The sequence below is a fragment of the Argentina silus genome (genome assembly GCF_951799395.1).
Source record: "Argentina silus genome assembly, chromosome: 5".
In the NCBI taxonomy this organism is placed as follows: Eukaryota; Metazoa; Chordata; class Actinopteri; order Argentiniformes; family Argentinidae; genus Argentina; species Argentina silus.
The window spans coordinates 6,460,440-6,565,439 of NC_139659.1; the positions used below are offsets into that span (position 1 = coordinate 6,460,440).

At 44.0% G+C, this 105,000-nt stretch overlaps 10 protein-coding genes across 14 annotated transcripts in view; 4 read left to right on the top strand and 6 right to left on the bottom strand.

Annotated features, from left to right (window-relative positions):
* Positions 1 to 10,807, top strand: part of rasgrf2a (Ras protein-specific guanine nucleotide-releasing factor 2a) — a gene marked incomplete at its 5' end in the record, with an annotated part of 19,879 nt that extends 9,072 nt beyond the window's left edge. The window contains 23 exons of the mRNA XM_083669984.1: positions 122 to 201; positions 365 to 558; positions 735 to 844; positions 1,013 to 1,131; positions 1,315 to 1,478; positions 1,661 to 1,727; positions 1,909 to 2,045; positions 2,232 to 2,314; positions 2,540 to 2,788; positions 3,526 to 3,775; positions 3,809 to 4,034; positions 4,913 to 5,038; positions 5,216 to 5,305; positions 5,599 to 5,705; positions 7,360 to 7,472; positions 7,800 to 7,860; positions 8,394 to 8,497; positions 8,714 to 8,798; positions 9,161 to 9,358; positions 9,484 to 9,563; positions 9,693 to 9,810; positions 9,986 to 10,054; positions 10,588 to 10,807. Of these exons, the coding sequence (XP_083526110.1) occupies positions 122 to 201; positions 365 to 558; positions 735 to 844; positions 1,013 to 1,131; positions 1,315 to 1,478; positions 1,661 to 1,727; positions 1,909 to 2,045; positions 2,232 to 2,314; positions 2,540 to 2,788; positions 3,526 to 3,775; positions 3,809 to 4,034; positions 4,913 to 5,038; positions 5,216 to 5,305; positions 5,599 to 5,705; positions 7,360 to 7,472; positions 7,800 to 7,860; positions 8,394 to 8,497; positions 8,714 to 8,798; positions 9,161 to 9,358; positions 9,484 to 9,563; positions 9,693 to 9,810; positions 9,986 to 10,054; positions 10,588 to 10,683 (2,926 nt within the window). The 3' untranslated portion in view covers positions 10,684 to 10,807. The remainder of the gene's footprint in view (positions 1 to 121; positions 202 to 364; positions 559 to 734; positions 845 to 1,012; positions 1,132 to 1,314; positions 1,479 to 1,660; positions 1,728 to 1,908; positions 2,046 to 2,231; positions 2,315 to 2,539; positions 2,789 to 3,525; positions 3,776 to 3,808; positions 4,035 to 4,912; positions 5,039 to 5,215; positions 5,306 to 5,598; positions 5,706 to 7,359; positions 7,473 to 7,799; positions 7,861 to 8,393; positions 8,498 to 8,713; positions 8,799 to 9,160; positions 9,359 to 9,483; positions 9,564 to 9,692; positions 9,811 to 9,985; positions 10,055 to 10,587) is intronic.
* Positions 10,808 to 14,671: 3,864 nt separating this feature from the next.
* ckmt2a (creatine kinase, mitochondrial 2a (sarcomeric)) lies at positions 14,672 to 19,013 on the top strand (the record flags this gene model as incomplete). Its single annotated transcript, XM_083669775.1, has 9 exons — positions 14,672 to 14,817; positions 15,687 to 15,885; positions 16,102 to 16,197; positions 16,373 to 16,594; positions 17,223 to 17,308; positions 17,948 to 18,071; positions 18,274 to 18,408; positions 18,548 to 18,673; positions 18,897 to 19,013. 9 exons carry the CDS (start codon positions 14,672 to 14,674, stop codon positions 19,011 to 19,013), a joined length of 1,251 nt encoding a protein of 416 aa, XP_083525901.1.
* Positions 19,014 to 26,295: 7,282 nt separating this feature from the next.
* On the bottom strand, positions 26,296 to 29,508 carry ube2l3a (ubiquitin-conjugating enzyme E2L 3a). Its single transcript, XM_083669754.1, has 4 exons — positions 29,448 to 29,508; positions 28,007 to 28,102; positions 27,545 to 27,731; positions 26,296 to 26,836 (listed from the first exon to the last, which is right to left on the bottom strand). The coding sequence occupies exons 1-4, from the start codon at positions 29,472 to 29,474 to the stop codon at positions 26,682 to 26,684; spliced, it is 465 nt and encodes a 154-aa protein (XP_083525880.1). The 5' UTR covers positions 29,475 to 29,508; the 3' UTR covers positions 26,296 to 26,681.
* Positions 29,509 to 35,949: 6,441 nt separating this feature from the next.
* hic2 (hypermethylated in cancer 2) lies at positions 35,950 to 41,762 on the top strand (the record flags this gene model as incomplete). The annotated part of the gene is made up of 2 exons (XM_083670184.1): positions 35,950 to 36,168; positions 36,298 to 41,762. 2 exons carry the CDS (start codon positions 35,950 to 35,952, stop codon positions 37,801 to 37,803), a joined length of 1,725 nt encoding a protein of 574 aa, XP_083526310.1. The 3' UTR covers positions 37,804 to 41,762.
* Positions 41,763 to 45,389: 3,627 nt separating this feature from the next.
* On the bottom strand, positions 45,390 to 65,761 carry pi4kaa (phosphatidylinositol 4-kinase, catalytic, alpha a). 4 transcript variants are annotated; one of them, XM_083669888.1, is made up of 54 exons: positions 65,585 to 65,761; positions 64,055 to 64,171; positions 63,778 to 63,871; positions 63,457 to 63,545; positions 63,132 to 63,204; positions 62,759 to 63,021; positions 62,421 to 62,487; positions 62,048 to 62,196; positions 61,774 to 61,839; positions 61,578 to 61,674; positions 61,135 to 61,326; positions 60,915 to 61,015; positions 60,558 to 60,687; positions 60,291 to 60,420; positions 59,985 to 60,080; positions 59,657 to 59,840; positions 59,428 to 59,528; positions 59,098 to 59,266; positions 58,965 to 59,015; positions 58,710 to 58,818; positions 58,415 to 58,551; positions 58,204 to 58,337; positions 57,721 to 57,803; positions 57,540 to 57,610; positions 57,273 to 57,397; positions 57,065 to 57,146; positions 56,772 to 56,855; positions 56,500 to 56,589; positions 56,221 to 56,340; positions 55,966 to 56,058; positions 55,696 to 55,852; positions 55,479 to 55,606; positions 55,117 to 55,275; positions 54,786 to 54,937; positions 54,406 to 54,513; positions 54,076 to 54,203; positions 52,789 to 52,944; positions 52,608 to 52,687; positions 52,248 to 52,447; positions 52,076 to 52,163; positions 51,753 to 51,920; positions 51,574 to 51,627; positions 51,331 to 51,451; positions 51,069 to 51,198; positions 50,783 to 50,853; positions 50,602 to 50,674; positions 50,196 to 50,376; positions 49,956 to 50,060; positions 49,674 to 49,799; positions 49,413 to 49,533; positions 49,015 to 49,174; positions 48,734 to 48,823; positions 48,409 to 48,492; positions 45,390 to 47,984 (listed from the first exon to the last, which is right to left on the bottom strand). In XM_083669888.1, the coding sequence occupies exons 1-54, from the start codon at positions 65,681 to 65,683 to the stop codon at positions 47,933 to 47,935; spliced, it is 6,288 nt and encodes a 2,095-aa protein (XP_083526014.1). In that variant the 5' UTR covers positions 65,684 to 65,761; the 3' UTR covers positions 45,390 to 47,932. The 4 variants fall into 4 exon arrangements, with proteins under 4 accessions (XP_083526014.1, XP_083526012.1, XP_083526013.1 ...); XM_083669886.1 differs by having other exon boundaries at positions 53,983 to 54,203; XM_083669887.1 differs by having other exon boundaries at positions 52,076 to 52,447.
* A 667-nt stretch (positions 65,762 to 66,428) lies between these two features.
* slc25a1b (slc25a1 solute carrier family 25 member 1b) lies at positions 66,429 to 76,722 on the bottom strand. The gene is made up of 9 exons (XM_083670157.1): positions 76,410 to 76,722; positions 71,834 to 71,941; positions 70,980 to 71,079; positions 70,387 to 70,525; positions 69,948 to 70,032; positions 69,484 to 69,588; positions 69,087 to 69,202; positions 68,894 to 68,967; positions 66,429 to 68,486 (listed from the first exon to the last, which is right to left on the bottom strand). Exons 1-9 carry the CDS (start codon positions 76,522 to 76,524, stop codon positions 68,372 to 68,374), a joined length of 957 nt encoding a protein of 318 aa, XP_083526283.1. The 5' UTR covers positions 76,525 to 76,722; the 3' UTR covers positions 66,429 to 68,371.
* Positions 76,723 to 77,218: 496 nt separating this feature from the next.
* LOC310804466 (non-selective voltage-gated ion channel VDAC2) lies at positions 77,219 to 86,004 on the top strand. Its single transcript, XM_083669714.1, has 9 exons — positions 77,219 to 77,338; positions 78,981 to 79,052; positions 81,098 to 81,147; positions 82,279 to 82,431; positions 82,566 to 82,618; positions 82,903 to 83,124; positions 83,352 to 83,502; positions 84,072 to 84,129; positions 84,364 to 86,004. The coding sequence occupies exons 2-9, from the start codon at positions 78,986 to 78,988 to the stop codon at positions 84,453 to 84,455; spliced, it is 846 nt and encodes a 281-aa protein (XP_083525840.1). The 5' UTR covers positions 77,219 to 77,338; positions 78,981 to 78,985; the 3' UTR covers positions 84,456 to 86,004.
* Positions 86,005 to 86,091: 87 nt separating this feature from the next.
* Positions 86,092 to 91,358, bottom strand: tor4aa (torsin family 4, member Aa). Its single transcript, XM_083669713.1, has 3 exons — positions 91,219 to 91,358; positions 87,623 to 88,063; positions 86,092 to 87,510 (listed from the first exon to the last, which is right to left on the bottom strand). Exons 2-3 carry the CDS (start codon positions 88,061 to 88,063, stop codon positions 86,656 to 86,658), a joined length of 1,296 nt encoding a protein of 431 aa, XP_083525839.1. The 5' UTR covers positions 91,219 to 91,358; the 3' UTR covers positions 86,092 to 86,655.
* Positions 91,359 to 92,728: 1,370 nt separating this feature from the next.
* brap (BRCA1 associated protein) lies at positions 92,729 to 99,943 on the bottom strand. Of its 2 annotated transcripts, none has more exons than XM_083670546.1 (13): positions 99,585 to 99,943; positions 98,860 to 99,021; positions 98,400 to 98,631; positions 98,032 to 98,221; positions 97,647 to 97,760; positions 97,364 to 97,512; positions 96,896 to 96,971; positions 96,493 to 96,631; positions 96,145 to 96,254; positions 95,340 to 95,429; positions 95,059 to 95,162; positions 94,744 to 94,883; positions 92,729 to 94,632 (listed from the first exon to the last, which is right to left on the bottom strand). In XM_083670546.1, exons 1-13 carry the CDS (start codon positions 99,661 to 99,663, stop codon positions 94,409 to 94,411), a joined length of 1,809 nt encoding a protein of 602 aa, XP_083526672.1. In that variant the 5' UTR covers positions 99,664 to 99,943; the 3' UTR covers positions 92,729 to 94,408. The 2 variants fall into 2 exon arrangements, with proteins under 2 accessions (XP_083526672.1, XP_083526671.1); XM_083670545.1 differs by having other exon boundaries at positions 98,400 to 98,637.
* Positions 99,944 to 100,167: 224 nt separating this feature from the next.
* Positions 100,168 to 105,000, bottom strand: part of naa25 (N-alpha-acetyltransferase 25, NatB auxiliary subunit) — a 10,729-nt gene continuing 5,896 nt past the window's right edge. The window contains exons 14-24 of the mRNA XM_083670127.1: positions 104,891 to 105,000; positions 104,687 to 104,786; positions 104,306 to 104,457; positions 103,983 to 104,108; positions 103,629 to 103,872; positions 103,314 to 103,437; positions 103,158 to 103,223; positions 102,924 to 103,021; positions 102,612 to 102,722; positions 102,364 to 102,510; positions 100,168 to 102,233 (exon numbers count right to left, since the gene is read on the bottom strand). The exon at positions 104,891 to 105,000 is cut by the window's right edge and continues 71 nt beyond it. Coding sequence (XP_083526253.1) covers positions 102,111 to 102,233; positions 102,364 to 102,510; positions 102,612 to 102,722; positions 102,924 to 103,021; positions 103,158 to 103,223; positions 103,314 to 103,437; positions 103,629 to 103,872; positions 103,983 to 104,108; positions 104,306 to 104,457; positions 104,687 to 104,786; positions 104,891 to 105,000 — 1,401 coding nt within the window. The 3' untranslated portion in view covers positions 100,168 to 102,110. The remainder of the gene's footprint in view (positions 102,234 to 102,363; positions 102,511 to 102,611; positions 102,723 to 102,923; positions 103,022 to 103,157; positions 103,224 to 103,313; positions 103,438 to 103,628; positions 103,873 to 103,982; positions 104,109 to 104,305; positions 104,458 to 104,686; positions 104,787 to 104,890) is intronic.

Below are 105,000 nucleotides of genomic sequence, written 5' to 3' on the forward strand. Positions count from 1 at the left end.
ATGCAATCATTATTAGATTCTAGAACTATTTTTCATACAGGTTGATGATCATTTGATGGACAGTTCTAATGATCTAAATGACATGTTCTCTATGGGGACCGTGTGTTCTTCCTCTCTACAGTGAGACCATCATGTTCCTCCATGAGATCTTCCACCAGGGCCTCAAGGCTCGGATAGCTAACTGGCCCACTCTAGTGTTGGGTGAGTGCTGTTAATCTTCAGTGGCCCACCTATCTATATGCTGTATTTCTAGCTGATCTCTTGTCATTGTTGATACCTTTTATATCCAGCTACCAACACATTGTTCCGATCTATACTCTAGATTTCAAGCAGATCCCTGACTTTCCATGTGTTGTGTTTCTAGCGGACCTGTTTGACATCCTTCTCCCGATGTTAAACATCTACCAGGAGTTTGTGCGTAACCACCAGTACAGCCTGCAGGTGCTGGCCAACTGTAAACAGAACCGAGACTTTGACAAGCTGCTGAAGCAGTACGAGGCCAACTCTGCCTGTGAGGGGAGGATGCTGGAGACCTTCCTCACCTACCCCATGTTCCAGGTACAACACCTCACCTCTCACCTTTAACCCCCTAAACTCTCTGCTTTGACCTCACTCACTCAATGTTTCAGTCTTTACATACTTTGTGTGTGTGTGTGTGTGTGTGTGTGTGTGTGTGTGTGTGTGTGTGTGTGTGTGTGTGTGTGTGTGTGTGTGTGTGTGTGTTTGTATTTCAGATCCCTCGCTACATCATCACTCTCCATGAGCTGTTGGCACACACCCCACATGAGCATGTTGAGCGCAAGAGCCTGGAGTTTGCCAAATCCAAACTAGAAGAGCTGTCAAAGTATGTGTGTGTGTGTGTGTGTGTGTGTGTGTGTGTGTGTGTGTGTGTGTGTGTGTGTGTGTGTGTGTGTGTGTGTGCGTGTGCGCGTGCGAATGTTTTGTGGATGTTTAAGGGGATGGGGTTGAAAGATGATGATGATGGTGATGATGATGGTGGTTGTGTTGTCAGGATGATGCATGATGAGGTGAGTGACACTGAGAACATCCGCAAGAACCTTGCCATCGAAAGGATGATCGTAGAGGGCTGTGACATCCTATTGGACACCAGCCAAACCTTTGTTAGACAGGGTGAGTGCACACACACACACACACACACACACACACACACACACACAATAACATAGTTCATTTTCATAGGTTATGTCTAACTAACGTTGTTTTTGCTGTCCCACAACACACAACCTTACCCGACCTACACACACTCCCCATCCCTCCATCCCTCCATCCCTCCATCCCTCCATCCCTCCTCAGGCTCTCTGGTCCAGCTGCCTTCATTGAGTGAGCGGGGCATGCTCAGTAAGGTGCGTTTGGGATCCCTGTCACTCAGGAAGGATGGAGAGCGACAGTGCTACCTGTTTACCAAACACTTTCTCATCTGTACCCGCACCTCTGGAGGCAAGCTGCACCTGCTCAAGGTACTGTAAGCCTCAATTTACACACACAGACACACACACCTACAGTAGCATACATACATATTTTATTTGGGTTCACAATAAAGCAAACACACAAACATGAACACACAGAATTTGTTGATAAAAAACTAAATATTGGTACCCAGACCTACTGTATGACCCCTGCTGCCTCTCTCCCCCAACAGCAAGGAGGGGCGTTGTCTCTGATAGAGTGTACTCTCATTGAAGAGCTGGAATCCAATGATGAGGATTGTGAGTAATCAGTCATGATAAGTCCACTCACCCCAACACTGATCTCCAGTGGTTTAGTGTCCAAAATGTCCTTTAAGTTGAAAGTAATTATATACATTAGTCATATTAGCAAAACACCCTCTCTGTCTCCCCCTCCCTCCTGTCTCCCCCTCCCTCTCTCTCTCTCTCTCTCTGGCTGTAGATAACACAGCAGGGCAGGGCTTTAACCATCTGGAGTTTAAGATCGTGGTGGAGCCCCCCGATGGTCCCGCCTTCTCTGTCGTCCTATTGGCTCCCTCCCGCCAAGAGAAGGCTGCCTGGACCAGTGACATCAGCCAGGTAAGCTAAACACGCTGGACTGCAGTACTGTCGAAACATGCAACTGTAGAGGTTTGGGGTAAGACTAAAGTGAGAGAGAAATGATTCCATTCATCCTCCACTAGACAGCAAAAAGGAGGTTCAGTTCCATGGACAGTGACATGACCCCCCCCCCCCATCTCTCCCTCTCTCTCTCTCTCTCTCTAGTGCATAGATAACATTCGCTGCAACGGCCTGATGACCAGTGTGTTTGAGGAGAACTCCAAAGTCACTGTGCCACACATGATCAAGTAAGAGTTGTAGGAAGTCTTAAGTTAGACAGTGAATGAACAGATGTATTGAAAATGTTCGGAATTGCGTGCATGCATACAATGATTGTTTTTTTAGCCACTCGTTTGTCCGTTTTTTTCCCCACATCAGTAAAGGCTGTTGGTCCTCAGGCTATCCAATGCCCTTACCTTTTCAATACCTTTTCTGATAGATCACCCAATGACTTCATCTGTCCTCCCTACCAGGTCTGATGCACGGCTGCACAAAGATGATGTAGACATTTGCTTTAGCAAGACGCTCAACTCCTGCAAGGTCCCCCAGATCCGCTACGCCAGCGTGGAGCGTCTGCTGGAGAGGCTGACAGATCTTCGCTTCCTCTCCATCGACTTCCTCAACACCTTCCTCCACACCTACAGGATCTTCACGACGGCAGCCGTGGTCATGGACAAACTGGCTGACATATACAAGAAACCTTTCACCTCCATACCTGTCAGGTATCAATAGGAACACACTCACCTTCACCTTCATCGCCACTTTCTCCATAAACAATAGCTTATGTCTACTTCATTTACCATTACACATCTTCATCCAAATTCACTTTCCCTCCCTTACACGTCTTCTATCCACCTTCACTCTCCCTCCCTCTCTTCTCATATAACAGACACATGCATGACTCTCTACCTCTTCCACTCTCATTCCACCCTTCCACCCATCTCAATCTAAATCTCCACACTTCCGCTCCACGTCCTCTGCTTCCATGCCTCTTCCATTCCCTTCCCTTCCCTCTCCACTCCCTCCCTCCCTCCCCCTCCTCCTCTCATTGTCAATCTCAGGGTCCAGTACCACTCCTACGATCGTCTGTCCATCACTTCCCTCTGTCCTGACTACAGTCTGAAGATTACACGGCTCGCGATGGACCAATCCAAGTAATAGACTAACTAACACGCTCTCTCTCTCTGTGTCTGCTGCCGGCCATCTTACATTACCACATAAGTCTTTCATAGAGCACGTTCTTCCACCTAAGCCCTTTTAAAAAGGCCAACAGCTTCATCTAGACTAGCTTAGTGGGCTAACGTGGTTTGGATTCAGGCACACAGACATTCCTGGGTTGGTAGTGTAAGTTACGTTATGTTTATTATCCATTGAACTACGTATTGATCTGCAGAAATATGCAATCTGTTATTTTCCCTCTTTCCGCCTTTCTCTCTCCCTCTGTTCTCCCTCCTTTCAGGTCTCTTGAGCTGTTCTTCGCCACCAACCAGGGCACATGGGGCAGTGATCACATCAACAATAAATCTCCCCGTCTGTGCCGCAAGTTCTCCTCTCCTCCTCCTCTGACCATGCCTTCCCGCACCTCCTCCCCCGTTCACTCCCGCAAACTCTCCCTCAGCTCGCCAGTCAGTGGTAAAGTAGGGGTCCTAGATCTCTCCGCCACCCAATCCTCCTCCACTGCCAACTCCCCCACCTCCACCTACTGTCCCTCCATCACCTCCCCCCCTCCCATCTCCACCAAGCCTCCCTCTGGTTTCTCCTCCCCCCCTCCCACTACCACACGTTCCCCCAGCCTCCCACAGGCCTCTGGGTTGTCCTCCCCACCCCCCACCTCCACCAAAGCCCCCCTGGACCTCAGCCGGGGCCCCAGCTCACCTGAGTTCTGCCCAGCTGCAGGGGACGAGAGTGGGGTAGAGTTGCCACGCATCGATGCCTTCTGTGGGAAACTGAGACGCAGCATTCGCAGGGGTAAGCCAGTCACACACACGTGCACACTTATGCAGGCACACAAACATACAAGCCCAAATGTTACCTTGGTTTTTAACCTGTAGCAGCACTGTTCAAGTTGCACAGATGTAGTTAGCTGCATGGAATTTTGATTTCTAGGTGTAACTACATACAAACAAAAATCTGTTATAGACATGATTAAGGTCAAAGTGACCAGCATTAGTAAAGTTTAAGATACAGTATGTAAGGGCTGGCAGTCCACTGACTTTAATACATATGTTGTATTTAATACATAGGTTGTATAGTACTGCATATATGAGGGTATATATAAGGGTATTTGAGTCCAGTCTGACACAGAAAGAATTGTCCCATCATCACCCAAAGGAGACCAGGGAAAGAAACAGAGAGAGACATAATTGGGTCATCATTACGCTCTAGGGGAATAATCGCAATAAGACGCTCTGCTTGACCCGGTGGGGCCACCGTACTTCACCATCTGGCCAGAGCTGACAGCCTATAACCTTAAGGAAACTAGTAGCAGGGCATTATGTCAATACCTGAGAGGGAGAGTGGAAGAGAGGGGAGAGAGAGAGAGTGGGGAGTGATTGAGAGATAAATGGAGAGATAAATAAGGCTCTTACAATGGGGGCCTGAGTGCATCCTAACATGAAAATGACGTCTTATTAAATGTGGAGAGCCCTCACTAAGCCCTCGGATCTACTGCGGCAGCGGCTTCTTTCCAGTGCACTCTCACAAGGGCACAAGACACTCTTCTGTGAAAAGAAAAAACACACTTAAAAAGTGTGTTTGACGTATGAGAACTTATTTCTGTCCTGTTTAACGTCCTAGTTGGTATGATCCAGTGGATCCCATTCTGAATCCTGCGTTGTTTTTAACAGCTGTTCTTGAGACAGTGTCTCTGGACAAGTTCATCCCTGAGACGCCACCGACCAGCGAACCAGGAGACATGTCCCCCTGTCGCTCCCCATCTACACCAAGACACCTCCGCTACAGACAGGCAGGAGGTACGTAGAAGCTACACACACACACACACATACACACACACACACACACACACACACAAACTTAGGAGACATGTATTCCTGCCACTCCCCCTCCATCCCCCCCGCCAGCTCAGCCCCATTCAGACGGGAGGTGTGTAGAACACACTCACACACTCCCCTGTCTCTCTGCTGCTGCAGTCCCATCAGGAGAGAACTCTCGCTGTTCAATGTCACCTGCCTCTGCCTTCGCTATAGCCACAGCAGCAGCCGGACACAGCAGCTCCCAGGGTAAGACTGTGATGACACACAGACAAGTCCGGAAAAAAAACTTCTGGTCAGTAAACCAGAAAAGGAAAGAGGCAATAGTATTATGTATCCCAGATGCTCCAACTCAAGCAGTATATTTCTGCTTTATCCATGAAAAGCTGATATTTTTATGATTTCTATCCCGTTTTTTTTTATAGACACCATGACTGTAAAAAAAACTAAAAAAAAAGAAAAAGAAAAGAAAAGAAAAAAAAGTGTGTTGGTGTAATGGTGTAGTGTCCTCACAGCCCTCTTCTGCTACATGTCTCCCCCAGGTTTCTCTAACTCTGAGAAGGTCTGTGACAAAGAGTTCATCATCCGTCGAGCTGCTACTAACAGAGTGCTCAACGTGCTACGCCACTGGGTCTCCAAGCATTCACAGGTGTGTGCCACATGCATCATCTTCCCCTCTCAGATTCCTCCACAGGCCTTTAAATGCTCAGACTTCCTGTTCTACCAATGAGGCTCATTGATTTTGGTGATATACAGGCTAATGTTTTAGTCAAGGAGACAAGAAATGAGTTTGGTCATCTTTACTCCACAGAAGATTTAGCGATGCTTGGTAAGCCTGTGACATGTCCAGACCTGTTCACGTTGGCCTTGAAAAGCCTGGTCCAGTAGACTGAATACCTGTAGAGCTGAGACGCCACCTCTCATCCCCTCCTTTCTTCTCATTTTCTCTCCTCTCCCCTGTCAGACATGCTCTTTGCTCGGCTTGTCTCTGTTCCCAGGCGCGTCACCTAGTTAAATGTCACCCTGCTCCCCAGGGGCCCCCCCGGAGCTACTGGCCTCTTTAGCTCCCTTGTTGTCTCAGTGTGCGCTTGTGTGTGTGTGTGTGTGTGTGTGTGTGTGTGTGTGTGTGTGTGTGTGTGTGTGTGTGTGTGTGTGTGTGTGTGTGTGTGTGTATACACATTCAGGACTTAGTAAGGGATGTGCTGCTCTTTAACAAACTACCAGCAGTGTCTGGGGCTCAAAGAGCAGACAGAACAGGTCTTGAGGTCCCTTTGTATTATTATTAGTATGAGACAATGTGAACAGACGGACTGTGTATAATCACAAAGTACTCACAAACTCAGCTACTGTGTGCATTTACTTGGTCTCATTCTTGGTGCACACAAAATATGGAAGTGTGGTTGTTACAAACAAAGATTCAAAATGTTTTCAAATCTACAAATGATTGTATTTTGCACAAGATTCCTGTAAAGTAGACAATGTTTACATCATGACTCTGTCGCCTGAAGAGAGAAAGAAAAAACAGTGCTCATAGTTTCTCCAAAGGAAGGAGCATTGAGTGTCGATTAAAGGGTGACCATCCCTGCAAAGGCATTCTCTAAAGGAGACTTTGTGTTCTGAGCAGTGGAGGCTGGTGGAGGTCGAAACACAGGACAGGCTCATTGTATGTGCATCACAATGAGCCCATCCTCCGATTTTGGCCTCCACCAGCCTCCCCATGTTCTGAGGCTAACAAAGAGAGACAACCCCCCCTTCTCTCTCAGAAACACTCCTCTCTCCTGCCTCTGCTGGGTACTTCGCTATGCATGCTGAAATAGACTGTGGAGAGGAGAGGTCCACTTATGTGCCCAGAAATAATTTTGCTTTGTGAAAGAGCAACCATGCCTTTGTGAATTTTCAGCATCCCCTCTCCTTAACACATATCTTGGGTTATGGAGTCTATTCAGGCTCAACACTTGGGGCCAGATTTACTAAGCATAATGTACTCACTTTCCATGTTTTTTTCCAGTTGGTGATAAATACTAATAACAAAGCTTAAATGTGAAACTATCTATATTTTGGATGGTTCATTTGTCCAGTAGAGGGCATGGTTCCCATGTTTCCTGCACTCCCAGGCATAGTTCACTAGTGCAATGTTGGCAAATTTCTATTTTCTGCAGGGAAAAGACAGTTTAATGATTAGCTTTTTGAAATCTCGATTACATTCAGAAAACATGTGTGTGTGTGTGTGTGTGATCGTGTGTGTGTGATCGTGTGTGTGTGTGTGTGTGTGTGTGTGTGCATGTTTGTGTGTCCTCCCTCAGGACTTTGAGATGAATGGTGAGCTGAAGATGGGTGTGGTCAGTCTCCTGGAGGAGGTGCTACGAGACCCTGACCTGCTACCCCAGGAAAGGAAAGCCACCTCCAACATACTAAGGTACACACACACACACACACACACACACACACACACACACACACACACACACACATATACACACACATATACACACACAGAGAGAGAGAGAGAGAGAGAGAGGGAGAGAGAGAGAGAGAGAGAGAGAACAGTGAAACAGGTCTTGTGTTCTTTAGGTATTGCAGAATCGATTATCCTCCTCTAGAGGTATATAGTAACAGAATAGATGATCCTCCTCTAGAGGTATATAGTAACAGAATAGATGATCCTCCTCTAGAGGTATATAGTAACAGAATAGATTATCCTCCTCTAGAGGTATATAGTAACAGAGATGGTGTTCTCCCTCAGTGCTCTTTCTCAGGATGAACAAGATGATGCCCAACTGAAGATAGAAGATATTCTCCAGATGGTTAGTATTGGTCCTTATCACTTGATCACACTCTATTATGTCTATCATTTGACAAGTAGACTGTGCTTAATCACATTATAAAAGACAAACTGTTAAAGCAAAGTTCGGAGTGAGTAAATAAGTGAATCTTGATGTAATTTGTCCGCTCGCTGTGGATCAGAAAAGCTGTCCCCTTCTGCACTTCATCTTGGTAAGACATTGATTTTAAAGAGTCCTCCCCTAGAGAATACTACCAGTCTTCCAGTACCTACAGTGGATTGTGGTGAAGCCACCATCCTGACCCCCATGTACAGTAATCTGTAGACAGATTAGCGCACTGAGTCAGTGTGTTGTTCTTGGTATTAGCTCTCAACAAGTCTGACTTGTGAGGTAGAGATGAAATGATTTGTGTTCATAACATTTTGGAACCTTGTGCATGCGTGTCTGTGTCTGCCCCTCGGTGTGCGTGTGTGCGTGTGTGCGTGTGTGCGTGTGTGCGTGTGTGCGTGTGTGCGTGTGTGCGTGTGTGTGTGTGTGTGTGTGTGTGTTTCCAGGCCGAGTGTCCCAAGGCCGAGTGTTTTGACACTCTGTCGGCCATGGAGCTGGCAGAGCAGATCACCCTACTGGACCACATCGTATTCAGAGGCATCCCTTATGAGTATGTCCCAGCGGTGGCTTTACTTAACTCACTTTATCCCTTCCCCCGATGGCTATTGAAGGCTCACCATTTGAATTTGATCATGTCAACAAGGCCTTAAAGAGATGATGTAAACACTAGTGTTTGGATCTACAGTCAGCTTCCATATGCTAAATCCTAGAATATGATACTGAATGTCCCTAACATGTGTTGTGCCGTGATTCTGCTGTCCACCAGGGAGTTTCTGGGTCAGGGGTGGATGAAGGTGGACAAGACCGAGAGGACTCCCTACATCATGAAGACCAGCCAGCACTTTAATGATGTAAGCCTGAGCAGCTCTATGCAAGCTGTAACACACAGGAAGTGTCAGCAGAAATACTTCAAGAACAGATCTATTATTAAACTATTAATGAATTATTAAACTATTAATGAATTATTAAACTATTAATTATTATTAAACTATTAATTAATTCTTCAACTATTAATTATTATTAAACCTCTATTATCAAGTCACTTTCAACCATCAATATCTCTCACCCTTTTTACCCCTGCTTCTCTCTCTCTCCTATCCCTCTCCTTACCCCTCCCCCCCCCTTCCCATTTCTATCCACCCCCTCTCCCTCCTCCTCTCTCTCTCTCTCTCTCTCTCTCTCTCTCTCTCTCTCTCTCTCTCTCTCTCTCTAGATGAGTAACCTGGTGGCATCTCAGATCATGACTCACACAGATGTGGGTTCTAGAGCCACCTCCATAGAGAAGTGGTTGGCCGTGGCTGACATCTGTCGCTGTCTGAATAACTACAACGGAGTACTGGAGATCACCTCCGCTCTCAACCGCAGCGCCATCTTCAGGCTGAAGAAGACATGGACCAAAGTCTGCAAACAGGTGGAGGGTGATCTTATTCAGTGAACCTGTATCGAACCTGATTGGTCAGTTTGTGGTCTGCAATGACTACGTGGCTTAGAGGCAAAAAAAACGATATATATATTTTTGTTTTCTTACGTTATTAGACCAAGGCACTCATGGACAGGCTACAGAAAACAGTGTCATCAGAAGGGAGATTCAAGAACCTGAGAGAAACCCTGAAAAAGTAAGAGTTCCTGGCCCTTACTATGAATAGAGCTTGGGTGTTTTAGAAACCAAATGTATTAATACAATTTATATTGTAATTGATTGATTCATTGATTGATTGGTGTGTGTATGTGATGTGTGTGTGCAGCTGTAACCCCCCCTGCGTGCCGTACCTGGGCATGTACCTGACTGACCTGGCCTTTATTGAGGAAGGAACGCCCAACTTCACTGAGGAGGGACTGGTTAACTTCTCCAAGATGAGGATGGTAAAGAAAAAAGAAAATAGTTGTTCTTGTTTTTATGTCCTGATCTCTTGTGCAGGTATTTGTTAAAGCCTAGATCTTCACATGGCACATATCTCATTGCTATTCTCTCTCTTTCTCTCTCTATCTTTCTCTCTATCTTTCTCTCTATCTTTCTCTCTATCTTTCTCCCTCCCAGATCTCTCATATTATCAGAGAGATCCGTCAATTCCAGCAAACCCCCTACAGGATAGAACACCAACCCAAGGTGAGGCTGAAAGCTTCTGTCTGAAACAGAGCAACAGTCAGTGACAGGTGAAAGCAATAACAGATAACTAACTCTCTCTCTCTCTCTCTCTCTCTCTCTCTCTCCCCCACTCTCTCTCTCTCTCTCTCTCTCTCTCTCTCTCCCCCACTCTCTCACCCTCTCTCCTCCTCTCTGCTCCTCCCCATCCCCTTCTCCTCCTCTCTGCTCCTCCCCATCCCCTTCTCCTCCTCTCTGCTCCTCCCCATCCCCTCTCTCCTCCTCTCTGCTCCTCCCCATCCCCTTCTCCTCCTCTCTGCTCCTCCCCATCCCCTTCTCCTCCTCTCTGCTCCTCCCCATCCCCTCTCTCCTCCTCTCTGCTCCTCCCCATCCCCTTCTCCTCCTCTCTGCTCCTCCCCATCCCCTTCTCCTCCTCTCTGCTCCTCCCCATCCCCTTCTCCTCCTCTCTGCTCCTCCCCATCCCCTTCTCCTCCTCTCTGCTCCTCCCCATCCCCCTCTCCTCCTCTCTGCTCCTCCCCATCCCCTTCTCCTCCCAGGTGACTCAGTTCTTGCTGGATAAGACCCTGGTGATGGATGAGGATACTTTATATGAGCTTTCTCTAAAGATTGAACCCCGCATACCCCCTGGATAAACACACACACACACTCACACAAAAACACACACACACACACACACACACACACACACACACACATTCCATACTAAGAGTTGGTCTCACTAGTTGGATTTAACTCCAAAAAAACTGAGCATGAAAAACATCAGAATTATCTGTATGGTTGTGGGGAACCAGTTGACAAACCCTGAGGATCCCCTGTTCTAAACCCTTGTTTAGATAAAGTAGGGCATTTTACTTTAAAAGCATTGCCAATTATTGTGCATAAGAACTCAGGTGGAAGATGTGCCTTTAATGTAAATATTCAATGTACATATTCAAGAGACAGAACTTATGAACTGCATTAGTTCACATTAACTTGTTAGTTTAGTTCTGACTGTGATACAGTAGGGTATGACAGTGGTTGTTGCACTATCGCCTCCTACTGGTGAATTATAAGTCAGCCTCTCACACCCAATAGATATAACAAGATTTTACTCATATTTGTATGATAGAAGTCTATGTATATTCAGGGCTTGACTTGGGATTTTGTAGGTGGTTATAAAATCTCCCAAAGGTGTTTGCTTTACTCCGCTGTGCTCCATTATGAAGGATGTAAGCCTGATGATGTAAGCATGGCCTGTCATTTAGCATGTTTATTTAGCTACGGTATGTATTGATTTGTTAAGCCTTTTAAACGTTCATTCACCTATATATCTGTTGTTCTTTTGTCTACGGTTAACTTGGATGGTTAAAATCATATATGCATGTCACAACACTTGACAGAACATGGCCGTGTCATTGGAACTGACCCAAAAGGTTTGTCACAGGTTGTTTGAAAAACAATTGAACAGTTTACTATGATTAAATGTATTTTGTCTGAATATTTCTTAGTATTGTAGCTAGATTCTCTCTTGATGTGTTAATTTATTGGTATTTCTTTTAGGTTTACTTGTTAGACAGTATTACTGAAAATCTCTGCACTATTCATTTGTAAAGTATGTCAATAGATTTTGAACTTATTTTAAGGGGTTTTTTAATAGTTTAATTAGAGCATGTTTTTTTCCCCTTCCTCTTCAGAAAACCTTTCTCCATGTGAAGCGTATTTGTTGAGAACTGTAGCAGACCTACCTAGTTTGATTGCTTCCTTTTTGTACAGTCCCGACATGTCAGGAATATTTTATGCAGAAATGCCTGGATAGTACCTATTGCCCCCCGCTTTTATACATTATGATGTCCTTTGTTATGGTACCTGCTATATTACCACTGTATTTTTCCATGCACTTCTTTAGAGAATGTACAGATGTTAAGACTTCTGGCTTGTAAATAAAATAAACGTTTTTAATGTCATGCCTTCGTTGTTTGTCTGTCTCTGGACCCTGTGCTGACCACTAGTGTGATTAGAACTAAGTATAAATCTAAACTATAAGTATAAAGAAAGTATAAATCTCAGCAGACAGACAATAGAAGATTTGTTTGTGTTTGGAGGGAAGGGGAGGGGGTTTAACACCACAGATACCCCTCAAGAGGGAGAGCACAAGGTCACCCTGGACAGCAGATATGGGATACGACCCTTTGTGGTTGTGACCCATAAATGAATACAATTGGTCAGCAGCACTTGTTTCCCCATTGGCCCACTTCTGAGATTCTGAATGTTCTAATTGGCCTAGAGCACAGGTTCTAATCCCGCATTAGGGGGCAGAGCATCTGATGAGCACAGAGAGAGAGACTCCTGAAAGAGTTCTTTTGCCAGGAAGGATACCAACACGTCTGCAGGTACTGTACCCTCTCTAATCCCTCTCTATTTCTCACATACACACTTTTAGGGGCATGCTGTTGATGCCCTTTCCCTATTTCTACCTTATGAATATGCTTGATATTTGACTGATTCTGTTGTAGAGGATATCAATGTTAAAAGACAACTGACTTGATATCAGGTGGACAGAAGCTTTCCTTTGCTAGTGGTCTCTTGCCATTTAGAGTTATTCTATATCATCAAAGTGCTCTCAAGGCCGATTTAAGCTTGATAGAACTAGAAAAAGTAGGGTAGAGGCTTGGTGGAAGAAGAGTTGATAAATGTGGGCTTAGAGGGAGTTTTATCTAGTTGAGCAGGGTCAGTTTGGACCATCTGTGTCTCCATTGATCTTTGTCTGTAAAGAATCCTTTCTGGAGAGATTTATAAAGAACGCAATGTTTTATCATCCGTGTTTCTTCTGCATTTTTGCATGAAGCTAATATGATAGTGTTAACTCTTAGCTCTGCTCACGTCCTTAGTGGAATGAGGGAGCCAGACACTGACACTAGGGTCACAGACACAGGGTCACAGACACTAGGGTCAGTTGTGTGTTTTCTGCTGCCAATGACTGGAATGAGCTCCAAAAGACCCTCAAATTGGACAAATCCATCCCACCACACTCCTTTGAAAACACATTACCTGAGCTACTAACTGATTATTGTTGCTGCTGCTGATTTTGAGTTGGTTGTGTTGCTTTTCCGCTGTAGACAGTGTTTTCTCTTTTTATACTGTTTGTTTTATTGTTTGTTGTCCTATTTAATGTTGTAATATTTGTGCCTCTTGGCCAGGTCGTCATTGTAAATGAAAATTGGTTCTCAAGTGACCTATCTAGTAAAATAAAGGTGAAATGACCCTGATGCTTCAGGTTAGGATTTGGGGAAGGGTAAACTGATGGCAGGCCTGTAGCTTGGAGCTCGTTATGGTGTAATCCCAACAATAAAGCCCTATAATCCACTGTGACACTAACCCATAGATGTCTTTAAAACCAACTCACAGTCCTGTCATACCAGCTGGCCACAGATGTCTTTCTGTCAATGTCTCATCACAATCTCATCACTCCTTTGCTGCCTCTCACGCCCTCCCTAGCACCCTACCCTTATTTGTCTTGCTCTCTCTCTACCTATATTTCTAGCCCTCTGTGTCTCAATAACATTCTCATTGTCTCTTTCACATTCTCTATCCACCCCACTCTCCACTCCAACTCTGTCTCTCCCTCCTTCTGTGTCTTGGCTGAGGGTCCAGTCTTATTGGCTGTGACTCAGAATGTCACTGGTGAACCACAAGGTCCATGGGGTTTCATGCCAGGACTTGGCTCTGGACCCTGCTGGCAATGGAACTCTCCTTCAGACAAACTATAAATAATGTCTCTGCTAACAGCAACCTCTTAAGACTCCTCAGCCTGCTTGTCTCTGTGGTGGGCAACTTAAAGGCTAGGAGGCTATTTGAATCTAGCATTGTTTTTGGTCCCTGCCAATGTGTTTGAGCTGTGATAAGGATTAGTGACAGTAATGATGTCCTCAGAGCTACTCTCTATATTAAGACAGACTCTCAGAGGCTGCGTCCTCTCTGTCTGTGTCCACTAAGGCTCGGTCAAGGAAAGTCAGTAGGAACAACTTCTCACCTTTCGATATGCAGTGGTAAAGGCCTCACTGAGGCAGGGAATAAAGTTAGTTACTGTAGGTGTTGATATGTTCTGGCCAGTATGATAATGGTACCTTTTTGATGAAAGTGACAGTCCATCCATGGCTCTGAGTAGAAGTTTCCTGTGGGCACAGATCTAGGATCAGCTTAACCTCCCCCAATCCAAATGTTACAACTGATTTAAGATCAGTGTCTAGGGGCAACGCCATCCTTCTTGATGGAGACAGCCATTTTGTGTCAACCATTTTGGGATTCCTAAGAGGCCATTCTGTGAGTCCAGATCAGGACACTTCCCTCAGCTCATGCTGCCATCTGCCACTCCCGCTCCCTACTATAAGCTTGTTACTGTACTGAACTATACTGTGTGTGTGAGAGCCTACATGGCCTACATCAACTGTGTCAGATGTTGGAAATCAAATACACAAATCCCTTTTAGGATAGTCAGTGGTCAGGGGTGAAAGTTGTCAGTGGTCAAAGATGATTTACTGGGTTCCTGCCTTTCTGCACTGGGAACTTGACTAATACTCACTTTCTCTCTGTCTTCCCCTCCAGTTGATCCGACTCTGAAACGGAACCACTGACCTTGCAAAGATGGCAACCTCATTCACTCGAATGATATCTGGCCATAATAGAGCCGTGCTATTGGCAAGCCTGGGTGCAGGTACCATGGCAACTGGCTACCTGATGAGCGAGAGCTCCTTGTCTGCTGAAGAGAAGAAGAAGCTCTACCCCCCCAGGTGAGTGTGCAAATACCATAACCACAGCAGAATATGGACTACAAATATAACTGATTTCATTTGAGACAAATTTTTTATATGACGTTGACAGTCTGATGGCACCTGGTGAATAGTACAAATGTGAATCGGATACTGTACAGACTTATGGCCATGTGCGCATGTGCGCACCTGCGTGTGTGTGTGTGTGTGTGTGTGTGTGTGTGTGTGTGTGTGTCAAACATAGAAAGGTTGAAACCAAATAGGCTTAGAGATGGCCGAGTCCTTCCAGTGACCTCGTCTGCCCTTTCCAGCACATACTTAACACACAGACATACATTCTCTCTTTATCTCTCTGTCTCTGTCTCTCTCGGTCTCCGTCTCTCTCTCTCTCTCACACACACACACACACACACACACACACATACATACACAGATACACACACACACACACACACACACACACACACACACACACACACACACACACACACACAGGCAGAAGCCAAATTAGAAACCACAATAAGCCACAGACTGAGCCTCTGACCCACAGATTACACATGTTCAGACACTCTGAAATATGTTACTTTCCATATCGGTGTCACCCTGGACACTGTGGAGGACAATCCCTCCCATCCCCTACATGACACTGTGGCAGAGCAGAGAAGCTCCTTTAGCAACAGATTACTACAACCACGTTGCACTAAGGAGCGCTATAGGAGATCTTTTCTGCCTGCCGCAATAAGACTGTACAACTCCTACTTCGGCTGGATCGATTGATCAGAGTCAGGCTGGGGGATGTTAAATCATACTGGACTGTTCTTACTGATGTGTTTTCAAATGTATTTGACGTCTACCAGTATAACTATAGAAGTTGCATTTGCCGTCCCCAGCGCTGATTTCCCTGACCTGAGGAAGCACAACAACTGCATGGCGCAGGCCCTGACCCCGGCCATCTATGCCAAGCTACGGGACAAGCTGACCCCTAACAACTGGACCCTGGACCAGTGCATCCAGACTGGGGTGGACAACCCTGGACATCCCTTCATCAAGACTGTGGGCATGGTAGCCGGGGACGAGGAGAGCTACGAGGTCAGTCCGTTGATCGGTCTGTTTAGCTATGAGATCCATTGACCTCTGTCAATCAATCTACAGTATGTAGATGTGTGCTCTGGTGTGTGGTGAGATGCCACTGTGCACAGTGGTACTCTCACATTCTTATCTTGTGTACGTCCTGAATACCAAAGAAAAGACACACCAACAACTTCTCATATTGGTTTAACCCTTTCTCCATCCTTTGGCCCTCAGGTGTATGCTGACCTCTTTGACCCAGTCATCAAAGACAGACACAACGGCTATGACCCCAAAAGCATGAAGCACCCCACAGACCTGGATGCTTCCAAGGTGACTGTGTCTATACTGTACTATACTGTATCTTGTCACTATCCATCCATATGTTATAGATTCTCTCATTCTATCATCCATCTACCAATCATATTTAATAACCTTGATACATCATGTATTGTATTGTACACTATAAATTATCATTCTTCATGTTGTCTCCTCACTCTCTCTTCAGATCACATCTGGAACGTTTGACGAGCACTATGTGTTGTCCTCTCGCGTTCGTACTGGCCGCAGCATCCGCGGGCTGAGCCTGCCCCCTGCCTGCTCTCGCTCTGAGCGCCGTGAGGTGGAGCGCGTGGCGGTGCAGGCCCTGGCTGGGCTGACAGGAGACCTGGCTGGCCGTTACTACAGCCTGGGAGACATGACTGAGAAGGAGCAGCAGCAGCTTATTGACGTGGGTCACTATTGAGGGGCCTGTCCCTTTCACAGCCTCTGTTTCTCTCATTCTAGTTCTGTCTCTGTCTCTGTCTGTCTGTTTGTCTGTGCTGTATGTTTACATGTCCTCTCCCTCCCACCCACCCTCTCTCTCTCTCTCTCTCTCTCTCTCTCTCTCTCTCTCTCTCTCTCTCTCTCTCTCTCTCTGCTGATCTGATCTGTGGTGACAGCCATGTCTTTTCTGTTTTGCTTCAGCCATATCATCTGAGGACATTTGTCTTGATTGCTCTAATTTCCCTTCTTTTCACAGTATATAAAAAAGTAGTTTCAGCTTATCCTGCTACATGCAATGGCTTCAAACTGTAGTGGATGTGTGCACTAAATAGAAGTATGCAGATATTCAGAGCAATTCTAAAGAGTATATTTGAATGGCGACTGTGGTGAACTGTAATGCACTTAAACAGAATGTACACTTATCCTATGTTCACATACAAGGAGTAGACTGTAGACCTTCAAAGTAATCCACACAGTTTAATTAGTGATCAATGGGACAATGTCGTATTGCATTGGTCACTGTCACTCCTGACCTCCAACCTTCAATCTCATTGACCTTTGCCCTATGACCCTGTCACGCTGCCCTGCCTCAGGAACACTTCCTGTTCGACAAGCCTGTTTCTCCTCTGCTCACCGCTGCCTTCATGGCCCGTGACTGGCCTGATGCCAGGGGGATCTGGTAAGACCAAAGCAGTAGAGACACCATCCCTATTCTCATAGCTTTAGACACATTTAGGATTATCTGTGAGTAGTGTGATAGTATTAAGCTTGAGTAAAGGGATCTGGCAAGGCCAAAGCAGTAGAGAGCCAAACCACATCGCCATAGCTTTAGAGACCTTTAGTATGACATGTGAGTACAGTAATTGAATACTACAGTAAGCTTGAGTAAAGGGATCTGATATGACCAAAGCAATAGAGAACCATACCCTATCACCAAACATACTGGAACATATTTGATCTCACCCTCACCATAGCACCGGTTTCTTTTCCATATCCTCTTCCACTTAGCTACCTATTCCTTTAGCTGACTCTTACCCCCATCTCCTCCTCTTATTGGGCCGTGATTGGTAGGGTCTACTGTACACGTTTTTCCTCCTCAGCAGTGATCATCCGACACTACATTTGTCAATAGTTTTTATATATGTGGCTGTGATGGAATTTATATGTTTGAGAGTTGATAGAGTCTACAAGGTTCTCAACAGCAGCATGTGTGTGCTGTGTGCACCCTGTTGACAGCCTTTAATGCAGACACACTATCAGTATACCAACCTACAAAATTATTCTCCCACTCCATAGTAAATGTGCTCCTTCTCCTCAGGCATAACAATGAGAAGACCTTCCTGATCTGGATTAATGAGGAGGATCACACCAGGGTCATCTCAATGGAGAAGGGAGGCAACATGAAAAGGGTGTTTGAGAGATTCTGCAGAGGACTCATACAGGTACATGCAGACTGAGCCAATCTCCAACAAGCAGTGAGGACAGAAGCTCATGGAAGCTGTGGACACTGTACCACAGTTGTCTTTGTATGTAATCTAGTTGAATTAGGTCTACAAAAGTGGTATGTCTGGGTGTGTGTGCAACATATGCAATGTTGTATGTTGTACACTGTATGTAACAGTAGTGAACCCTCCCGTCCTCTAGGTGGAGAAACTGATCCAGGAAAGAGGCTGGGAATTCATGTGGAACGAGCGTCTCGGCTACATTCTCACCTGCCCCTCCAATCTGGGCACTGGACTCAGGGCTGGCGTGCATGTCAAACTGCCCAAGCTCATGAAGGTAACACACACACACACACACACACACACACACACACACACACACAACATTGCTCATACTCATAACACAACATTGCTCATACTTCCCTAACATCCAACAGAGAAAAGTAACTTCATTGATTCATGATACTCTCCTGTAGGACCCCCGCTTCTCTAAGATCTTGGAGAACCTACGACTGCAGAAGAGAGGTACAGGAGGAGTGGACACAGCTGCCACTGGAGATACTGTTGACATCTCTAACAACGACCGTCTGGGCAAATCAGAGGTACAGTATCCAAACCTCAGACTGCACAGAGATCAACAAGACTCATTCAGTGGTGGTTTTACAAATTATAAAACGTATAAGTGTGTGAATAACTGTGTGTGTGTGTGTGTGTGTGTGTGTGTGTGTGGTGTGTGTGTGTGTGTGTGTGTGTGTGTGTGTGTGTGTGTGTGTGTGTGTGTGTGTGTGTGTGTGTGTGTGTGCGCGCGCGTGTGTGTGTGTGTAGGTGGAGCTGGTTCAGATGGTCATTGATGGGGTCAACTACCTGATTGACTGTGAAAAGAAGCTGGAGAAAGGCCAGGACATCAAGATCCCCACCCCTGTTGCCCAGTTCAGGAAGTAATACCCCTAAACCCCAACCTCTGACAGGAAGTGACGCTCCATTGGGGGATGAGCTAGTCCTTATCCCTCCACTCATCCCAGAACTGATTACCTTTTGGTGTAAAGTAGAAGTAGTGTCTGTATCAACTGGTCCATGGTCAGATGTTTCTAAACCCCTTATGGTTATTGTGAGGATTAGGGGTGGAGTAATCAGATCCTAGATCTGTGGTAAGGGGCAACTTCTACCTCGAGTGAAGGTCTTACCTGTAACACTAACCTCAATAAAATCAACACTATTCTACATACTGATTTTGACTCCTGCTGATTTATTATTACCACTCACATTTACTTTGAATGTATTTTATATAGAATAGACAATACATTTTCTCTCTCCCTCTGACTAATGTTACTACCTTACTAAGAACTGTCATACCTATACAGTAGGTTCTCATGAACAAACATTCCATTACCGTGTCATAGAAGTGTCATGTGTATATCTCCTAGATTGTGTAAGATTAGATTAGATTAGATTAGATTAGATTAGATTCAACTTTATTGTCATTGTGCAGAGTACAAGTACAGAGACAACGAAATGCAGTTAGCGTCTAACCAGAAGTGCAAAATAGCAGAAAGTGCAATGAACAGTATTTACAGGTAGTGCAATATATGAGCAGTAAGTAGTGCAGTATAATATAATATAAGTAGTAAGGCTGTCACAGCTGTTATAGACTATCATAGCTGTATCATAGGCTCTCATAATCTCATAATTCTGTGGTGACCGACGCTGAAAGTGCTAGCTATACCAGTTTAGTTCTTCTCCCAATAGGCATTCCGCCCAGTTGGCCAACTGCTGATCTGACATAATGGTTTTAATGCAGTAACAGTGAGCTTAGTTGTGACCGAATTCAACTACCACTAGGAAAATCACACAGATCTTAGTGATCCAGGTTAGTCTCTCTGAGATAAAACATTTATTTAGAGACGCTGGGTCGACATACTCGACTGATGCGTAGTGTCTCATATTCATTCTATTTTCCTGGGTTCTGAGTGTCTGAAACTCTCAGAGAGAGAGAGTTGCACTAGGAAGCTCGGTTGGTTAGACACCAAAATGGTTAACTCATCATATCCCTTCGACATAACATGACTGCACCACTGACAATATACAGTTTAATTCAAAATAGGAATGCCTACTACACAAATAGATTTGGTGAAGGAGTTGGCTAAAAGAGTAACTGACTGCCATGTGAGCTAGAATTAATGAGAGCATGGCTCTTAGCATCAATGTCAAATGTCCATGTGTCTTTTGCCTCTCACTGTTAGACAGCTTAGTCACTCAGAGGATGATTTCCCTACTGGGAGCTGCTTAGTGACCTGTAGCTAAGAAAGCTAATCTCTGTGCTATACTTAAGACCTTAGTCCGTGAGTGGGGGTGGGAGCCATTGATATACAATGCATAGAATGTATGTCCTCTTATCAAAACATTTACCATCGCCTTTTGGATTATGAGTGTAACAATGAATCAATCTGATCAGCAAATCTTGTCACTTGCTATAAGCGGATCCATGGAATGCCATGTGACTGTTTGTTCTAGAGATTCTGTGTTTATATCTTGGACGTAAGGCATGGAAGACCAGTAGGGGGTGGGTCAGTGACTATTAAGAGGGCTAGAGATTAAACCAAATCCAGGCAGGTATATATTTTTAACACAGGTCTACGAGCTCACCAGTCTTCTGTTTGATGCCAAGAAAATGTTATAAATGTATGTGAAAATTAAGGGTCATAGGTCAATTAATACATAAAATCTGTTATCTAATAACCTCTAGCCCTTGCCATAACCCAGACTATGATTATCATATTCTGAGAAGAATCAGCCTGAACATTCTAGACCCTCTGCATCCCAGCCTGTCCATGCTACACATCATACATCTCTCTTTGATTATGAAATATAGGACTCAAACACAGACACACACACAGACGCGCGCGCACGCACATGCACGCACACACACACACACACACACACACACACACACACACACACACACACACACACACACACACACCTCTACATCTTAGTTAGTTGGTATCTTAGTTTAGGCAACATTTCAGTCCAGTCAAAAATATTATTTATTTTTCAGTATAAATATAATTTATTGATATTCATACACTCACTTTATCATCAACCCAAATACAAGACAGTATAGTAGAATCCAAATACTTAACAGTACACAGGCAACCTCACACTCTACTTACAGTAACAAACAGACACAGTATCATTGAGTTTTTAACCCTCTGTGACAGTACTGCTTTCTCTCCTCTCACTCCTGGTCTCTTCTGATTGGTTACCATGGGACAACATCCTCCAGCCAATGGGACTGAATTGAACTCTGATCATGTCACATGTAAATAGTGGTAGCATAAATGCATTGCAGTTCTCTAGTCCCAAATCATATATATTCTCTTGAATCTCTCTGGACACCTGCATGCTCCTGATGGTGCACAGATTTAAGACAATCTGCTCACATGCAGTATCCCTAGTCAAAAAATCCTATTGGAATCCTAGTGTGTGTCTGACATGATATTGTAGTTAATTATACAATACAAGTGAAGCAAAGGCAACAGTCCCTCACGGCTCTCCTCAATATAGGACAGTGGACACCATATAAGGAATATACAAGTATAATACACTTCGGTTACAGTTCTGTCATTGTGCCTCATAAATACAATCTTGTAACCATATTTCTGTAATAACATGTTTCATACCAGTCAACATATCGCAGTAAATTGAGTTCATACTCACTGCAAGGCCAAACCCCAAAATAATGCATAAACTTGACATGTGTGTTGCAGTTCAAGATTATGCCTTGTTATGTGGGGGCCTATTCCTTTCAACAGTGAAATGTCGCCCTCCAATGGTGAGATGTTGACTTCTCTCATTATATTAGAGATTTAGGATGTTAAAAAAAGGTTAAAACTGTACCAAAATGTTAATAATTTGTATTATTATTATTATTATTATTATTATTATTGCTTCATGTCTCTCCACTTTCTTGCCTTCACAAAGACATGGATTACACCGGAAAACACAGCTACTCCGGCAGCCCTCTCTGATGCCTACTCCTTTTCTCATTCCCCTAGACCATAGGTGTCAAACTCATTCCATGGAGGGCCGAGTGTCTACAGGTTTTTGGTTTTTCCTTTCAATTTAGACCTCGTCAACCAGGTGAGGGGAGTTCCATACTAATTAGTGACCTTAATTCATCAATCAAGTAGATGGGAAGAGCAAAAACCTGTAGACACTCGGCCCTCCATGGAATGAGTTTGACACCTATGCCCTAGACTCTCTGGTCGAGGGGGAGGCACAGGACTCCTCATTTCACCTATGTGGTAACATAATGTCCTTCCCCTGTCACACCTGTCCATATCCACCTTTGAATTCCATGCTGTTTCTGTCAAACGTCACATTGTCGTTATCTATCGTCCATCAGGTCAGCTTGGCCACTTCTTAGATGAGATGGATGTCCTTCTCAGCTTCTTCTTTGAGGATGGTACACCGCTCCCACTACTGGGTGACTTCATCATCCAGTCAGAGAAGCTTCACTCGTCTGGAGTACTTGACCTTCTCTCCTCCTTTGGCCTTACCCTGTCCCACTCTCCTCTGACTCATAAGGCGGGCAATCAGTTCGACCTTGTCTTCACCAGATCCTCCCACACCTCCAATGTTACTGTTACCCCTCTTCCAGTTTCTGATCATCATTTTGTATTCTTCCCTTGCCCTCAAATCCACCCCCTCCCAGTCAGTCTCTACCCACACTGTATCCTCTCATCACAACCTGCGTACCCTCTCCCTCACCGCTCTCTCTTCCTCTGTCTTATCCTCCCTACCCTCTGTTGAATCCTTCTCCCTTCTATCCACTTATGCAGCCTCATCCACCCTCCTGTCCACTCTTTCCTTATCCCTCAACTGTCTCTGTCCACAGACCTCAAGGCCAGCACGATCCTCTCCACGTGCTACATGGCTGTCTGAAACCCTGCAAGCTTGTAGAATAGGGCTCCGGGCAGCTGAGAGGAAATGGAGAAAAGCGGGCCTCCCTAAACCTTATCTCTCTCCTCCTCAACTATACCTCATCTGCATCAGCTGCTAAAGCTTCTTACTACCATTCTAAAATTCAACCCTCTACCTCTGACCCAAGGAAACTGTTCTCCACATTTTCCACTCCTCAACCCTTCTCCTCCCCCTCCTCCCTGTCTGCGGATAACTTTGTCACCTACTTTGAAAAGAAGATTGATGACATTAGGAGCTCTTTCTCTCTACCTCTCGCCAACACTGCTACCTCTCCTCCCAAACCCACTGCGCTACATTCGGTCTCTGGTTTATCAGGTTTTTCCCCCCTGTCCCCTCCCCTTTCTTCAATCCATTTCCAAATACCTCCTTCCGTTCCTTACCACCATAATAAATTCCTCTCTATCCACAGGATCTGTCCCAGCTGCCTTGAAGACAGTCAGAGTCAAGCCTCTTCTCAAGAAACCAACTCTTGACCCGTCTGCTGTCATAACTACAGACCGGTATCTTCTCGCCTTCTTATCTAAAACCCTTGAACATGCTGTCTCTAACCAACTGTCTCACTACCTCCTTCAGAACAACCTCCTTGAGCCTCACCAATCCAGCTTTAAGGCTGGGCACTCTACTGAGACTGCTCTCCTTGCGATCACGGAGGCCCTCCACTCTGCTCAAGCTTCCTCCCTCTCCTCTGTTCTCATTCTTCTGGACCTGTCTGCTGCATTCAACACAGTAAACCACCACTGGGTATCTCTGGCTCTGCACTCCCCTGGTTTGTATCCTACCTGGCCGATCGCTCTTACCAGGTGATGTGGAGAGGATCGCTGTCCTCTCCACGAGCCCTCACCAGTGGAGTCCCCCAGGGCTCTGTCCTAGGGCCCTTACTGTTCTCCCTCTATACCAAATCTCTTGGCTAGGTAATTTCCTCACATGGTTTCTCCTACCACCGACACTCAACTCTCTTTCCCCCCTTCTGACTCACAGGTGGCAATATGTGTCTCTGCGTGTCTTGCAGACATTTCTGCTTGGATGTCAGCCCACCACCTCAAGCTCAACCTGAACAAGACTGAGCTGCACTTCCTCCCGTGGGAAAGCCTGCCCTCTCTAAGACTTCTCCATCACAGTAGAGAACTCTACTGTGACCTCCTCCCAGACAGCCAAGAACCTTGGGGTGATCCTTGACAACCACTTATCCTGTGTGGCGAACATCACAGCGACAGCATGCTCCTGTAGATTCTTCCTCTACAACATCAGAAGGATACGTCCATTCCTCACCAGAGAAGCAGCACAACTTTTGGTCCAAACACTTGTGATCTCTCGTCTTGACTACTGCACCGCACTCTTGGCCGGGCTCCCTGCCTCTGCCATCTGCCAGCTCATCCAGAATGCTGCCGCCCGTCTGGTGTTCAATCTCCCCAAATTCTCCCATGTCACCCCCCTACTTCGCACCATTCACTGGCTCCCAGTAGCAGCTCGCATCAGATTCATGACCCTGGTGCTTGCCTACCGGGCGGCAAATTAAACAGCCTCTCAGCACTTGCAAGCAATAGTCAGCCCCCAAACCCCTGCCCGATCACTTCGCTCTTCCACCTCGGCTGGCCACCTGGCATCGCAGCCTCTACGTGGATGCAGCAGCCGCGCTACTCGGTCACGGCTTTTCACTGTCCTTTTCACTGTCCTGGCACCATACCTATCTTCCGCGTAGATTGAAGAATCTCTTCAGGCTACATCTTAACTGTCCCTCCCAAAGACCTCTTCATCCCCACTACCCCCCTGTGCAAGTTTCTCTCCTGTAAATATATATTTTTTTATTTTTTATTTTTTAAATTAAAAAAAATCTTCCTTTCTTCTAGCATTGACTGCCAATAGCCCCTGGTCCGAGCATAGATTAGTTTTTCTTATGATGACTGATGGATAGATGATTCACTTACTTAGACAAATGTATTTGTTGTAAGTTGCTTTGGATAAAGGTGTCTGCTAAATGCGATGGGTAACAATAAAAGCAGACAATGAAATGTAATAATGTCAATAAGCCATTCAGCAACTTTCTCAGAAGACAGGGTTGTGAAGGGGCTTTGATGCGATCAATCGAAAAACATTATAATTTCTGTGATCTTCAATGATACACAGCCTAATTTAGATATCAATATGCACTTCTTTAATACTGAATCACCTTACACCTAGACCAGTCTGATAAAATGATGCAATATTTCAAAATATACTTCACACAAACTCCAGAGACCCTCAGCACCCCAGAAGCCAACTATGCACCGGTCAATTTGGTCGCTATATATCTCTCAAAAACCTTCTAGAGTGTGTGCATCTATGTTCACTATATGCTGCGACCAAACACCTTTTCTTAAGGAGAAGTGTGATGTCATCATGAGATGCTTTTATTCTTTCAGTCTGTTATTTTAGCACATCCCTTCATTTCTTCTGTGAAGTGCGTTGTATTGCATCAGTGTACAAAATGTGACGCAGTTTGTTCATCATGCTGGTTTGAAAATATTTCCTATTCAATAAATATGTTATGGTGATGTCACTGCACAGGGTCACAGACAAACTGTGAACCTCATTTTTAATACCCAACCATCATCTCTTCAAATTTAAATAGTAACTGACAATGAGTCCAGATAGCTCTACTAAAAATGCAGAGACAAAAAAAGGAAAGACTGAGTCACTCGGTGAGTCATTCACTCAGTATGTATGTTGTATGCCAACATAATCACAATCAGTGCTATTCAAATAGGCTTGGCAATAATTAATATGTGCAATGGCCACCAGATGTTTTGCATGTGGAAAATTACTTTCCTAAAAGAGACCAAAGGGTACAATCAAAGAACCTTATCATACCTTTTCAAGTACCAGACACACTAAAACACTTCTCTGTTAATCACTCAAGTCATACACCATCTTTTTTTTTCTCTTCATTTTATAACATCTGAAACATTGTACTGGTGACAAACTGAAGTTTTATGGTGAACTTAAAAGCTAGTTCCACAGAGTAAAGTGCAACTTAAGCAAAAAAAGAAAAAAAAGAAAAAAAAAAGAAAAAAAATTATAGAAATATAAAAGACATTTTTCCACGCAACTCTAGAACCTTGATGCTTTACGTGTTATCTATCATTTCCTTGCTTTGGGGGTCGTATTTTTTTGTTACATATTTATATGAGGAGAGAGTGAAAGGAAATAAGGATTAACTATCATACCACGAGTTGAGCATTGCATTTAGCTTTCAAAACAGTCCGAAATTTCTATACAGAGATCTGCATAAGCGACCCAAACATCTGTGAACAAATCTAGCGAAACATCAATTTTTCTCATCTTTCTTTAACAAGTTGCCCTCTCAGACCAATTTCAACATGTTTATAATTTAAGAAATCAGTAGAAAGTTAGTAACAGCCACAAGCCAACACCCAAAAGTGACAGACTTGTCTGATTCACAAAAAAGTCCTGCTTCCAGGGCAAAGTGAAACTGAGATACACCACTCCAGGAGGGGCGTGGTGGGGGGCGGGGGGGGGGCTGCTAGAAGAATGTGTGTGTGTGTTGGGTGCATTTTTGGGAGCAAAGGTAAGAGCAGAGAGGGTCACGGGGTTCTTGAAGAGGGAGGAGGGAGTCACGCCGTTGCTCTCTCAGTCCACAGGTCGCTTTTCCCCATGTTTCTTTGTAAACTCTTCTGCGTTCTTAAAGAATTTTTTACGGTCCTTAGAGTATTCCTCTGCTAGGTCTGCCCTCAGTGGATGCTCGGGCTGGGGGTCGTTCACCAGAGCAATCAGGGACTGGATCACTGCAGGACAGAAACAGGAGGGGATGTGATCAGCACAACAATGACCGTGACAAGAAGGTGATGGTTTTGGGGAAAGTCAATCTCAGAAAAAGATCTGTATTAAGGCAAAGGCAATATAGTGGAAAACCTATCCAGTCCTAATGTAACAGAGTTGAAAAGGTGATAAACTCACTCCCCCGGCCACGCCATCAAATTGCTAGGTTTTCAGTGGCGTAGCTGGTTAACAGCAGGTATTTTGGGGACGGTCACATGTGTTGGCAATAAAGAGGATGCCGGTTGGAGACTCGTGAGCTCGGAAGTAACACTGTCTGCAGCCGCATGAGGCCTGTTACATAAACTCAAGATGTGTGTGTAACCATCACTGGGATGGAAGAGACTAAAAAGAAGAGATGAACTTCATGAACGTTTTTAAACATATTCTAATTTAGGGGCATGGATCACTGCAGAGGAAAGACCGAACAGAGAAACACTTGAGACAACACTTTACACTTTAGTTGCCCTTGTCATAAGTCGCTCTGGATAAGATAATCTGTTAAATCAAATGTATATATTATTGCATCAGGGAAAAGAAGATATTGGCTTTTGGCTAGGTCAGTTTAAATTATACGAATATAGTCAGAAAATCTGGAATGCCATAAAGGCAAAATGGTGGATAACATTAGCCCCTATGAGCTTTGTCTCATGTGTGTGTGTGTGTCCACACAGTACCTTGGTCAGTTTTAGTGGCTGGCTTCCAGTTCTCTGCACTGATCACAGGCAGGCACACCTGTCCCTTCTCGTCGATGTTGGGGTGGTAGATCTTTGTCTTGAACTGGATCTTGGGGGGCTTGAAGGGGTACTCTGCCGGGAAAACGAGCTCAATTCGAAACGCACCTTTGTCGTATGGGGGGTTGTCCTGTTAAAAGGAAGGGGGGGGGGGGGGGGATTAGATTAATATGGAGAAAGAGAAGGACATTTTGTTAGGACAACCGAGTGCTTGACAGCAGATACAGTTTAAATACCTGCAGACAATCATACATTTAACTTTTATACCACTGAGAGGTTTCCACAAAGTTTAATTAAAAGGAAATGGCATCTTCTATTGACATTCACAGAAACAATTTTGATAATATGGGTACATTCCGCAAAATAATGGTCGATGTTGTCTTGGAGAGTAGCATCACTACTTACAGGAACGATGAGCCCTTGCCAAGTCAAAATATTTGTTTCATCCACTTGAATGTTACGGAAATTTTTCATTCCAGACTTGCGGATTTCATCAAGTTCCTGTAAAACAGAGAGGAGAAAACATAAGTGAGTTCTCCTGTAAACTTTGATCGTGCATCATAAAATGTCCACTTTCAGGAAGTATAGCAGGCTTTATGAAGATAAAGGAGTGATTTAACACTATTTTACTGTGTTGCCTGTGTCATAAAAACTTTGATTACAAAGACACTTCTGCAGTGTAACATACATAAAACACTGCAATTTCAAGTGGCTCATCTCGTAAAAACAGCCACACCGCTTCGTTAGTGCTCCAGAGCATATTCACACACTGGGTCACTGGACTACACACTCTCTGGCAAATTGTAAGACAGGAAAAACAGGTCATCTGTTTGTTGGTAATCTTTTACAGAGAATTGTGTGACAGCAGTGACTTGGGCATGTTATATTTGGAGACCATACGGCCATTGCGGTAAACGACCCCGTATTATTATTATTATTATTATTATAAGAGAAAGCTGCTTCCAAATTGAATTCCTACCTCGAAATTGACACCGTTGGTCGATCATTTACATAGCTACAGGATTGACGCAACTACAGGTATAATCACTGATGTAACCCTGAATCAAATCCACCTAACCACTTTGATAAAGAACTTGTTTACAACCAGTTTTGCTCAGCTAATTTTGGCCTCATAGCAGGCCTCGGTCTGAGGTCGAATGAATGAAATTCACTTGGCAATCACTCAACTTCTACATTTTCGCTTTCGATTCATTCGATGACTATTCAAAATCACGCAAAGCGAGAGAGCCCAAATCTCCGGAACTCTATATCATGAGCTACCTGGCTAATGCCGTGTGTTTTATATGACAATAGCAAATTAGCCAAACTAGAGTTAAGTCTAGGTGAGTGGCTAACGATGTCTACCTCAGCACAGACACTGGTAGTAGATAGCTACTGCTAACAGCTGTGCGTGTAGCACAAACAACTCGTTTCGCTAGTACAAATTTGGAGACAGTATGACAGAAACATCATCCAAGATTTGAGATTATAATGAATGAAAGCTACATTTCAACAACTTAGCATTTTAATCAGCATCGTAATGGAAATGACTCAAGTTATCTGACAAATACCTGTTAATTCTGTTCTGGCCTAGCTCGCTAGCTAATAATAATAATAATGCCGGTGCTTAGCTAGCTGACATGACTAGAACGGTTAACGCTTAGCATAGCTCGCTAGCCTCTTCTAATCTCCGTCTGACGAATTGTACCTGATTTTTGATAGTAAAGGGCTGAACGATACAGATTAAAGGACATTTGCGGTTTGGTGTAAAATTTAAGCGCTCACACGCAACACTTCTATTGTTTCCCTTAGTGAAAATTGTAATTTGATTGATCAGGAAATGTACCTTGTGCAGCCTCCTGCTCGCCGCCATCGTGGAATTCTGTATGTACCCAGAATACACAGCGAATGCGATGTCGAAGTGGTGGTTTTCGTCTCTGCTACCAGTGTATTATGTACCGTGTACGCGCCCTTCCCCTGTCTGAAATTACCAGACTGCACTTTCATTATCATTTTTTTCCTTTAGCATATGTACTTGGATATGTATTGATTCAACGGTGTCTAAAATTGGAGTTGTGTCGAATTCGTTTTATTTTATTTTCAATACAAACAAATATATACTCATTAATTATGATTATAATATGACTCTTGCCTTTTCAGTGATGAGAGTAGAAGTCATAACCAAAGCAATAAGGACTTATATGTATTGTTTGTTTTTTCTTGACAGGAGATTTTGTAAATAAATGATGGTTAAAGTAATCTTTTGAAAAAGTGTCCTTGAGCACAACATAGAAATCTATTCTATTTGCATGCTAAAATTGTTCCACATTGTTTGTTGGTGTCCCTGCAGGCAGAAATCACTGATTACTGCTTTAACACAAGCTAGAGCAAGAGCAGAATTATTTCACTGTACTTTAGTTTACCATTGGAGTTGGGGTATTGGCTATAACTATTACTTATAGTATTCCTAAACAAACGCTTTTAGTTTTTGCCACAAGCATTTTTAATGCTGATGTAATTCTGTCAAAGGTTTATTTATTGAAAGTACATTGTTGCTTGTGCCATAGGCCAAGTAGCTTTATGATCCCACGTTTTCATGATTTGGATTTGTAAAAGTAAAACTTTTCATCAAAGGGTTAATATTGGGGGGGGGGGGGATCTCAATGGTACAACATGTACAGTATTGTTTGCAGTGCCAGTTAAACTTCAATTTGATAATGTAAGCTTGTCAAAAGGGTGGGCAAGTCCCTCACTGAATCATATCTATGAGCTATTGTACCTATTCTGCTGCTTTGAATGAACTGAAGTGGGTGTTATGAAATAATGTTTTTGTCATGGGGCATACCAATAAATTCAGCATAAGACCATGGCTGCATCTCAAAAGTGTTGATTGACCTCATCTCCTACTCTTCCACTTCATCTGCAGCACTACTCTGATGAGTGTATGGGAGGAAGCATGAGGTATATGACTAAGTACAGATGAAGAAAGGAACACAAGGAGAGGGAGCTACTTTAGACTATTGAAACCACTCCCAGTCTAGTTCACCAGTCAGACTGGTATGCCTCAATGTACAGTAAGGTTGCAGTGGATGAGGAATAGGAGAGTAGGTGAGTCTGAAAACAAAAACTACTTGTCATTTGTGAAAGGAAGTATTTCAAATATGCCCTCATGGAATGTAATTTCCTGAGCACAGATGTATGACAGAAATCAAGTGCTATTTTCTTGGGAAAATGTCATGAGAGATCTATCTATTCCATTGGCATTGCTTTGTTTGTGGTACATTCTTTGATTGTATGTACATCTTGCAGAGTGTGGCTTAGTGCGGTCTTAGTGCGGCCTATGGCAACAACTTGTAGAGTGTATAAACATGTGTTTTATTTATAATACTGGGATACTTTAGGTTACAGTGAGCTTACAGCGGCAGTCATACCATTAAAATTAGTAATTTGGTTAAAACCATTGTTGTAACTCCTTATGATTTGTGTGCCTTACCTGTCAGATTGATTGACTCAATGATTACTTTATTTTTTTGTTACTTCTTAAAGATGTTATCTGAAGAGCCGTTGACCCTTGGGACTGTTCATTTGTGTCTTCCACCAAGCATATTGATGTGACACATGTAGGACTGTTCTTTAGGTAGGCTACTCTTACAGCCTTTAATGATCAGATACCAAATCACTTGGTGGCCTATGGTAGGCCTGTCTAGGGTATTCTACCCTAGGTCCAATAATATTCCTGGGTCCTCATCTGAACGTTCGTTGTGCCCTACTGAACGCAGCTCTCGTGCTAGAAAATCTCTTGATCTTTTTTGTTTTAGCCTAGCCCTCCTCGGCGGATGTGTTGAGGAGCATTCGCTTTTTCCTCCCCTCTCCCCAATTCAGTTGGCTTTTATTTAAATTTGGGTCAGGGGTTAGGGCTCCCTGCGTCACACAAACCTGCAGTAGCAAGATGGCGATCGGAGGACTATGAGGTGTGAGATCAGGATGTGATATTGAAACCGCTTTCATCGATGATTTGAGGTATTGTCGATCTCCGCTTATCTTATCGGCATATGTTATGTCAGTGTGTGGTTGTGTCGAAGAGTTCGCTCTGTGCAGCTTTAAAAAAATGCATTAAAAACAAGCGTTAAACACTCAATATTTGGCTCGCATGCCCAGAGGGTCTCTCCTCTTGTTCTATGCCCACGGACTCGGAGCCCTAATATACCAGCTTGTCAACCACCTGCGCTTTGCCCCATTAATCCGTGCATTGCGGGCTTCGGTGAGTGATTCCTCCTGGGAAGAAATTTGGTAAATTTTCGCAATGTGTTTCCAACAGTGTAATTGAATTTACCTGGTTACACACGGGTATGTGTTTTCGGCTTTAGCCAGCTCCCGTGCAATCGTTGTCTCACCCAATGGTTGTCTGTAGTAGGACTCATCATAGACTAGAGCTAGCGTTGGCTAGAGCACAGCAGGCTACGTATGGCAAGAGGTAGATCACTGCTAAAACAGAGAGTACTATCACTAGATAATAATGATATGACCAGGATCACAGCGTCGCTACAATGTTACTCTTTAGTCTCGAAAGCGATGGCTTTCAAATCGGTGTGATTGGCTTCATGAACGACCATAAATAATCAAAAGTTATTCATTTCAGAATTCAGATGCATATCCATAGAGCTTTGATTTGATACCATTTACATGAAAATTGTTCTTCACCTTTGATGTTAAACAAATGTTTTATAAGCCAACACATCATTAAACCGTAACTAATATTGACGCCTCTCAAAATGTGTAGCATGTAATACTTGGTCCAGGAGGGGAAACATAAGGGGAACACCAGAATCCAGCAGGATATCCACAATACTTTCGCCAAACAGCTAGATGAACAGTTGTTGTAGTTATTCGTGATAGGTATATTTATTTGGTCCCTTTCTTTAATTTGGTAATATGTTTTCTAGTGACGCCTTTCTTGTGACATGACGTTGCCTTTTTTTATGTCTTGGGTCATCTCTGCTGACAAAAGGTATTTTCAGTCACTTGCTGCTTCTATCTTCAAAGATATCAGTCGTTTGTCACTTGGATGGACACCAAGTGTAGCAGCTTTGTTAGTAGATAAATCCCTGGCAAAGATACAGAGGGAGCAGACAGTATTGAATGTAGTAATTACACTCTTGTGCAATTCACAAACACCATCATGTTTTTAGTGGGATTGCTGTGTTTGCAAACACTGGGGATCAATTTGGGTTAATTTGGCTAATGGTGGCTCACCAGGATAATTCCCATAGCAAATAATTCTTAACCTGCTCTAGGCGGGATAGAGATTAACTCTGATTCGATTCTTCGGTTAGTAGAGAAGCATTCAAAGTATCAACATTGAAATCCTGTAGGTCTGCATTAAATCAATTAATGGGATATTCTGTGGTGTCACTAATCAAAATATTAAAAGAAGATTGAATACAGAATGAAAAATGAGACAATGATAGTTTATTACAGATTTAAGAAATAATTTGTATTTGTAACCATGGCAACAGTGCATTTTGGCATATGTAAGACATGTTTTAGGGCTGGACTGGGGGAAAAGCCTGCAGTGCACACCCTATCTCTCCAGGACCAGGGTTAGTGACCTCTAGTTTGATGAAGATATTTGGCTTTTTGGCCTTTTATCCTACAGTTGTTCTGTACGCATCACTAAATACTAGTTCATTTTGGATTAACAGTATTCTCTGTTTTATCAGAGCCCCAAGCTGCTTTGTGTAGGGTACCTAATACATATAGCCTAATACCAGTCAGGCTAGATTACAAAGTCATGTGACCCTCAACCAGTGGCTTGGCCTACAGTATCCAGCTGCAGGCCTGGATATTGGCCTGGGAAGGCATAATGGCCCCTGACTGTGTACAGGCTAGGCCTACTGCTTTGGTTTTATGGCCTCTGTCTGGGGGATGAGGATGATCACTGGAAACCAGGACAAGGGCTAGAATTAGAGATTGAACTCAGCTAATCGATAGATGATCATTATAAATCATTATAAATTCCTGACATGATTCATAAATGTAAGACCCACTCCAAAAAACGGAACTTATTTACAATAAATAACAGATTTGTACTCCTGGAGTAAATGATGTGAATATAATGCTACCATTTGTCATTGTTCTCACTCTTCTGCTGTCTCTGTCTCCGCCCCTACATAGCGTTGCTTATATACTGTGATCACATTGCATACATACGGTACGCCTACAGGATTTATATTTAAGTGTTGTACAAGAGCTTGTTTTGTTCCATGCCTGACAGTAATCTATACCAGCCCATTAAGATCCCCATGGCATGGAGAGCTTGTTTGCACTTGTACTCTATAGCCAGACCTGTTGACCTGGTTGTTTATAGATCCAAACCCTGCACTTTACCTTCAGAAGATTTCATTAAGCAGTTTTCTTATCACCCCTTGCTACGTTTTTTTTCTACATACCTTTATTAAATAACCCAGATACTTGAGCATCTTTACTCCTTAGCACTGATCATTTGTATGAAGGGGGAAGGAAAAAGGTCCCCTTTGAAGGCAGAGAAGACTAAAAGGGATTCCACCTTTTATTACAGCCTTCGTTGTCCTTTGTGTCACACATGTTCTTTATAGTTTACTGTCTAACTTGTTGATCTTAGCTTTGTGAAATAACTCTCCAGACAGTCAGATCAAGGCCAGTTGTATTTCATCAAGTGATGAGACGGTGCTGTTTGAGGCAGGGTAGAGGGGGGCCTGCAAACCCATAAAAAGATCCATAGTGTCTTATCAACCCGAGTGTGCAGCCCTCAGATAGATAGATTGCTCAAACGTTTCTTTGTGTATTTTTGGCTGAGTGGGTTTTGTGTGATACTGTATCGATGTATGGCAAAACAGATGTGGTTCATTCTTATCAGCAGAGGTATTGCTAACTCTGTACCGTCCTAGACTAATGCTAAAAATACACAAGGGTGGTGCCACTGCCATATCTTGCTACTGTTACGGGACCAAATGTAGAACACCTTGTTGGAAATGGGATGGGTGGAGAATCGTTCCACAGTTTCTGGAGGAGCGCAGTAATTAAAACTACTGTAGGCTTATACGTCTTTATTTGTTTATGATTTACCCAGTTATGTTGTCTGACATGGTTATTGAGTTAGGCTAAACAATTCCCCATAATTACCGTCTATAGACACAGCCCATCCCTCTCTCTGTAGATGGGAGAGCATAGACAAACCCTATTTAACATGACCGTATAGACATGGCATGACTTGGCGTGTTTCCATGTGCCTGTATGTCATTGTAAAAGACAAGCATTAAACAAACTAATTGCATATGCTCTGTTGGCAGTTAAAATGTTAGATATAATAAAGAACACACACCCCAGTAAGTGAGGTGTTTCTGACAAACGGGAAAAGTGAGACTTTAAAGGTCATTGAAAAGGTTGCACAGTTGACATATACTGTACCCTGTCTAATTTGTTCTATTTATAGCTGATCAGAAGCAGCCAGTCATTACTGGGAGTGTAGATAGTACAGTGGAGCTGGGTTCAGACTGAATGGAGCTGGCTGGTGTGATAATGAAGGGATAACTATCAGTGGTACGTTCTCTCTTTTCCCAGAATCTAACAGTGCCAAATGAGATATAACAGGCCAGGGTGGAGTAATTCCTTCTATTTTTTTGTTTCATAAATATTATGTGGTGGTCATAATTTGTTCATATAGAATTTTTAGAAGTTTGAGTTAAGTTGACTAGTTTTAAGAGTGACATTCTGCAGTATTTTTCTTTTCAACATGTTTTGTTTGAGAATGCACACATTTTCTCCATTCCAAGCAATACTTTCCATGGAGAAACACTTCATTTATGACTGATAACGATAAGTTTCCACACTACTTCAAAACAATCTACCATCAAGGAATTGATCTGCTGTGTCAGGGTTTCCTCCTGCTAGTATTGTGTGTCTGATGTATTGCAAGTCTGTAACCTACTCAGGCTAATGAGTAATTCTGGGCATTGCAGGAATTTTAACTGCATGTTGGGGCCTGCTGGAGCCAGTTTTCCCAGTTGTGTGTGTTTGTGTGTGTGGGTGTCACCCACCCACCCCTGCCCAGGGGTGCATCTCATCAGTCTAAAGTGGTGTCTTTTCTTTGTTTCCTCTCCTTCATCTGCACTGAATATAAAACGCAGAATGTATTATTGTTTTTAAATCTACTTTTTATATTGCATAATCAGTGTTTAGATGAGTCTGAGCATTTGTGGTTGGATTTCTTTGAGCTATCAATTACATCAATCCCCTCTCTCTTCATCTCTCCCCCCATTGTCCCTCTTTCTCTCACAGGTTTGTGAACCAAAAAAAAAAAAGTGTTTGAGATGGAACAGCCAAATTATGCTGGGCAGCTGTTGCTCCAGCTGAACCAGCAGCGAGCCAAAGGTTACCTGTGTGATGTCATGGTTGTTGTGGGGAATGCTCTGTTCCGTGCCCACAAGAACATCCTGGCAGCCAGCAGCGTCTACTTCAAATCCCTAGTCCTCCACGACAACCTCATCACCCTGGACACAGAGATGGTGAACCCCTCTGTGTTCCGACAGGTGAGCAATCTGACCAGTACCTTCTAAAGCAAGTATTTGACCACTTCCATGTCTCCTTTCTCCAATACAAACTTCCCATTTGGACATTGAATATTTAAGGTCGTCTCTGTCCTTCCCTCTCTTCTCTAGGTGCTAGACTTCATCTACACGGGACGTATGCCAAACTCTAACCCTGTCAGCGATCACAGTTTCTCTGCCCTCCTCACGGCAGCATCTTACCTCCAGCTGCCTGACCTGGCTGCTCTCTGTCGTAGGAGACTCAAACACAACGGGAGGACCCCTTCCAGCACCAGCAAGACCCCCTCCTCCACCACCTCATCAACCCCTAATGGACGTATCACTCGTCCTCAACGCCTCTCCTCCACCCCCTTCAGAGTCAATAACAACCACCACTCAGGGTCCAGGGAAGCAGAGAGAAACAAGTGCCAGAGACAGGAGGGCTGTCTGAGGGAGGATCTGTCCGAGGAGGAGGTGATTGTCTCGGGTTCACAGTGTGTCTCTCTAAGCCCCTCTGGAGGAGGTGGGCTCAATAATGGTCTGGAGATGGGGCTTGGTCTGGGGCTGGACTTGTCCAAGAAGAGTCCGTCAGGCAGCACAGCTACAGAGGAGGTGAGTCCTAGCAGCCTACCTCAGAGCTCCCCTCACTCCGACTTCGACGATACACCCACTCCCCCCACCACTGCTAACTCTAACTCAGGCAAAGAGCCCTCTGAGCCAGGGGAGGTCCAGGGACAGCCTCCAAAGACCACCACAGACCCCCAGCAAAGGGCCCCTCGCAAGAGGCCCAGGCCCAGGAACGAGGGCTTCAAGGTGGGTGAAGGGAGAGAGTTGCCCAACGGTCGGAGGAAGAAACAGGGAGAGGTAGCAGGAGAGCTGACACCCAGGGGGGACAGTGTGAGCCCAGAGCTGGACGATGGAGAGGGGAATGGAGACAGAGATGGGGTCCTGGAAAATGGCCTGGAACAGAGTGAGGAGAGCGGGCAGAGCGAGAGCGAGGGAGGGGGGCGAAATGGAAAGGGAAACAACAACTACATCTATCGCCAGCCCCAGCAGGGGTTTGAACCAGCCCTGGGGGACAACCTGTATGTGTGTATCCCCTGTGGCAAGGGATTCCCCAGCTCAGAGCAGCTCAATGCACATGTGGACACACACACAGAGGATGAGCTCTATATCAAAGATGAGGAAGAAGAGGAGGAGGAAGGTGTGTACCCAAAGGACGAAGACCCTGACGCAGACCCTGAGAATCTGACATCACCATTGAAGGAAAAGGAACCGGATGCAGGCGACTCCCCACCTCGCCACATCTGCACCGTCTGCAATAAGAGCTACAAGGACCTGGCGTCTCTAAGGCAACACGAGAAGAGCCACTGGCTAACCAGACCCCATCCCTGTAACATCTGTGGGAAGCTGTTCACCCAGCGAGGCACCATGACGCGCCACATGCGCAGCCACTTGGGTCTCAAGCCGTATGCCTGCGAGGAATGCGGCATGCGCTTCACACGCCAGTACCGGCTGGCGGAGCACATGCGTGTTCACTCAGGAGAGAAGCCCTATGAATGTCAGCTGTGCAGCGGGAAGTTCACCCAGCAACGCAACCTCCTCGCCCACCTGAAAATGCACACATCGCCCCCCTAAAGACACACCTGAGTGATTACAAACCAATACCTCACTGGGCATCCAGATTACCTCATCTTCAGAAGGGCCCTGTACCTTCACCTTCCGAAACTCACCTGAATGCACATAGAGCCAACCTCATACACTTATGTATGCATACCTCATTCATGACCTGAGGATGCATCTCACCGGCATGAACTCCCACCCTCTACCTCCCCTCCCCCATACACTATGGATGTATCTCATTTACACAAAGCAAACCTCAAAACTCACCTGTGTACCAGGGGAGGCTGGTGGAGGTTGAAGTTGGAGGATGGGCTCATTGTAATGCATTGAATGGAATGGTGTGTTTGATACCATTCCTCATTTCGTTCCATGCATTACAATGAACCCTGTCTTCCAATTTCTACCTTCACCAGCTTGCACTGCTGTGTACATACAGTATACCTCACTCTGGAAATCCACCTACGCATTCCCTCAGGTAAAGCCAAAGACATGTTGTTGTTGAAGATGTTGTTGCTGTGAGTGTTCACCTCCTTCTCTTTCTGACTGCTGTGAGAAAGATTATCTACCAAACGGCAAGGATTACCTCTTCATTCTCAAAAATGGCTGTGAAGATGAATTGAGGTCATGAAGTACAAACTATAGCCTGTAAGACCTGACCTCATGATGATTATTTGATTTAGATATGAAACCCAAGTTACCTGTCTACAGTAAAGACTTTTTCTGACGGTCTTAAAGACGGTGTTTTCCGACATTCTAAATGATGTCACTGTAGCAATTACAGTGGTGTTTGATGATAGCTTTTTGCATCCTACCAAACTTCTCCCAGGGTTTCTGTCCGATGCCTTGGTTAATCGAGCTGTAGCTAGACAACAGGGTAGCTAGCTTCAACTCTAACCTCATTTCTGAGTCTTGACATTATACATATATTCATTCTTCTTTGGGTGGCTCCTTGGGTTTGTTCCGTTTCTGTTAGTCAGTTAAAGAGTTGCTTAGGAGTTGCGTTGTGTTTTGTGTCTTGAGTTTTCCCAACTTTTAAATGCAAGTCTATTGGCACAAGTAGTCTTGTCACACTGCTACCTCATAATTGCTCTAAGGAACAAAATAGATTGATACGAGTCTTGGACTGGACTCTCACAATATATATTAAGTTTAAAATGTGGGGTTTCATAGTTCGAACCTTAATTTTATCCTCAAAGTCTTAATGCTACATTTGACAAAGATTCTTGTTTGAGAGAAGAAAAAAGCTTTTGGATAAATATCTAAGGTGAAGTAGAGAAGCTGTTGGTAATGTTAGTGATATCCAAAGATAGAATGAATGTCTAGGAGAGAACAGCAAACAAAAAAGCTTAAAGATCACAACCAAAGTGAATGAGAATGTAGTATCACCAATGATTTACCCCCTCTGAATATACTTAGTTACACACACACACACAACGATGTGGTGCAATTTCCAAATGTTCATTTGACCAATGACTGTTGTAGTGTCGTTTGTGAAGCCTCTGCTGATTTGTGCACTAGAAGCTTTCAATATATAATATGTTGGCCACTTAAATTCTCCTTTACTCTCTCCTCAGAAGGACTAAATATGAATATCTGCCTGCAGGCATTTAGAATGAAAGACTCCCCCTGGTTTCCCATGTAGATTGGAACTAACCATTGATTTTGCAGGGGGCAATATGAACATTTTATCCTGGTATAAACCTCAATGAAAAAGGTCTCCTCCAATCCATTCCACCACTTCCTGTGCTGATTTTATTGCTGTCAGGGGCCACATGTGGCTGAGTTAGGGAGGGGGGTTAAGGAACCGCCTCAGACCAATGTATATGTAGTACAGGCCACTCATTACATCTCGTAGCCTCAGTGCCATAGTAACAAATAGTGGAATGAGGAATGGAAGCATACAATGACAACTTTCAACTCAGGAACATTAATGTCAGGGTCGGATCTAATGGCAATACCAGCACTTAACAGTTCTACTGGAAAGCAAACCCCCCCCCCTCTGCTCACTTGGTACAGGCATTTAGAATGTAAATTGATAACAAGATGAAAGTGATGGCGGAGGGAGGGAGTGAAAAAAACGATTATTCTCCTACTCTGAGACAGATGGTTAAATCACCATGGAGATTTGGAAACTTGACACGCTTTTTTCTTTTCTTTTTCTTTTTTAGAGGTGGAGGGTGATGATCCTGTTTCTAATGGTAGAGGTGTTAGAATTAAGACTTGATTGATTACTTCTTGAATGTTTAACTGAATAAATAGCCGCGCATGCATTGTATAAAAAATATGAGCTTGTTCCAAATCTACAGTCTATTTTCTAAACCAAAGCACATATTGAATTATTGACAGCTGTGTGATGTAAAGATGCATTTGTGTATGTATTTGATCTCATTGTTTACATAAACTCTAACAGTCAAACCTCAGGCAAGGAGGGGCCAGTTTGAGTATAGCTAGGTACTTCTCCATAGTTGTCCATATCTACAACAGTATTGTTTGCATGTATTGTTAAGGCTGTAGAAATTAGTGGTATGTTTTTTTAAATTACTTCAAAAGGAAAAGCTTTTGATACCTGCTCAGTTGTTGATTTGTGACCAACCAAATAGTTTGCATTATAGGACACAGTGGAGACAAGTTTATACTAAATGGAAACAAATAGAGTATATGAAATATTACCTCAAAGAAATAAAACAGTCAGGGACTTTGTTATATTTGTCTCTCTTACCAGATGCTCACTGATTTTATATATTTCTGTCTCTGTGTTTTTGAATAAAGCTCAGACTGGCCTTTCTTCATACACAGTTGTTGCTAACACTTACTGACAGTGTTCACTTTTATATAAAATGTCTATTGATGAATGTATTTTTATTTGTTTGATCCTGTATACATGAGAATCCTCAGTGGACAATACAAAGATGCTATCAGAAATGTCGTTACTTAGAGATGACGCAAACCATTAAAGTAATAGTTCACCACAAACTCAATCGTTGTCAGTAATGATGAGCCCCAATTAGGTCTGAAGTTATAGAGTAGATCCAAAAAAATAGGAAGATTGGCGCCATAGACTGCTGAGCTAGAAGATTATTCCTAATGCATATACATCGATACACGATAGATAATGACTATTTAAGTGTTTTGGGTGAACTATCCCTTTAAAACATAGCCATAAACCATGTCAACCTGTCATATTGGAGACATGAGGAATGTTAATTTGACATGTCTTTTTCTAAGATTCTTACCTCACCCAAAGCATGTATAATACAATTGTATCAGAAACAAATGAGATGTTCTTATTATTGTTATTTGTATAGTCTGTCTTTTTTGAGATCACAGCTGTGATCGTTGTCGTGTGTATGCCTACGGTATGTCCATCCGTATGGGACCATTTACTCTTGTTACAGATTCCAGTTGCATTGTGTTCTACAGAAAACGATGGTGTTGTCAGAGCAATGTTTGGTTCAAGGCTGTCATTTCTTATTTGAAGCATGTCTTATCTTATCTTCCTACTTGATACCCTGCAAAAAGGTCTTCTGAGAGAGAGGAGTTTATCATTACAGCAGAATTATGTAGTTTGTCAAGCAATAGCTTTTTTTGGGGTGTGTGTGAAAGTGATTATTTCCAGTTTCATTATATCGTTAACTCAAAGTTAGTAATTAGTAACTGAAGCGAAAGTCCTTATCTTTGATATGCTTAGTGACAAATAGACTTAAGCTCACCAAACAAAACCAATATATACCAAATCAAAGGCTATTTATAGCCTTTCTCATTAATAGGTCTGTGGGTCTACATCACTATTTGTATTCTCTGTATTCGTGTGTCCATGATGTAAAGTTCCTTTGATGTTGCCCAGGACTGAGATACATCAAGCATGTGATTCTCTTCGTGCCATGTGTTTTAACACAATGTAAAGAGGCCGAATCATCTGAGTGCACTCGTCAACAAACAGTCTTAATGTACAGACAGGGGAAAGTTTGTAATTTTAGGTCATTTTCATTAAAACTTGATTGGAAAGAAAATGTATTATTTGTGTACTTCTCTGGCGTTCTGTTGTCGTGTTTATTTTTAATAACACATTCCACCATGAAAAGTTAATTGGAGATATACCCTCACTGGCCACTTTATTAGGTACACCTGTTCAACTGCTTAATGCAAATATCTAATCAGCCAATCACATGGCAGCAACTCAATGCATTTAGGCATGTAGACATGGTCAAGACAACCTGCTGAAGTTCAAACCGAGCATCAGAATGGGGAAGAAAGGTGATTTAAGTGACTTTGAACATGGCATGGTTGTTGGTGCCATACGGGCTGGTTTGAGTATTTCAGAAACTGCTGATCTACTGGGATTTTCACGTACAACCATCTCTAGGGTTTACAGAGAATGGTCAGAAAAAGAGAAAATATCCAGTGAGCAGCCGTTCTCTGGGCGAAAATGCCTTGTTGATGCCAGAGGTCAGAGGAGAATGGCCAGACTGGTTCGAGATGATAGAAAGGCAACAGTAACTCAAATAACCACTTGTTACAACCAAGGTATGCAGAAGACCATCTCTGAACGCACAACACATCAAACCTTGAAGCAGATGGGCTACAGCAGCAGAAGACCACACCGGGTGCCACTCCTGTCAGCTAAGAACAGGAAACTGAGGCTACAATTCGCACAGGCTCACCAAAATTGGACAATAGAAGATTGGAAAAACATTGCCTGGTCTGATGAGTCTCGATTTCTGCTGCGACATTCAGATGGTAGGGTCAGAATTTGGCGTAAACAACATGAAAGCATGGATCCATCCTGCCTTGTATCAACGGTTCAGGCTGGTTCCAGCACCTAGTTGAATCTACGGCACAAAGAATTAAGGCAGTTCTGAAGGCAAAAGGGGGTACAACCCAGTATTCGCAAGGTGTACCTAATAAAGTGGCTGGTGAGTGTACATTGTTATCAGTAAATAGTTGTCCTAAGCTGTGGTAGTACTTCTGGCCTTCAACCTTTAAGGCAAACCTATTGGAAAGGTAGTAGGATACAGGCCTGTAATCCACTTCTTCTACGAAGCTGTGTGTGTGGCACCTGGGTGAACAGAGGGAGGAGTCCTGGCGGTTCGTCGTGACTGTGGAGATCGTTCACTGGTCAGCAGTTATTACTCTGCTGGTGAGTGGGCTAGGGGGGAGGGCAGGGGAGGGGTTCAGACTGGGGGCCCCCTGTCCCATCTGGGCAATGTGGGGTGAGGGGAATAGAAAGGCAGGGAACAACGTCTGCCATCTGCAGGAGTGTCTATTGTGCCCAAGTCAAAGGCGCTCCCTCTACTCAGTCTTGTTCTATCTTGCATTGTAATTCTCTCTCTCTCTCTCTCTCTCTCTCTCTCTCTCCCTCTCTCTCTCTTAGTTTAGTAATCACGAGGGTGAGGACATAAGGAAAGTAAGACATGGTATAATCATATTGGAACAAAGAGATATTGTGTTCACCATTCAGACCTGGCCCCCCTCTCCAAGTTTGGAGAAGAAATTATAATTTGAACATAGCCTGTGTGTGTATTGGGGAGATCGCTGTGGGATGAAGGCATTGCTCGTCAGGCTACACACACACACACACACACACACATAGACGCAGACTTTACCCCTCGGGGAACAGGGCGGCTGGCATTTTTACTGCCATCTCTTCAGGCCGTTGATAATGTTGGGGCCATTAAGCCCCTCCCCTTGTGGTGTCACATGCCAGTTGACCCTTAAAGAGGTCAGGGTCCAACACAATAGGCTGCATTTTGATTCTAACCCCACCACCCTCCTTCCCTCCTTTCATTCACCCGTCTACAAGCCATAGCCTATAGACGGCATGTCTGAAGGCACATCTGTGGGGAAGAACCATGCCCAAATATGGCAAAGGAAATGTAATTGGATGCATTTCAATTTATAGGCCGTCATGAGTGGATTTGCATTTTAGAAGGGGTGGTCCTAACTCCAGAAATGAGTTTTTCCAACCTTGTCTTTGTTTTGGTCTGAAGAGTCCTGTTCAAAGAATTGTTCAAGCTTGTATCTGTATGAGGCTGTAAAGAAGGGTGCCTAAAAAACATTTTTTTCCTTCCTTGAAGAAATCACTGTTTTGCTTGAATACACTAAAATGGTCTTTTTTTCCTGAAATATTAATGCCACACATAAATATGATTCCAAAGGAGTAGTACTGATATTGGGCACAAAGGGGGGGGTGAGCCTTGAACCCTACAGCTGTCATGTAGATTGATGTAGATTGAAAGGGCTTCCCTACTCTTCTGAATACCCCCTCCTCTGTACCCGCTGCCCCAGTCTGGGCCCGCCACAAAAGGACAAAGGGGGTTGGGCATTTAGGATGGGTAGGATTGGTGGAGGGACTCAGTGGGCAACAAAAGGATGGAGAGAGAGAGAGAGACCAGATGCAAACTCGGACAAACTGACATCTGCTGCTCTCTTACTTTTTATGCTAATGTGGATATGTAGACACAGTTACAGCAAATTATCTACCAGATGAGGTTGTTTTAATGTTTAGTCTGGCTAACTACATTTGTTATTAAACCTTATAAAGGATGTCCTTGACCTTGTAATACGCTTACAAATAGGGGAGGATAAATGAAGTAGCTTATAGTGATGTAGAAAATATAACCAATGGGTCACTAATTCAGCGCTAAGATGAGCCAGAGAGCTGAGGGTTCCATGTAAAGAGCATGACACTGACACTAAGGGCCCAGGCAACGGACCGAGGTGGTGTCAGGTGAAGTAGATAGAGAGGGGGGGGCCACCGTCATGTCTTTATCCTTGCCGTGCTGTTGTGATCCCAGATGTGCTGTAGTCATCAAGCATAACCACACGACACGAGAAGCTGTAGACATACCTGCCCCTTATGAGGTAACTGGCAAAAGGGGCTTACGTGTGGCGATGAGACCATCTTCTAATTTGTTCTTCAAGGAACTCTTCAATCTGTACTGTGAATCTCTCGTGGGCTGCAATGCATAAGCACAGAGGAGGAGTTGGATGAGGTAGAGGTGGAGAAGGTAGAGGAGATTGAGGAGAAAAATGAGTTGGATGAGGTAGAGGTGGAGGGATAGAAGGGTTAGAGGGAAAGTAAAATGTTGATGAAATACTGATGAAAATGAAAGAATGGAAAACAAATAAGTTCAGGTGTCAAAACATTTGTTTGTGGTTGTCTCTTTTGATCTTCAGTGATGCCCAGGGACATATGAAGTATACTTCAGGAGGAGGTGGTGTTATCCATTGATTGGATTGATATTATCCATCTATCCAGTCTTTTGTATAGCCTACAGAATGATATGCTCTCTGCCAATATACACTCACCTTCTCATGGTGGAGGTGGTGTAATGGTGTGGGGAATGTGGTAGAACAGGAGATTCAAAGCTTCAAAGTGCACCTGAAAAATCTGCAGGAATTGTGTGATGTCATCATAGACCAGAATCTCAAAGGAATGAGAAACATGAGGAATGTTTACAACATCTTGTGGAATCAGGCTTTTTGAGAAAAAAGGGAGGCCCTACCCAGTATTAGTACAGTGTTCCTAATAAAGTGTTCAGTGAGTGTATATCAGTCAATGGTGAAACTGGTGGACAAATGCCACACACTTTTTTTTTGCTGCAACTGCGAATTTATTTTTCAGCATTTCATCACAAAGAATCATGGGCAAGTCTGTAATGCGTGCACGCACGCATGCATGCACACACAATATATTATAACTCAATCCTGATTTGATAGTCGCAGAGGAGCATTTGACAGTGGTTGACGAGGATGACAGTATAAAACAGACAGTAAACCAAATCAGTCCAATATTGGCTCAAGGCTACTGCAAGAGATTCGGGCCATGATGACAACTACAAGTGTAACAGTTTTTCCTTATATTATTTTTCTAAAATGCATGTCTCTTGTTAACCATTAAAAACATACACACAGGAAATACTTTAAATACATAAATTGGGGGTACATCTTTAATCTGTATTTACTATTAATCTTATATTTAAGAGCGCAAAATATCCTTAGTATAAGAACAAAATAATACTTACAATCTAATCTAATCAGACAGATATAAGATAAAATTCTCTTTACAGACCAAGTAAAACATCTTAACTGAGACAGACAATAGATACAACATGACCCAGGGTTCGGAAGGGAAAAGTTACAGCAACCTCATATATTTAACACACAAATTAAGACATAAATATCTTGCATAACATCGGAGGGTTGTAGTTCACTACAGTTCTGTTTGTGCCAAGGATCAAAGGGATGGCTTTTTGGGTATCATCATCAACACCAAACTAAACCCAAATCCTAGAGGTTCAAGTACAGGTTTAAAAGGTGAATAAATAATTTCTCTGTGCAGAAAGCGGAATGTTTCCAAATAGAATTGCACACAAACAAACATTCAATTGGCTAAATGTCACAGACGTAGGGAGAGTAACTACACATAAAGATCTACTGATGAGACATGGGGGGTTGATGCCGTTCAGACTCATACCGTAAATCGTTTCATCACTGATGACCTGACCTGACCTGGGGTGACTTGTGAGTTTCCCGACAGCGATGGATGTTTAAGGTTCACAAACCACTTAGCGTGCTATGTAGTTTGTTGAGTTTCCCAAACCGCCTCCTAACTCACACGTTCGTGAAGTTGATTTTGAAGTGGAGAGGAATATGTATCCATCAATTCATAATCAATGGGCCAGAAGCGCAGCTGTCAGATCATCTTTCTCCACTCAAATTCTGACCTAAGTATAAGAGGTTAATACAGAACACTGACACTGGACCAGTTCTTATAATAAACTTTCGGCTATGTCGACATTTAGTCGCGCATGTGTTCGTTTCAAAAATGAAAAATATGCTATCACAGAGTGGTTTATTATGGGATGTCATAATCATGTTGATTAAGAAATGCCTTCATTAGAGTTCACGATTCGTAATGTAGTACCATGCTTATGTAAAAAAACGTTTGAGAACTAACGTTTGTTGCACTTGCTAATACGTATTTCTGGGCATCAACGAGATTTAAACTTGATTTTATGCTTGTGGTCCATTGTCAATGTGTAAAGTTAAGAGGGCGGGCCAAGCTCTTGTGAATTCATAAAATAATTGAAGTCGGCCTACTATGTGAGCTACGAAGGGTTTCGGGAAATTTGAAATTAAAAAAATTATTCGTACAAATAACTTAACACTACGAAGCTTTGGAGAAACTCACCCTGTCCTCATGACATAGCTGGTCACAGTGGCCTCAGGTATAATATCAATGGAACTGGGGGAGGGAGGGGGATGACACTCATAGCTTAGGTGAGGATAAGAAGAGCACACTGATTCTAGATTTATGCCTAAGGGCAACTTCTACCCCAAAAGATTTGTATGAAATGTAAGGATTAATACATTGTCTTCTTTGTCATTATCAGTATACTGATACATTATCAGTATCTGTTAATGTCTTACACTATTATTTTATCACGATTTACTCTGTTCATCATTTTATTAATACTGCAAGACTGACCCCGAACAGACTTGATTCAGGGGTCATAGGTGAAGTGTATGAGATACATATATCAACTACATGTGACCTGGATACAATATATGATTGACTCAAGCAGACTTGGTTCAAAGTATGATATGTTCATGGTAATTATTAGGTTGTGGGAACATGAATTGTGAGCATTGATTACTTTGTCTTATGATGACTGTTGGATCGATGATTCACTTACTTAAACAAATGTATTGTTGTAAGTCGCTTTGTATAAAGGCGTCTGCTAAATGCCGTAAATGTAAATGAATTGTGTTCAATTGTGAGGTCTGACAATCTTAGGGTGTGTGATTGACTGGAGCAGAAACGGATTACTCGATCCATGGATCGATTGGTGCGTGTTTGATTTCCTAAATGTAATAGCTTTTGATCAGAGACAAATCAGGTCTGTGAGATACTATCATCTATAAAGTGCACATCATGGTCGACACAAGCGAAGTAGAATGACCTAGTTATGACACCTGCTTTCACATTACACGATAGCAGTTTGTCCCCAAGCCAAGCCTGGTTCTGGTGAGATTAGTTGAATCAAAGCCTGCATACACAGGGTTGGTGACCACTAAACTAAAGGGAGAGGCAGGAGAGGAGAAGTAGAAGAGCAGTGTCTTCAGGAGTGAATCTGGTTCTTCAATAGGGAATCTGGTTCTGGTAATACTGAAGCATGTCGTAGGTTTTGCTCCTGTGGAATATAAAACAGACAGTAATTAGGTAACTCATAGTCTTTCATGGTCTGTAACTACAAATGAAAGTCTTCTTATCGTTGTTGTTACAGGGGTGTAGAGGCCAATAAATAAGACTGTGGGGATCTGTATTGAAATGTCATACAGTCGTAATGTCCATTGTCCACAGTAAACCGACTCCACTCTAGGCATCTCAAAATAAAACAGTACAATTAATAAAGATGTAACCTGCAGGTTAGGTTGAGTCCACCTAGCTACACTACTGGATGCCGGATTTACCATAAATTGGCTTTTATCCTAGCCCTATTTATTAGGTCCAGAAAAACATCTGACACTGTCAGTGGCCAAGGAGCTGAAGTGGAACAGGGCCATAGGATCTATGGGAAGGGTCTACGAACAGGTTTGGTAAAAGGCCCAAGTTACCTGCTGCTGAGGAAGCAGCTCTGAATGACTTTGATGATGAAAGCAGCCGCCTCCTTCTCACTCATACTGGGGTTAAACCGCTGCCTGGAAAACAAATACATAACAAGACATCAGTCTCTCTCTCTCTCTCTCTCTCTCTCTCTCTCTCTCTCTCTCTCTCTCTCTCTCTCTCTCTCTCTCTCTCTCTCTCTCTCTCTCTCTCTCTCTCTCTCTCTCTCTCTCTCTCTCTCTCTCTCTCTCTCTCTCTCACCTATTTAGTATTTATTTGCTCACACTCATGCAGTTGAGTTTACACACACACACACACACACTTCGCTGTACTCACTTGAGCAGTTTGATAGTTTGTCCTCTGAAGCATGGTAGTCCGGTGTCCAGCATCAGAGTTACCAATGAAACCACTGCATCCATGTAGGGCCTGAGACAGGTGACCAGGAGCAGGAGGGAGAGCGAGGGAGACCAAGAGAGAGAGAGAGAGAGAGAAAGGCAGAATAAGAGATGAACAAGAGACAAGAGAGAAGAGGAGAGCAAGAGAGAGGTAAAAGAACCAGGGCGCATGCCTGCCCCCCCCCCCCCCCCCCCCCCACACACACACACACACAATCTCACCTGACAGCCAGGTATCCTCTCACACACATCTCCATGAACCATTTGAATGGGGTAGCCTCCATCTTGCCTCCCATAATCATCACCATCTCATCAGTCAGCTTGATGTCTGGCTCCCAGCCCAGGTTACCACCAGGGGAACTCTCAAACATGAAGCCAAAATCTGAGGAGACACACAGTCAGTAAATCTTTACAATCCCAGTCAGAAAACTGGTTGGGCATCAAGGTATTTATAACACAGACAAAAAAAACACACAATACACACATACCTACAATATGTGGATGAGGTGGATGATTGTGCACTTATGTAGCTGAGGAGTCTACGGCTGTTTTGGAGTTAAATAGATGAGGATATGAGTTTGCTTGTGCTTATGTGGATGAGTTTATGGATGACGGTGTACCTATGTGGATGAGGTGTCCCTTGCTGTCCAGCATAATGTTGCCATTGTGCCGGTCTTTGATCTGCAGCAGAAACAGCAGCAAGCTGTAGGCCGCCATACTGCGGATGAAGTTATACCGAGCCTGGAGAGAGAGAGACAATGAGAGAGACAATGAGAGAGACGGACTGCAGCAAAACAACACCATACCATGTTAATGGGGAGGAAACAGTACTGGCCCTTTGGCTGGGATAATGTGTGATTCTGATGGCTCAGTCTCCTCACCTTCTGGAAGGCCAGAGTGGACTCATCTCCATACTGGTTCCTGAAGTAGTCATACATCCCAAAGTCTGTCTGTCTGCCCAGCTGGTCACGAGACTTGCAGTCCGGAATGCACTCGATCACGCCACACTAGAGAACAGAGAGTTTAGTCAAACTCATGTTGAATATGGTGTGTGTGTGTGTGTGTGTGTGTGTGTGTGTGGGGGGGGGGGGGGGGGGGGGTGTTGTTAAAGGGGTGAGTGAGGGAGGGGTAGGAAAGAGGGGGTAGGGTAGCTATTATCTCACCCCGGGGGCAGTAGCCACCACTCTGTAGGGGAATACAAACAGGTCCAGTCCCACCAGCTGGAAGATGTTCTTAAACAGGCCGATGATCTGCAGAGCCAGCATGTCCTAGAGAGAGAGAGAGAGAGAGAGAGAGTTTACATGAGACTGAGATAGAACAGTCTGAGCTGCCCATGCGTGATAAATAATCTGCTGGTGGTCGTTATCTAGGTTTCTCTCTGTATTATGTGGGAGGTGCCATACCTGTCTGCAGTCATCTCCCACTTTAAAGATGGCTGCCTGCCAGAGGATCCTGCGTGCTCCGTCGTCACTCTCCTCTCCCTCCTCCAGGGAGTCTGAGGGGCAGCGCAGTCCCTCCTTCTCCAGCTCACTCACCCCACAACGCTTCACCTTGAACTTGGCCAGGTAGGGAGCCTTGGCAGCACTGCAGAGGGAACAAGACACACCTGTCAGTCATACTTAGATATCAATGGTATACAGCCAATAAATATACTGTTCTAGGGGACTTTATCTCTCTGCAGAGGAATGTCTACATCAATGTTGTCTGAATACATTGGTGAATGTGTCCCCTGGCCATTTGGAAACGTGTTGATACATCTCAAGAGGTTATCTTAATGCACATAGATACTTTGAGCCAATCAATCAATACCTCTGCATGGGTGTTCCAGATTTGTAATCTATGTCCAGTACAATGGCCTCTGGGTTACTGGGCAGGTAGCAGCCTAGAATGGCCACAGGTGGGAGACAGAGAGCAACATTTACTCACTCAAAGGAGGAGACAGACACACTTACATAATTTACATAAAATGAAATATGGAAGTTACTGTTACCTGGCTGGACTTTGATATCCGACAGGGCTTTGAGACAGGCTCTCTTCCTCTCGTCTCCCTTGGGGGTGGGCCTGAAAAAACACCATTAGAAGTAGTCACTAGATGGCCATGCTAAAAAGGACTAGAATTGCAATGGCGTCAAAATCGTAGAGCAAGTACGGGAGTAAATTATTCTTCATCTAATGTTTCTGATTTATCTAACTGCTTTGTCGTTGACTTGAATGTTTGTTATGAGAACGACAAAACGACTAAAAGCAGAAACAGATCGTGTTAACTTTGCCCTTACTTAATGATGGCAGACACATTGGTGATCTTGCCAAAGAAGTCAAACTCTCTCTGGTAGAAGTCTTTAGCCGGACCTGACAGAGAGCCAGTGATCTCCTCCACCATCTGCTCCAGCAGGTCCCCTATATCAGCTACAGAGAAAGAATATACAGTTACACCGAGATAAAGTGTGGAGTGTGTCTATCGGTTACATTATGACAGTGTCTGAGAGTGTGTGTGTGTGTGTGTGTGTGTGTGTGTGTGTGTGTGTGAGAGAGACTCACGATCTTTATGGTGTGCCTCTTCGTCCAGGTATATGTTGGTCATCATGTTCCAGATGAACTGGTGGGCCAGCAGCTGGGACTTCTGGGCCGCCCAGAGGATGTACTCTCTCACGTAACCCATCTGACCATCACAGCACAACATCACACCAGTTACGGTCAACATCTACGTTTGTCAGACAGATATGATTACTGTAGCGAGGGATGTGGAGACACTGCAGTTAATTTAGATGTAGCTTCCCTCACCTTGTCATAGCGAAGAGCCTGAACAATCTGAGGAATGTAGAACAGGATGGCATCCTGAGGAAACACAACAACTAATTGAGATAGCCATCAACACATGTAGCCAATACTAGACAGTCTACCGCCTGCTCATTTAAAGCAACTGTGAGAGTGTGTGTGTGTGTATGATGGGCGTGACGTACAGGAGGAAATGAGCGGAGCACTTTAACCCCGTATTGAGCAGTGAGTGGATGAGGAGGGTACATGCTGCTGAAGTAGGACAGGCCAGTGGGGGGGTCCGCTGGGGCCCAGCACAGAATGTGGCTCAGCTCTGGAGAGTCAGCATCAATGGTGTGCCATGTCACCAGGAACTGGTGATATTAAAGACACACACACACACACAAAATATATGTTTGATATGTTGTAACCACTTCAAATAAGAGTAATAGTTAATCCAGCTTTCCAGCTCCCAAAAAAGAATGTTCATATTGAGCATGTCTAAGCCCAGTTTGCTGTGGTGTCTCACCTTGACAGCATCTGGTACGTCACTGACAGCTCCAGGGTCCAGTCTCACCAGCCTGGTCACCTCCGCCACAATGGCCTCGTTCTTAAACCTGACAACACATAGGAGAGGAAGCACTGTAGTACTACTGTGTGTGCCAATATGTTTGTGTGTGTGTGTGTGTGTGTGTGTGTACCTGGCAGGTAGCTGCATAGCCAGGTAAGGTGCTATACTCCAGGCTAGGTTGACGTTGTCCTTCCACTGTTTCTCAGTCAGGCTGATGTATTTGGACCTCCAGTTAGCGATGCTGGTCTCTACTGACTGATCTGTAGATATAGCCAACTCCTGGGTGGACAGAGGGTTGTACCAAGTAGTCAAGCGCTCGATCTCGCTGGCCTGTGGAGAGGAAGAGGTAGTGGAGGGGTGCGGGGTCAGAAAATGAACTGCTTTAGAGAGAGATAGATAGATAAGAGTTGGAGAGAGCTACAGAGATCATGGACAAACAATCAATCTCCCAGATACAGGGGGAAGAGAGAGGAGAGCCAGGCAGTCTCACCAGTAAAGCCAGCAGCAGGGTCCTGCGCTTCATGTAGTATTTATGTAACTGGGTTCCTCTGTTACTCTTCTTAGACAGGCCTGGAAGCCGAGGAAAGAGGGCACAGTCAGATCTGTGTGTGTGTGTGTGTGTGTGTGTGTGTGTGTGTGTGAGAGAGACAGAGAGAGAGAGAGAGAGGTACCTGATTTCTTAGACGTAGTAGACATGCCGCTGGACAGTGGGTAGGTGTTGATCCATCCCTGCCCGCTCTGCTGGGAGCGAGAGCTGGAGTCCATGTTATTTCTGGGGTCAGCAGCGGTCATCACAGACAGACTGTTCAACGACGGGTCCTGGTTGTCTACATGCACGCGCACACACACACTCTCAATAGGCTGGGACAGACACACAACCACTGCCCACACAACTACTAATCTCTGTCTGTCTCTCTCATTGTACTGTCTCTCTCTGTTATTCGCTACATGACACAATACTTTTTTTGTCTTCTTTCCTTTTATTTTCTTTCCCTCCAACTTTCGCACTCCATTCAACTCGCAACTCATATGACTCAATCACACTCTTCAGCTCTCTTGCGTCACTACTCTCTCCATTTCTTGATCTCTCCATCTCTCTATCACTCTACACAGACATTGTCCTAAACAAGAAACTCTGAACAAAGAGAAAAATCATGAAATGAGGGTATTTTTTGAAGAGCATTCGATGGTAAGGGGAGGCGTTTTGAAGAGCGAGATGAGATTTGTCGGTTAGTCCTGTGCTGCTGAGATGGCCATGCGTTTGAGGAAAGAGAAATCCAATGGAAGTGGGGAGAAGTTGCCCCTAGTCACTGATACAGGGTCAAACACTTTTGGTAATCTTCATTTACCTGGAGCGATTCGATGTTTATGAGTGTGTGACCATGTTTTTTTTTGTCAGGGACGAAGAGCAGCAAGGGCTGTCTGGGTGGTGAAAAACACGTCCATTTCTCAATTTGTACTTTCCAATTTATTGACAAATTGACAAATCGAGCTGAAGGGCGACGGGTGGGGCGGCGTGATGAGAATAATCATTCTAAGATAATTAAACATGCATTTTAACACAGGTGACAAATTTGTGGTTTGCATCACAGCTGGCAAATAGATGTAGGGTGAGAGAGAGAGAGTGGGGGGAGAGTGAGAGAGAGAGAGGGGGGGGGGGGAGGGAGAGAGGGATTGATAGATCGAGTTGGAGAGGGCTAAAGATAGGAATAAGGATAGAGCTAAACAGATAGAAAAGGCAGAAATATAAATGGATAGATCATTTATCAATCTATCAGCACCATAGTGAGGGGCAAACAAGGGCAAATTTGACCTGTGTAAAAGCATGCCCCTGCTGCAGTGTAGCTGCACCGCTGTAGGCTTACTTAAGATCGATATCGGAGAAGTGCTGGACACAATAAGCGATCCGAAAATCCCAGCAGAGAGGGTGCTGGGGGCGGGGGTGGCGCCAAGCTCACCAGGTGGGACCAGATGGCATGCGGCCAGGTACTTCTTGTCAGACAGGATGCTGGCGTAGAAACGGACCATGATGCTGATGTCCTCACGAAGACGCTTGTCCCCCTGGGTAGGGAACTTAGGAGCCGCGCTGGGGGGAGGGGTGAGAGAGAAAGTCAGTTTATGGATGAAAACGATAGATCATAATACAAATATTTTTTTCACACTTCAGAGAAGATGCACATTCAACTGTGTACACTATAGTGTGTGTGTGTGTGTGTGTGTGTGTGTGTGTGTGTGTGTGTGTGTGTGTGTGTGTGTGTGTGTGTGTGTGCCTGGCGTTACAGCTCTACCTGAAGTAGTCAAACGCTGTGGAGTAGATCTTTTCTCGAAGCACGTTTCTGATGGTGGCGTTGGTGACGACGTCAGAATGGAGCAGAGCCAGACCAAGGGACAGGAGCCTGGGACACACATCATTGACAGTTATAACACATATCTAAACACTACTAATAGACTGACTGTTAATGGATAATTGGTCAACTCATAACTTAACATCTACATAGCTTATCAATTGACACGATTATGTTAAGAAGGTTTGACTGCACAGACTGCCATTTAGTATTTTTTTTTAATTCTGTTTGGGAGTGTCTATTGTGTCTGATCGTGTGTCTGATCATGTGTATGAGAGTGTGTGTGTGTGTGTGTGTGTGTGTGTGTGTGTGTGTGTGTGGACCTGAAGCGGGGTCCGATGGCGGCTACATGGCGGTTGAGGCTGCTCTTGTTTCCACCGACGTTGAGGGAGAGAGAACGCTGCAAGAGGCTACCGAAGATCTCCACCTGGTCTGAGCTTGAGTACTTAGCTATCTCAAACCTCTGGGCGAGAAACTGTGGAGGGAGGGAGAGAGGGATGGAACAACAGAGAGGGAAGAAATAGGGAGGAGGAAGAGTGGGGGAGGTAGGGTGAAGAGGGAGAGAGGGGTAGGACAGAGAGAGAGAGACAACATATAAACATACAGCACAGAACATGTGAGGTGGTCTAGGCGTCCAGGCCTCAGGGGACTGACCTCTATCCAGATCTGGTGAGGGGTGACATCTGGAGGACAGGGTACAGGCTGACTCTCCTCTGAAGCGGCCAGAGGGTCCGCCTCCACCTTGGCATCGGAGAACAAGCCCATCTTCAACTCGACAGTCATCTGCCACGCTCCCGCCATCTCACGCATGAACTAGAGAGGAAGAGTGAAAGAAAGGGAGCAAGGAGGAGTGAGAGAGAGAGAGAGAGAGAGAGAGAAAGAGAGAGAGAGAGGCTTCAGACACAAACAGACACAGGACAAACCCCATCTTCAGCTGAAATGTCATTTGCTACATGGCAACTGAACAAAGTCTACCAACCCAGTACACACATTCCCAGGTACACATAGATACATACAGGTACTTCGACCCCTGTGCGTGCAGCCAGCAGCCACTCCCAACAGGCGATAGCTGTCTCCATGCCATGCTCTGTAAACATCTTGAGAGGTGACCAACACAGGTGGTGCAGGAGCTGAGGATCACATTCTAGAGAGAAAGAGCGAGAGAGAAGAAAGTCAGTTTGGATTTCACATACAGGCCCCCACCATCACACACAGACACACAGACACACACACCTTTGGTGCTGATGAGCAGAGCGGCCAGTTTGAACATAGATTCAGTGAAAGCCTCAGGTTGTCCACTCTCCAGAGCCTCTGACATCTGTTTGATCATCAGTTTGCTGAGGTCTGACTGGCTACGCACCGCCTCTGAGAAATGGATCATACCTGCCACCTGGGGACGGGGACGGGACACCAGTCGCAGCGTGAAAAAAACGACTGTTCTGTTGGTTAAAAATGAGAAATATGACTATGACTACTACATGGTTCTAGTATGGTGTCCTCTACCTCTCCAGCGTATCTGTTCCTGAGGTTGAGGGAGGCCATGAAGTTGGAGTAGTCCTTCTTCACACAGGTAGGCCTCTCGGTCAGCTGGGTGGCCTTGAGAGGGCACAGGGGACTGGGTTAGTATAGGAATGTGAGACAGGAACGAGTCATGGAAACACATCAGTGATGAGTGCATAGATGGGATGAAGAAATGGATTTGACAGATAATTGGATGGATGTAACAGAATGTAACAGATGTAAAGGTTCTATACCCACCCCTAGAGTTGTGCTCTGTCTGTTGTAGCCAGCGAAGTGTAGTATGCTCTCTGTGGCCATGGCAAGGCCTGTGTGCTGGGACAGACCTGACACCCAGTTCTGATGTTTGTTCAGATACTCCTGCAGAGCACGCACACACGTCTTAGCCATGACACAGGTACAAACTGGCTACTGACTGCATGCATGTGGATGTGGGTAAGTCAGCTGTAAAGTGCAGTCAACACAGTAAACAATCCACAACTACAGGTCACTTCAGAAGTGTGTGTGTGTGTCTCTCACCTGTAGGTGGGACTTGGTGACAGACGGGGCCCATTTCATGGCCTCTTTAAGGATCTCCCCACAGCGAGCAGCAAAGTCCTTCACTATGCTCTAAAAACCACAGAAGAAAACCCTTGGCTCAATGTTGAGCAAATGACCACTGGTTAAACTGGATTTCCACCGTTCAGGTTTGAAATACATGATCATCCAACCTTTCCTATTCATTTGAAATGTCTCCTAATGCTGTTGAAAGGGTGTGGAAAAAGGCAGATTATGGGACAGAGCTATCCTACCTCTCTGGCTTCATAGGTGTCAGGTACTGTGATCCTGTAGGGTGTGTCTGGGATGTCGTAGTATGGCTGGTCTTTGTGGATGTCCTGGAAACACAGCATCAACACCATACATGGTATTACAACACCATTCGTCATCACAATGATACAGAACCAAAAGAGTTGAAGACATTTGAAAAGACAAAGACAAATACAAAGACAAATACAAAGACAAATACAATCCATTTTGCAGTGGATTTTACACTGTAAAAATGATATTGCCTAAACCTTAAAGACATTTTGGGCAAAGTTCGTACCGCACTGAGGGAGAGGGAGAGAGTCTGAAGGATGTCCAGCATGGTCTTCAGAACACGCCCACTCCATAACAGGTGGGGGAAACTGGGGAGGGAGAACATAATACAAAAACTCCATGAGAACACCAACTCTGATGACTTCATACAGGGTGTGTGTGTGTGTGCGTGTGCGTGTGCGTGTGCATGTGCGTGTGCATGTGTGTGTTCTCACGTTTCGGCCAGGCCAGACAGGTATTTGTCAGCCACTCTGCGGATTCTCTTATGGATGTGGTTGAAGTTGACCAATAAGAACTGGGCATGACGTTCCAATTCCTCTTCATGGGTTTTGGTCTTGGCCTGGGAAGAGTAACGACATGTACTGAAAAGGGGAATCTTGTGTACGCATCAACTTGTTATCATAGGTGCATATGTGCTAGCCCCCAAAAAGCAAAGGAGTCAGGGGGACCATACAGGGAGCTAGTTAGATATCTGCCCTTACCTTTTCAGCCATCATCAGCAGGAAGACCTCAAAGACCTTGTCACCGACTGCTATCACACATTGCATCATACCTGGAGACACGTTGCACAATTTACAAGCCTGAACGGTGGAAATCATGAACTTTGATTTTTCAGAAATGCATGACACAGAGTTGAAAGTGGCTGTTGCCACTACTGCATACCAGACTTGTCCTTCTGGATGGCTCGGTCTTCAAAGTAGCGGAACATCACCTGGAAACGATCCGAATCCAAAGCACGCAGCATCCTGGAAGAATCAAGAGACATGGTTCAGATAGGAGATATGATGAATGAGATGAGACCAGGAGATCCTTTCATCTTTATGAGCAACCCAACTTCAACACTCCAGACATCTCATGCTCAGAGACAGCAGACACAAGAGCTGTGTTCAGTAAAGCACAACTTAAAATAGTAGAAATACAGTATATTGGACGCACATGCCTCTGATATATAGCCTAAAGCAGGGTACAGATACAAATGCATCTCTGATACATAGCCTAAAGCAGGGTACATATACACATGCCTCCCACACAGTGGTGGAACTGAAATGACCTTGCTAGCTCACCAAATTTCCCTCACAGAAACAACAACAAATGTTTGCCAGTGTTAGCTAAGTGTTCGTGTGTTCGTGTGTGTGCTGTCCTTACCTCATGTACTCCAGCCTGTAGACAGACAGTAGATAAGTGGACATGGCAAAGTCTAGTTTGTTGATGAGGGCAGCCACCTCAGGAGGGGGGTCCAACAGATTTATAATGGTACTCCTCAGATCATTCAACTCAGCCTGAAACATAACCAGGGAACATCAACACCAAATGTGAGATGGAAATTGTGTGTGTGTGTGTGTGTGTGTTACCATACCGCTGTGACAGTATCATTCTTCAGGGCAGAGTTGTACTGTAGCTCTGAACGTAGAGGTTCTCCACTGGGGAAGGTCAGGAGGGGGGATTTGGTAGCGATCTCACAAACGCCCTCGTACCACTCTTCTGGCCACAGACCTAAACACACACACGTTTTTGGAAACAAGAAAGTAATGACAATGACACATGACATAGCCTACTTGCTTTGATAGCATCGAACAGTCCAATTCCAGGAGAGAACACTGAACTAATCAGACAATTGAACAGATGCAGTCAAAATGGTGGTTCATCCCCACCTGATCCCTCCACAGCGAAGCCCATGACCACAGAGTAAAGCCAGAAGTCTCTGAAGAGCTTCTGCAGACGAGGCTTTGCCTCCTTGATGGGTGGTAACCGCTTGGTCAGCTAAAGAGAGAGAGTGGGGAGGGGGGAGAGAAAGAGAGTTAAGGATACAAATAATAATTTCTGACATGTAGCTTGAATCAATGAAATCAAAGCGAGTGAGAATAAAATGTCGGTTACAAGCCTAGCGGTAAATAAATGTCAGTTACCACGGCAATAACTGGAATGAGCACTCCAAGGTTTCCAGCACTGCTTGATGCCTGGATGAAAGGAAAAAACGGTTACATGTTTTCAAGTTGAAGTAAGGTGTGGGTGGGTGTGTGTGTGTGTGTGTGTGTGTACCTTCAATGCGGGTCCTTTGTCCGAGGCCCTTTCGCTGGCCCTCTTTCCCTCCAGTCCCAGTTGAACGAACAGCTCCAGCAGATTGACCAACAACTCATCAACCATGTGCTCAGCAGCAAGGTTAGCTGCTATATTAGCCAACGCATTGATCACTGCCAAGGAGCAGTGTCTGAAAGAGAAATACACACACATTATTAATACACACATGCTCAGGAAAATATGTATACGCACCAGTGTTCAGTCTCTGCAAATGGAATATAACACAATAATATAAAACACACACACACGCAAATGTACAACAGGGGACATGAATGGGGTTGTGGAGGTCACCTGTATCCATGGTCCTTGTACTCTTTGGTGGAGTAGACCATGGAACTGGCCTTCACACTGATCTGCTGGAACAAGTTCCACACCTCCTGGTAGATGTATTGCTATGGAGTGGGAAGAGGGGGATGAGTTTAGAGGAATGTGAGTGTTGTGTGTGTGTCAAGTGAAATATAATATATCTTGCACTGAATTGAAATTGGAACCCAGCCTAAGCATGGTGTGTATTACTCACGTTGCCTGTGATGACCATGCAGCCCAGTTGGTCTATGATTAGTACGTCGAGCTGGGATGGCGGCTGGCAAAACTTCTGTTGTAGGATCTGTAGGATGGGCTCCATGACTCTGGGAGTGTCCCTGAGGGCCACCGCAATGTGACCCAGCGCCCGAATGGTGTGGTCTGGGATCAGGTGGGCCTCCCTGGGAGAGAGAGAGAGAGAGAGAGAGAGACAGACACACACACACACACCGTTGGTCAGAGTGTCTGTCAATCACTTGTCACAGACACAGAATTTGTCAGAGAGGCTGTCAATCATGGACATTGTCAACAACGTGAGGACTTACTTATCATTCTCCTGGGAGATGTAGAGGCGATTGGACAGACTGGCCAGGAAAGCCTCAACGATCACACTGTCCATGGTCAGGCCAGCTTTCAGACATCTGAGAGAGGGAGGCGGGAGTGTTGGGAGAGACAGCGATTGAGAAGGGGGGAGAGTCAGAAAGGTCACATTCAGTCATTATTCTCTAGAGTCATACATAATGTAGGCATATTTACTACTGCAGTAGTAGCATACAGTGTGTATGTGTGTGTGTGTGTGTGTGTGAGAGAGAGAGAGAGAGAGAGAGAGAGAGAGAGAGGGTATGCCTCACCTGCAGATGTTGTCAATGGAGATGTCTCTGAGCTGTTCGTACATGGAGGGCTGGCTCTTCTTGTTGGCGTGGGCGCTGAAGGTGGACTGGGAGTGTTCATTGGTCACATGGATCTTTATCTCACCAGCCCCTTTAAAACCGGAGAGCAGTAGCCTAAGCATCAATGTTCTGTATAAAGTACTTCCTAGTAGAATCCATTCAATGTACTTGTAATAGGACACTTTCACCTGGTTTATGTGTGTGTGTGTGTGTGTGTGTGTGTGTTACCTGTAGTATACTGGCTGTGGTACTTGTAGAGTTTGACTAGTACAGGAGAGGGGACCACCAGGAAGTCTCTGAGGGACACTGTGACAGAGTGGGCCACCACAGGAAAGCGCTCACACAGCCGACCCAAACCCTGTAAACACACACGCAACACGTCATCATGATGGCTATGAACGTAATTATACTATCCTTACAGGAGGAGGGATAGAGAGAGAAGGAGGGAGAGAGAGAAGAGAAGGAGGAGGAGGAGTAGGGGGGATAGAGGGAGGAGGTGGGAGAGAGGGAGGATGAGGAGGGAGAGAGGGAGGATGAGGACAAAGAGAGGGATGAGGGGCAGCAGTAGGAGCAGTAAGCTAGTACCTGCAGGCAGCAGATGAGCAGGGGCATGTGAGCGATGATGACTTTACTGGACGTCTTAGACTGCAGCTTCTCTGACAGTTTGGTGCACAGATTCTCAGCTCCTGTTTAAAACAACAACAAAACAACAACAGTATGACACCAGCACTATGGTACACAGCTTCTCAGCTGAAACCAACGGACAAACACTGTCTCACACAAACACACACACACACACTCTTACCCTGTTCCTCAGTGACCGCCCATACCATCAGGTCTACACAGGCTGCATTAGCCTGACAGCGTAATTTCAGTGGGCTCAGTTCACTGTGAAGGTACTCTACATCATGTAGGATCCTCTGTAGTTCCGACTGGCTGCTGCTGAACTGCTCCAGGACAAAGTCGTGAACCTCCTTCACATAGCCCGTCTGCAATTCTGAGGGAAACACAGAATGAACATGCTGAAAATCAATACAGTTAGCTTGTAGGACCATGGCTAGAGTTAAATTGTGACAGTGCTGTTCTAAGCACAGGTGTATTACATTAACAATATGGGCAAGGATACACTGCAGACAGAATATTACCCCTCTGAATCTCTCTCACTAGAAATGTGGGGACACACAATTGGTAACAATACAAAGCAAATCAGTGACAAGCATAGTCAATACAGATGGAAGGGTTTCTTACCTTTCAGGTTGTACAGGGTGTCTCTCAGCATTTTAAATATGTCCACATACAGAGGATCACTGAAGGTTCTATAGTAGAGGTGGACATCTGGGTTCAGCTAGAGGGAGGAAAAACACCAAAACATGTAACATTGGCCTTTAAGAGGACATCAAATAGTGCTTTTATTGAAATGACGAGGAAATTATACAGCGTATACCTCCACAAAGTCCTGCAAGGTCTCATCCAAAGTTTTCAAAAAAGATTCAGAGACAAACTGTTCAACCTGTTCAAGGCAAAAGAACACACATCTGAATTAGGGTATGGTTAACACAAACATTCCAAACGGAAAATCCAATATTGTTGCCACTATCAGAGGGCAAGATGATGGCTACACTCCATACGATATTGCATATACCATACAAGTCCAATCTTAGAGGTTGATTTGGGATTCACAGTATGGTTCTAAACATTCTATGTCTATTGGGACTGACCATGTTTAGCAGCTGTCTCAGCATGTCCAGAGGAACATCAAGTTCCCCACTGCTGCTCCCAGTGAAGAGGGGAGACACAGAGAAACTAGAACTGATGGTGCAGAAGTAATAGTCTGGGTCCACTGCACTGCCATCAGGGAGGTAGGAGCCTAGGGAGAGAGGGAGGGAGGGAGGGAGAGAGAGAAAGTAAGAGACAGAGAGGATGATAGACAGAGAGATACAGATACACAAAGAGACACAGACAGTCAAAAACACAAAGACAGGCTTCTTAATTATTAAATCTGGGTTTAAAGCATTTGTTCGCACACGGGAGAATCAAGAGGTACATTTTCTTTCTTATTTCTCGGAATTACATTTTCTTCTCTTATCTTACCTTCAAAATACTGTGCAGACGGATCAGCTGGAGAACTGGGGGTCAGTCCTGCTCGCTCTGGACTGGCCTATAAACACACAACAGGAGAAGAGGAAAGAGCTTTACTGGCTTGTATTTCAGGAGGGTACTCTGACAGGGCATGGTTTGCCCTCTAGTGGTAATACTGCTGTCTTACTAGTTGAAATATGCTGTCATAGTACAGAGGTAGTGGGATCTGACTGTTGATACCCCTTCGTGGTAGGGAAAAGTAGGGGTAATATCTGCTGCAACATTGACAAAGAGCTGATATTCTATAGTAGTAGTGGTTATAGTAGTAGTAGTAGTAGCAGTAGTAATACCTGTTGTGATATGCTGGACACTGAGGAGCCTTTGCGTTTGATCGTGTCTCCCTGACACACAGTAAGTAGTGAACTCGGTAGAATGGAGCGGAAGTCATTGAAGGATCGTCGTCGTGATGGGTCTGCCTCGTCATCCCCCGGCAGGGGAGGGGTGACCGCCCGAGGAAACAGCTTGGACAGCAGTGGCTCCTCTGTGTTGCTATAGCGACCAAACGCCCGGGCCACCCCTATCAGGCAGGGCACGGTGTACCTGCACAGGTATTCTGGGAGACAAAAGGAAGGGAGGGGGGGGGGCAGAGGGACATGTAAATGGCTGAGTCTCACACATCTGGGGCTCTGTGGCCAAGAAACAACTGGTGTACCATGCTCATACCTTTATCATGGCTCTCTGGAGACTGGCAGATTTTCAGCAGGACCTGCATGATGTCCATGACTGCCTCCAGGACCTGAGAGAGAGAGAGAGAGACACACACATCTGAGTGAGCTCTCCCAAACCAAAGAGTAGTCACTGCTGGTGGTCCCTACCTAGTGTTGGGGCATACTGTACTGGCATATCAGTGTGACCCACTTACTTATCAAGAGTTGTGTCAACAATATGTTCACTCCATATTGGCGCACAAACACAAACACAAACACACACACACACACACACACACACACACACACACACACACACACACACACACACACACACACACCTTTTCTCGTAAAGCCTCATCCCGCTGGGCCACATCTGAGAGCAGGGTCACCAGACAGAAGCAGAAGTTTTCTGCCACTGGGAGGGTCTCTGCAGGACACAGAAAGATGAGCAACCAATTAAATAGGCTGCTATGATACCATACAGGTGAGTTAAAACATTGTTTACTCATGAGTGCACATTGGATAGGTGCAGCCTGTTTATGTGCAGTACAGGAAAGCAGCAGTACAAAAGGGTTAGGGTACTAACCCTAACCCTAACCCTAACGCATGGAATGAACATGTAAAACAAACAAATAATGCTAGGCCTGGCATTTCTTTACCCCTTCCTTTCCGTTCGGAGCTTTCTTCGATCCATTGAACTCTGGGAAGTCCCTTCAGCAACCCGAGGAGATAAGGGACAATCGTGTCTTTGTGCTGCAACAAAAATATCACACCCAAACAATTTAAGCAAAAGCCACACAAGGTGCAGCTGTGGAAGATAGGGGACAATCGTGTCTTTGTGCTGCAACAAAAATATCACACCCAAACAATTTAAGCAAAAGCCACACAAAAAGGTGCAGCTGTGGAAATGGTAAGCAAGCAGCTGTCTCATTCTACCTGCAGGTTAGACTCCACCAGGAAGATGCCCAGAGCGATGACAGCATCCCTCCTCCTCTCGTCTAGCTGGAAAACCCCTCTGAAGTCCACTGGGCACATGCATTGCAGCTTCTGGACCTGAGGGGAAAGTCTGTTAATTTGTATTTTCTTGGCGGTGCACAAGGTCCCAAAATCAAAAGGACAACAGAGCTACTGTACGCAAATGGGACCCATCTACACTGGCAGGGGAAACATGTGGTCTCTGTACTGCCAACTGTGCACAGCTATGTCCTTGATTCCTGGACACTAGGCTTCTATTTCACATTCCTGCTGTAGGATGTGCAAGGTCCCCCTAATCGGACTGATGTAGGATCAGATTACTCCATCCCCAATCCTAATTGAAATCATTAACTAATGCAGACAGCTTTGACCTACTCTGCAGTGCTGAGTACATTAGTTTTACAAAGGTGCTATTCATGCCCTGGGGGGACTAAAACACCCAATTCAGGCACAGAGCCAAGCCAAACCAGGCCCTGTCATTAATTAGCCCAGCGCTAACAAGGATCAGCCTAAAGCCGAGTGAGGGACTGAAACTCAGTAAAATCATCACAGCAGACAGTCAGAGAGATGGAGGTTGAGTCCTAAAACTACAGTTACGTCAGTTAGGTACAGTATGGACCACCTCTGCTGCAGCTTCCTGCATGCTGCGCTCTCAGCCTGGAGGTCTTTACCTTCATGGCTCAGTTACTCTTAAACAACAGGGTTGCTGGTTCCCACTCCAGCTGTTCGTTCGTTCATTAATTCCTACAAAATCATATTATTTGGTCATACAGAATGGACTCCTGTTGGCATGCAAATGTACTGTTAGCCCTTCTCACAACTCAATCAATCTGATGTACTTGCGATGGAGTTGTAAGAACAGCTAGCCTAAGTGTACTGAATGCATATGGAGATATCGCCTACATTTTAGTTCTAGGGATATGCTACTAAATCAATAATCCACAAGCACAGAAAATGTGCTGTTCCAAAAAATACAACTACAGTACTACTGTCAGTTGGCTCAGTAAATACTGGCACTGAAGACTGCTGAAATTAGGAGCATACAATACCAACATAGTTGGTAGTTTATTGTGACAAACGAGCGATATCTATCAGCTACACTTAAAAAGGCAGGAAACTCATGTAAACAAACAATCAATGGCCAACCAAATGAAAGGGGGCGTTTCCTCATTTGATAAGTGGAGAGAGAAAAATACTAGCCAACTAGTACTGCATAAGCTAACGGGGATGCCAACTTCCTCATTCATTTCCGATGGAGTGCCAATCCATCACCATTGACAGAAAGACATCTCCTCTCAAAGCACACACTTGACATCATTACTCGATTGTCTGACAGCAGTTTCAGCATGTGTGTAGCTAAAAACAACATTGTTGCAGTACACAGACTTGTGTGTGCGGTGGTGAAAAACTAAGCGGCCTTGAGAATCAATGGCTAGCCATCTTGGTTAATGTAGCTAATGCTAATAACAACATATCGGTAGCGATACTCGCCTTTTCTAGCGGGGCAGGTCGGTGTGCAGCCAAAGATCGTGACAAGGACAAAACAGTGTTGAAGTAAAACCCTCTCGTTCCTCCTCCTTTCAAAGACATGTTTAAAATTCCAGGTAAACGAAGTGTAGGAGCATCTTACAGCGCTAACCGCTGTAGGAAGAGGACAAGCTAGCGAACACCAACAACTACGGCAAGAACTTCAGTCCATACAATACACTACAAGGTCATCAGGAAAAGGCGTTTCTCTTTGATCTCGTGTATCAAGACGGATCATAAACATATAATTCTAATATATAGCTCTGGTGGTGTCAACTACTACGACTGTACATCAAGTTTGAACCTCACACAATTCGATATCTAAGTTTCACTGTAATAGTGTGCTGAAAACCAGAAAAAGTGAGATTAACACATGAACACTCAATTTTAATTGTTCCAGTTATCGCCATGCTTTATTGACTTTATTGACTCTATTGCTTAAATACAGGATTAAACAATATAGTCTTTAGGCACTTAGCATTGTGTCACTCACAAACACATCTTTATACCTGGCACCTGCTGGGACCTAGTCTTCCCATTGTGTGCACACCCATATACATACTGTACATGTATTGTGCACACCTAAAACATGGACAGCAATAAAAGAACACACTGTATCTCTCTGTTCCAGACAACGTATATGATTAATCATGCCAAAACGGCTGTGTATTCACAATCAGGCCTAGAAAATGTATGTGTTTTGTATTCCCCTATGTTACATAAATTAATGTAAGACCCTTAATGTGAAGCATTATGAAAAGGTTTCTGGTAGGATTTGTTAGATATTCAAGATATAAACAGTAGACACTTTAGAAGCAATTACAAATGTTTGATTATTATTACATCTTATGTTGTACACATTATTGGTTTAATGTGCAATCACAATCCAAGTTAATATCTCTTTTCATAAAATACATTCAGCAATAGCAATTTGTTAATGTTCATGATGATCTTTAAATTAAACATGCCAACAGATCTTGTTGAAGAATGCATCAAATTCCATGTCTGACTTTGAACCATCATTTTGAGGCAATTGTATAATTTTATGAGAAAGGCTAGTCATCACAACATGAATGAGATGTAGCAAATTAACTCAGGTGTCAAAGGGCAGATATGATCATCTAGAATCCCCCAAAAATAAACGTAGCAAAATTAGTAAATTAGTAGGAAGGCCATTTTAGTTAATCATAAAACAAATCTCTTCCAAAACATAAATCTGAAATAACATTGTGTCCTTTCCCCAAACCCAACCACCATCACCTTGAAAACATGGAATCAACAATTGTAAATCAAAGGCATTTCTCATCAGCTTTGTAACTGTAAAACAATATTACAGAGCAAAATCCTGTTCAATTGAATAACTCAAGACTGTATTTAAATTGCACAATTGTCTGATATTCTATAAAGTCAACTACCTGCAGATTATGTTTGGCACTAAATATCTCAGCAAAGGCCCCATTTCACTATACCATTTATATAAAATTACCCTTAAAACATTTTTTATTAAGGGTTACGGTATGCCAGTGAGGAAGAACTCACACATCAGACGACATTCAACTATTAAAACATTTAACAATGGGAATTAGTCACACTAATGACTTTATGATAGATTTCTAAAACAATCATAAAATACATTGCAGGCACTTTCATAAAACATTAAACCAAAACCATAATCATTGTCATAATAGATATTTCATATTTTCTACTATTGCAATTGGAAAGCAAATCCTGCTAACCACAATCACCTCCAACTTAGTCACTTTTTTTCATGGAATTAACTTAAAACGTTTTGGTGAATGAGTTTATAACAGTACATGTTCATACTTGAATTTGACTCAGCGTCACTAAAACCATGATTATTACTTAGCTAAATACCACAAATATATCTCTGAATATAATTATCTAAGGCATTGTGTTTTTAATTGCACTTGGTTATCTAAATCAGAAAAAAAACATTTGAGACCTGCATATAACTGTGAAATAACACATGACTGACATCTGAACAAAGATTTCTGCCATACTGCTATAAAACCCATACACGTCTCTGTTATTACTGCCCCAAACTGCCCCAAATGTCTGACTCAAACCATCTCCTAAGAGCTAGTATGTTAAAACAAGTCTTTGGAGTTAAGAGCCTCTGTGATCCTCCTCTTCCCTAATTTTCAAGTATTTTTGGTCACATTTTATTGGGTTATGAGAAATGTTTTCTCTTTGATTAAGTCAAGTATGTTAACATAAAACATGTTAAAACATGTTAATAGCCATAAGTGAACTCTGAAGCACTGTTGGTAGAAAGACACTTGTCTGTGTTGACACAGTCTTCCTCGCCTGAACGGCTGTTTGTGGTTGCTGGTTCATGCCTGTCATTTGACATGTATGAAACAACAACCATTAACAGCTGTGCGGGCTAACAGTGTTTCAATATTCCAGGCAAGCAGGCCTAGTCCTAAAGCAACCCCTCACTCCCTTCCCTATGCCCTTATTTACTCCTCCTTATTAATTTTAAGAGGAGTGGTTGAGTACAAGCAATAAGATATAATATTTTCCCAAGCCCTCTACTACTGCCAATATTGCTTACACCTATCATGGTTGTGTTTCATTCCAAAAAGGAACAACATTCTAGATCTGTGAGGAGGTAGTCATTGAGGACCTAGGGGTAGGGCTGGAGGGATTGGTTTGGGATTGGGCCATGGCTGTGATGTCACAGTCCTGGCTGTCTGTGGTCAGTTGGTCATCATGGTGACACCGGTCTCAGTCAGTCTTCCAGACCTTATTGAGAACCTTCACCACCTCCTCATAAATGATGAAGACTATGGCCACGTCCATACACACACGGCCCAGACGAGGCACTGTGCCCTTGTAGAACCTGGAGAGGAGGAGAGGGGATAGAGGAACCATTATCATTATGATCATCTGTATCAATATGTGCAGTCTGGTGACACTGTATGTACAGTATGTAGTCTTACAGGTTTCCTGTATACTGTTGAGAGTACATTATGCTCTTGTGCCCTCGACAATGCCTTCAAGGGCATTATTAACTCTGAGGGTATTATTAACGTTGGATTGTATGGTACAGTACATAACACATATTCCATTTAATGGATGATGAGCACAGAAGCCTAACCAAGCTAATATTGCCCCTAACCAAGTTACTGTTTGTTGTTGGTTGCAATGGTGAATGTTTTTTTGTAAATCTACATGCCTGGTAAAACTGAACAAAAAATGTTAAGGTTGCATCAACTGTGTATGTATAGAAATACTTCATGTACTTACGCTTTAGGTCCTTCATGCTTCATGATCTTGACAGCACAGTCCAAAGTGCTTTTGTACTTGTGAGCCTCCAGACCCTGTGAAAGGAGATACAGACTAGTAATAACAGAACATCCATCAAACATGAACAGAGCAGAGATACATCATCCAAGATAATGTACATTTCTGTATCAAGGTTAATCTGACTCTGTCCTACCTGCATCCTGGTCTTGATGACGTCCAGAGGGGTGTTTCCAAACACGCTGGCAGCTCCAGCAAAAGCTCCAAACATTCCAGTGACTAGAGGGTTAATGGCCTTGTTGGGATCATCTCCTGGGTGATGAAAAGAGAGCAGAGTGGTCAGACTCTCCAGTCTGGTCTATGTGCTTGTACATCATTGCTGAGTCATAGTTATAATCACTGCACACAGACAGAGACAGAGACAGAGACAGAGACAGAGACACAGACACAGACACAGACAGAGACAGAGACAGAGACAGAGACAGAGACAGAGACAGAGACACAGACACAGACAGAGACAGAGACAGAGACAGAGACAGAGACACAGACACAGACACAGACAGAGACAGAGACAGAGACACACACACACACACCTTTGTACCAGTTCCTTAATGAGGTCATGACGTAGAAGCGGATGGCCTGGTTGGAGCCTTGCTTCAGTACTGTGGCTGTTAGGCCCTGATACGTCCCCTTCAGTCCTGAAAAGATATCAATAATGAGAGACCTCAACAACCATCCAATAACCTTCCAACAACCATCCGTTATCCATCCAACAACCCTCTGACAATTCTATAGTTCATTCATACATGGGGCAATTTGAGAGAGACAGTGAGAGAGAGACCCCATGCCCAGCCTACCGGAGAGCTATGTTAAGTTTCCACCATATTCATCACACTTATTTAATATTTTAATCTATGAGGGGCCATCAAATAGGGATAAATAGCCATCGTAGGGAGGGGAGTTCCATCTGCTAAAAGCTAAGTAATTGTAATTCATTGTGTGGAATAAAAGACCAGCAGGTGTCAGTAAATGAACACAAAATCCTTCCCTTCCTTACCTTGTGTTCGGACTATCTCCCTCACACCATGGAAGAATCCCCTGTACTTTGGGTTTGCTGACGTCTGATCATGGATAAACTTCACCTGAAATGGCAGGGCAAGACAGAGTTAAACATATGGGTTATGGTAATATACAAATGCTCACAGGAAAACTGGATAGGCTGATGGCATACAAACAAACTTGAAACATTCATGCATAGCTTGAGTATCACTGCAAATAACGCATACACATAATAGAGAATTGCACAAGGATGTACGTTTTATGTGCATTTCACAAGTTAGGATGCTGTTGTCATTTTATGTATTTGCTTATAAAACAGTTTTCAAGTGTCTTAACCAAGGAGTTCTATCCAAATATGTACAGGTTCACCACTGTGTTTTAAGCACTTTAATTTCCTGCTTGAAACATTCCTTCTCTCATTATGATTGTGGGCCCACCTTGACAGTCTCCATGGGACAGACCACCAGCACGGCTTCTGCCACTCCGGCCCCCAGACCACAGACGAGCCCCCGCATGCTGTCCAGCTTACCGTTCTCATCACGCATCTTATTGCTGAGGAACTCAAACACTCCAAACCTGGCAGAGAAAGAAAAAGCAGAGATTTGGACATTAAGAAATTAAGAAAATGAAATATATTTTATTGGCAGTATACTGTCTGTGTGTGTGTGTGTGTGTGTGTGTGTGTGTGTGTGTATATTACCTGTGGTGTACTGGCTGTGGTAGAGTTTGACTAGTACAGTCTGATATTTGGCAGCGTTGGACATGTGCATTGCCTAACAGCCTCCCAAAGAAGAAAGCCAAGCAGCTTGCAAGATATTGTTCTGTGACAACTGTTACGGGAAGCTTTGCTATGTGGTGAAGACGGTGTTACCTGTATCCATGACTATCTGTATGACCTTTGTTATATTTTGGGTTCTTTGATGTAATGTCTCTCTGTGAACCCAAATAAAGTATTTTCAAATGTGTGTGTGTGTGTGTGTGTGTGTGTGTGTGTGTGTGTGTGTGTGTGTGTGTGTGTGTGTGTGTGTACCTGACGGCTGCTTTGGGGATGGAGCCATAGACCAGTGAGCTGAGGCCTGTATACAGTCCTTTCACCCCATGACTGTTCACTGTCTGCTTTACACAGTCACCTACAGGAGAGGAAGAGGGAGATCTTCAAAGTTGCACCCTTTTATTTAATTAGTGGACAGTCTTATTCAGAACAGTGCATTCTAGTGGGAAAGCTGAAAAAAAACAACAGTCACACCCGGGTGAAATAATTAGCTAACCTTTGTTAGCTAGTAACAGTGACAGGGTTAGTGACACTGCAGCATTAGTGAACTTTCAGTGCTGAGTACCACACAAACATGTTGTTTCAGGGGGGCTCCATGCCAAAGTCCAGTGACTCTGAGCACACAGACAACACCAGGCTGAGTACGTGTGACACACACACACACACACACACACACACACACACACACACACACACACACACACACACACACACACACACACACACTTAAGTGTAGCTAGACTGGGAGCTCTGAAGTTATCAGGAAAACGGTGGTACTAATGGCCGATGTGGATCTACTGTTCTACACACACATACTCAAGTTGGACCACTAGGGAGTTCTCAATTATTGTAGCATTGAAAAGCAAAGCTTCTCATTCTGCTGTGAAAGACCAACTATGTTATTGGTATAGCTAACCATGTGACCAACCTGACCAGGAAAAACTTGAGGCCATTCATAGGTTATATAGGCTGGCCCTACTTGTCCATCAGGTAGTAGGTGTATTAGGTGACGATAACAATGATCTTGAAATGTTCTTATTCAGCAGGCTGATGGTGACTGCGACGATGAAGTGTCCGAGTTTAGGCACTGCTGCTGGAGCAGATATACCCACCGATGCCTTTGTATTTCGGAGGGTTGGCCTTCTCATCCAGCTGTAATTGAGTTTTCACATACTCTGTAGGGAAGGTGATGCAGATCTCTATGCCTCCTGCGATCCCACCTGGAATGACAAAAGAGAGGCCGTCAGTCACAGACCTCTCACTAACACACACGTGCACACACAAACCTGAATTCTCTGACATCCACTGCACATGGCAAGCTTTCTTTTTTTTTTTACGTACGTTTATTCATGTTTACCTATGTTTATCTGCAGGGCCTGTGTTCCCAGCACCACAAAGTGAGACAGGATGGTGGTGTGTTTTTTTTTTTTTTTTTACATTTCTTTCTATTCATACATTTTCCAGAGGGGGGCAGTATACAGAAAAAAGCCACAGAGCACAACCATCCAGTTAATTATATTCCATATTCTGATGATATCTCTTGTTTGGGCTTGGTTGGAGAAGAGCCAGATGAAGTCTTATTTGAAACTAAGCCTTGTTCAGACTGGGACAATTTTACATGACAATCATCATCACAAATATTCATCTCTATCAACTGGAACGAAGAACATTAATTCAATTTAATTTCAAACTATTTGAAAAATGTGTTTATGCTCAATAGTGTAAAAGACCAGCATGTCCAAATCTTTTTCTCATCTAAACTGCCTGGTTCCACCTTAAGAGCCAATAGCACACATCTGCAGTTGAACAGCAAACAGAAAGGAGGCATCTGATTGGCTGGGCTGGGCTCCGTGTGATTCTGCCCACAGAATACTCCCCTCCTGTTCCAACTCAGGGGGTGTGTACCTATAACACATTCAGTGAAAAGGCCATATTCACTCACTGACACAGACTCAGTGATAAGACTCTAAACCTAAACCTTGAATAAAAAAACATGGAAACCATTGATTTTGCTTATTAGTCCAGAAATAGGTTTATTCTAATTCTCTGAAACTTCCCCATAGATTTTGGCAGACAATGGGCCGGTTTCACAGACAAGGTTTAAAGCAAGTCCTGGACTAATTCACACTTTCAATGGCAAATTGCCACTGAGGATGCTTTTTAGTCTAGGACTAGGCTTAAGCCTTGTCTGTGAAACCGGCCCTATATCCTTCATGTTTCTTGACAATAAACAGCCTAATTTGTATCTTGACTAATGCGTGTGAACACGGTGTCTCTGGTGGAAAGAACACTGACCCTACACCAGTGCATAAGAAAATGTCTCCCTTTCTTCAAACCCCAGCCCCGTGCTAAATTTCAAAAGAGCATTATGTTGATGCTTTGAACTCCAGCAGGCATGCGTTTCACAGCAAAATCATGCAGTGGAGTCCCACACAGAAATGCATTCTGTATATAGACACACATGCAGGCCTTCTAGAACAATCAATGTAGGTTGAGGTTGCCCCTTGACACTGAATTTCTCAAATCTGATCTTTGATCTGTGCCTAAGAACAACTGTTCACTGAATTCACTCTTCACACACATCTGGGATCAATGAGTTCCCATGGATAAAAACATGTCTTACCAATCAGCCAATTATGAAATTGTGTAAGTATTTTCTTTGCCTACAACAGTCCCACATAATTTACTTTTCTTCTCAAGAATATATGACTCCTCAACATTGACGGAAATCTTCTGATAAGTTTTCAGTAAATGCAGAGGGCTCATAAAAGAGATTGCATTAAGAGCTGTAGCCATTGTTGTCTTGACACACCCTAACATTCCTTTGTTTACAAAATGGCTTTAGGCTGTCTGCAAGTATACAAACCAATAACGCCTTTATTAAACCTTTATTACTTCCTTATCTTGGAATTCAGGTTCTCCAATTAGCCCACAATATGAAATAGTGGAGTGACCATTGATCTATATCTAGATAACGGGGAGAGGCGTGTGAGAGGAGGAGTGTAACCAGTTTGTCAAGTCTTCAACAGAACAAACAAGCCTTGCAAGATCGGTAGGGTGTTTAGATGTGTCTCGAGGCACATTACAGACTTATTCCCGCTGGGACCATACATACTGAAAAATGTAGGCGCTGACTGCAATGTAAGTCGCTTTGGATAAAAGCATCAGCTAAATGGCATATATTATTATCTTATATGATCTCTCAAGTGGAAAGGAAACAGTTGGAAAAGGAATGACGTGCTTAATGGAATAGCAGCCTCTACCGCACTGGTGTCAAGGAAAAGATTAACCAGAGAACCAGTTAAAGGCAATTGTCAATATATTAATAATATACTATTATTCATAGTAACACTATTGACAAAAGTAAGGCCAATGCTCCCAAGGCTCCCTAGTCACTAGCTAGTAATCTAGTTCCTTCCTGCATACAAACTACACAGACGCTTATAGACTAAACCTTTTGTACACACTTTTATTTGTACTACTTGTTATGTTTCTCTCTTAAACCAGTCTTGCTCAACAAGGAACAGGTGTGTACTGTAGGTGAGCAGCAGTTAAACAATCAGTTAAAATACAAATCCTGTATCTGATTGTTGTTCACTCACTGCTACTCTATGAGCATGAATTTTGCTTGCTTGCTTTTTCCTTTGTGAGTGTGTGTATGGTGTGTATGGGGGGGGGGGGGTTGCTAGTGTATGTGTCATACACAATCAGCTGACTGACTGGTAGTAGTAGTAGTCAACATGTTAAATAAGAAAGCACATTTAGGTTCACAAATCATTTATAATCTATCTGCCTACTGAGCCATGCCACCAACCTCACTGCTACAGTAAGAGCACAGTATATTTCTAGCATAGTAGGGTAGGAACTGAACAACTTGTCCCTCCAGATCCCCCCCCCCCCCCCCCCCCCCAGTTTGCCCCTGACCCTAATCTGAGCTTGTAACGGTCTACACATCTGCAGTGTGTGCTCCCGGGATATCAATAGTATGTCTTTTGTGCTGTGTCATCATGACTCATGGAATGAAGCACACACCACTGCAAGTCTTAGTCAGCCCCATGCCCAGCACTCACATCAGTACCCCTGGGTACAGTATCACTACAAAACAGCAGCACCTTGACCTCTGGGGGAACTTGAAAACATTCCAACTGCCCTTTGGTATTTGGTTTGTAACAATCTTATTGCTGGATAATACAGATACAAATTCAAATAGTTTGTAAATGTGTCTCTTTTCCTTCCCAATAGCATGATTCTTACATAGAATAACTCCCTTTCGATACAGTATTAAACTTAGCAGGCCTGTTTGTGGTTCACTATCCCTTTCCTGATTACCTCTTGAAATTACAATCTACCAATTGACTATTGACCCTTAACTCATATACATACAGTAGCCATAGATACCCAGCTATCCATTAACCATCCTCTATGTTTGCACCAAACCTTCCATAACTATAGAAATGTCATTTGGATTTCTACAAGCTGTGTAACTTGCAACTTGGAATTCTAAATTTCCAAACTGATTTGCCAAACTCTGTATTCTACTCATTCCATTGCTCAACTAAAGTCCAGCCCCCAGCTGTCCTGTGAGTGCCATTCTAATCATCATTCATTAGCCACATTAATTACGCTTTACTGTGCCAAGGCAGAAGGTCCTTGAGCCAGATCATGTGACAGGCAATTATCTGAGAGAAGGGCCACTACATATATCGAATTAACCCTGTACATGCCAGGGCTGAAGGCTGGAGTGAGGGCCCTTGGTTACATCATACAGAGCTCTCTCACACATATACAAATTCTCTTATTCCTTCTGTCACCCTCTTTTTTTCTTTCTCTCCCTCCACTTCTCTCAGACACGCACACGCACACACACTTTGAGGCGAAAGCTCAAAGGGCAAATTCAAAGCATGCAGCATGCCTACCTAGTTCTGAATGATGATAGGAGAGGAACGTGGTTGGGGTCAAATTTGAACACAGTGTGCTTTTATTTGTGACTTATATGCTTATAATAGCTTATGCAAAGATATTTGTTCTTGCAGTAAAACTAGCAATTCATGTATTCAACCATTCATTTTCACAATCTCTTAAAGTAAAACTCCTAGCACTCTGGACAGGCTTCAGGAACATTCCTCTGTCGCTGTTCCACCATTCATGAAGGCAGGACATGCCCTGAGGGGGTAACTTGTAACTTTGTCACCACCATCGACCCCTCGCCTCCATCCCACATCCACCAGTCACAAAAACGAGGGGAAGAACCTTGCAATATCGCATGCCAAAGCAGATACTTGCCTCAATCGGTGTTATAGGGGAGGTTTATACTTGCCTCAATCGGTGTTATCGAGGAGGTTTTTCCTGCCAAGAATATCACATTAGACTATCGAACGCTATTCAAAGTTGCTTGGTTTCACTAGTTGGACTAAATGCATACATTTAGTCATGAGTAGTTCCCATGTAAATAGCTCTCATATAAAAGCTTCCTCTTCCATAGGTATAAGGAGCATTAGTAAGCCTAGTAGAGGCAATCATGTGGTGAAATGTTCTACTACAATGTTACTGACGTAAAAGTAACAACAAGCCCTCCAGCTGCAACAGTGAGAGTCGTGTTGTAACTTTTGTAGCAAGGAAGGGTAAGGGCGCTAAGGGTAATTGCTCAATGGAGATAAACTTAAATATAGCTTTAAAAAAAGTCCTTACCTGCTAGAATAGCTTTGCCAGGGTGGGTTAATTTGGGTTTACCCGATGGAGCTGCAGCGGCTGCCAAACAGTGGGGTCTGTGAAAGGGGCTTACGAATGTAGGATTCCCAGACATATTTGCACCAATCGCGTAAAAACTATGTAACTAGTTCTCTCTGCGATATTCGTTCTCCCTCCCCTTCATCCGTTGTGCACTTCAGTGCGTTGCACACTAACTACAGTGGGATCACGGATAAGGGCTATGTTGACCATTGGACTTAGAACAGCAGGTTGCCTCTATTCTGCACTTTTGACAGGCGAAGTTTCCTCGCCTATCCAGTTGCCAATCGTATCGGCCTATAGTGGCCAGCTCTTTCAGGGCGGGGCGCATGATTGTTTTCTTCTCCACGTAGAAGCGCCACATATCCCACAAACATATTTCAACCAATTAAGGTGGAACGGAGCCCACCAAATATTGGGCTCAGAGGCCTTTGCTCTTTGCTCTTGGCAATTACAATTGCAATTAACAATTATTAGGCTATTATTCATCTTTTTTTAAGGTTTATTTTTTTTTGCATTTTCAAGGCAGTTAGCATACACACATGGCAATTCGCAGACACACATAGCAGTTTGCTGGTTTTGCATTAGGCCTGCTTATTGTTAAAAGTAATTGAATCTTTGAATGATTCAACAGCCTACCAATTGGCAAATCATGACATGGACAGAGACATTCCTTACAGTTGAATGGGTAAGGGCACATTTTCATTTTGCAGCAGTCATCCCCCAACATGAAACTGCGCATGCTTATTCTGTCTCCTTCACTGTGCCCTATCCCTTGTCAGGCAATGCTAGCTAGCAGTTGTATGCTAACTGTCATCAGAGTGAAGGAAAGAACAGAGAAGCGACGCTTTGCAGATCCTCCGCTCTCATCTCTTCACAACAGAAAATCGGTATGAACAATATTGCGCGCTATTATTTTAGTAATATACAGCATTTGTTACTATAATGCTATTCAGATGCATTAGATAAACATGGAAATAAAATGCATGGAAATAAAATGCATAGCTAGTACTCAAGGTTAGCCACTGCACCAACACATTACCTAGCACACTAGCCTGCTACTAGCAGAGCACCCTACAGACGTAATGGTAGATAGCTGGCTAATGTCGTTACCAAGCTAAACCAGCTAGCAAATGTTACATAATGCTGATTAATACTGCGTGTTGTCATCATGTGTGGGGTTTCTTTTAAAGACGATACCGGTTTCTAAGTTATCAATGCCTGGGCATAATACATATTTCTAGATGTTAGCTTTAGCACGCTGGTTTAGCTAGAGTTAGCTAGCTAGCTAAATTGGGGGGATATTTGGCTTGAGATTAGCTAGCTAGTAGCTTGCTAAATAGCCTAGCTAGTTCAACTGATAACACATTTACCACAAGATGAATTTCTGCTAGATACGGTTAGTACACCACAACAGCAGCCTTCACCATTTACCCTTTAGTTCTTGAGTATTCTTGCAAAACAAAATCGTTTGTATAACTATATGTAACTGTCTTCATAGATGATGAGATGCCATTTTAGCATGCTTGCTAAAGTAGCCCGTTTCTCGCAAGCAAGCCCAACTACCACTTCCAAGACTCTCAATCCTATCTGCTATCCTTTGTCTGGGATGGACGGTGCACACAACATGTCACTCAGCCACTCTATTATTCAAACTGTATAACAATATAAATGCACTTGCACTTTTGCTAAAATATTAGCAGCAATGGATTTGTGATTGAGAGCACTTGCACCACCACCCTTTGTGTTTCACTATCAGTTTCAGTCAAAGTCATTAGGCCTACCGGGCAGCTAACATTACTTTGCGTACTGCTAAACTGCAAGCTAAAGTAATCACAGAAATCATGGAGTGGATTAGCTAGCTAACCTCCAATACTTTAATTACCATTGTCAATTTAACACTAAATTATGAATACAAATTAGGCTTAAAAAAAACAATTGTTGTAATAGTGGGCTACAACGTCTAGTCTAGGCCTAATTGATAAATTATTTTCACAAAGAATAAAGCAAAAGTGGTGGCATTTTAAAAGGTGGGTTAAAATCATTCCAAATTGATGGTTTTTGCTGCAGTTGGACATTTTTACTACATTATTTTTGTGTGTATCGTTTTGTCACATTGGTTGGGCAATCAAGGCTATAGGCTAATCCTGTGATCCAATTTCTTTGATGTTTGCAGGTGTATTGTGGCTTGCTGGTATAGACCCAGTAGAGGCTGCCTGGAGAGAACAATCTGTTCCCTTCAGCTGCCCTGCTGGGAGACCAGTCACATGACTACTGATAAGACACTACATCCCATGTTGCCTGAGATATGCAACTGAATGTGTTATGTAGAATGATATACATGCTTCTTTCTCATATAGAATAGGGTCCAGAGAATTTTGCCAGCTCAAGGCCATATAGCCTACTGTATAATACTGTACAATTTCTATTGCAGATTTTACAGAATAAGCCTGTGATCAATGTTACCTAAACATAGCTAAGTTGAGCTTATTGACCGTATTGACCTGTCTGTGTTCTCTTCTCATCTCTCAGACGTGATGGCTGTTCCTCCTTCATACTCAGACCTGGGCAAGGCTGCCAAGGACATCTTCAGCAAAGGATATGGTGAGTAACTACCCCACTGAGAAAATTAGAAGAAAATGAGACATTTCCCAGAGTAATGATTTTGCATCACACATCCTAATTCACCCCCTTGCTCTTGTGACTAAATAATTTCAAATGAGGTGTGCTCAGTTGGATAAATTGTTCAGAAGTTCAAATTACAGATGTACACTGTTTGTTTTATCATAAAGCTATATGCTCGACTGTTACCTCTGAATAAGCCAATGAGATTCATAAAAATGTAGTTGGATGGCTACATTTGTTGTAAGAAAGCAAAGCAAACCATAACAAGTGTAATTCATAAACCAATTGTCATTCGTAAGTCTGTTTGACGACATAGCTGCATGTATTTTATGAGATTGTACACAGTGCATTCGGAAAGTATTCAAACCTCTTAATTTTTTCCACATTTTGCTATGTTACAGCCTTATTCTAAAATGGATTAAATTCATTTTTCCCCTCATCAATCTACACACAATACCCCATAATGACAAAGCCAAAACAGATTTTTAGAAATGTCTGCTCATTTATTAAAAATAAAAAAACGGATCACATTTACATAAGTATTCAGACCCTTTAACTCTGTACTTTGTTGAAGCACCTTTGGCAGCAATTACAGCCTCAAGTTTTCTTGTGTATGACGCTACAAGCTTGGCACACCTGTATTTGGAGAGTTTCTCCCATTCTTCTCAGCTGATCAAGTTCTGAATGGGGAGCATCAGTGCACAGCTATTTTCAGGTCTCTCCAGAGATGTTCGATCGGGTTCAAGTCAGGGCTCTGGCTGGGCCACTCAAGGACATTCAGAGACTTGTCCCGAAGCCACTCCTGCATTGTCTTGGCTGTGTGCTTAGGGTCGTTGTCTTGTTGGAAGGCAAACCTTCGCGCTAGTCTGAGAACCTGCTCCAGAGTGCTCAGGACTTCATCAAGGTTCTCTCTGTACTTTGCTCTGTTCATCTTTCCCTCGATCCTGACTAGTCTCCCAGTCCCTGCTGCTGAAAAACATCCCCACAATATGATGCTGCCACCACCATACTTCACCGTAGGGATGGTATTGGCCAGGTGATGAGCGGTGCCTGGTTTCCTCCAGACGTGACGCTTGGCATTCAGGCCAAAGAGTTCAATCATGATTTCATGAGACCAGAGAATCTTGTTTCTCATGGTCTGAGAGTCCTTTAGGTGCCTTTTCGCAAACTCCAAGCGGGCTGTCATGTGCTTTTTACTGAGAAGTGGCTTCCGTCTGGCCACTCTACCATAAAGGCCTGATTGGTGGAGTGCTGCAGAGACGGTTGTCCTTCTGGAGGTTCTCCCATCTCCACAGAGGAACTCTGGAGCTCTGTCAGAGTGACCATTGGGTCCTTGGTCACCTCCCTGACGATGGCCCTTCTCCCCCTATTGCTCAGTTTGGCCGGGCGGCCAGCTCTAGGAAGAGTCTTGGTGGTTCCAAACTTCTTCCATTTAAGAATGATGGAGGCTACTGTGTTCTTGGGGATCTTCAATACTGTAGACATTTTTTTTGGACCCATCCCCAGATCTGTGCCATGGCACAATCCTGTCTCGGAGGTCTACAGACAATTCTTTCAACCTCATGGCCTGGTTTTTGCTCTGACATGCACTGTTAACTGTGGGACCTTTATATAGAGAGGTTTGTGCCGTTCCAAATCATGTCCAATCAATTGAATTTACCACAGATGGACTCCAATCAAGTCGTACAAACATCTCAAGGATGATCAATGGAAACAGGATGCACCTGAGCTCGATTTCGACTGTCATAGCAAAGGGTCTGAATACTTATGTAAATGTGATTTCAGTTTTACATTTTTTAATAAATTAGCAAACAGTTCTAAAAACCTGTTTTCGCTTTGTCGTTATGGGGTATTATGTGTAGATTGATGAGAAAAAAAAATGAATTGAATCCTGGAAAATGTGGAAAAAGTGAAGGGGTCTGAATACTTTCGGAATGCACTGTAAGTCTGCTGAACTAGCCATTAGATCATGTGTAGATATGTCATAGCTAGATGCTCACATTTGATATGAATCCCACCCCCAGGCTTTGGTATTGTCAAGCTGGACCTGAAGACTAAGTCGCAGAGCGGAGTGGTGAGTCTTACCTACATACCTGTCTACCTGTTCCCCCCCCTCCTCTGCCTTCCCTGTGCTCTCTCTCTCTCTCGCTCTCACTCTTTTCATTCCACAGCTTATAATACTTAATGACTCTGAGCTTGAAGGTTTTCAGGTTGATGGGTGCTGCTGTTGCTGGCTCTGCCTTGCTCTATGCTTCAGTATAGAGAGACATGATGGGCCTCTGCGTGTGTGTGAGTGGCCTGTCTGTCTCTCTATCTGCCTCTCCTAACCCCTGCTTTGTCTCCATGTTGCTGCCTCCTGGACTGCTCTCTCTCTGTTTTAGATGGTAAGACTTGGTCCCAGAGCTAACAGCTCACTCTCGTATGTGTGCTTGCTTGGGAGATGAATTCATTACAGCTTCATTCATTACACGTTTTATTTTCCATCCTCTTAATGTCCAGCAGCTGCATTTGTTTGTTTTTCATCATTGTTGCTCTGTTGTCTCTCGTGTCTCTAGCCGGTTAATTTCACAGTAATTATTTTCCATAGTGCCCTGTTGATTTTACTATTATGTCTTATTTCATTTGTCAACTAATTTCATTATTTTAAGGTCTCATCCATGTATATTGATTGTCCAGATTAATTCACTGTTACTGCTGTGCTGCACCAACCTGGTGACTCTCTGTCCATATGACCACTTTTCGTTATGTCTAATTAATTTGTTTTTTACTATTGTTTTAATTCTCTACCTATTTCACTGATATTGTTTGTCATGCCATTTACTGCCATATGGCCCAATCCTGTCATCCTCCCTACCATCAGAATGTATCCCCCCCCCCCGTTCACCCTCCTAATGCAGCATCCCTCACCTCCTCATCTGTCTTTCTTCTCTGCCCAATGCACCTTTCTTTTCATCCTTTTGTCTGCAATTAGTTTTTTGTCTCTATTCATTAATCATTCAATTTATCCTCTTTGGCAGCTAGCACAATTCTGCTCTTTTCAAATATCTGCTCTTAAAAAAAGTCACTCACCCTCTCTCTCTCTCTGCCATGATCCCAATCTTTCTTTTTTCCCCCCCCTTTTTTTTCTTTTAATTTTTTTTTTTTAACCTCAACCTTTCACCGCTCTTAACTTGACTTGCTCTCTCTCTCACCCCATCTCTGTTAGGAGTTCAACACATCTGGCTCCAGCAACACTGACACAGGAAAGGCTGCCGGAAACCTCGAGACCAAGTACAAGATGAAGGAGCTGGGCCTCAGCTTCAACCAGAAGTGGAATACAGACAACACACTCGCTACTGAAGTCACTGTGGAGGACCAGGTGTGTGTGTGTGTCTCTGTCCAGAGCCACATGCTAGTTCACAGTTCATTAGCAGAGGAATTTTGTTTCATAGTGGCTACATAGCTAGCAGGTTGTTACCATGCATCTGAGCATGTGTGCTATTTCCCCCACAGCTGGCACAGGGACTGAAGGTGGCTTTGGATACATCATTTGTACCAAACACAGGGTGAGTCTAAACACATTAATTGTTTGCCACCTGTTACAATGTTTCATATAGATTATAGCCATCAAAGTATATTTCCTACTTGGGAATGTCTTTTTCTCACACAGCAATAAATGATTTGAACCCCAATGGTCATTTTGGGTTTAGATCTGAAATTAATTCAAAAGCGTTTTCTGTTAGCATCTACTATTGACTTGATGTTTGTCCATGTTATGTTGTGTCATCAAGGTTTGGTGCCTATTCCAAATAATTGAGAATAAAAACACTTATGTTCTGTTCCCCCTCAGCAAGAAGAGTGGCAAGCTGAAGACCGGCTACAAGCGTGACTTCATCAACATGGGCTGTGACATCGACTTCGAAGGTCCTATCATCCACGCAGCTGCGGTGCTGGGCTACGAGGGCTGGCTGGCCGGCTACCAGATGGCCTTCGACACGGCCAAGTCCAAACTGGCCCAGAACAACTTTGCTCTGGGATACAAGGCCGGGGACTTCCAGCTGCATACCAACGTGTGAGTACCTGTTGCCACAGAGAATGGAGCCGATGCAGATATGAAGGTGATGGGAGCATGGTTATCACTCCTCTGAGAGCGGATACAGCATAGGTTAACATCATTACTGGACACTTTTGTTAGCGTAAATGCCAATGGGAAATGTCACTATTTATATTGCTTGAGCCTTCACAGAATGTAACTGTGTCTCTAACTTGTTGTCTGTCTGTCTCACTCTCTCTCTTCAGTAATGATGGTACTGAGTTCGGAGGTTCTATCTACCAGAAGGTGAATGACCAGCTGGAGACAGCAGTCACTCTGGCCTGGACGGCCGGCAGCAACAACACTCGCTTTGGCATCGCCGCCAAATATGCACTGGACAAGGACGCATCCCTGTCTGTGAGTACTTCACATACCACATAACCAAATAACAGTTGGACTAGAATGCTCTTAAATGACAAACAAATAGCTCATATACTTTCATAAAAATTTGGCCAAATAAAATTTGGGTTAGAGTCCCAAATAAAGATTTGGGTAACTAAGGTATTTGGGTTAGAGTCCCAAACACCCGGGGAACAGGTATTCTAAGGTAAAGAAAACTAAATTGCTGCTATTAATTGCACTCTGACCCAAAAATGGACTGTGACTTTTATTGTTTTTTATGTCTTTTTTAAATTTATTTTTTAATTTGTTATACTCTTTCCTTTTTATCTATTTTATGTAAAGCACTTTGAATTGCCTCTGTGTATGAAATGTGCTATATAAATAAACTTGCCTCGCCTTGCCTTATCATTGTCATGTAGAGCCTATCTAGCTACATTTGCCCAGTTCTCTTTCGGTATCCAATACTCACAGATGTGTGTTCTTCCTGCCCCTGTCTCTAAACTGTGTGTTCTCCCTGCCCCTGTCTCTAAACTGTGTGTTCTCCCTGCCCCCGTCTCTAAACTGTGTGTTGTCCTCCCCTGCAGGCCAAAGTGAACAACGCCAGCCTGATTGGAGTAGGCTACACTCAGAGCCTCAGGCCAGGTAAGAATTTACAAGGTTTGGCTTCTCATTAGCTATTCATAACATTACCATCTGCTATCATAACCTGCTAAGTAAATCCCCATGGATTGATTGCAACATGCAGGCATGTTGATGGCTATTTATCATAAGATTAATGCTACAAAGTAAGCCAGTGGTCCACATGTGTGCAGATGTGTTTTTTGATTGCTCTTTTGCAACTCCTGTAATTGTCCACTCTTGTCTCTGGTTGTTTAGGTGTGAAGGTCACTCTCTCAGCGCTGATCGATGGGAAGAACTTCAACACTGGTGGACATAAAGTTGGGATGGGCTTCGAGCTTGAGGCATAAAGGGAGAAAAAGAACCACCAATGAAGAGAAGAGCCCAGTACCAATCACTCCCTCCCCCCCCCCCACACACACGCGCACACAGTACACTCCCCCTGCCAACCCCACACACACACACTTACTTGCCTAGCTATGCCCACTATTGTGTAGCCCCCCTCCCTCCCATCTCTCTCGCTCACACCAAGGGGGCCCTTACACGTTTTGGCAGTAATAGTCAGAATGAATGAGGTATGAATGCAGAGAGTCTTTTGGTTTAAATATGTCATAAGGCATCCTGTTTGAAGGGAGTGTTTAAGTCTGAAAAGTGCAAGGGCAAGTACAGGAGATGGATACTGTATTGCCCCTTTAAACTGACATTGTACAGGGCGGCTGCGGCTAAGATTCATGTTATGACAGATTCCTGAAGTGACACTTTGTTATCTATGTAGTTCTTAGTAAACATGTAACTCATTTATGATTCTATATTCCCCTGCCTCCTGAAAGCATGTCTGAATGATACCCCTGGATGAAGAGCCACCACGGGCGATAGTAAGCATTTTGGAAGTCTGTTCTCTTGGTTAAGAAAAGAGTGCTCTGTCTGTCTAGTTTTCTTTTGTATTTGGTTGAAGTATGAAACATTGTTTTCTTTGGTTGTGTTGTGATCATTTGTGGGTCATGGTTTGAAGTGAACCAGGTGTGATATATTCAGTGCTTTTTACTTATTTGGAGATGTACAAGATGTAAAAGTACTTTTCCCGTTTTCACCTGTGTGTAAGACATTCAGTTACTGGCAGTTACAGACTGAAGGGAGCCCAGGAGGTTAACGTTTCACTGGATCAAACATTTCACATCTACAGACTGCTGTTACTGCAAAAGAGAAAGGGTCTGAGGAGGGTTCTCCAATACTGTATATGAATAGAGAAGGACATTGTTACAAACAACTGTAGAAAGGGACAATTGTGTTACAAGCATTGTCCTCTCTTTGTGGTCTTTCCTTTGTGACCCACCCAACTGTAAAAGACAGCAGGAAGGTGAAAGCAATATAGTGGAATCTTCCAGTAGGCTAGGTAGGTGGCATTTCTACAATGTTGCTTTCATCTATCCAGTCATTTCAGAACAGTGATCACATGTAAAGAAAAAAAGACACCATATGAACGTATCTTCAGTCAGATTTCGTTGTACAGGGGTTCCACATTGTCTGCTCTTCCTCAGAGTTCTTGAATGAGAATCATGCGGTTTTGGAACTGCATCTGGTGTCAATGGTTGATTCTAATCAATCAGCACTCTCCCTTCCGGCCCTGATCTCTGTAATTAATATACATATTTTCACACTCATACAGTCATAAACACTTGATGGAATAATGTAAGAGGCTGTTGTGTACACACAACTCTCCCATCTCCCTTTTGGTCATTTACCATGCATTGATATGTTTGTTTCCTTTCTGTTTGTTGTCATGATGATTCTGAAAGTCATTGCTTTTGTGCATTTGGACACAGTACCTCATTTTTTTCCAACTACAAATAATGGAATTCTAATAATAAAAACAATGTCTTCATGATGGTGTCATAATGAGTTAGTAATTTTGTTTCCAAATAATCTGTCTGGCTTTAACAGTGATATAGTATTGAAGGTCATTTAAAAGTTGAAGGACGCATCATCGTCTGAAGGCATTATTTAGTTTAATGAATGTGTTTATAGACAGAATCAATGCTGTTTGTTTCTGTTACAATACTTTGTTATGACATGGGAGAATACACAGTGATGTTTTCTCATTACGTATTCACCCAGAGCATGACTCCTCACTGTGCTCTCAACAGATGTCCAGGACAGGATGTTGCCTTTATCGTTTCATCTAACAAGATAACCAGGAAGTCCTTAGATATGTGAACCTCCTTAGAGACCATTTCTCTCAACAGAGGTTCACAAATCTAATGACTTCCTGGTTATTTTGTTAGGCGAGTAGATATATAATGACTAGTCAATACAATGGCTTCTCTTGGGGCCCTACACACAAATCTGAGTAGTATTTCCCCTCTTTCCTCATTTGGGGAAATATTCTTACACTTCAGAAGCTCTGTCCTTTCTCAAATGTGTGTCTCAAGCTTCACAGGTTGGCCATAAGATAACTCAAGATAAACCAGCACAGAAATGTTTGGGATCCACTCCCTCAGGAGTATTGGCTGTTCTCAGGGGCTCTCTTCCAAACATGCCTTTGAGAGGGTTTCACAACAGGTTGACCTTAGCCACCACTTGTTTACATCCAGTTTGGGCGTACTCACGCCCCCCTACAGCAGGGTAGTACTCAATCTCTCCCGCCAGACGCTCAATGTTGGTACGGTCCGGGTAGAACCCCTCCCGAGACATTTCATCCAGGAAGCACTCCATTATGTGACCTTTCTCTAATAGGGTCAAGGGTAAGAGGTCAGCCTCAACCCATAGTGGGTGGAGCTTCTCCAGAGTTTTGCGCAATACAGGGGTCAATTCCTTTACCAGGTTATCATGCCACCCAGCTGCAGCTGTCAGAGAGACACTTGAGGAATTGTGCAGCAGGTGTTTTGTGATATGGGTGTGGCCCATGTTGCTAAGGAAAATGTAAACAGCGTTCAAGTACTCATTGGAGTGCCTCGTGCGTACAAGGATCCTCAGTGCGTCCATGATCTCACTGTGCATGTGCTCGCTCTCATCGAAGATGAAGAGCGGGATCTTCTCCTCTTCCTCAGCACGTATCACTGTCTCAGAGACCAAAATCGATAAGGCACGGGCACAGCGCCAGGCGTCAGCCTCCAGCGGGCAGTGGTGAAGCACAAAGTACTGGAGCACCAGCGGCTCCCCCACCACTGAGCGAAAGTGCCCAGCCAGGAGCCTCCCCAGATGGCTCTTCCCCACGCCACTGGGGCCGTGTAGAGAGAGGACTAGGGGCTTACTATGGACGTACGTAGACAGGTAGTCCCTTAGGTGGGCCAGAAGGGCCTCTACTGCTCCCTGTTGACCAAACACCTCCCTGCTCAGTGTCTTCTCCAAACCCTCCAAGTCATACTTCAGAACATGGTCATCCAGATTTTCTATGGCATTGTACACCTGCAGGGGCGTGGGGAGCAGAGACAGATAGGGGGAAGAGAAGAAGAGAGATTAGAATTATAGTAATGCTATAATATTGATAATCATGCCAATCCTACATCCTACACCTTACCTGGAGGAAGAGGATGGAGCAGAGGAGATAGAGGCAGTTCTTGGCACGGCTGTGTTCCCGTGTAGGCGGGGCCCTACGCCCTCCTCCACTGGGAAACATCACTCGAGACCTCCTCTTCCGCTTCTTCTTCTTCTGAGGAGCGGAGAAGGAGGGTGACAGGTAGGTGGTTGGGGTCAGCCCGTCGAAGGTGAAGATTTTGGGGCTGGTGCGCGAGGGGGCCCCTGTTAGACCTCCTCCCAGCCCTCCTGCCATATCCACACGGCGTTTCTTCATGGCCTGATACTTCTGTCGGATCCGAATAACTGCTCGCAGAGAGGAGGAGAACTGGGAGAAACTGGGAGCTGTCGTTCCCCTTGTCTCTCCATCTGTCTCGCCTTCTCCCTCCATCTCTCCTTCAGTCTGAGACCCTGATAGCCTGTTGAAGATGCCCTGGTCGCCCATCTGAGAGAGAGAGAGAGAGAGAAAGACAGACATCATAGTCAGTGTAAGTTACTGGGCAGCCAGTTTGACCGTCCTTAAACTTTCCACTTTCGTCACCAGCCATCTGTTGCTCATATCATGATGACAAAGCAGGAGGGACACACTCAGTAATACCTCCAGATAGTGCTTAACAAAGACATGAGAACCAAATTATATAGTAAATCTTTGGCAAACAATTCAATTCAGAATATTGCAAGTATTATGAATCTTTCATGACCAAGTACTGCTCTGCAAATGATCGTATCTGCAGTGCTAGTGTGGGTGACACTCACTTAACACTTTATTAGGAATACTGTACTAATACTGTGTAGGGCCTCCCTTAGCTCTCAAAACAGCCTCAATTCTTTGTGGCATTGATCCCACAAGCTGTTGGAAACATTCCTTTGAGATTGTGGTTCATGATCACATGATTGCATCACGCAATTCCTGCAGATTTTTCAGGTGCACTTTCAAGCTGTGAATCTCCCGTTCTACCACATCCCAAAAGTGTTCTATTGGATTCAGATCTGGTGACTGGGAAGGCCACTGAAGAACACTGGACTCATTGTCATGTTAATGAAACCAGTTTGAGACGACTTTTGCTTTGTGACATGGTGCATTATCATGCTGGAAGTAGCCATTAGAAGATGGGTAAATTGTGGCCACGAAGGGATGCACATGGTCAGCAACAATACTCAAATAAGCTGTGGCATTCAAGCGATGATTGATTGGTATTAATGGGCCCAAAGTGTGCCAAGAAAACATTCCCCACACCATTACACCACCTCCACCATGAGAAGGTGTACAGGTGTTCCTACTAAAGTGTTTGGTGAGTGTACAAATCAAGCTGGGATATTGCAACTAACCATTGTGTAATTTTTTCTGACCACATGTTGCTGTGCAAGCGCTTGTAGCGTGTGTGTGTGTGAGCGAGCTACACGGACTACCCTAAGTAATTTCCTCATTTCTGATAGGAAAGCCAAACAGCCTTCAGTGAGCTTACAGGAAGTAAGAATTGAATTACACGTTTTACGACTGGTACATTTTTTGTGATCTATGGAGATATTTTATTTGTTCACAACCATTAGTGGCAGATGTAGGTTACCCCTGACAGAAACAGTTGCCCTTTCCATGTAGTTGAGGCAGGAGTCTGAGAAAATTTAATTTCTTCAATTATTCCAGGCAAGCCCAAATTTTTAACACAGACCTGATAAGAAGTCTAGACACTTGAACACACAATTCATACACTCACACCAACATATTACATTTCTTTTCAGCATACCAACATAAACAAATATGTTACTACTTAAGGAATGCATTTGTTTGCAAGGGCCAAGGATTGACTAAACAAGACTATGACAACAAAACATTACATCAACTCATTAGCAAAGGTGGGGCTCACATGTTTTTTCCATGACAAACGTTTTGGCTGAAACTGGAAAGAGTGAACCCCTCAGAAACAAAGGCATTAATGCATGTTGTTAACGCTTTGTGAGCAACACCTTTAACTTGTGGGAGTGATTATAGCCTGGCCTTTTCCAGGTGAAGCCCCACTATTATCAGTGTTATCATGCATGACTCAGACTCCTATTTTCACCCAACAGCGTTATGGTCTACAGACACTCATAACTATTTTGATAAGAGAAAGTATGTATTTCTAGCTACTAATTGTCATGTCAGTCTGGTTTCTTTAAGCCTTTACCTGCTTGTATTATAGCCCTCAGGTGAGTAAATTACAGATCTCTATCTGAGAGAGGAGTGAACATACACTTTGTTGTGGCATGCAGGAGCTGTTCTGGACTATTCCAGCCCTGGGCCTTCAGCTCCCATTTGGGAGTTCCCATCTCATAAACCTTCTGAAGCAGAAGAGTAATCAGATAACACCCACAAGGGGACCATGATTCAGCAGTGGAGTACAGTAGGGATATGGATCTACACTCATGTTTTGCATTTCTCCCCCTAATGGTTAAGATTAGGATTTGGGGTGGGTAGTCCTGATCCTAGATATGAGGCAACATACACAGAGCCCCAGCCAGGTCTCTGATCTTACCTACTGCAGAGTCTCTGGCAAACATTCAATAACTCATTCACATTTATCTTGACACGAGTCTCACTCACAAGTACGTCTAGGCATGGCAAGCAAACAAGCTTACAAAGAGTGGAATTATGACTATCCAGTATCCAAACATTAAATAGGACCTGGACCATGGACCTGCAGATAAAAGGATTAAATACACCACACTATCCTGCAGGTAAAGTGATATCACTGCTGAATCATTTTCCCTCCTCACATGTAGTGACCTGACAGGCAGGCTGCATTCCAGGCATTCTAGTGCCTTTCCTCACATTCTAGACTCTCTCTGTCTTTTAGACCCCCTCAACTCTTTGCTGACTCCATTTCCTTCCTGGAAACTGTCTGGGTTTTGCCTGCAGACACGCACACACGTCTAAAAGATAGGATGCTTAAGTAAGCAGTAGAGGTTCCGGTCAAGTAAAGGTTCTGGTCAATCAAGACTAAAACCTCATGCCACCTGAACAGTTTCTTCCCCATGGCAGTGGGGCTCACAACCAAGCCCCCTGCCTCTCTCTGCCCCCCCACCCCACCCACCCACCCTGTGACACAAACAATGCACTGACAGTGTAATTTAAAATTATTTAACATTATTCTAATTTATAATGTACATGCCCCACAACCATTTCACAGCCTCTAGCCTCATTGCCATTTACTCTCTATTTTGTAAATTACTTGTCAATATTTGCTATTTGTTTTTTATGTCCATGCACCAACCTCACCAAGTCAATTTCCTGTATGTGCAAATATACTTGGCCAAATAAAAGAATTCTGATTCTGATTCTGATTAGAGAAAACTCCAGCAAGCAACTTTGAGTTAACTGTTTCCCCCCACCCCTATGTAAGATCAACATTTTTAGTGTGAAAAAAGAAAACTAATCTAATTCTCAGAGATTGAAGTTCTCTCCTTGTGTAAGTGTGAAATAGTTGTGAGAGTGAGTGAATCTGGACAGAAGCCTGAGACCACAGCTGCACATACCACTCACCCTGCAAGCAGAGAAAAAAAGAAGAGAGGACAGGACAGGGGGAAATGCAGGAGGAAATGCAGGGGAACCAGTCTGCTTACCTTGCCTGTTGGTAACTGAACCTTCAAGACTGAGAGTCCTTCCCTAGGCTCGGCCCATGGTGTCTGTGTGGAGGGAAGGTGTCGGTAAAGCAGATACTTCAATGGAACCCCTTATCACCAGAGACTGAACTGGTTTCAGATCGACTGCAACTGAAATAGAACCCTTCCTTCAGTCTCTCTATGTTACCCTCCCCATTCCTGCTTCTAACATCTGTAGACTCCTCCTCCTCCTTCCTCTTTCTCTCTTTCCCTCTCTCTCCACACAATCACTCTATTGCCCCCTCAGTCTTCCATGTCACCCATTCATGTTGTTCAGTAGAGTGTGGAAATGGAGCCAGTTTTCTGTCCTACTAATAATCATCTAAATGCCTGCATGCATTAGTGTATCAGCTTGTATATTTTGTAGGTACTTTAGTCAGACTTTTTCTTCTTGGAAACCAGGTTTTATAAATGTTTTATACCAGGTATTATAAATGTTTGCATATTACCACAGCAGGGGGAGGAGAACAAGTTACATACAGTAGGCTACAGTATACTGCATTTGTTTACTGTATATAGAGAGGAAACACTGGTGGGGTCTTTATCATAATATCTGCATACCAGAGAGAATACTCACATTAGTGTCATTAATTTCACAGGAGTGATCTTATCAGTGTGTGGGTGTGCCCCTTTGTGGTGACATTTGGGTGATGCATGCCAGATAATGACCGGGTCAAATGAAATATCATGATAGCAATAATGCATGGTGTGAAATTGAGAGGAGGTAGCAGAGAGGCCAAATACTGAGAGAGTGGGGAGATTCTGCAACAACATGCTTTAAGGCTCAGGGGGCTTTAGTTAAATGCATAAGTCAGTCACTGAGAGGATGCTCCACTTCCCCCGGAAATGTTTTCTTACACTGATAGCATGTGACTCACCATCAACTACTCAGCTATTTGCATTGCACATATCGCATACACATTATGAGAACATGAACCACATAGCACTAGCTGTAGGCAAAATGCTGGTTAAATAATGCCTACCTTTATCATCACTTCCATTATCAGTTTGATGTGTTTCTGTACTGAAGTCCTGACCATGATGCAGCTAATGACTTCCACAAAACAGGACATTATTAATAGCTTATGATGAGTGTGTGTCAGTGTATTATTGGTCTGTATCGGTCGAGGGTGGGGTTGGTCTAGCAGGTTGGAAGAGGAAGGTCAGTCTGTCAACCAATTTGCATGCATCTCTCTCTTCTAGAGAATACAGTGCAACTATGATGAGTTCTCACAAACTGCTTTCAGTATTTCTATGACTCATCCCTTGAGCATCTATGAAGTGACTGAGCAGCCAAGTGATGGTAGGTGGTAAATGATTACTCCAGGAAGTTGATATTACTTCCCTAATCTTAACATTATAAGAGACAAGCTGACTATAATCAGAGGTTAGCTTATACTACTCCTAAATGGTCAGTAAGGGAGGCCTTTCTAAGACCAGCTATTGGAAGAAACCACAACCATCCTCAAAACAAATGGTAACATAATTTATTTAGCGCTGTAACATGAATAGAAAGGAGAACTGAAAGGCTGAAGTTGTGCACTGTGCACTTTTTGGATGCCTATGTTAAACTGGCTCCCATGTCATGACACACACACTCACAATGGAATAAGCTGCAGACCTACACGTTTCGCTGTCTCTCTGTGTGTAACTACAGGCAACAGAAGGGAGAGGTCATCTGTTTCAGACCAATGAAGGAGAATAATTTGAGAATTGAAGGTGTGATTAAATGTTTGTTTTTTTCTCTCAAACAGTTAAGCTCCAGTAGTTCATGAAGAACATGCCTACAGACACACAGGTAGATCAAGGTCAAATAGCTCTGTTGTATGTGATTGGTTGGCCTCTGCCCTGAGCTTAGTATTAGAATAAAAAAAAAAAACATCAGCCAGTTTACACTGCCACACTCAATAGCTCTGACATCTATGATTTCAAACACTGTGCACTTTGTGCCTCAGGTAAAGTGACTATTAGTTTTCTGGCACATATTGCGTCATCAAAATGAAAAAAAGGTGCAGAAAGCTAGTTTTCATATGAATCCTCATATTGATCTGCTCTTTATTCCCCCCTACACCATCAAGGCTTTGTTCAATGCTGTGACGCATTACGTTGCAGATAGGAATATCTTGCATAGAACTGCCATGCTGTATGCCTCTCTATTCTACATGATAGAAGGTGGCATCCATTCTTTGTCCTGAGCATTTCACCAGAACCCAACACTCAGGTAAGGCTTTTTGGCGCCATCTACAGTTTGAATAGGGCCCGAATTTTGAAAAATATAACTAGATATAAATTAGATGATACATCAATTCACAGTCAAATTAGAAACTGAACGGACACCACTTAAAACAGACTACATTTGTTTCTGTTAGATTTGAATAATACCTCCAGCGTTCACCAGATGAGCAGAAAATACTACTCACTCTCATAAAATAGTGATGATATTATAAAAACAAGCTTCAATATGTTTCCATAACCTATTCAATGGCCGGTGAAGTGTTGGCTAGGTCTTTTATCGTCAGCACACATCAGTCAGGAACAAGGGAGAGAACACACACAGGATGTTACGGGAAAGGGAACGTTTTTCCTGTAACTTTTTCCATAGGTGTCATATTAATGGCCTACAGTGGCTTCCTGCCCTCTTGTCATTCCCATCATCAGTACTGATCTGAAAAGGCAGCTACAGTTCTTTACGAGATTAACTAGTCACGTGATCTGACCTTGGTCCAAGACACACAGCGCAGAACAGAGAAGACTGATTCATATGTTTGGTGACAAGGACAATGGCTTAAGACTGAGAGCCAGCTAAAGTGAACTTCACACTGATCAAACACAACCCATTTAAAACAATGCCAATACAAAAAGTGACTGATTTGGATTTGGAAAAAGCCAGCATATTCAAACAATAGAGATAATTACTTTATCATGTGTTCATAACACCCTCTACCGCAGTAGTTGTCCACACCCTCCACACTTCCTGACAGGCAATCCCTCAAATCAAACCTTCTCAAAGGTGAGTGGACATATTGAGCAAACCTTAACCCCCAAACATTGAGGGTCATTTTTCAACTCAAACACGCACGCACGCACACACGCACACACGCACGCACACAGAATAATGTCTCTTCCTCTCTACATCCTGATTCTGTCCACTCTATTTCCCCCTCTTGGACCGGCCCCTCCTGCCTCGGCCAACGGACGAGGGCCCTGGGCCGGGGTTAGCTGAGGCTGGGCCAGCGCCGATGTTGATCTGGCCTTCCTGGATCTCGTGGCGGGCCTCTGGGGGTAGGTGTTCTATCTGCTGCTGCGTCTCCAGGTAAAACATCACGTCTCTCAGCTGCTCCTGCAGCTCAGCTATGGCCCCGTCTTTACGCTCACCTAGGATGAGACAGAGAAGGAGCACACAGAGGTTAGGGCTCAGTGCCGGGCTATAGTACAGACTGTAGAGATGCAGGTATGTCTGATGTCAGGCTTCAGCATCGTGCTCACCTGTCTCCCGGCCCTTACGCTCCTCCTCTGCCAGCTGGGCTTGGAGATGCACCTGGTTGTCTCTCAGACAGCGGTTCATCTCCTGCTCCTCCTTCAAGTCATGGTCCAGTTTCACCACACGAGTATTCAACTGGGTACATCTTGGGGGGGGGGGGGGGGGGGGGGAAAGGGGGGCAGTGTGAGTGTGTATGTGCTAGTATAGTAGCTGGCTTGGCTACCCTGCATGCATATGAGTGATGGGGGGAGAGGCTTTTATAGCGTTTTGCTGGTGAGATGATTGACAGTAGTGTGATAAGACTGAGAGGCTCCACCTACTTCTTCTCCATGCTCTGTTTATCCTTGGCCAGCTCACCCAGCCGCCGCTCGAGGTTATCACAGCGCTCTATGGTCTCCTTAAACTTGGCCTTCATGTTGTTGATCTGCCACACAAACACACTTCCAACATTCTGTTTGAAATAAAACATCCACTACCACACAAGCTCTGGGTGCCATAGAGGTTTGATTGAAACCAAGAGACTTAACAAAGCAATAACATCAGGAAGGTACAGACACAAGTAATATCTAACAAAGCCTGGATCAAAGTGCAGTATTCCTACCTCCTCGGCAGTGTCTTTCTCCAAGTGAACAATCTTATTTTCCCAGTAAATGCGTTGAGATTCCAGCTGACTCGTCAGCAAGTAGGAGTACTGTGGGAAGAGGAAACACATTCAAAACACATTGGTCTGGGGTGGAAGATTTGCTGTAACACATCAGTTGTTAGCACAGCGTTGCATTTTACACTGTGAAATGTGTCTAGAGTTACTATAAAAAACTACACTCACCAAACACTTTATTAGGAACACTATACTAATACTGGGTAGGGCCTCCCTTTGCTCTCAAAACAGCCTCAATTCTTCAAGATGTTGGAAACATTCCTTTGACATTCTGATCCATGATGACATGACTGCATCACGCAATTCCTGCAGATTTTTCAGGTGCACTTTCAAGCTGTGACTCTCCCGTTCTACCACATCCCAAAGGTGTTTTATTGGATTCAGATCCGGTGACTGGGAAGGCCACTGAAGAACACTGAACTCATTGTCATGTTCATGAAACCAGTTTGAGACGACTTTTGCTTTGTGACATGGTGCATTATCATGCGGGAAGTAGCCTTTAGAAGATGGGTAAATTGTGGCCATGAAGGGAGGCACATGGTCAGCAACAATACTCAAATAGGCTGTGGCATTCAAGCAATGATTGATTGGTATTAACGGGCCCAAAGTGTGCCAAGAAAACATTCCCCACACCATTACCCCACCTCCACCATGAGAAGGTGTACAGGTGTTCCTAATAAAGTGCTCAGTGAGTGTATGTTGCACACACACACACACGTACACAAACATGCGTGTACGCACAGCTTACCTCTAGTTGTAGTGCGTCTATCTTCTCCTCTTGGCAGGTGTCTCCCTCACACTCGTACTGCACCATCTTACCATCCGTCTTACTGGCCACCAGTCGGTGCACATAGTTATCTACAACACACACACACACACACACACACACACACACACACACACACACACACACACACACACACTTCAGCTAACAGGAGACTTGAGGCCTGCATTCTAATAATAGAACATTAAAATGAAAAAGTCTGCAACTTCTTAAGCATTTCAAAGCAGGTGAAAATCCTCAGCATTTGGAAGCCCCCTTAAATAACCCTTCCCTGTCTTCTGCACGCATGCACACATGCACGCAGTGAAGTACCTCCTGCATAGTCCCAGACGCGGTGGTTGGTGAGCTGCATGGCATAGGTGTGCTGCGTCTCCTCAAAGTGTTTGTAGGCATGACGACTAACGTAGCGACCACAGCCTATGTGTCCACAAATCAGACAGATCCATAGGTTCTACAAGAGGGAGGAGGGGGTAGATTGGCGAGAGGGGTGTAGAATGAAAAGAGGGCGGGGGAAGGTCAGGGTGAGGGGAGGCAAGAGAGGGAGGAAAGCGGAGGAAGGATAGGGAGAAGGAGGTAGGAAGGAGAGAAAGGTTGAGGAGGAGGAGGAGGAGAAGATCATTTTTTCCATGTGTGTCAGCAGCACAAAGAGTAATAAAAGGAGGAGTAGCTGTGTGCATTTACTGAAGCTTCAGCAGATAATGGTGTGTGTAGTTACCTCCTGCACTCCACACTCAAAGCACTTGTTCTCCTCAACTGGCTCTGGTGTCTGACAATATCTACACACAGGACACCTGGGGAGGAGACAGAAGTTACAACAGGAGCAAGCAGAGAAATATCAAGAGAATACCATTGCATGCGCACGTGTGCACTCACTCCAAAAAACACACGCGTCACTCACATATAACACCAGCAACTAACACCTCTATTGTCCCTGTGCTAAAAACACAATGCCCTATTGTTCACCTATTTTGTCACAAAGGACACATTCAAAACAGTGCCAAAAAACAAAAGCACATGACTTGAAGAATGGAGAATTGACCACACACACTATACGAGTCGAATCAGGTAGAAAGTCAGAATAGGTGACAAAAGAGGATGTTATTGTTGTGGAGCTTGTATGCTGCTGCAAAGTGATAGAGTAATAGGGGTGTGTGTGTGTGTATGTATGTGTGTTTAGACTCACGAGGCGTCCTCCCAGCGCTGTAGACACTGGCTGTGAAAGCTGTGGTTGCAGAGAGTAGTCAGGACCCCGTTGACTGACTCATCCATTCTCTCCAGACACACAGTACATTTAGGCAACTCAGTCAACTCCATCACAGGCAGACTGGCCCCCTGAGAGAGAGAGAGAGAGAGAGAGAGAGAGAGAGAGGGGGGGGGGGGGGGGGGGGGGGTAGTAGGGTAGGGGGGTTACACTCACTTAATTCTGCAATACATCTGTGAATCAATGTCCAGGTGGGCATATGTACCTGGTCAGACTTGATGACCTCAGCCCTCTCCACGTAGACCAGCTGACACACTGCATCCTCTATGGAGTTGAATGTACGACCATTACACCCTGTGTAGAAACTGTCTGCATCAGCCTGACCAGAGAGAGGGGCACACAGTCAGAAGAAGGGGCGGAGAGAGCGGAGTCCAGGATAGAGAGGGTTTTGTTGTCTATACAAAACAAAGTTTGTGTCCATATAATAAGTTATTCTGAGTACCTGGAACCATACATAAACCTTGCACATACAGGCCTTCTAGGTGTATTTTCTAAATTCAACGGTTAGCAAACTATCTATATAATGATGTTTCAAAGCTGAACAAAAACAAATTAAAGTTCTACTCAATAACCTCATGTTATGATCTCACCTGAGTACTGAACTTGATCAGCACCATGTACTGGTTCGGGGTGGAATCCCGTATGATTTTCATGTGCTCCATGACATCATTAAAAGGCGCCACAAACTTCATGAGGTCATGGCTGGTCATAGCAGCTGGGACGGTCAGGATACAGAGCATCGCACTGCGCCTCACGTCCTCAGTCAGTGATGTCATCTTGCTGTGACAGAGAAAGGGACACCAATTTGTCTCATGAAGAACATTTTGTTCACAATATTCCATCAGTAGATTTAGAAACCATTTTGTGTGCCTATCTTTTATTACCACTTTGGAAGATAAACATTTCCGTGGCATTTTATTTCTTTTGCTTGTTTTTTAGGTGTATGGCAGAGACTCACTTGGTCTTATAGAGGTGCATGATGCCGTGGACTATCTCTACTGAGGGGTTTCCACTGAAGAAGGAGATCTGGTCTGGTAACTGCTTGGAGGGTGACTCTGGGTCTGTGCCCGTCTCTGTAGTACCCTCGGTAGTGTCCTCCACTAGGCCACTACTGCCTGGCTGGGTCTCTGGGGTCTGGGTCCTATCATCCTCCTTTCCTGAGGCCCCAGTCACCTCATCTCTGTCTCTGTCTTTATCTTTCAGGGCAAGATGGAAGTGATTCAATTGAAATTAGTAGACCTTCATATATGAAGTCTGACTGACCCACAGCGATCTTTTATTGGTAGTTTAGGGTTACTAATTCATAATTAAACACAGTAATTTACACAGTAAATAAAAAAAACTTGAGTATCAATTTCAAGGACCTTATTTGTCCCCATTACAAAGACCAGACAATCCATACAGAGCTTGAATCTTACCTGGGTTGGGTCCAAAGGTCTCAATGACCATGTCCCCCATGGCCCTGCTGCCAATGTGCTGGTGTAGAACGGCCGTTCTCTCCAGCTCCGTCTTCCCACCCAGAGCGAGCTTGGCCGAGCCCAGAGCTTTCTCCTTAAGGTCCTCCTCTGACATATCGTCAACTGCAGAAGCCAGGAGAAAGAGAGAGAAATAGGGCATGGTGACTACGGGTTCCTGCGGAGCAACTGGGCTACATTATGCTCTGTTGAAATGGCACACAACAGCCACAGCCTCCCACACACGCATCCACACTTCAAAATAGAAAACTAGTCATCTAACCCTGAACACAAAGCATGAAGTTCTGGTTGTCCTTAGAAACCTATTATCATCATGTCGAACAAATCCAATGCATGTCAGTGCGTCTGTGTGTGTGTGTATGTGTGTGTGTGTGTGTGTGAGAGAGAGAGAGAGAGAGACGCTTTTAGAGAACCTCACAGGTATTATTTGCCATACATGAGTGGATTGCTGACTCACTGAAGTCTATGTGAGACAGATGGGATCCAGAAACCTGAGACACAATTCATCTAAGTAGCTTGTTGAGGAATAGTGCATAAAACATGCATTATTTATGTCTGGCTTAGCTAGCTAGCTAGCTAACAATCAACTCACCAGCTAGCGATGGAGCTAGCAATAAGTTGTTGACGTCGGGAACAAATAATAACATTGTTGTCATGCATGAGCTCACCGGCGGTGTAGTCGAAATCCTGTGGAGAGAGAGACTGGTCCGCTAACTCCAGACGGATAACGACGAGCGACACACTCATGTGTTATGAAAGAATAACGACTCTCTTCTGTGAAAAAAACCCAAAACAAAACAAAGCCAAAGGCTGGATAATAGCTAGCGAGCTAACGTTAGCGTTTAGCATCAAATGTCTGGCTTGTAGAGCGACAGACGACGTCTAACCGGGCTTTACGTCTTCCTTGCGATTCGATACATACCACTATATAATCTCAATTTAGGAGTCAAAATACAATATCCCCATATTAACAGTAGTTTATTTCTTATTTCGGAGTTACGGAAAATCAACCGAACTCTTTCCGGGCCACTCATGTGACGTTTAGACAAACACATGTGACGGAAAGAGATGTAGCATAAAATTGTTATCAGGAACGCAAAGCGTTGATGTTGAATTGTGTTGAAAGAAACAGAATACATGAATTACATATGTAGGCATCTTAAACTATGATGCACATTGATGGCTGGCTGGAAAGTCAAATGAAGATAGTAATGCAATGCAACAAACCAGAAAAGACAGCTTTGATATATTTCCTTATTTTATTTAAAAAACTCCTTTTTTGACATTCCAGTGTTTTTGTTTTCCATTTTCTAACAAAAGAAAGAAAGGGTACTCAGGTGAGATGACACTCCGGATTGTCAACCACATCTCAGCACCTCAACATGAGTTCAACTCAGTCCACAAACATCTTGTAGCCAGGGTAACGTCCAGAGATTTGGGCTTGAGTCTTCCAAAGGTGATCATTTGTAGAGGCATGTGTGTGCAAGGGTGGATGGTATGGAGGACAGATCACATATTTTTCATAACATTTCTCCCCTCTCATCGATTTCTAATTCAAAAAGTAAGTTAAAAAGTAAAATCTAAACTAAACTTACAACCCAAAAACAACAAAGCATAATTCATTTGAATGCTGTAAGAGTGCACACACATACTGTAACCAACTAAGTACTTATAACTGCAGAGTGATCCCCACAGTTCCCCCCAAAGGTGGTACATTGTAAACAGAACTGCTTGCTTGTCTTACTGAAGGAGCTCCATCAGGTATATGTCTTAGACAAGTCTCCCTTCTGCTTGTATAGCTATCCTTCAGTTTGAAAACGCCATAGCAACAGAGCCACTTTTTTGGTATACAGTTTATATACACACTGAGAGGAATCAAAAGACACAAAGTGACGGTTTTGGTTTGTGAAATGATTTGTGGGGGATTCAGTGCAACTGACAGAAGCGTTGATGACGTAGGACAGGGTGGACAGACAGACACATCTGTGGCTAGACTTTAACAAAAGACACTCAACTTATTTCCCTCCTCATTACAATTTGACAGGTTGTCTTCACATTTAGAATAGTGATTCAGCATTGATATCATACAACCTTTTGGGTGCAAGGTAGGCTGAGGGTAGGCTAAGGATTCTCATAGTGCTAAATCAACCATGCCCCTGAATTGCTCACTATCCAATGTGTAACCATTACCAGGTAAGCTACAAACATATATCTTTGCCCTGAAACAAAAAAAACAAAGATGTATCTTGCAATACATTCAAGTACTGTGTATTTTCTGATTCAGGTATTCTAGCTTGTAATGTGACAGCTCTTTCTAAACAACAAAATAGGGGGTTTCACTTTCATAACCAAATGTAACCAAAAAGAAACACAGAACAAACACTTACTCACAAGGAAAAAGGCAGGTTGCATGAATCAGACACACATTGGCTGGGATTGACAAACAAACGAGCAATTTAATGTCTCTTCCCAAGCTAGCCCCAGTGTCATGTTTCCTTATTTCCTTAAGCTCTATTCCTCTGTTTGCTCTCATGAGCAGGGAAGTTTGAATGATACAACGCTGCCCCTCCTTGCTTTGCCAGGTCAGACAAGACATGTGAAGGAGCACTCTCCAATGAAAGGGGGAAGACCATGCCCAGTCCATCTGATGTTTCTTTGCTAGAGTTGTAGGAGTTATTCAATCTTTCTAGGCATCACCAGAGAAAACAATGGAAGGTGAAAAAAAAAAAAAAAAAAAAAAACTAACCAACTAAAGGGAAAAGTGGCGTATTCTCATTTTTATTCTCATTCAGTGAAGGAGTTGTGTGAGATGTTCTTAAATCTGCGGACTATGTACAATAATTTATTAGAGTAGTTCTTCTAAAATTGCTTATTCATTTCTCTATCTATTTTGCTCTATTATTTTTAGGTGATTCTCTGCTCCTCGTTTTCACTCATAATTACTGTGTAAACTCAGAGTAGTTCACGTGGTTCTGTGCTGAGCAAAAGCAGTGATAGTTCTCAAAGAGGGAGAGAGAGAGAATGAAAAGAGATAGGGTCATTGGGGGTCTTTAGGAGAGGCAGGGTAGGAAGGTGGATTAGATTGTGGGTGTACAGTATGATGATGATGATGATGTGGGGCTTTGAGTGGCGGTATGGGGGTGATAGTGTAATAATGTTGATTGATGCTGATGGTGTTTGATGGTCGATGGTGTTCAGATCTTGAGGCTCTTGAACATGTCAGCCCTTTTCCGCAGCAGGTCTCCCAGCTCTTGCAGCGAGCGCAAGTAACTGCTCTGCACCTTGTCCATCGCAGCCTTGGTGAAACTCCCCTCCTCCTAAATCATAGAGACAAGATTCTCAGTCCCTAAAGAAGTTTATGCCGATGTTCCAGAACATATCACTAGTTCTCTCTCACACACACACACACACACACACACACACACACACACACACACACACACACACCTGTGTCTGTGTGTATCCCTCCAGGGTAAGGTTGGCCAGTTTGAGGGCCATTAGGTTGGTCTCCTGCTCCTTCATGTGCTCCAGGGCCTGGTTAAGGAGGCCAAGCAGGCTCCCTGTGAACTCCTGGAACCCACACATCACCGCCGGCTGGAGGAGAGACCAGAGGGGGGTGGGGGTGAGTCAGAGTATTGAAAATGTGCTGACCAGGGCTGGATAGAAGGATGAATGATGAGAGGATGAGACTGTACCAGGGCTGTGTTGGTGTCCTTTTTCTTCTTCTTCTTCTTCTGTAGGCTGGACTTGAGCGGTCGGAGGACGCTGGCACAGTAACTGGCCACCCAGAGGACCACAGACACCGTCTGAGGAGGAGGAGGACCACATCAACAGGAGCAGAATCAGTGCAACAGACAACAACCACAATCATCCAAGTATAGCATGTGTCTGTTTATCCAACAAGTCAACTGAGACTTTAACAAGAGGAACATGTACTGTAGATGTCGGTTTAACAGAGCACTTGGAAGTCACATTTTTGTGAGCGGGGAAGTGTAGCAGGGACTCACCTCGACAAAGAAGACTAGGTTTTCTAATAGGGAGGGGTGGGTCTTCAATATACTGTCTTTCATTCCCAATAGGTCTCCTTTGGACTTGTTCAGTATCTCTGGAGTGGCAGAGGGCAGGGAGGGAGAGAAGAGGCGAGGGACACAGATCAGCAGGTGGAAACTGAACTGATCTTGTTTCAGAAGAGTTGGGGGAGGATAAAACATCTCACTCTGAGAGACATCCAAGTCTCTTACCTTGGAGCTGTACTACTAGTGATTTGAAGCTGTTACAGATCTGAGTTTGAAGCTCTGACGAGTCGTCTGTATAAAGAAAGGAAAAGGGTGAATATCATCAAAAGGTTAGGCAAACACCCAGTGGTGTAGTCTAGAGAATCCCACCGTCCTTCTTACCCAGCCCTGCGGTCTCCAGCTCCTGTAGATGGACAGACAGATGCAGGGCTGCTGCCTGGCACTGACAGCTCCCACTAGACAGAGCAGGGGCCAAGCGCGTGGAGGGGGGGCCTAGGAATGGGTACTGCAACACAACATCAGCAACTAAGACTATTGCATCACTATATATATATAGAATTATACTATATACATTTTGTACAATACCATTAAAGACCATTAAAGACAACTACATCACCAGTTTGCGACATGAGACAATGGGACATTATACACAGTTCATTTCTATGCTCCTGTGTGTGTGTGAGTACTGTATCCCACCTGGGTATGTTTCTCCGCTATCTGGGCTGCTGTCTGTAGTGTCTGGTCCAGCTGGGAGAGGAGGGTGTTGAGAGTGGAGCTCTTGGCCGGTACTCCATTCTCATTGGTCTTCTCAGAGTTCCGCGACGAGGGGGCATGTCCTAGCAGAGCCAAAGTGGCGAGGAGGCGGAGCGTGAGAGACCGTACCTTTAGCCAGACAGACTCCTCCTCCAGAGACAGACGCCTGTGCTCCTCAGTCAACATCCTGGAATGGGAATACACATATACATACACACACACAAATAATTATGAAAGCAGTAAAAATGTGTGTGTAATGTTGTGTGTGTGTGTGTGTGTGTGTGTGTGTATATATACCGGTCCTTGGGGTCCCAGCTGGTGAGAACAGTCAGGTCTCTGTTGTCTCTCATCTTTTCCCAGGGAATGTCATCCTCCTCTGGACACACACCCATGGCCTTCACACTCTCCTCCAGACTTGACGAGCTGAAACACAGGGCAACATTAAACACCTGTGTGTGTGTGTGTGTGTGTGTGTGTGTGTGTGTGTGTGCGCGCACTCGCATGTTTCATCCTTGCAGGACACACCACTTAGCCTCACACACTCCACCAGATGAGCGTCAGAAACACAACAACCAGTTCAATGTGTGTGTGTGTGCGTGTGTGTGTGTCCAAACACTCACATGTCTGCCTCCAAGTACAGGTCTAGTAACATCCTCTCAGTGCGGACCTGGGCAAAGTGCAGTGATTGGTTCAGCCTGCTCCTGAATGCTATGAACTCTGGGATCTTCTCAAACGCTCCGTACTTATACGCCTGGATAATATACTCTGAGGTCTGGAGGAGAGAAAGGGGGAAAGAGGAGGACAGAGGAAGAGGAAAAGAGATGAAAGTGGAGAAAGGGGGGAGAAGAGCGTCAGAGATGAGGAAAAAGTAGGAAAAGATATGGAGAGTGAGGAGAGGCGAAAAGAACGTGTTATAGACTGATGCAACCTTAGAAGAACAGGCTTCCTCTATGACACCAAGCAGAGGGGTTGTATATCATCATACTCAAGAGGGGACTCACATCTTTCTGGTTGGAGTGGAAAAACCTGAGGGAGAAATTACAGGACTGGGAGGCAGCAGCAAACTGACCCAACGACTCAGCATAACGCGTTAACAGATACCTGAGAAAGAAAAATATATATATAAGCATAGTGTATGCGTGTTTATGCTATGGTATCGTGCAGGTCACGGTGGTGTGTGTGTGTGTGTGCGTGTGTGTACCCACCCTATGGTGTCGTGCTGTACGTGCTTGGCGTCTAAGCTAGAGTAGAGGTCCACTACAGGCTCGAAGGCTCCGAGGCGACAGAAGAGCAGTAGCAGCAGTAGCTTGAACTG

Coding starts and splice junctions, on each gene's coding strand:
- slc25a1b (XM_083670157.1), bottom strand. CDS start 76,524: ATGTCTGGGAATCCTACATTCGTAAGCCCCTTTCACAGACCCCACTGT. Junction 70,526..70,979: donor ATCCCCAAAGCAGCCGTCAG/GTACACACACAC, acceptor TTTCTCTGCCAG/GTTTGGAGTGTTTGAGTTCC. Junction 70,033..70,386: donor GTCCCATGGAGACTGTCAAG/GTGGGCCCACAA, acceptor CTGCCATTTCAG/GTGAAGTTTATCCATGATCA.
- ube2l3a (XM_083669754.1), bottom strand. CDS start 29,474: ATGGCGGCGAGCAGGAGGCTGCACAAG. Junction 28,103..29,447: donor CGAGCAGGAGGCTGCACAAG/GTACATTTCCTG, acceptor TCTGTTTTACAG/GAACTTGATGAAATCCGCAA. Junction 27,732..28,006: donor GGCAAGGGCTCATCGTTCCT/GTAAGTAGTGAT, acceptor TCCTTTTAACAG/GACAACCCCCCATACGACAA.
- brap (XM_083670545.1), bottom strand. CDS start 99,663: ATGAGTGTGTCGCTCGTCGTTATCCGTCTGGAGTTAGCGGACCAGTCT. Junction 97,761..98,031: donor TGATCAAGTTCAGTACTCAG/GTGAGATCATAA, acceptor CTCTCTGGTCAG/GCTGATGCAGACAGTTTCTA. Junction 96,972..97,363: donor CAGCGCTGGGAGGACGCCTC/GTGAGTCTAAAC, acceptor TCTCCTCCCCAG/GTGTCCTGTGTGTAGATATT.
- pi4kaa (XM_083669885.1), bottom strand. CDS start 65,683: ATGTCTTTGAAAGGAGGAGGAACGAGAGGGTTTTACTTCAACACTGTT. Junction 57,804..58,203: donor TACAGGCTGGAGTACATGAG/GTAAGGACAGCA, acceptor TGATTCTTCCAG/GATGCTGCGTGCTTTGGATT. Junction 52,448..52,607: donor CCCTGCTGCTGGCTTTACTG/GTGAGACTGCCT, acceptor TCCTCTCCACAG/GCCAGCGAGATCGAGCGCTT.
- LOC310804466 (XM_083669714.1), top strand. CDS start 78,986: ATGGCTGTTCCTCCTTCATACTCAGACCTGGGCAAGGCTGCCAAGGAC. Junction 81,148..82,278: donor CTAAGTCGCAGAGCGGAGTG/GTGAGTCTTACC, acceptor CATCTCTGTTAG/GAGTTCAACACATCTGGCTC. Junction 83,125..83,351: donor TTCCAGCTGCATACCAACGT/GTGAGTACCTGT, acceptor CTCTCTCTTCAG/TAATGATGGTACTGAGTTCG.
- tor4aa (XM_083669713.1), bottom strand. CDS start 88,063: ATGGGCGACCAGGGCATCTTCAACAGGCTATCAGGGTCTCAGACTGAA. Junction 87,511..87,622: donor GCTCCATCCTCTTCCTCCAG/GTAAGGTGTAGG, acceptor ACGCCCCTGCAG/GTGTACAATGCCATAGAAAA.